Source organism: Tachypleus tridentatus, chromosome 3 (assembly GCF_004210375.1).
Source record: "Tachypleus tridentatus isolate NWPU-2018 chromosome 3, ASM421037v1, whole genome shotgun sequence".
Lineage (NCBI taxonomy): Eukaryota > Metazoa > Arthropoda > Merostomata > Xiphosura > Limulidae > Tachypleus > Tachypleus tridentatus.
This window is the reverse complement of record NC_134827.1, coordinates 99,599,573-99,721,468: the sequence shown is the minus strand read 5'-3', so window position 1 is coordinate 99,721,468 and position 121,896 is coordinate 99,599,573. Positions and strand designations below refer to the sequence as shown.

The window sequence follows — 121,896 nt, the reverse complement described above, 5'->3', positions numbered from 1 at the left end:
CATACGTGTAACGCACTTATTTTTCAAAGCAATATATCAAGAGAAACAAGTTTTGTTTGTTTGTTTTTTGAATTTCGCACAAAGCTACTCGAGAGCTATCTGTTCTAACCGTCCCTAATTTAGTAGTGTAAGGCTAAAGGGAAGGCAGCTAGTCATCACCACCCACAGCCAACTCTTGGGCTACTCTTTTACCAACGAATAGTGGGATTGAGCATCACATTATAACGCCCCCACGGATGATAGGTCGAGCATGTTTGGCGCAACGGGGATGCGAACCCGTGACCCTCAGATTACGAATCGCACGCTTGGCCATGCCGAGCCAGAGAAACACGTACTGATTCAACTGTGTTTCATTACATTTTTAGACAGACGATCTGGTTCGTTTTGAATTCGCGCAAAGCTACACGAGGGCTATCTGCGTTAGTCGTCCCTAATTTAGCAGTGTAAGGCTAAAGGAAAGGCAGCTAGTCATCACCACCCACCCCCAACTCTTGGGCTACTCTTTTTAAAGGAAGGGAAAAAATGCACGGGATGTCATCGTTATGCCAAGAAATCGGAATCATGTGTTTGTACATCAGTGATGTTGAATGGAAGATGGAGGATAATTCTATTGATGGAAACGAGGTCGCTAAGCCTTTTTTGTATATATTTTTTCATAAAAAAACACGGAACTAATAGTCGGTAGAAAAAAATATTCACTAATACAGTCTTAATACTGGTAACTGGAAATAATGAAAGGGGTTTAAACAGTTCACTCAATAATCAATACTTGAAATAAAAAAAAATATTCTCCCCTAATCACCTTGAAGACCGACTGAGATTTTGACTAAATGGCGTCACGCACGGTCTCGTGCTAAAGAACATTCACACGGGCTAGAAGGAGGCCAGGGATAGAGCAAAGCGTGCTAGCACGAGACAGCTCCACCAGTTTAAGGTTGTATTTCTCGGCGAATACATCTCGTGTACTGACTACGTTCTTGGACAGGTTAGCGATACTCGGGTCCGTTAGCCGTCAAAACTAGTGGATGCAGTATCACTGTTGAACGCGTAGCCAATTTTTAATGATTGAAAAATGAACAGCGCTGAATCGTCGTCCGTCTTTACTGACCTCCGACCTCTTTCCTTAGACGACAGAGAACAAGAATTGGAGTACGGACCTGGGATTGTCAGTAGATTGAAGTCTTGGTTTCTCAGCATTTCACTGCAAGAGAAGTCTAGCAGAAGTGGTGGACCTTTAAGACGTTATTCTAGCATGGAAAACCTTCATCATAAGGACAATAGTAGATTACAAGTTAATGGATCGTCCAGGTTGGATAAGCTATATGTAGCACGAAACAGAGTCTACTGTAGCGTACCAGTATATTTCAGTTGTATTAGAAAAGCCAAAAGCATGGAAACGCTTTTGTTTAAACCGGATCAAAACTGTTGGTCCAGCGACTCTACTTTTCGGGTTAATCCAAAATCACGAACTTCTAAACGTCCTGGATTCGGCTTTCCTCGCTCTACGCTGGTTAACAAAGACGTTGTGATGAACGAAAACGACAATGTCGCAAGTGTTCTCACACGTGAAAGTGTTGAGCAAGAAACGTCAGCACCAGGTGTCACTGAAGACGAATTACCGAAACCAGAAACTGTACGTAAGTACAAGCGTTTGTTTGAGTCGACAGATTCGAAACCAGCGTCTGGGACTAAAGTCACAAAAACACTGCCCGCTCTCCGACCCGTTGCGTCATCGACAGGTTACCATAGTGATAAAATTTGCCATTCACAGAAAACTGCAATTGTTCAACCTATTTTCAGACGGCAAGACGGCGACAAAAATGTTAAGGATAAAAATTTTGACACAGATGAAACGAAGGGTAAGAATTATACTTCCGGCGGAAATTACTTCCATGTTCGTCGTGATAATAATTTTAAAAGTAAAACAGTTTTTTCGGAACAAAGTGGCTGTCCTGGAAACACTACAATAGCCACTTTAAGCCAGAGTCCATCAGAATGTGTAAGCACGACCTCTGGTGGTCAAAAGAATGTGTATAAGAACTGTCCTTTAACAGGAAGTGCACGTGCAGCGAAAGCTGTTCCTATCGTTGTTTCTATGTCAGACGTTACTAAAAAGGTAATTCAACAAATCTCTGATGAAAAGCCAGTGGCTAACATTAAACCTACTCTGAAGCCGTGTCGATCTCTCCGGATTCAGAGCTCCAAAGAAAACTCGCCAACCTCTTCCAACGTCCCTGGCAAAACCGACACTGCAAAAACGGTGCCTGAGGAGTTGGTGGAAAGTGAGCAGGTGGGTAAATCGCTTTGTAAAAGTGGCGAATCAGTTCGCTCTAGCGATAACATTTCGTCTTCCTTAAATCACAAATCTTTTCCCTCTGAATCGGACGCAGGTAGAACTCTGAAACCAAGAACTTCGTTAGGCAACGGAAAATCTGCGTGGAAAACATCACCAACGTCAACATCCGTTGTGTTTGACTTCCGAGCAACAAGCGTCAAATCTAGCGTTGCACTGACGTCAGAGACTTCTGAACGCGAACCCATGAGCGTTGCTGAAAAAGGGATAAAACATGAAAGTAGCACAAATGAACCTGATGAAAGTGAGGTTGAAATTGATGATTTGGGAGCAGATGGTGATTTGGTCCATCCGCCTGTGGTACATTTTGAAGGAGAAAACGTCGTGGTCGGACGAGGATCCTTTTTAACCAACAGAAATAAAAAGGCAAGTTTGTCTTTGTATTGACTGAAGTCTTCGCGTGGAAAATAGGTAATTTCTTAAGTGTTCTTTGAGGAAAGCAATAACAGTATTAATTTTCAGGGTAAATTTCGTTTAAAGTTTCATCTGCAAATATACAAGTTACATGCACGATGAAATATCTAATTACAGATAGTATGTGTGTGTTTGGTATTGTCTGCTGTCTGATTCTTATGTAAAGCTATCCGCATTCATTGTTTCTAGTTTTTAAATTGATAAATGATAGCGAAGATAAATATAGGTAACAGAACCTAAACTTGAGCTAAGCTTGTCTCACAAACTGATCTTCATCCAGGCCCAGCATAGCCAGGCCGCTCGACTCGCATTCTACGGATTGCAAGCTCGAATCACACTATCCCATCAAACATGCTCGCTCTCTCAGCCGTGGGGCGTTATAATGTTTTGGTCAGTCTCACGATTCCTTTGTAAAAGAGTAGTACATGAGGTGGCGATGACTAGCTGCCTTCCCTCCAGTCTTTCACTGCTAAATTAGGGACGCGCAGCTTTGCGAGAACTTCTAAAGAAACCAAACCAATTTGTCTCTCGTCTCCTTACGACAGATCCATGGCCTCAAAAGCGACACTCGGTCATTGTGTGACGTATAAAGAGAAACCATTTACTTTTGAAACCTAATAACCGTATAACATTTTTATAAGCCAAGCTACTTTGCACATAAAACTTAATATATCGTGTCTACGTGTTTTATTTGTTGTTTTACTGCCTTATGTAAGAGCAACTCTCAAAACAACAGAAGCATAAAAATACACTTTTGTTTGACCCACATCTGAAAATGAGCTCACATGCACGACTTAACGTGATACATATCAATCATTAGAATAATTAATTAATACAAAAATAAGCAACAGAAGACGTTCTAAGAGCTTTGTGTACACACGTACCAGCGTATTTTAAAAACGGATGTACTTTCATGTGTTTGTATTCATTCAGATGTGAATAGAGGTTGCAAACTTAACCAGCTTTTTTTTAACGAAAATAAACGCGAATACATCATTATATAGGCCTCGTTACAGTTTTGAACTATAAATAAAGTCTGTTTTAGAGAAATAGGTTATTTTGGCGATAAGGAATGAAATAACACATCTACTTTGATAGCCATTTCTGAGAGTAAACTGGACGATAGGACAACGCCAAACTCACGGTCGTATTCCGTATCCTACTTTTACGAAACCATTGTTGAAGCGGTCCAACCACACGCAATCTTAAAATGAATCGTGAACTTAGTCAGTCGCACCTATAGCAGCAACTTGATTAAGGTTCAGAGCTGTACGTTTTTGATAAAGGAAATTCCGACTCCAAAAATTGAGTAAGAAATACTGTACATACGTTTTGTTTTGAATTTCGCGCAAAGCTGCACGAGGGCTATCTGTACTCGCTGTCCCTAATTTAACAGTGTAAGACTTGAGAGAAGGCAGCTAGTCATCACCACCCACCGCCAACTCTTGGGCTAATCTTTTACCAACGAATAGTGGGATTGATCGTAACATTATAACACTCCACGCCCCGTCCGTAATTTAGAAGTGTAAGACTAGAGGGAAGGCAACTAGTCATCATCACCCACCGCCAACTCTTGGGCTACTCTTTTACCAACGAACAGTGGGATTGATCGTCACATTATAAGTCTCCACGGCTGTATGGGCGAGCATATTTGGTGTGACGAGGTTTCGAACCCGCCACCCTCGGATTACGAGTCGAGTGCCTTAACCATCTGACCATTCCGGGCCTCTGTACATAACTAAACTGTTATATTGCAACTTGCGAAAGTGGTTCCACAAAAAATGTTAAATTTGATTCTGATAAAAAATGTTTTTAAAGAGGCCAAAAGCTGTTTCGGTTTATTAACTTTCTGTCTTATATTTGTGGGAGGACAGAGTACGTTATATTCGCAATAGTTCTGCAGCATAGTTTACATTGCAAAATGCTTCACCGTAAGACTGACATGTCCAAAGCACACAATTTTTCTCTGTTGCTTTCCATATTCCATCAAGTGTAAAATAACATGTGTTTGCCAGCGCCCACTTCAAGAGTGAGACTGCACATAAATATATTAGAGGCACACTACGATTGAATGGAAGATGTGATTGGAAGCTTTATTTTGATGAAACTATATCCTTTTTGTTCTAGTTTACAGATTGAAAACATTTTATGCTATGCTTTAAAGTGTTGCTTGGAATATAGTGACGTTTTTACCATTGAACTTTGTGTATTCTCCCTTGTTACAAAACATCACACGTTGGCTTTTAATGTTAGGGTACGACCTTTTACCATTATTATTTTACCATCTGAATTATTCTGTTGCCTCAATTGATCGATATTATGTTGTTGTTTTCCAATAACATTAGGAACAAAATGTATACCTGTCTTGGGTATTCTAAACTACCAATATGAAGATATTTCATTATTTGAGTGTATTAATATTTTGCTGTGAAAAGAGCTGTTAGATGTCCTTCCCAAAAACGATTAACATACGGTGTCATTTTGCTACTTAAGGAAAAACAAACAAACCAAACATTGTCAAAATGTAGTTCTTATACACACATTACACTTCGCTTTTATAGCAGGTGTGGTTGCTATGCGATTTATCGATTTGCATATTGAAATTCGTTTTCATATAACGTATTCAACTAATATAATATTTAATATAAATTTATACAACTAATATAATACTTAGTATAACGTATTCAACAAATTCTGTAAAGTGGTTTTGTTTATTTTACTTCATTGTAGAAGGCCTGGCATGGCCGAGCGCGTAAGGCGTGCGACTCGTAATCCGAGGGTCGCGGGTTCGCGCCCGCGTCGCGCTAAACATGCTCGCCCTCCCAGCCGTGGGGGCGTTATAATGTGACGGTCAATCCCACTATTCGTTGGTAAAAGAGTAGCCCAAGAGTTGGCGGTGGATGGTGATGACTAGCTGCCTTCCCTCTAGTCTTACACTGCTAAATTAGGGACGGCTAGCACAGATAGCCCTCGAGTAGCTTTGTGCGAAATTAAAAACAAACAAACAAACCTGGTCATCATCAGATTCACAAAGAAAGAAAGAGGTAACTGACCGGAAGCTGACCAGTTAATACCAAATTTATTCAAAACCAGGCACAAAACTGAGGTCTATACTACGTACAAACTACACTGACAAACACCACACCAACGTTATTTATAAAATACAATGTGATAACTTCCATGACTTCTATATTGGAGAAACAAGTAGAAAAATGGAGACCAGATTCAAAGAACATAAAAAAGTCACCTTCACACGTTTTCGAACACTGCAAGTCAAATAAACACAACATAACCATAGAAAACACTAAATAAGGAAACAAACATAAACGCAAAATTAAAGAAGCCTTACTTATACAACAACTTAAACCCAAAATAAACCAATACAAAGGAACATCTTTATACCTATATTAAAAATAATATAATAAATACTAATAATAAAATAAATAATATAAAATTATATATTCAAACATCTAAGCACGCCCTCTACATTCCGACACTTAGTTACACAACCCCCTTTCAAACATGTGGTCAAGCTTCCACTCAGTTATTTATATGCAAAAACGGCTCGTTTGGGTTGAGAAAATATTTTACATAGAAGAGCGAACAACGTTTCGACCTTCTTCGGTCATCGTCAGGTTCCGGTCAGTTACCTCTTTCTTTCTTTGTGAACCTGACGATGACCGAAAAAGGTCGAAACGTTGTTCGCTCCTCTACGTAAAATATTTTCTCAACTCAAACGAGACGTTTTTATATATATATTTGTCAAGTTTTGTTGTCTCCAGATCTAACAGTGTTATTAACAATTAATTACCACATGCCTCTAGGATAATCCTTAAAAAAAATTGTCACAGTTATGTACGAGTCATTCCGTTTCATGCACTATCTGCAGATGCGATTTACGAGACCAAAATCCATGATTCGATTCCCTGCGGTGATCATAGCTCATTTAGCCCACTGTGTAGCTTGCGCTACAATCACAGCACACAACTTTTTGACACAATACTTAATAACCTGGAAATTACAAGTTCAAAATTAATTGTTGCTTTATTTACTTTATCAGTGTCATTAAATTACACGTACAAGAACCCACAAGTTACAGCTCTGGTGAATGTTTTTGTTGCAGCATGTGTACACCATACAACTCGTCCATAGACACACTAACTAATTAATAACATATAAAAAGTGATAGTTTTACAAGTCCACATAGTTTCCTATTTACTTCAACACACAAGTCAAATTTGGAACAGAAGTAGCCGACCTTGAAAAGTTAATTTGACAAAAGTGGACCAAAGATGAATGTGAATTTGTCGTAAAACAACAAACAAACACAACAGAATCTTGTTCGATTTAAAAAATTTAAGAAATGAATCCCGTTTGTCGGTTTTTTTTATTTCGCGGAAAGCTACACGAGGGGTATCTGCGCTAACCATCCCTAATTTAGTAGTGTAAGACTAGAGGGAAGGCAGCTAGTCATCACCACCCACCGCCAACTTTTGGGCTACTCTTTTACCAACGAATAGTGGGATTGACCGTGCCATTATAATGCCCCCCGTCTAAAAGGGTGAGCATATTTGGTACTACCGGGATTCAAACCCGCGTCCTTCAGATTTCGAGTCGAACGCCTTAACCTATCTACCCATGCCGCGTATGAACTCTGTAAAAGTAATATATATGATATATTCATCATAGGTTAGCATTTTCGACTGACATCAAATTCCGATTAAAAAGTCAAAATTAATCAGTTTTAAAACAATAACAATACCAGATTATTTAAAATGAACAATTAATTCAATTTTCAGACTTGTTAAAAAGTACGTACGGGTGATTAGGGTTTTTGCACAAAACACTACATTAAAATAACTTCAAGTCGAAATTAGAGTTATATCTTAACCCATTCTTAAGGCCAAGAGGTTGAAAAATAGTTAAAAATAACCTTGGCAGCTGCATGGTGACCTGTACTTGTAGCCTCCCACATTCAGGAGCTTAGAAAGAAAGGCGAAAATAGGTCATTGTGAATATGAGCAGTCTAGACGTTAAAAATGGTCTCTGTTACACTTGCTGACTACCTAAGGTATTGCCAGACACTGGTTTGAGTTACTAATGGGTCTAATATACGTATGATGGACAAATTCTGCCTGAGAGAGCCATGAAACCATCTGGTTGAGCAGTCACTATTTCACTACGATAAATACGGTCATCGTCAGTTTCGATCGAAGAAGGCCGAAACGTTATTCACTCCTCTTCTCAACCCAAACGAACCGTTTTTACATATATTTTTCTCTACAAGTGTCTTTTCTCGACATCACTGATTCCTTGGATACTTGGAGCATTGGAACTTTCCAGATCAGCAAGACACAGAAGTAGCGCCTTGAGACCATGTGAAATTTAAGAATATTTTTGTGTGTGACGATGTTCTGCTCCTGATGTTGTCGCATTCATTAAGATGTGCAAGTCTCCAATGGACAAGTCTTTCCCTCAGTCACCCAGAATAGGAATTTTGGTAGCAGATCCTATCTACACCACTGTCTCACAATGTGAAGAAGGTCGAAAGAGAGTTTGGAATCTTTCAAACCTGTAAGAGATAATGTTGCTTGACATGTTTGAACTTTGTGACTGACTGTAAAAAATCTGACACGTCTGAACTTTGTGACTGACTGTACAAAATCTGACACGTCTGAACTTTGTGACCGACTGTACAAAATCTGACACGTCTGAACTTTGTGACCGACTGTACAAAATCTGACATGTCTGAACTTTGTGACCGACTGTACAAAATCTGACACGTCTGAACTTTGTGACCGGCTGTACAAAATCTGACACGTCTGAACTTTGTGACCGGCTGTACAAAATCTGACACGTCTGAACTTTGTGACTGGCTGTACAAAATCTGACATGTCTGAACTTTGTGACCGGCTGTACAAAATCTGGCATGTCTGAACTTTGTGACCGGCTGTACAAAATCTGATGTTGAGACGAGATGGTCTAACACTCGACGTTCGAGAGCATTTCGTGTGGAGCAACTCAATGGTTGTCACTATGTTACACCACGGATTAAGTCTTATGTAGAATTAAACAATCCACAGAAACGAGTTCAAAGCTTGGAGGCGAAAACCAATGGAAAACGTAACACCTTTTATGTATGTTCAGATGAACTTGTGTAGGTAGTCTTACTAACACTGACAAATTCATCACTGTGCTTCCAAGATGACTAATGTAACACCACGTAGGTCTTATAGAATCTCATCTCTAAATGGAAGCAATTTCTGTGACAATATTGCTCAAAGTGATCATGTCAAGCAGTACATCTGGGCAGAAGGAAAACTTAACAGCAATAGAAATCGTAACTTGGTATTCTGTTCTGAATTTCCATGAATGTCAGGAAATTAGCCATAACTTCAGCTGTTGTTTATTTGTTCATTAGCTATGGTAATGACCATAAACTGTTGAACGAAAAGATTACTGGAAGAAAAGACTGTCCACACCAACACCACAACGCATGAAGGAGGGTGAACAATGAGATTTGGCCAGGTTAATCTATTGGAGTCTGAAGTGGTTTCTGACCACCAGTTTTGGTAACAGTCTGCTTCTACCTGATGATGGCTAGTTTAAACCAACTTAGCATTCCATAGAATGCGCTGTGGAGATACATAAACACAATGCTAAATTGTTAACGGTTTCTGTTAGGAGTGAGAACCTTGCTGTGTTTTCCACGTACCAGGCACTTAGAAGGATGTCTAGTTATTAACTGCTGTAATCCAACTGAACTAGTATCCACGACGCTGTAAGCCTCTGTACTCTTGTACGCTCTCAAGTCTTCTGATATACCAAATATATCACGAAGTCTGCGATACATATATGTGGTATTAATATAATATCATGACTCCATTTGGTTTTGTGTATAATACAGACTGGCATGCTAGACCGACAGTTGTAGAATGGTTTAAACCTCTGACTTGTTCAGTGAGTGGCCTACACATCATTACCACTAACAGTTGTAAGATGGTTTAAACCTCTGACTAGGTCAGTGAGTGGCCTACACAACATTACCACCAACAGTTGTAAGATGGTTTAAACCTCTGACTAGATCAGTGAGTGACCTACACATCATTACCACCAACAGTTGTAGAATGGTTTAAACCTCTGACTAGGTCAGTGAGTGGCCTACACATCATTACCACTAACAGTTGTAAGATGGTTTAAACCTCTGACTTGGTCAGTGAGTGACCTACACATCATTACCACCAACAGTTGTAGGATGGTTTAAACCTTTGACTTGGTCAGTGAGTGACCTACATATCATGACCACCAACAGTTGTGAAATGGTTTAAACCTCTGACTAGGTCAGTGAGTGGCCTACACATCATTACCGCCAACAGTTGTAGAATGGTTTAAACCTCTGACTAGATCAGTGAGTGACCTACACATCATTACCACCAACAGTTGTAGAATGGTTTAAACCTCTGACTAGATCAGTGAGTGACCTACACATCATTACCACCAACAGTTGTAGAATGGTTTAAACCTCTGACTAGGTCAGTGAGTGGCCTACACATCATTACCACCAACAGTTGTAGAATGGTTTAAACCTTTGACTATGTCAATGAGTGACCTACACATCATTATCACCAACAGTTGTAGAATGGTTTAAACCTCTGACTAGATCAGTGAGTGACCTACACATCATTACCACCAACAGTTGTAGAATGGTTTAAACCTCTGACTAGGTCAGTGAGTGGCCTACACATCATTACCACCAACAGTTGTAGAATGGTTTAAACCTTTGACTATGTCAATGAGTGACCTACACATCATTATCACCAACAGTTGTAGAATGGTTTAAACCTCTGACTAGATCAGTGAGTGACCTACACATCATTACCACCAACAGTTGTAGAATGGTTTAAACCTCTGACTAGGTCAGTGAGTGGCCTACACATCATTACCACCAACAGTTGTAGAATGGTTTAAACCTTTTACTTGGTCAGTGAGTGGCCTACACATCATTACCACCAACAGTTGTAGAATGGTTTAAACCTTTGACTTGGTCAGTGAGTGGCCTACACATCATTACCACCAACAGTTGTAGAATGGTTTAAACCTCTGACTAGATCAGTGAGTGACCTACACATCATTACCACCAACAGTTGTAGAATGGTTTAAACCTCTGACTAGGTCAGTGAGTGACCTACACATCATTACCACCAACAGTTGTAGGATGGTTTAAACCTCTGACTAGATCAGTGAGTGGCCTACACATCATTACCACCAACAGTTGTAGAATGGTTTAATCCTCTGACTTGGTTAGTGAGTGACCAACATATCATTACCACCAACAGTTGTAGGATGGTTTAAACCTCTGGCTTGGTTAGTGAGTGACCAACATATCATTACCACCAACAGTTGTAGAATGGTTTAAACCTCTGACTTGGTCATTGAGTGACCTACAAATCATTACCATTTGGTAGTCATCTCATTCCTATTACTGTTGAATTAAAAACACACACACACACTCGTGAACTTTCTGGCTCGCCCACTTAACACTTTCTGTAGTCCAACTAAGCCGTAAAGGTTTGTGTGTTTGAAATTTAGCGCAAAGGTACACAATGGTCTATCTGTGCTCTGCTCAACACGGGTATCGAAACCCGGGTTCTAGTGTTGTGAGTCCTTAGACATACCGCTGTGCCACTGGAGGGAGGAAAACCGTAAAAGAGCAGTTTCAAAAAACTCAATGCCGCTTGTTTCATGATTGTTTGGAAAGTCACCATGCTTGTTTCGGGTTTGTTTGGAAAGTCACCATGCTTGTTTCGAAAGGCACTGAAACTGACACTTACTTGACAGCACTAAAGTCTCAAGTGTTTGTACTTGGTAATTTTATTTATGTCTCTAGTCTTAAGGACGCGTACGATTTTTTTATTATTATGTTTCTTGGGCATAACGTCGGTGCATGTTATTTATCTGGCTTTTTCTTTTCGGGATTCGTCCATAAATACTGATTTCGTAACATATCTATGAAACACGTATATTTAATGTATGTATGAAACACGTAACACGTATTTTTTAAAATAAATATTTATCTACAATTTTGGTCAACTGTAGCGTTAAAGATGCTTTAGTCGTAAAATAATTCAGGGCGTGAACTTAAGTTCGCATTAAAATCGCAACGAACTTATTCTTCTTAGGACATTCTGTGAAAACGAGTGATATTTATAACAGTCATCGTACACAACATTGTTGTCTTTTATGATTTAATCTTCTAAAACGTGTAAGCTAATACTACATTATGCAACTATAGAAACGGATTAGCACGCTATAAATTCTAGAAGAGAAAGCACGTTTCTTACGCCACTGTATTATACATACAAGGACTTCCTGGTTGGTTGATTTTAAACTACTCACAAATGGAAAGAGGTAGCTGATTTTGTAAGCACACATATGCACACGATTAGTCTATATATATAGCTATGCATGTACGTCAAATTCCTAAAATCTGTTCTCTTTCTTCTTCGCTGCCCAAGAAAGGGTAAAGTAAATGAAGGGTAAATATATATATATTTTTTTTTCTCCCTTGTCTATATAAACCAGCTTAAGATCCAGTTTGATGACAGCGCCCTCTCCACGTTTGAGTATCCTTCCGAACCGTGTGTAGCCTCTCCCACTTTAAGTGATTCCAGCAGTCCAACAAGTTTACCTATCAATGATTCTCAAGGGCAGGAAGCCAACGCACTCAGCTTCAAGTCAGGCCTTCTTTCAACGGGTAAGCTCTATTCTTTATCTTCTGGTGAAAACAGGAATAAAAACTGAAGTGTGTAATTAACTAGTTGTTCTTGTTTTAACCTGTTGATTGCCAAGTATTTCAGCTGTTACAATACAACTCTAATGCTTCTTCATTTTGTAACTTTTTTCGTGACGCCATTTTGGATCGAAAGTAAAATAATTTGTAAGTAGGTCAAATGTGAGTATGGTGCTGACGTCTAGCGTTGAAGTTAGGTATTATTGAGAACGAAATAACTCGTCCGTGGCACTGTGTTACCGATCGACTTGGACGAATTATTATAGTATGTTAACTCACCGCTAGATGCACCCCTAAAGTTGACACCTCTTGTTATTTAGTTAAAGCTGTTTGATTGTTTCGGAATTTCGCTCAAAGCTACACGAGGGCTATCTGCGCTAGCCGTCCCTAATTTAGCAGTGTAAGACTAGAGGGAAGGCAGTTAGTCATCACCATCCACCGCCAACTCTTAGGCTACTCTTTTACCAACGAATAGTGGGATTGACCGTCACACTAGAACGCACCCACGGCTGAAAGGACGAGCATGTTTGGTGTGATGGGGATTTAAACCCGCGACCCTCAGATTACGATTCCAACGCTTTAACCCACCCGGCCATAAAGCTGTAACAACAATTGTTTTGTATATACTCGTAACGTGGTGTCAAAATGATGAATTAAAAATATTTTGATTTTTTCACTATAAAATACTGTTAGCAAGTTATTGAACTCTTTGCACGGTCCCTCTGTGGACGGTACGTTTACGGAATTACAGCACGAAAATCCAGGGTTTAATCTCACACATAGCAGATAGCTTAATGTGGCTGAAAGAAACAACAATCCATGCAGGAATTCTTGTCGGAATATGTGTGTGTGATTGTTATAATTATATAAGAGAGTCGAGAACTCTAGAAACAATTGCATATTTCCACTTGAAAATGGTGCATATTTATAATATATAAAGTTGTTTTTTAATTATGTGTTTTACATACGTGGTGGTGGTGATGGTATGTGTGTGTGTGGGATTTCTATGAACATGGATAAAGTTCCAAATACGACTTTTGTCAAAAGTGCCCCCTCTGTGGCATAGCGGTATATCTACGCATCCACACCCCTAGAAAACCGTGTTTCGATACCCGTAGTGGGCAGAACACAGATAACCCGTTGTGTAGCTTTGGGCTTAATTCCAGACAATCAAGCAATTAAAAAAAAATGAAAACGTAAACTAGGATCTCAAAATTTACAGGCGTGTCTTGTCATATGAGAAAGTGAGAACTGGTTTATATGCTGTTTTAAAAATTAGTACATTTTTGGAAATGGGTAGAGGTGTAACTGGGTCAAGGTCACATATGGTAATGTTTCTTTTTTAAAGCAGACATGTACATTTTCGATTAATCAACACAGTTTTACTAATAATATTACCGATGTGCGTGTGAACCCATCATGTGTTAAACTTGAAAAACCGCACCGATGTTTTACGTTCCAAGTATGAATAAGTTTGTTTGTTGTCATTTCACATTTAAGCGTCAGGTTTGGATATCACCTATACTCCAGATCCGGTGTTCTCGGAGGTTTACACACCAAGTTCTGTTTTCAGCAGTTTGTTTTCCTTGTATTGCTTACTTAAACTCTGATTTATCAATTTTATAGGACTAATAAAATTCACAATGTTTAAACAAATAATGCTTCAAAAATCAAAACCTGTTGGAACACCACATTCAGCAATCGATAAACCAGTCATGATACTGAAGTTGGTTAAAGCATGACAAGTGTAGGGGCGAGGGTTCAAATCCAGTAATTACAGTGGATGAAATTTTTGCAATTTATCTTCCAAACTCTGTAATAACACAATTCCAGAACTTGCCCTTAGGCCTGGCATGGCCAGGTGGTTAAGGCGTTCGACTCGAAATCTGAGGGTCGCGGGTTCGAATCCCGGTCGCACCAAACATGCTCGCCCTTTCAGCCGTGGGGGCGTTATATATGTGAAGGTCAATCCCACTATTCGTTAGTAAAAGAGTAGCCCAAGAGTTGGCTGTGGGTGGTGATGACTAGCAACCTTCCCTCTAGTCTTAAACTGCTAAATGAGAGACGGCTAGCGCAGATAGCCCTCGTGTAGCTTTGCGCGAAATTGAAAAAAAAAACCGAACAAAAACAAGAATGATAAACAGATAAGTGATCAGCTTTAATCACACTACAGTCGTGTGATCACCAAACTTGGTATTACTCTTAGCACCAAGTGAAAAATAAATAATTAGTACAAAACAATATCGTTTGTGGCCAAAATAAATAGATAATTCGTAGTGACACAAATTACGGTCCATATAAATACGCGTTATATAACCATGAGTCATATTGGTGCTTTATACTCAAATATACAAGCTGATCATCGGTATATCATAGAACAAAAACACAGATCTTCCTAGAAACTATAAAAATAAAGAAATTGGCAACTGATGTTGAAAACGAAGGATATACATTATCATTTAACGTAAGTGATTACAATGTAAATTGGACTATAGACTAATGTTAACGATGTTATACAAAGTCTTCTAGACAAGGCTTAGGGTTTGCATCATAAAAGCTATTCCTGTATTCTTTTTTTTTACCACTAAATATTTTTTGAAGTCGTTTAAGTGTGTGTTAGCTTGCAATTAAAACGTGTGTTGCCTTCTGGGTAGCCCGGCATAGCCAAGCGTGTTAAGGCGTGCGACTCGTAATCTGAGGGTCGCGGTTTCGCATCCCCCTTGCACCAAACATGTTCGCCCTTTCAGTTATAATGGTACGATCAATCCCACTATTCGTTGGTAAAAAGAGCAGTCCAACAGTTGGCGGTGGGTGGTGATGACTAGCTGCCTTCCCTCTAGTCTTACATTGTTAAATTAGGAACGGCTAGCACAGATAGCCCTCGAGTAGCTTTGTGCGAAATTCAAAAACAAAACAAACAAACAAGCTCCTCGATGAAAATAAAACAACACTTCCATCCTGGACAGTGTTTTTAAACACATTCCATCATGCACGTTGTTTATCCCATGGACCTTATGTAGGAGCATCTTCTAACTAAGCATAATGGTACACTAAACAGCACATTGTTTGATAAATGTACTCTACACCATAAGATGTAAGAGCTTCCTGCTTATTAACATGAAATCCCTACAAGTATTTTAAGGCATCAAATTTCACCTACGAAACCATGTCTTTCTGTTGTCACATTTCAACGTCTTGAACTATATATATTTAAATAGAAACTATACGAATAGTGGAGTTGTTAATAATGGAAACTAAGATCATTCTACATGTATAACGCCCAAAGCTACTGAGGGCTATCTGCGCTAGCCGTCCTGAATTTAGGTGTAAGACGAGCATGTTTGGTGTGACTCTTTTACCAACGACCATAACATTATAACGCCCCCACGGCTCAAACGTCCCTAACTTACAACTACTAACCAGAGGTGAAGCATTCAGTTAGTAACTCCCTACCGCATGAAGGAATTAACTGTTACTCGTATAATATCCCCAAATCGAGAAGTGTTAGAAATTAGTTATAGTATTACACGTGTCACGTCCGAAATCCAGGGCCAGTCTACACCTTCACTTAAAGTCGATTTATTTTAACATTTGAGAAAATTTAGTAACCCACATTGTACTGCATGTGGAAAAACACTGTTATATATTAAACGAATTAACTTGTAATTTTCATACATGGAAGTAGAGGTGGGGAGGTAAGTGCCGCCCAGTGATTAGCAATACGGACTACGAATCTCAGAGATCCGTTGTTCTCAACTCATTACTGCCAAAACGACACCGCCCTCCGGAACCTTGGATAATGGATAATATATGCTTTTCACACAAGAAATGTCCTACTTTTCTATTTGACATCCATGATTACTCACATTCAACAACGAAATGAGATCATCTGGGTCGGTAATACGCTTGTATTCACGTGCCTGACAAATGTGTTAATTATTTTCGGAGCGCTTCTCGTAATTTCAGTTTTTAAGAGCGCGCATTCTAAGAAGCTGTGATCAGTTATTTGGCGAAAGGCGACGAATTTTTTTTGGGAGCTTATTAGTAGTCTTGGTTTTTAAGAAACCAAAACGAAAAAAAAAAATAGAGAGAAAATTTTGTAACATTTTGAATGAGACACAAAATGTATTGTTTGTTACCAGCACTGTATACATTAACAAGTATACACGAAGATACTGTTGATTGGTTGTGTTTGAAAACTTTCGTAATAGCGTTCTTAAATTTGTATTGATGCAACAGAAAGAAGGCAAGTAATCAGTAGTGCAAACCGCTAACTATTAAACAACTTTAATCGAATATTGAGATTTGCTGTCACTCTTATAACGCACCCACAGCCGGAAAGTGTGGAGTTCGAACTACGGACACACAAATTGACAGTCTGGCACGTGTGGTCTATACGTATGTGTGTGCGTGTCTACCTTTCATATTCGAGTGGCATAAGAACTTTGAATAAATATTTTAATGTTTATACTGTTTAATTGGTGACTTACTTTAAGTGTTACATTATTTGATGACAACGTGAAAACCTTTTTCTACAAAGCTGTTTAAAACCATGTCTGCTGCTTCTACCAAAGGGATCGACTCGAAAATTTTAGTATTATAAGCACTCAAGCTTACCGCTAGGAGACGAAGACGATTGAAAGAATCTATATTAATATTAACGTAATTGTAAAAATAATAAAATTGCAAATTAATGCCAATATTCTAATATTTTAAAACCTTAAGCATGACCGAGATATTTATTTGTTATCAAAACCCAAAGCAACACAATGGACTATGTGTACTCTCTCCAACGCAGGTATCGAAGCCAGAATTTTAGCGCTCTAAGGTCTTAAACCTAACACTAGGCCAACGAGGGGCAGCCCAGTTCTTGTAGTTACCTTAGAACTTAGAACCTGGATCCAGTAAAAAAAAATCAAATAATTATAAATCTAAGTAAAACTACGAACTCAAGCGCTCATTGAGGTAAGACCCGGCATGACCTAGTGGCAAGGGCGCTCGTTTTGTAATCTGAGAATCGCGGGCTCGAATCACTATCTCACCAAACATAACCGTCCGTTCAGCCTTGAGGGCGTTTTAATATTTACAGTCAATCCCACTATGCGTTGGTAAAAAACTGTCCCATGATGTGGGGGTGGGAATAACTAGTTGTCTTCCCACTAGTCTTACATTGCTAAATTAGGGGCGGCTAGTGTTGATAACCATCCTGTAGCTTTGCGCGAAGTTAAAACAACAACAAACAAACATTGAGGTAAAAACAATCCTTTTCAATTGTACATATGTGTGTGTAGGTATATCTACGGTCCATAAATTACAATTTCTTTTTACTGCTTAAGAATGTAAGCACACGTAACTTCTATATACGTATCTTGGTTGATTGCACTGAACGCAATATACAGGACTCAGACCCGCCCCCTATCTTTCTTTAAATCAACCAAACAACAAAACATATATGGGCCAAATCTAAATTTAGATTAATAGACGGAATAAGCTTGAGAGAGTAATGTAGACCCTTACCTTCGTTAGCACTAGTCCTAGTTAAATACCTGACGATTGATTGGGTTACATTTTCACTTTGGTGAAATGTAAATCAAAGTATGTGATGTATGTTACGAAGGGTAATATTGCTTTTGTAAATGATACATATTGTTGCACAGCAGCTGAATACTGTTCAATGATTACTAATAATTAGTGTTAGCGTATTTCTAGCCATCTAACGGTTTAAATTACAATAACCCAATTATTACACTGGATAAATAATTTGTTATATATTAAATTGTGTTTCAAGACCACGTATAAACATTTTTTAAAATCTTATTCAGTTAAAAAAAGTGACAAGTGCGTCTAAATTTTCTTTTCTGCGCTTGCGCATATTTTCAAATCTCAATTTCTGCGGCTGCTCAATGACAAGTTAGGTTTATAGAACTCAGCAGCAAAAGTAAAGGGAACAATGTATCGTCTGATCAATCTTTGTAGGATGATTCTACAGGTAATATTTGAAAAATCTATGTAAATTGAAAGAAAAAAAACGTAAATATTTTACCTCACTTTTAAGGACAAAAAAGCTGAAACAATTCAATACATTTGATATTTCTGACGGGACAGAAAAGAAAGGTGAAAAATTAAAGGATCGCAAGTTTACTGGGACGTCTTGTAGCTTTACTAATAAGAATTCCTTAATGAATGATTATGGCTCCTTTAAACTAATCTTAACAAAACACTTTCAATGTCTTTTAAAGAACGAATACTGTCGTTAAACTTTACATCTGGACACATAGATACAAATGATAGTTTGTATAGATATTGTACGTAGTACCTAAACAATGAGTTTATTATAGTATGTCTAATAAGGGATGCTAGAACTAATTACGTAACCTTGTTTCTAAAAGGTAGTACTGATACATAATGACTGTATTTTGGGATTTGTTAATTTTGACAATCATATAATGACTGTATCTCAACTTTATTTAACTGTTAGTGATATAATGACTTTGTAGTTTGTTTGTTTGTTTTTGTAAACGTTTACAGAGAAATGATGAGATTCTGCCTCTTTGTTCTTTTATCCTCGTAATCCATAGGCATAGCCGGAAAAAAAGTATTTCATTTTTACTATTTGGTTAATGAAAGTTTAACTGGTATTTTATGAGATAAAAATAATTCGACGGTAGGACAAACACAACAAAGATTGAAATAAAGGTTTTAAGCAATTACTTAAACGTATAATAATGTTCCTTGTAAAAGTTACAGCTTTTTACTCGAAATCAAATATCAAAAACACGTATCTGTTAATTTTGACTCTGTGCGAGGCAGAAATTATATTTAACTATTCTGTATTCAGCGCAATGGTTTCGAGATCTGAACGGTAGGATGCTCAATTTGTTTGCTTTTTGTATTTGTATTTTCTAGAAATCGACTGAAAAGTAGGCCTACGGTTTGTATTATACAGGGTAGCCCGTAAGTTCCTACCTATCTATATGTTATTATGTTATATTCAATTACGCATATATTATAAATTTGTTTCTTTTTTTAAGAGAAATATGGCCGATGTAAGCCCATTTACACTTGAAGAGCGTATTGTGCATAATATTATGCTGCGAGAACAAGAGACAGCACACAGATACACTGGATACATAAGATATATGGATGGGTAGGGACTTACGAGCCACCCTGTAGTTTACTTACTTCTGTAACGTTTCCACAAACTTAAGCACTTGCTGTACATTGACTTGCACAAAGGAACCGCAATGAGTTACACAGTGACTACTTTCTTTCTTGAAAAAAATTCTACACTTCTGAACTATCTTGTATTTACAATCCAGCTTCGAATGTGTTAGAACACTTTGTCTCACACTTAGTTTTATGAAATATTTAGGCCTATCTCATTAACCAAACCTTTTAATATTAAGACACACAGCAGCGCTCTCTTGCTAACAGTCAAATTACGACATCAAACCATAGTTTACAACAGTTTTAATTAGATAATAGTATAAGTTGAAAATGAACAAAAAGTTAAAATTTATTGCGTTTAAAATTTTAAAAAAATACGCTGTTTCATTTCTATTTTTAGGACAGTTGTTTTTATTATAATACCTATTTACTGTAATTGAAAACAGCGCTATTTATTAACATACAATCACAAGATAACTCTGCATTGGATGTGATAAGTTATTATAAACTTGCTATACGAATAATTTGTTTTTCTGTAGTAGAACTGGTCATAAATGTAGATATTTAGGTACTCCAGGTAGGTTTACTTCAGAAGCTTTTAAAAAAACAATTCCTTTTTTTTATTGCAAAGAGTATTAACTACTTATTCTGAAATTGATTCAAGATTCTTACATAACCTACAGTTTTTTAGGGTTGTTTTTTTTGGCTCCTTTAGGTAATTTTAGCAGCTACACCCCTAGTGTTCTGAGTAGCAATGATAACTTGTTTGAGCTAGGAGTGTCCCACCCCATTTACCGAGAAAAACTGTCTTCTTCTACAACTGAAGAGGAAATAAAAAGCCTTGAAAATGAATACGAAAGTCTAAAACCCGCTGAATCAGAAGATATAACATTATGGTCATCGTCCACAACATCTGATCTTCTATTCTGAAAGGGTGAGTCTTGTCAAAGAGAAAAATCTGTTATACTTTGTTTCTTTTTAAGAGTATGAGAAACATTTCAAATAAATCAGGTGAGATTTGAGTAAGATTGTAAGTTATCTAAAGAAATTTATTCATTTGAAGTTAACGAAATAGATGACAATCGTGTTTCACCGTGTTTGCAAAGAAATTTATTCATTTGAAGTTAACTAAGTAGATGATAATTGTGTTTCTCCGTGTTTGTTTTTCTAAAATTTAATAAATGTTTTTAATATATGAAACACAGCTAAAGAATAATATTAAGATTTAATAAGATGCTTAAATACACTTTCCTAACAGTTTTGTTGTGAAGTTTTAATTTCACAGAACAAATGGAGATATATGATTCAATTATTTTAAAAAATCGAAAAACAACTTGACTATTTCCTATGAAATAGATATCCTTCTAATGCTGCATATCAATAAAAACTGGAAATGAAATATTCTTTTATTAAATAATAAATCTAAAATTGCTGCGTTATTATTTCGTTAATCACAAAAAACTTATACTAACCTCCCAGGGAAATGCCAATCAAAAGTAAAACTTTTTCTTTTCATTGGAGCGTCACAAAGACACGTTCCATCCTATTCCAACATACTGTAGAAATAATTATATTTTACTTATAAATGAAATGGCTTATAATAATATATAAAGAAATATTTTCATTTTTGATGGTATTTTACACCTATTATTTTACATTTATTAATGGTATATTTCTCTGTTAAAAACAGAATTCTATTTGCTTCATAAAGACATTAACTTTTATTTTTAAACCACGAACTTTAAACACTTCACTGTTAATTCATGGTGATTCAATAAATGTTTTAGAAGTATTATATTTTTATGATGATTATAATTTCATCTTTGATGTAGGTGAGTTAAACTATTCGATAAGAAAATCATGCACATTAATAAACATTTATTTTTTTTACACAGCCACTTCTTCGATGTGTTAAATATAAATGTATTCAAATGTTGTATCCAAAAGCTCAATCATGTGTAAACATAGGCATAGCAATAAGGCGTCATAGCCTTTAATTCATGTGAAGAAAATCACATTTGTTGGAAATGAATACTAAATACCGTGTTTGCACCAATTTCGGAGTATTAATTTATTGAAATTGTAATTATACTAACATACTATTTTAACAGTCATTGCAAACGGAAGTGGCCATTTATAATAATATTGTCGAATTTGTAGTTGATTTGATCGTTGTATTTCGTTTGTTTATTTATTCATAAGTACATCTGTCAGAAAACAACAACAAACAAGGCTCGGCATGACCAGGTGGTTAAGACACTCGACTCGTAATCGCGGATTCGAATTCCCGTCACACAAAACGTGCTCACCCTATCAGCCGCGGAGGCCGTTATAATGTGACGATCAATCCCACTATTTGTTGGTAAAAGAGTAGCCCAAGAGGTGGTGATGACTAGCTGCCTTCCCTCTAGTCTTACACTGCTAAATTAGGGACGGCTAGCACGGATAGCCCTCGAATAGCGTTGCGCGAAATTCAAAACAAACCAAACCATAAAATACGACAAATTTCTCGTACATAAGTAAAATTACCACTCTTTTCCTGACTTTATTGTCATTATACAGAGGCCCCTGCATGGCCAGGTGGTTAAGGCACTCGACTCGTAATCTGAGGGTCGCGGGTTCAAATCCCCGTCACACCAAACGTGCTTACCCTTTTAGCCGTGGAGGCGTTATAATGTGAAGATCAATCCAACTATTCGTTGATAAAAGAGTAGCCAAAACGTTGGCGGTGGGTAGTGATCACTAGCTAACGTCCCTCTTATCTTACACTACTAAATTAGGGACGGCCAGCGCAGATAGCTCTCGTGTAGTTTTGCGCGAATTTCAAAACAAACCAAAACCATGATGCAGCATTAAACAAGAAGCAGCGAATGAAATATTCGTTAACCATATGGATTACTCAATCGATCAGTTTACAATAGGTGTCCCTAATTGTTATTCTCATTTACGATAACTAAAAAATGCAACTCGCTTTTGCAAGTTGTATTAAAGTCTCGTGAGGGAATATTGTTCCTCTCAGAAAATTACAGTTAAGCAGCCCCTCTCTTCACAGAACTTTGACTTTCCACCCCCATACTAGTAATTAAACGATCCAAACTAATCTAGCTGATTATTTTTTAATATATTAATTATTTAAGAAATTATTAACACCAGTGTTCCTTTAGAATCCGGTATTCTAAACGCTGAGGTTTATTGTTGTAAGGTTGAATTTTTCAGGTCTGATGTAACTGTTAAGAAGATATTGAGATGACTTGGAGACATAAAAATTGTTTTTAATTATCGAGGCATGTTTCCATGCACGATGCTTCTGTCGGTTTCAACACATTTATATAAATAATTACTAATGTACTTTTACGTTTCAAGTAGAACCTCGAAATGTTGGTTAGTAGAGTTTTAGCCTAAAATATAAATGTATTTAAGGATGTTTGTATATTGTGAAATGATAAATGTACATGGCCACTATGCTTATCTATAGATGCATATCGTATATGTACACGCAACTGTTTCCCTTAAATGTTTCATTGACTAATACAAATATAGGCTGAAACTTTTGCTGTAATGTGATATTTCTTTTTTCTGTGTATCACTACTGGTAATATAACTAACTAGTCTAAAGCCAATGTAAACTAATGCCAGTAAAATATTTCATTGACTGTACGCGTAATTAAAATGGTATAATTAGTATTCCTAGATTTTTTTGTCGGTTTATGAATTGGTAATATTTCGATTATGTTTTGTGTATATGTCTTCATACAGAAAGTTGAGCATGTTTATAGTGAAACTGTTTTAGAGCATCACTTAGTCGTTACAGCCCGTGTGGTCACGTTTTATCATTCTTTACCTTATGATCGTGCATATTGATACCTCTTACCGTGGGTTTCATTGCCAAATGCTCAGTTATGAGGTTGTCGTGTCCAAAGCACGCCACACCTTTCTGCAAGCTTCCCTTAATTAATCTAATTTACGAAGATGATGGTTTCCCATAACCAGTTTCAGTAGTCCGATTGTGCATATATTCATAGGCAATGCATCCAACGATTTGACCAGCATGTTCTCGCATGGAATAGTATTGATATTGATACAAATTTCCTTCTCCAGTGGTTCGAAGTATGCAATGGTTGAACTGAAGGTATGGCAGGAATCCTTATCTTGGTGAAACCTTACTTTCTCGGCTTCATTTCCAGACGGAAACCATTCTGGATTACACTATGTACTGTCGCTTGTCAGCCTTTGCCACTGACCTTTAAGTTTATGGATTCTCACCTATTGCAACGCACAGTACTTTGCCCACTATAGCTGTGGTAAGACTTTTTGTAAATATCCTTTTTGGATGGTCGTGCTGTCCCAAATTGATCCATATTCATTTGTTTTCCAATGCCATAAGTAGAATGCCCATTTAACTTCTAAATCCTCGATCTGAACAAATGTTAACAATCTGAGTGTTCGAATATTTCGCGGCCAGTTCCAATACGTCTTTTTATCGATTGTCACCTTATTTGCTGACTTGCCTATACAACATCGTTTTAATATAACGTACTTAAATCTGTACACAAAATATTCTATTTTTTCTCTTTTTTTCTTTAAGTCTCTTAAATATGAGACGCTTGAAAATATATGTGATGACATCAGAACCAAATAAAAGAAAATGGTAGGTTTGTTTTGAAAATACTAATGCATATTTTATGTCTAATTGCTCAGTGTTTTTTTTTTCTTTTGCAAAACAAGGATCCCACGTAAGATGGATTTAAAGTAAAATTTTAGTTTAATAGCTAGATACAATTGTGAAATCATCTCTAATTAAAGCTGTTGTTCACTTATTTTTTTTTGCAAGGCAGACTTGCTTACAAATTAATTTGTCACACCTATCATATCAGCAGCTCTTTTTGGAATTAGTCTCTGAGCAACTGTAATATGGTTCTATCCTGGTTGGTATACGTATGAAATTACAACCTCTAAACTACTGTAATATGGTTTTATCCTGGTTGTTATATGTATGAAATTACAACCTCTAAACTACTGTAATATGATTAAACCTGGTTGTTATATGTATGAAATTACAACCTCTAAACTACTGTAATATGGTTTTATCCTGGTTGGTATACGTATGAAATTACAACCTCTAAACTACTGTAATATGGTTTTATCCTGGTTGTTATATGTATGAAATTACAACCTCTAAACTACTGTAATATGGTTTTATCCTGGTTGTTATATGTATGAAATTACAATCTCTAAACTACTGTAATATGGTTTTATCCTGGTTGTTATATGTATGAAAGTACAACCTCTAATCTACTGTAATGTGGTTCTATCCTGGTTGTTATATGTATGAAATTACAGCCTCTAAACTACTGTAATATGATTAAACCTGGTTGTTATATGTATGAAATTACAGGCTCTAAACTACTGTAATGTGGTTCTGTCCTGGTTGATGCATTTGATATACTAACAATTGTATAAATGTTTCTTATTTGAGAAAAAAATAATAAAACAATGAATTAATTAATGATGCCTTTGCCAAGACTTTAAACGTATTATGAAATTACAATTTTTGTAATCTATCAACTAATTAGAAAGCTATGCTACAATATATACAAACATTTAAACATACAAGTGTTTTAAATCATTCAAAACATTAATTAGTAAAATAACAACATGTCTTTGAAATATTAGCTTTTATATTATAAATAGGCTGAAATCATGTTACTTTAAATTTGGCAAGGTTTGCCATTCCAGTTGAAACCATAATGTAAAGCATCCAAAAACATTTGAGTGTAAAAAAAAGATGAAGGCAGAGAAAGTGCTTCAAGATGACCACAAGACCAACACGAGAAGTGTAACATTAATAGCAACTCCTAGAAGGGTGTTGCCCAAGAAAAAGAGTCTGCTGTAAGGATCTCAGCATTGTGAATCCATACAGCGACAACAGGAGACTAAAAAGTGGAACAGTATGTCTTGGATCAGATCCATAAACCAGGACCATTCATTCCACTCAGAAACATACCCAAGCTACAACAGAACCAATCAATCCCAGATTGGTCTTATTGGTCATCATTGGATACACAGATAAAATCATTATGGAAGACTGTCCTCCTTGACTGTTAGGGATTTTCAAGAGGTAAATATATTCACTCATTACGAGAGTCACTTGCCACATAACTGAGAGTTTGTTTTGGAACCTTGCACAAAGATACTAGCTTTGCACTTACCAACAGACAAATGAAAAACTCTGTTTGCAATAAGTATTAACCCTTTGAATTAAAAACCTATTAGACCCCAGTTTTATCTTTGTTCTATTAGGCAGATTACTGTTATCTTGTTTTGAAGCCATTCTGTTGTTTGTTTTTGCAATGAAATTCTCTTCTATTGATATATCTACTTATACTTTGAATGGTAAGATCACACGACTTTATCTCACATCTTGATGCTTCAGTTTTCCTCGCAAGTTTTAATTTTACACATTTTAGTTTTTATTTCTCTTTTAAACTGAACCCAGGACTGGAAAGGCCAACTTCAGGTGACTGACTGCAAGGGTGTACGTCTTGCTTCAGTCTTCCTGGTAGTTCCTAATTTTACATATTTTACTTTTTACCTTAATTGTCCTGTACCACATCTTGTTTGGCACAGATAGCCTTGTAGCTTTGTGCCAATAAACATTGAATACATACCTACCTACCTACTTTATCTCACTTATATTTTCCAATATAGTAGATGATTTCCATTATTATTAATGTCATCTCCAGTAAACTGTGTTCTTCTCACAGTTTCTCTTCTGGCTGTTGTCTTATCATGGATGTGAGATTCTAAGTGGATAACCTCAGACACCTTTGTGTTACCTTCTTAACACCACATTGTAATATTTTCCACCTCCACACTTCGTCTTCTCCCAGTTATTATTCTCAAATATTCCCAGAGGTTCTAAAGAGGTGAGTTGTTGATTATTTCTTTTTTCTTAAAGATTCCACAAACAAAAAAATAAATACGAACTCAAGACAATGGAACCTATGATGTTGTCAGTGTTGTCTCAAAGGGAGCACTTCTCTACCCTCAAAATCAAGCAAGGAATAACAATTGGTGTTAAGCCCTCTTGCCCCTTTCTTCAATGCCCACCGTTAAGAAGGGCCATTTGCAAGACTGTCTTGGATAGGTTTATATTTTACTTTCCAAACTACACTGTTTATTAAAAAAAAAACGACCACGAGTAGTATTTTGCCCTCGTACATAACTTAACACGTGCTGTCCCAATGTGTAGTGACAAAGATCATGGTCTATCATTTTGGAAACCCGTGGAAGTGAAATGATTCCTATTCATCTCCACCCATCTCTTTTACATATTTTCCCTTGATGACTTCCTCCCTCCATGCTTATCTAGTCCCAAGACACTAGGGATCTCCCCTTCAGGTTACTGTAACCCCACTGGTAGAGACCAAATGAATGCAGTCTTCAATCAGACATAGGGCTGATTCACTTACTTGTAAATGTAGTACAGGTCAGCCCTTACACTGAAAACCAGACCATTCAATCCCTGTGGTTATGTTTGCTGGATGGGTCTTATGTTCTCTTTAGTATGCAGGTCTGGGATGATTGTCTTCCTTCCAGTTCCTTATGATAAGTATTTGTCAAGTACTTTACATCTCAAAACAGTATTATACATGCTCTGTTGATTCTCTGAAATACTCATGTTGGTTCAGTAGTCATCACATAACATCCATCTATGTTTCTTTTGACAAAACCTTTCAGTATCACAAAGGATGGTTCTTTTGACAAAACCTTTAGCAGGTAGAGCAGCTGTTACATGAAACCCATCTATGTTTACACTTAAGCATCACAAAGGATGGCTCTTTTGACAAAACCTTTAGCAGGTAGAGCAGCTGTTACATGAAACCTATCTATGTTTACACTTAAGCATCACAAAGGATGGTTCTTTTGACAAAACCTTTATCAGGTAGAGCAGCTGTTACGTGAAACCTATCTATGTTTACACTTAAGCATCACAAAGGATGGTTCTTTTGACAAAACCTTTAGCAGGTAGAGCAGCTGTTACATGAAACCCATCTATGTTTACACTTAAGCATCACAAAGGATGGTTCTTTTGACAAAACCTTTAGCAGGTAGAGCAGCTGTTACATGAAACCCATCTATGTTTACACTTAAGCATCACAAAGGATGGTTCTTTTGACAAAACCTTTAGCAGGTAGAGCAGCTGTTACATGAAACCTATCTATGTTTACACTTAAGCATCACAAAGGATGGTTCTTTTGACAAAACCTTTAGCAGGTAGAGCAGCTGTTACATGAAACCTATCTATGTTTACACTTAAGCATCACAAAGGATGGTTCTTTTGACAAAACCTTTAGCAGGTAGAGCAGCTGTTACATGAAACCCATCTATGTTTACACTTAAGCATCACAAAGGATGGTTCTTTTGACAAAACCTTTAGCAGGTAGAGCAGCTGTTACATGAAACCTATCTATGTTTACACTTAAGCATCACAAAGGATGGTTCTTTTGACAAAACCTTTAGCAGGTAGAGCAGCTGTTACATGAAACCTATCTATGTTTACACTTAAGCATCACAAAGGATGGTTCTTTTGACAAAACCTTTATCAGGTAGAGCAGCTGTTACATGTAACCCATCTATGTTTACACTTAAGCATCACAAAGGATGGTTCTTTTGACAAAACCTTTAGCAGGTAGAGCAGCTGTTACATGAAACCTATCTATGTTTACACTTAAGCATCACAAAGGATGGTTCTTTTGACAAAACCTTTAGCAGGTAGAGCAGCTGTTACATGAAACCCATCTATGTTTACACTTAAGCATCACAAAGGATGGTTCTTTTGACAAAACCTTTAGCAGGTAGAGCAGCTGTTACATGAAACCCATCTATGTTTACACAAAGGTTGGTTTTCTCAGAGATCCTTATTCTTCATTTCTTCTATTTGACAAAGTCTATTCCTTGCATAAGATGGATGTAACTTTCACCAAGTGTATCCCCATTAGGTCGTCTCATCCATAGGGTCTTCTGTTACTACATTCAGGAAGGAGCCCATGTCTTTAATTTCTTAATCTACGCAGGTTATTCCTTTATTTCATTTTACCATTTTATCAATGTGGTATTCTAGTTATCTGTTCCGTGGAGAGGGGAGTGGCATATCTGAAGTTATTTATTTTATCTGAACATGCATTTCAGATAAATTATCATCTTTCAACAAAACCGCCAAACGTTTCTTCCCACTTTCGGTGTGTCTTTTTCATCTCATCGCAAATGAGCCTTTGATACTGTTTAGGGTGTCCCCTCCAACTGATGGAGTGATATAGTCTAATTCTGAATGTATCATAGACAGGCAAGGCTACATTTTGTTACTAGTAGGGGTGGAAGCTTCATTCGAATACTTCATTTTACAGTGGCGTGAGGTAATATCTATTTGTTGTGTATAGAGGTGTGTATGTAATACATTTAACTTTTATAACACGAATAAATATGCCTGCCTATCTATATATAACGTGACTGACTAGATTGATATTTAACTATAGTTTGAGGTGAAGATTGTATAACCTTAACAAAAGGAATCTTGACCTTAACTGTCAAAAGAAATAGTAAATGTTCACTGGTTTGTTCACGACCAAACTTGAGACAGCTACTAACATAGTTTGTTCACGACCAAACTTGAGACAGCTACTGACATCGTTTGTTCACGACCAAACTTGGGACAGCTACTGAGCATAGTTTGTTCACGACCAAACTTGAGACAGCTACTAGCATAGTTTGTTCACGACCAAACTTGAGACAGCTACTGGCATAGTTTGTTCACGACCAAACTTGAGACAGCTACTGGCATCGTTTGTTCACGACCAAACTTGAGACAGCTACTAGCATAGTTTGTTCACGACCAAACTTGAGACAGCTACTAGCATAGTTTGTTCACGACCAACTTGAGACAGCTACTAGCATAGTTTGTTCACGACCAAACTTGAGACAGCTACTAGCATAGTTTGTTCACGACCAAACTTGAGACAGCTACTGGCATCGTTTGTTCACGACCAAACTTGAGACAGCTACTGGCATAGTTTGTTCACGACCAAACTTGAGACAGCTACTGGCATAGTTTGTTCACGACCAAACTTGTGACAGCTACTAGCATCGTTTGTTCACGACCAACTTGGGACAGCTACTAGCATAGTTTGTTCACGACCAAACTTGATACAGCTACTAGCATAGTTTGTTCACGACCAAACTTGATACAGCTACTAGCATAGTTTGTTCACGACCAAACTTGATACAGCTACTAGCATAATTTGTTCACGACCAAACTTGATACAGCTACTAGCATAGTTTGTTCACGACCAAACTTGATACAGCTACTAGCATAGTTTGTTCACGACCAAACTTGATACAGCTACTAGCATAGTTTGTTCACGACCAAACTTGATACAGCTACTAGCATAGTTTGTTCACGACCAAACTTGATACAGCTACTAGCAACAAGATTACTTTTGATCCCTAGCAGCACAGTAGTATGTCTTGAGACTTGTAACGCTAGAAAACCGAGTTTCGATACCCATGGTGGGCATAGCAAAGATAGCCCATTGTGTAGCTTTGCGCTCAACTACAAACAAACAGTGTTAGTTTTTTTTAACATGTTTCTAACATCAAATACATGAAGTGATTAATTGTGAATTGGAAATAATATTCATTTTTGGGACCATGAAAAACCTTTCAAGCAAAATTATAAAACACGTGTTCCAATGGTCGGAGTATCACCTGATCTATACAGTTAGGAGCAAACTATATTTGTCATTTATTAAATTATTAAACTTGCTATGGATGTTGCAAAATGTATACTTTCTTGTCGTGTAGTAATAAACGTATACGTTTCAATTAATTTTTAATATTCAAACAGTTATCTCTAACGCATGCTTTAAAGTTCTGTTTCGCTCTATCCAGCTGAGCAATTATTATTAAACTACGTCTAAGACTATAACACTAAGTCATAGCCTGTGAGTCTGGCGGCACTCGAATTTTTTGTGGCCTTCTTGTTAATAATACATTTAACAAAAAATTGTTCTGATGCAGACTTATTATCAACGGCTGATCCCAAGACCGTGATTAGAGACACCTGGCTGGTTTATAGATATTTACCAAATTTAATACGTAATAAAAACTTTGTTTTTCTATGGAATTTTTAAGTTATCTTTTAAACAGTTTTTTTTCTTTCAGTAACTGTGTCTTCATCTCGAATACATACGTGAACGCCCCCTAGTGGCACAGCGACATGTCTGCGGACTTAAACGCTAAAAACCAGGTTTTAATATTTCTGGTGAGCAGAACACAGATAGGCCTTTGTGTAACTTTGTGATTAATTGCGTACAATAACAACAACATATGTAAATATTTCACTGAGAAACTTGTTGGATAGCATAATTAACTTCTCAGAGTAGGTGTTCGAAGAGCTGATTCTGTATTTTGATGCTGTGTAAAACAAGAGTTGGAATTAACAATAAATAAGACCTTTCATCCCCTTACTTCATTTTGCAATGTGTATGATTGAAATCATATATTTAAAACAATGAATGTACTGTGAATGAATATATAAAAACTGGTTTATCACATTACTTTCGAAATGAAATACATTGTGATACCACACACAATTCCCTCTGTTTAGTCGCTCGTGCTGTCCTTCACTCACACACACACACACACACACACACACAGTTAGCTCGACATATTTATTTTTTGTCCTTCTTGGGTGGCTCGGCATGGCCAGGTGGGTTAAGGCGTTCGACTTGTAATCTGAGGGCCGCGGGTTCGAATCCCCGTCGCACCAAACATGCCCGCCCTTTCAGCCGTGGGAGCGTTATAACGTTACGGTCAATCCCACTATTCGTTGGTAAAAGAGTAGCCCAAGAGTTAACGGTGGGTGGTGATGACTAACTGCCTTCCCTCTAGTCTTATACTGCTAAATTAGGGACGGCTAGCGCAGATAGCCCTCGTGTAGGTTTGCGCGAAATTCAAAACAAACAAAACCTTCCTCTGTACCACAAGACGCCGTGACGTTGTCGCATTAATTTACGATACCGCCTCTTCGAAACAACTACGATTCTGTATGCGGAATTGTACATTATAGGGCAAGGTCTGATATCTTCACTTTTGTATTTATAATGTGTTTTTAGGTCCCCAAATTACATGAATATTTGGCCATGTATGAAATTATTATTTGTATATATATATATATATGGATTGAGAACATTCATATTACCCCATTACTAACCAGTAACTATAAGACCAGGGTAATTCTTCCCCAGTAGTACAACGACATGTCTGCGGACTCACATCGCTAAAAACCGGGTTTCGATACTTGTGGTGGGCAGAGCACAGATAGTCCCTTTGTGCAGCTTTGTGCTTAATCCCAAACATAAAAAATCACAAGTTTTTAGGAAGCCCGACAGACGCGAGAAGCCAACAGATCTAAAATTTGTCTTAATAATGAACACATTTAGAGGAACGTGTAAAACAACAACAACCAGTTTTAATTTACGTGATTTTCTATTTTATTATAAATCCAAATAAACAACTACTTGAACAGTATTTTTAACTGTGTTGCCAACAGAGCTGTAGCGAAGACGCTGAGTGGTGCGAAGCTGATCAGCTGACTCGAGTTCTAATGGCTTGGGCAACTAATCGAAGAGCTCAAACTGTAGTCTCAGTGTTCCATCGTCTGATACTTATCTCGGCTGTGCCTTGCATCACATTCAGGATTTTACAGTATAAATAATTGAAAGGCATTTTTCACGGGTGTTTTCATACCTAAAAAGTAAACATCCTTGAATCATTCTTCTGAAATGTGTACTAGCAAGTTTTTTGGTGCCTTCTAAATTCTAGAAACTAGCAAAACTGCAACATTAACCAGGTGGCGTTAATTATGAACTCTGAGTGTAACGTGTTTATTAGGTTTCAACTGTTTAATTTTTTTTAAACTAAATGCTAAATATTTAAAATTAGTTTTATTAATTTGTTGTTGTGTTTTAATTGAGGACCAAGTTTCAGTAAATATACCCTTGATTTCTATGGTCTATATTCATTAAAATCATCTTCTGCAGATGTCAGTCCCAGAAGTTAAACTGCGAATAACAGAAATAAGGGTTACGGAAATTTTCCGATTTTTAAGGCATTCAACACTTCCAACCTCAAAATCTTTGCGTATATGCATCACAGTAGCACGGTAGGGTGTCTGTGGACTTACAACGCTAGAGGCTGGTTTTTGATACCTGTGGTGGGTAGAACACAACCCATCGTGTAACTTTGTGATTAAAAGGAACAAGCAGTATATATATATATATTTAGTGTACGTAAATATTCAATTTTTTATTGTATCAATATTGAGTTCTTTTATTAAAAAAAAGAAAATCATTGTAATTGTTTAACATTTTTCAACTCGTGTCTCGCGAGCAGAATCTACAATTAAAACAATGTTTCAATAAGTCATATAATTACAATAAAGGCAAAAGAGAGAAAAAAAAAACCAATGTAAGAATTACTTATGAGGCCCGGCATGGCCGAGTGTGTTAAGGCGTTCGACTCGTAATCCGAGGGTCGTGCGTTTGAATTACCGTCACACCAAACATGCTCGCCCTTTCAGCCGTGGGGGCGTTATAATGTTACGGTGAATCCCACTATTCGTTGGTAAAAGAGTAGCCCAAGAGTTGGCGGTGGGAGTTGATGACTAACTGCCTTCCCTCTAGTCTTACACTGCTAAATTAGGGACGGCTAGCACAGATAGCCCTCGAGTAGCTTTGTGCGAAATTCAAAAACAAAACAAACAAACAAGCTTCTAGATGAAAATAAAACAACACTTCCACCCTGGACAGTGTTCACCCAGTCACACTCCGTCATGCACTCAGTTACTCCCATGGCCCATATGAGTAACTAAGCATCTTCTGATGAGCTGGCTTGGTATTCCACTCTACTGTTAATCAGTAGAATCTAGTTGTGTGCCTATGTATTTAGATAAATAAACGTCAATGTGCGTATGTGTGTGTGCCTGTTCCCTATACGTTTCCACATTTCTTGACCAATCAGCACAACTTGACACAGTGATACTGGATGATATGGGTGTATTTCCCATCTAATATCTTGCATAGTTTTGGAATAATTATTAATATTGGACATTCCTCAGCATTAGAATGAACTACGTAACCATCCCTGATAGAGAGTTCATTAAAACACTGTGTCTTCATTTTCAGTATTGGTTTCTTTATGAATTTCTGTTGCACTTTTCACGTTTATTGTGTTTAAGTTAAAAAAACGCAGATCACATAATTTCCTATCATTTATCACAAGCGGACAGGTAATCCAGCTAATAACATTATAATAAGTTTTTACTGCGTCTTATTCCGTGACCTATCGTTTTAGAATTACTGATCTATCACGTCCACTTAACATCTAGAAACATTCAAGAGTCAAGTTAACATTTCTGCATTTAAAAAAATAATAATCTACTGGGTTTGTTAATGCATAACTTTTGTTCGATTAAAAAAACTTAAACAGTTTTGCTTATTGTAGTTCTAGTGTAAAGGTGTTGATTACTTGGATTTTTTGTTAGCATCATTATCGATTGGTCATCAGTTTTTCATCCAGTTTCAATAGTGGAACGAATCATGATTGTTGCTTCCAGATGACCAAAGTTGATGCTTATTTTCGATCATTGAAGGTTTCAGCGATTCCGTTTTTTTTTTAATTAATTTTTTAGTTTTAATGCTGTCTTTATTCCCTTTTACGGTTTCTCATTACAGAGATGAATTTTTTAGTTCGTGTGTTAGGAGTTGTAAAATGTGCGACATATTCTACATCTACGTTTTGCCAGGTACAAAGGGTTGGAGATGGGGAACTTGGGAAATATGCAAATTCTATAATCTCGAATAAGTAAATAAGTTACTTATTTTTGAGTGGATAGATTCCATTGTTTCTCATAATTTTGTACTGACACTTACAGCCACAAATGTGTTCCTCGTCAGATGTATCAACTATTACTTCTGCATCAAATATGTCATCAAATATAGAACTTAGTTTGTTCTAACCGATTTTACAAAGTTTTTATGGATATGAAAAAATATTTCTTTTAGGATTTGTATGAAAATCCAATCGTTCTTTACTTCTTACAATGCTTCTAGGACTCCCATGGGTAAATAATAAACTTTAATAATTGTTTAAAGTAGGTGGTGCCATCCGGTAGGCAATATTGTTACTAAGTTACCTTTTAGTTACAATAACTGTGCATCATTTACTGCGCATATCACGAGATTTTAGTAGTTTAGATTTAAAATTTAATTATACCGCTTTCTGTTTATATCATACCAATTAGTATAGTATAAAATCGTAGCTAATAATGTATCTTTTACCAGTTTTATGTTATTAATTTTATAAGGCAATATTTAAAATAATCCTGAATTAGTTTCCCCTAGTGTGAGAAATGTGAAATATTTTCTTTAGGCATATTATCTTCTCTAATATTACGAGTAGGGTAATATCAATAATGGTACTTAACACTTCTGTCACTTTAGGCAGTGGCGGATTTAAGGTTGTGTGGGCCCAGGGGCTAATAAGTTTTGCGGGCCCTACATCTCATGTAATTTTTTATAGAATAAAATTATCAATGGGCCCAGGAGCTAATAAGTTTTGCGGGCCTTACATCCCATGTTATTTTTTATAGAATAAAATTATCAATGGGCCCTGGGGCTGAGCCCCTTCTAGCCCCTACCTAAATGACCTACGCCACTACTGTAGGAAGGCGACATTATTTTTAAAGAGTTCCAAACAAGAAGAACCATTGTTAGCCAAGTATATATTCAAAATTGTTATTAGTTTAATTATACAAAGATTGTTACTTAATTATATATTTCTGCGTTGCGAAATTAAGAAAACTTTTTCTCCTAATGCAATTGTAAGATGATAAACTAAATACAACAGTAACTGAGTTATTTTACAAATAACCACGTTTCTTATTGTCATTTTTAAAATATAGTATTACCCCAAATTAACTCCCTCGGGACGCTGAAAACTGGAAAAGAGAATGTAGGCGTTAATCATAATATGCGTGTAGTTCTGGATTTTGTTTTTTGTATGTGATTTGTTGATTTCGGTATCAATAACTGTGTGTGGGTGTGTTTTTCTTCTTTCTTTTTTCAAATCAAACTTATGGTACTAGAAGGATTATTATCGCTGTGACAAAAGTAAAATTTACAAAAAATATCTGGTAATTAATTCGATGCAATACGGTAAAGTATTGCAATACAAAACTAGTTGTATGTGATTTATACTTAAACTAAATACAAACTGATTAAAATTTGAGAACTGTTATAACTTTTCCTTGGTTCAAGGTATCTTTCTGTTCCATATCCTACTTGGTGTTTTCTCAATTTTCAGTTATGTCGTGGGGCTTAGTTCTATAAACTGGCATTTTCGTCAATAAAATAAATAGAATCATTGGTCTAATTTCTACTATAACACAATCACACACACGTATATTTTTTTATCAAACATAACTTAAGCCCTACACAAGTGAAAACTTAACTACATTTTTCGAAACAGTTGAAACGTTATCGGTTTTTGTTTTTCTATGCTCTAGTCATAACAATTACTGTTATCAATTGGCACTTTGTAGTTCATCTTTAAACTAAACAACTGTCAAGCTTCTAGTCATACAAACAATTTCAGTAGCATATTTTTCATTTATTTTTTCCTATGTAGCAAGTTGAACAGCAGATATTCACAATGACCTATTGCCAGTTGATCCACAATGACATATTGCCAGTTGATCCACAATGACATATTGCCAGTTAATCCACAATGACATATTGCCAGTTGATCCACAATGACATATTGCCAGTTGATCCACAATGACATATTGCCAGTTGATCCACAATGACCTACTGCCAGTTGATCCACAATGACCTACTGCCAGTTGATCCACAATGACATATTGCCAGTTGATCCACACTGAATTTGCCAGTTGATTCACACTGACATATTGCCAGTTGATTCACACTGACATACTGCCAGTTGATTCACACTGACCTATTGCCAGTTGATTCACACTGAATTATTGCCAGTTGATCCACACTGACGTATTGCCAGTTGATTCACACTGAATTATTGCCAGTTGATTCACACTGAATTATTGCCAGTTGATCCACACTGAATTATTGCCAGTTGATCCACACTGAATTATTGTTAGTTTTTCCGAGTAAAAATACAGAACATTGTTTCATTTCCATCCTGTATTTCACTATCAGCATAATCTCAACATAAAGCATCATATAAGCTGTATATGGAAGTTGACTTACAAACCCACATTTGCTGTTTGTTCGCATTTTGTTTAAAGTTCTTAATATTTAAAAATTTATAATATTTGTTTATTATATTTCTAAAAACTATCGCAGGGTGTGCTCAACTTTTTTCTTTCGTGATCATTTAGCTTTACAGGTAAGATATGCTTCTTGGGGTAAGCTTGAAGCACGGTTTGGAAGTTAGCCGTCCATCTTGACGTGTTTTGTTTTGTGGGCTATCTTTGCTCTGGCCACCACGGGTATCGAAACCCCGTTAGGGGCCTATCAGACGATCTTCTTCGACCCGCTCTCAGATTCGTTTAATTTTGGCTTGTCGCGCAAAGCTACACGAGGGCTATCTGCGTTAGCCATCCCTAAGTTAGCAATGTAAGACTAGAGGGAAGGCAGCTAGTCATCACCACCCACTCCCAACTCTTGAACTACTCTTTTACCAACCAGTAGTGGGATTGATCGTCACATTACAACGGCTCCACAGCTGAAAGGGCGAGCACGTTTAGTGCGTTGGGGACTCGAACCCCTCGACCCTCAGATTACGAGTCGAGTGGCCTAACCACCTGGCCATGCCGGGCCTTACCGCTATTTATCTGGGAGATAAGTTAGGAAAGCCTTTAACGTCAGCAAACCTACGTTTAGCATTTGAAACTTTACGTAACGCTAAATAAAAAAAAAAAAAACGTTATGTAGTCAATTTTTTTTTAAAAGTTGAAAATCGGTAGTTTAAAACAAATTTTCCAAGACGTATAATTAAACAGTATTATTTTCAATTATTTGGCCAAGAACATTTTGACCCAAAACCCAGTTGGTAGAAAAGTTTATTTATAATAGTAATTTGATAATATCGGGTAGCCAAGAAAATTGTCACAGACCACTTGATGAAACTAGGAATTGAAGTCTTAAAACTGTGCGTATAAACCAGAGTTATCATCTGTCCAAGTAACATCTGTGACACATCTTGTTGTTAAGATAGTCATGAAAATAATGGTGCTATAGGTTTGATATGCAAACATGTACTTAATGTTTGGATATTTTAAACTGAGATAGAGTGAAACTGAATACAGTTTTGAAGACTAAAGTTCCTTTGTTAACACATCATGTGTAGAATGAAGATCTGAATTCAGCAGGACAACTGTTGGACCAGGTTTCGTTGAGATTTATCGTGAATACGTTGGACAAAGTTAGTACCAGAGAGCTGTCCATAACTAAGCCATCGACTGTGTCCAGGATTTACTGTTAAACTAAAAATAAGTATGTCGTATAACTGAGAATTATAAACGCTACTCTGGCGAAAACATTAGGAGTTTCTGTACTTTGAAACACTAAACCAATAGCTAAGACATCTGTTTTAATAGCTAGTTATGTGTACAGGGAATACACATTCAAACTACTTACAGCATGACGAAACTTGAAAATTTTCACGACTGTTATTGAGCGGATGCTGTGATTTGTTTTAAATTTCGCGCAAAGGTACTCGAGGAATATCTGGCGGTGGGTGGTGATGACTAGATGCCTTCCCTCTTGTCTTACACTGTTAAATTAGGGACGGCATCTAATCATCACCACCCACCGCCAACTCCTGGGCTACTATAAAAAATGAAATTTAAAACGATGTTATTTGTCTTTAATATTTTATGTTATAAAAGTTGCTTTCTTCGTGTTTATGAACATTTATTTATAAAATAAACTTGAAAGTTATAAGAAATACCTTCTGAGAAAGATCGGTACACATAACGGAAACAACTGTTCATTTCAGTGTTTAAAAATAGTTAATATATTTAATATACAGATACAATTTGTTTCAGAAACTTTCAAACCTTAGTATATACACACACACAAAGACACCAGGGGAACTGAAACTTGTTTTTAACGCCTATCCGTTCAATCCATTAGGTCCTTCCTATAACACAAAAACAGAATTCGCTCAAACTTACATAGTAATTACAAAAATAATACATAAAATAAAACGTTATTTTTGCTCTTAGAAATTATTTCGGTGATTTATAACTTATACGTGTGCCTTTTAAATTATCAATATTTGTACTTGGTATTTTAATGCCAAAACAACAATGGCATTTTTAATCCAAGAGATGGCGCCACAATATATTATTATTATCGATTGTTTTTTGTTTTTGGATTCGCGCAAAGCTACACGAGTTATCTGCGCTAACCGTCTCTAATTTAGCGGTGTAAGACTAGAGGGAAGGCAGCTAGTCATCATCACCCATCACCAACTCTTGGGCTACTTTTTTACTAACGAATAGTGGGACTGACCGTCACATTATAACGCCCCCACAGCTGAAAAAGAGAGCACGTTTGGTGCAACGGTGATTCGAACCCGCGACCCTCAAATTAAGGATCGAACGCCTTGGCCTACCTGGCCTGTCCCATGCAAATAGACAACGCTATTTTGCACGGGCCTCAGAAGGTATTATATAGTGTGAAAATATACGGTAAACTCCATGTAGTATACTGTTAAATTAAACTGGTCTTAAAATAGCAACTTATACATTATATCTTACGTATGTACTACACAAATTTTGACGCGGTAGAATAAACAGATAGCCCCATATGGCTGTGCTCTCAAACAAACAAACCATAATGTATTTTTTTGACAAAAAGCAAAAAGTAAGATCTAATGTGCTCATGACAGAGTATTTATTGTGAATATATCGTTCGTTGTTAAATCACAAGTTATCAGCTCTAGATGACACATCCATGAGCACCCAGATGTCTCCTAATTTTCCTTATATCTTTACGGGTATTATTCGAAGCCACATTTTAGAGCAAGATAGCACAAAACCTACCCTTGGAAGCGCCATTAATTAAAACTTAAAGTGTTCTTTAAAAAAAACACGAAATATTTAAAAAAAGGTTAAAACTGAGCTATCAAAAGCACTTTAATTCTACTAATAAAATTATTTGCATTATTTTTATCGGACTATATGAAGAATTGAATTGTCAAAATATTGATCAAATTAAAAATGGACTGGAGATGTTTTAAAGCATGTTTCCAGAACAGACACTTTCCAAACATCTAGATCAGTGGAATAATTATCTTAAGTGTCGAAATTACTGTTAAAAATATATTTTTTTTAAAAGTAAATGAAGCCTATTGCATTGTCTCCGAATATTGATTACCTCTGTGGAATTATCCTTGATTTCTAAGACGGTGGCCTTAGACTTGTAACTTTAGTATATGAACTTTGAATCTGATAAAACATTATTTTTCTTATACATTTAATACAACATTAGAGGCACGTTTATACATTATTCTTAATATATCTCACGACCCAGCCTGGTTAGGGTGCTTGACTCGTAATCTGATGGTTGTGGGTTTAAATCCCTGTCTCACCAAACATGCTCGCCCTTTGAACCTTGAGGTTGTAATAATGTCACGATGAAATCTCCCTGTTTGTTGGTAAAAGAGTAGCCCAAGAGTTGGCGGTGGGTGATGATGACTACCTGCCTTCCCTCTTATCTTACAGTGCGAAATTAGGGACGGTTAGCTCAAATAGCCCTTATGTAGTTTGTGTGAATTTACAAAAACTAACATATAGTTTCATACATATGAAATGCTACACAATTAATAATCTTTGTTATTGCATTCTAGAGAAAAAATACGAAATCGCTCGTGCTGTACGATGTCGGACTAGAGAAATTTTGACTTAGGATTAACTTTTTGAATCCACGTGTTTTATTAACATCATGACATTACAATGTAATTAACTTTTCCTTTCTTTTATTTATTATTGAACACGTTCCTTATAAAACGATTTAATATAATTTTGTTACCCTACTCTGACACCAGCGTACATTACTAGTTGTAGTATTTTTCAGATTCGAATTTCCTCTCCCGCCATTTCTGTCTTAACGTACACCGGAAATCAATCTCACACTAGCAGGAAATTCATTGCATCTTTCCTATTCAAGGTCAACTCGAACACTTCCTAGTTCACAGGGTGGGCTATGTCAGGCATAATCATTGAAGACAATAGAAGTATATTCGCACGCGACGTTTCCTGATCTCTAACAATTCCAAAAGTTCTCGGGTTTTGTAACTAGTACATGTTTCAATTTGATTTAAAACTATTTTGTGACCTTTTGATTTCTCTATTTTTATGTAGCTTTGGTAGATGTTTGTCAAAAACACAAACATTAAGCTTAAGAACGTTCGTATTGTATGTCATTCTAGAAATTTCGCAGAATTTTAATTGTATGTAATCGAAAAAGTAAATACGAGCTAACATCGACCCGTCTGAAGAAATGGAAACAAAATATTTAGACGTAAAAGGATATATAATTAGATAGAAGTATAGCGAAATACAATTTTAAGGGTTATATAATTTAGCATTTCTTTACGCTTTTTGTTTTTAAATGAAAATTACTTATTCATTTTTTTTTTCTTGTGTAGTTCAAGTTTCGAACGAATTTGTTCATTGATAATAGTTTTATGAAAACGCTGTATATCGTATGATGGCCTTTTCAGGGCTGGGTCTCCGTCAGGTGTTGCTAAAAGTATGTTTCTGGTTCCAAAAATTAAGATAAACGCGCGGTGTTTATTTAAGTGTTAGTTAACACTACATAAGTCGTTAGAAGTTGATACTAAAGAAACCCACTTTGTGTATTAACGAAACTAAGAGTCATCTAGTTTATTGTTTTGACACTAAATTTAATTCCTTTATATATTCTTTATATAAATATATATATTTTTTCTCTTTGCCTGGCTCTACTGATATCTGGTTGCTGTAACTTAAAGCCCGCGAAAGGTAGTACTAGTCATACGTTGATTATTTCAAATTTGTAATTTCATTGACCTATATGGTTAATCAGTTAAACTGAAGGATTTGGTAGCTTTATGTCTAAGGCTAGTAAACTGAAAACATAATTTTCTCAGTAATGAGAGGAAATCCGTTGAAAGTAGAGAAACTTTAGACTTGGAAGAAGAAATACTGTCTTTGTTGTTGTTTTGCTATACGCTGTTGTTATTTTTACGTTAGAAATATTTGAGGATCCATCCATATTTTGTGTCCTCACTGGCTCAGTGTTAGACTTGTAGGCCTACGTTAAAAGTCAGATTTATATGGAACGTTGTTCTCTGCTTTATTAGTAAAAGTGTTAATACCCATACCAGCCGTTCTGAGATACATTTTTATTTCACGTGGGTTTCTCGTCATCAAGAAAAATTAGGTTTGGGTAACCGTGAAGGTCTGGAAACTGGTTTAATGTTGTCAGTAACAAGTTCAACAATCAAACTGAGCTACTCGTGAATGAACCGGAAGTAGTAAACAAACCTCTGTTCCTTACACTTCCTGTTCATTGTTTGTTTAAGAATATAGCCCAAAGCTATTCGATGGTTACACACGCTAGTCTTCAAGTGATAAACTAGAGAGTGGATACAGTTAGTTAACAACACCCACCGCCAACTCTTGGGTTACTGTTTAACGACGGATAATGAGATTGATTGTCAAACTATAACGTACCCATGGCTGAAAGGGCGAGCATGATCGGTGGTGACACTCGAACCAGCACATGTTTCATAAATGTACTCTACACCATAAGATGCAAAGCCTTCCTGCTTATTAACATGAAAAACATTATCCCTACAAAGCACGTATTTTAAGGCATTGTTTTAAATTTCAACCTACGAAACCTGATGTCTTTCTGTTGTCACATTTCAACGTCTTGTAACAAAGATATATATATAATTAAATAGAAACTATACATATTAAGTGTGCTAGTTGTTAATAATGGAAACTAAGATCATTCTACATGTGTATATATATTTTATTTTGTTTTTGAATTTCGCGCAAAGCTACTCGAGGGCTATCTGCGCTAGCCGTCCCTAATTTAGCAGTGTAAGACTAGAGGGAAGGTAGCTAATCATCACCACCCACCGCCAACTCTTACTCTTACCAACGAATAGTGGGATTGACCGTCACATTATAATGCCCCCACGGTTGAAAGGGCGAGCATGTTTGGTGCAACGGGCATTTGAACCCGCGGCCCTCGGATTACAAGTCGAACGCCTTAACCCACCTGGCCATGTCGGGCTGTATATATATATAATGCATAGCTGATGAAAGTACTTTCCTATGAGGTTAGTTCTGTAGTGACTTGGTTTGTTTTGAATTTCGCGCAAAGCTGTAGTGGCTTTACACTAAACATTAAAGTTTCTTTAAATCAGCACAAAACCACAAAATGGGCTATCTGCATTCTGCCCACGACGAAGAATCGATCTCCAGATTTGTGTGTGGTAAGTCCGTAAACTTACCGCTGATCTAATGGGCACAGCGGTTCGTCTGCGAACTCACAACGCTAGAAACCGAGTTTCGATACCAGTGGTGCACAGATAGCCCAAACGTACTGGAGAGGGAACGGAGACCAGTGTTTGTATTTAATGTTTTATTATGACAAAACACGAGTCAAACATGGATATAAATCATCATAGAAATATTTCATTTCATTAAAGAAGGGCGAACTGTACACACACTACAAACATTAAACAAATGTATAAAAACCTTTGCAAGCGGAACCGACCATCGATTTATATTTAAACATATATACATAGTCTGAGCTACAACAAAAATCTCGTGGTCAAGAAAATCTTTCTCCTGTTTGTACTGTACAACATTGCGAACATACAAATCAAACACTCATTTAAGAGATAAATACACGACTAAAAGAAACGCGACAAGAGAATACTCATCAACTAACTTGTTTTTACAACCTTATAAAACGGTTTAAATAAATAATTGAGGATTTATAATATATGGAGAATTAATTTGTATTCGTAATTTCAAACACAGCAACGCCAAACAAGCACACCAGTTTGCTAATCTAATATACTCCGAAAATACAGAGATTAGGATAAGGAATATTTACACTGGAACCACGGAATGCTGCCGTTAGCCACTTAAACTGGTGTTGTTAATGCAAAACTGTTTTGGGTGTGAAGACATACAAGTACTTATGGGCCAAACAGAAGGTACCGTTTGTTTGTTTATTTTTGAATTTCGCGCAAAGCTACACGAGGACTCTCTGCGCAAGCCGTCTCTAATTTAGCAGTATAAGACTAGAGGGAAGGTAGCTAATCATCACCACCCACCGCCAACTCTTGGGCTACTCTTAACAACGAATAGTGGGATTGACCGTCACATTATAATGCCCCCACGGTTGAAAGGGCGAGCATGTTTGGTGCAACGAGGATTCGAATCCGCGACCCTCAGATTAGGAGTCGAACGCCTTAACCTACCTGGCCATGCCGGGCCTGTCTCAAGCAAATAGACAATGCTACTTTGCACGAGCCTCAGACGGTATTATATGGCGTGAAAATATACGGTAAGCTCCATGTAGTATACTGTTAAATAAAACTGGTCTTAAAATAGCAACTTATACATTATATCTTACGTATGTACTACACACGTTTTGACGCGTCTAACATTACAAAGCTAAACCTAAAATCGTAATTTGAATATTTTAAGTTCATTGTTTTAAATATTTATATATACACACATAAAAGCTGTACCGTATTTCATGTTACAAACAGCGCTTGTTTACTACAAAGTACAACTTTATTATGAAAAATGAACGTATACAAAAGTATAAACATCGACCACGAACAGAATTTTGTTTTATACCAACACATCAAAATGCAATTATGGAACATTAGAAGCTTCAACAACGATTAACGTTAAATCAATAATCTCATGTTGTAATAGAAATTTATAACTGATGTTAATAGTTAGTTTCTGGTTTCCAGTGAGTTTCTGGTTAAGTGACTTTTGTGAGTACGTTTGTGTTTATTAGTAGGAGATTTTATATGTTTCTAAAACACTAAGAGCACAGAATGTTAGCTGATGTATTTTAACAATTAACAACAGTTAACACGGCTCCCGTTGTAGTTGCGGAAAAATATATACTAAATATGGGAATGTACGTATGTTAAAAAAAAAGGTTATAAAACTTTCTTAGGTCGGATTTCACTTTCGTGTGAATTTACAAAAGTTTTATTAAATAGATTTTCAAGTTTTGTCTGGATAAAGTTTACCCTGTCCTCGCTTCTCACGGCCGATTCTATTGCTAGGCAGGTTAGCAAGCATGATATGTCGACATTGGTTGTCCAGCAACACTTACCAATGGTAAGGACATTTAGGGCGCACGAGAAACAAAAACAACAGAAAATATTTACAACTTGATTGACATTAGTTTCTTCTTTCCAGGCGGTTACTTTTCCAGATAACAGACATCTTGAACCAGCAAGAGTTTGGGAATAACAGCCCGAAAGTCTGTCTCGAGACAACAACGCTTTCATATTGAGTCGGCATCCCTGAGTAACTCCAGATAGAGTTCTGACTGAAGGAAGCGCATGTAAGCGTCACGTTCCATAAGCCCTTGTATCCTTCCCTGTGCTTGATCAAACGAACGATGATCTGGTTTTGAGAGTTTATTCATTACAGTTGTTCGTGTGGTGGGATCGAGATTAACCTGAAATAATATTAAACCTTTCAGTTGGCGGGTTAGAAATCGTTTATAAAAAGAAATATAAACAATTAACTTAGAGTTAAAAAAACAACTTAAAATAGTTTGTAAGAAAACTACGATTTAAGGAACTTAAATAAAAATTAATTAGGACAAATAATTTCTGAACTTGTGAAGAACTATATATCATTACGTTTGATACAAACGAGTTTTCGTTGTGAAAATTATTATATAAAAATAAACAATAATATCCCACCTCCTTAGGTGCTTGTACTGCGATAAAGTCGTTGTAAATCTTTCGGGCCTTGGACTGCAGTTTGTTGGACTTTGTTTTTTTAAACTCTTCACAAGCCAACCAAAACTCAATATTTTCCTCGCAGAATTCTCTGGACAAAAACACTCTGAACAGCGAAGAGCCGTCTGAAAGAAATAAAAGAGCCCGTTCTGAAAAAACAAATTGTCTTAAATTATCAGAGTATGGTTTGGAATCAATTAAAAGTTTAATCAAATTTTCATAAGGGAATTTTAATGACACGCCCACACAAAGTGACACTAATTTAACGACACGCCCACATAAAGTGACCTTTTTTATAAGATATTAATATGAAGCATGTTTAATACGAGGGCTGTTCAAAAAATACGCGGACTGTTTGAATTGCGCGGCTCCAGTTGGTTTCAGGGGGATCCGCTTGGTGTCGCTAGGTTCGCACAGATCAGCTGATTATGACGCCATTTCCCGATTGCAGATATCTTCATTTGTGTATTAGCTACGCGGTTTTAAGTGAAGTGCGATTTTTTCGTTTGGCGGATTTCAGAATGAATGACCTGAAGGAGCAACGACATGCTGTGAAATTTTGTGTTAAAATTGGAAAATCTGCGACTGAAACTTTTGCTATGCTTAACACGGCTTACGGTGATGTTGCTATGAAGCGTACGGCATGTTTCAAGTGGCATGAACGTTTTAAGGATGGTCGACAGTCCATTGAAGATGATGAGCGTCCTGGACGTCCTTCCACGTCAACTGACGACCCACACGTCGACAAAATCAACACCCTGGTGCGGGCAAATCAACGTCTGACTGTTAGGGAGCTTGCTGAAGAGTTTGGGATATCAGTTGGATCTTGTTACGAGATTTTGACCGAAAAATTGAAGATGCACCGCGTTGCTGCAAAATTTGTGCCTCAGAACTCGTGCGTTTTTGGCCAAACACTCGATCACTGTTCTTCCCCACCCCCCTACTCACCTGACCTTGCTCCTTGCGATCTTTTCTTGTTCCCCAAACTCAAAAGACCCTTGAAAGGAAGAAGATTTGAGACGATTCCCGAGATTAAGGCAAATGCGACGAAGGAGCTGAAGGACATTACAAAAGAAGCGTACCAGGACTGTTTCAACAAGTGGAAACACCGTTGGGATACGTGTGTGTGTTGGGGAGGAGAGTACTTTGAAGGGGTCCCAGACCTGTAACTTCTAAATAAAGTACATTTTGTTTTATGACGTCAGTCCGCGTATTTTTTGAACAGACCTCGTACGTAAATCTTTACACGAAAACTAGTATGTAACAAAAATAAATCGTTCTTTCAATACAAAAGATACAATGGAATCGATTATACAAAGAAACTTTAAATTTTATGTTTTATAAAAACTTGTGATAATTTTTAAAAGTGATATAGTTTCATCACTACTAGTAGTGAATGTGTTTTATTATTTCTAAAATTGTTACTAAATATTGTTCACTATGGAGATTAATTTGCCTTAGTATATGAATTTAGCTTTAATCTAAATATTTTACGTTGTGAAATGTCCAGATTACGGTCGTTAACGGCGAGAAAACCTACTAGATGAATAGGTTTTTCAATAGTTTATAACCGAGGTTTAACCACTTGTTTCTCCTTTCTCTGCTAAACACAGGAGTGGAAATCGACTTTTCTTTATATGATGAACGTTGGTTAAAAACGATCTCGTGCAAAAAAAACAACAAAAACATAACCACGTATTTCAAATTTTAATAATTTTACGTATGAATATAGAACTGAGAACGAAAACGTTAAAATAACATAACACTGAACAACATACTTTAATATATAGATGTATTATTAATACTTACATTTGCTGGCCATGAGCTCTTGGAATGAGGTAGCCCATCTTCGAGCCTCATCAGGAGAAGGTCTTACACTGGGTTGGATGGAGCTGTCCGTATGTCTCCGGCGTAGGAATCGTAACCTCTGTTTCATATCTTGAGCCCTGCACAGAGACGGTGATCAGAAAAGAAAAATGGTTGTTTTATGGGACATTTCTAACGCGATCCACTTATTCTATTTGAATTATATTTCAAAGATTGTAGTTAAAATTAATCGATTTCTGTAAGAAGCGTGGCAAGGCTGAATCACTCGCGTAACTTTTAAAACAAGTCCCCTTTAATAGGTGGGCGAATGTAATTCGATAAGTGTACTACGATGTAACCGTCGAAGATGACAACATGATTGTTACGCCAAATAAACTTCGAAATTCGTCTGTGGCAGTAGATGCACAAGTCTAGTAATTATATAATTAATATATATATTAATTAGCTGAAGCTTCTATTTCCGTGTATACAGAGGAAATCGTTTTATATGTAGTAATAACTGAAGAAAGTGTAGTCGTTGAAGAGAACACGAAACTCGGCAAACACCCACGTTCTGTACGGTTTATGTTGTTGTTTCACGTTAGATTATCTGTAGTTCTGGATAAATTTGGCAACCAGTAATAGATGAATTAATTAAGCGCATTGAAAGTTTATGCCCTTAAGTTTATATTTAGAAAAAAATAAACTATTACCGGTAAAGCTATTTTAGTCTACAGTAAGTAATTGGACAGCTAAAACTTTAATCGAAATGCGTGGTTTGGGGGTAAACTTATTTTTTTTCGGGAAGTCTCGTCTTTAATTGCTCGCAGTAACAAATAACAATAGATAAAATGTGCTGTCTTTCAAAACAAACAAACACATACAACAAGAACAAAATTTAACAGATTTGTTAACTATCGAACAAAATTGAATTTTAAATTCAAAAGATGTAACTAATTTTCCACTATGAAATAGAAACATCCGACAAACACCGGACGTTAAGGGCGCTATACTTTACGGATATCGATCGTTACATGTCTGATTTATGACTTTCCGTCATATATAAACTAAAAGTATATTTTTGTCCAATCACCCGGAATTATATTGTAAGCGAAACGCTTATCAAAAATGTTACTAGACACTTTAACCTGTCCAGTGCCGTAGACGAGATAACTCGTTCAAGCCGATCGGTAACACGGTGCCACGGACGAGTTAATTCGTTCTAGATAATACCTAACTCCAACGCTAGATGTCAACACCATACATGCATTTGACCTACTTACAAATTGTTTCACTTTCGATCCAAAATCTGTTTCAAGATTACTTAATGCATATTAATTTGGATAAGCTAACAATATTGTTTATTTGAAAGACTTACAAAGACTTTCGATGACTTTTTTTTTCTCCCTCGACTTCCACTTTACAAGTCATTGTCGGTTTAGTAGACTTATTTTCAGTGAAGTGCTGAAAGAAAGATCAGAAGACTGAGGAAACACTTAGATAAACACATAAAACAAATGTTAACATAAACACATTTCTGTGTATAAAATAATCCAAGCAGCTTGGTCTCCGAATCACTCGTCGCAATTATAACAGATTTATTATTATTCACTCATACAGATGTGCTCAAGTGCTCGTTTCCCGAATATGATATTACGTATATGCAACATATACGTCCCAGCCGTTTTTCTTACGTTATGTACGTCGGATGTATTACATGTATATCTAAGAAGTTTAGCCTGCAGCTCATGTATTACCGATTAGGAACTACTAATCGTAAATTAAGTTACATCTTATCAAACCATCGCATGAAATCTTGCACGTGCATTGGTCCAACAACTAATAATAAGTGTTAACTTATCAACTGATAAACAAACAGCTAATAATTAGGGTTAATTTAATAATAAGTGATAAAAAAACAGCTAATAATCAGGTTATATATACTTAGAAGGCTTTACGGCACATGCGAAAGAAGTCGGAACTAGAACGCAATTATGACACCAATACGCTGATGTGTTTCCAGAAAATCATCAAACCTTCAACACCATGAACCACAAGCCTGTAGTACGTCCATCGCCATCGTACAGTAAGTGCTGTGCTAATTATGTAGACTGACTCAGTGTATACAGCTAATCTACAGGAGACCCAAAATACATCGGTATCAAAGTCTTACCGCTGGCTGTTAATCAAAGCTAAAACTTCATGTGTTAACACTCTTTGCTTTTTTCAAGTTTGTGCGTGTTTTTGTCTAACTCTTCGGTTTCAAGGTGTCTTTCTGATCGCTACACGTGTCACTATGTTCTGAGTCCATGGCCACAGTCATGAGGTCAAGGAGGTGTCATAACACGGTTAATATTTGAAACTAAATGTGACGTATAATTTAGTTTTATATTCACATAGAAAACGTATGTTATATGGAAGACTGACCAGACCCAATGTGTTTTTTGGTATTTCAATCTTCGGTACACTTCCCACTATTTACGGTCAGTCGGGTCACGTGTTTTGTTTGTTTGTTTTTGAATTTCGCACAAAGCTACACGTGGGCTATCTGCGCTAGCCGTCCGTAATTTAGCAGTGTAAGACTAGAGAGAAGGCAGCTAGTTACATCACCCACCGCCAACTCTTGGGCTACTCTTTGACCAACTAAGAGTGGGATTGATCGTCACATTATAACGTCCCCGCGGCTGAAAGGAGAGCTTGTTAGTGAGACGGGGATTCGAACCCGCGACCCTCAGATTACGTACGAGTCGAACGCCTTAACCCACCTGATCATGCCGAGCCTAAATGTTTTGTAAAGCTTATGATAAGGTCAACAAATAGTGCGTGCCTGAATATTCAACACAGCGCTATCGTACACCTTGGAGTTTTTCAGTTTGCGATAATATCCCATAATATTAAACTTTAAGCTAACTGAAAGTTAAACTTTACCTACATTTACTGTGGTGTAATTTACTTAGACAACACAAAAATGTGAATCATCACGCGAATTTGTTTCATCTAATTTTTCGAACTTTTTAAGGCCTATTCCACGTTTATCCCTTACTCGTGTTTTAAGCCTTATTTTCAACTAGTTTAAATAATCAAAATTTTGTAATAAGCAACTAAAAAAATCAAATACTTTTTAGAGAAGTTTATTTGCAGTTCCACAAACAATCCAGACTTACTACAATATCAGGAACGTTTGCTGAACATGAATATCTGTTATCTATCGGACTTATATAACAATAAATATCTTTAAATAGTTCTATAATAACCTCGTGTTATTAAGATAGCAGAACCCGACTCTAGATTAATGTAACAGTGATAAAGACGCCACTCTTAATAACTGCATATACTGAAATACGTATATAAAATATAATCTGTTTATTTAAGTGTCTCTTCCAATATACTTTTCTCACTCAGTAGAAACACGATTTCACCCTCGGTAAACGCCGCAACATATATTTATAACACAGCCTTACGACCAGCATCAGTTGAGTCATCGAGGGTGAAGCGCCAATAATGACAGATATATATATAAAGAGCTTAGGACTTTAGTTCTTCAAATAGGCAATAGGTGGAAATTAAAAACAGGAACGTTGGTTCTAAATGTGTGGACATTTCTGATAGATAAGTTTGTTTTTTTTAATTCATGCAAAGCAACACAAAGACTATTTGCGCTAGCTGTCCCTAATTTAGCATTTTAAAATTACTCACCGCAAACTCTTGGGCTACTCTTTTACCAATTCATAGGGGGATCGACCATCATATTATAACGCCCCCACGGCTGAAAGGACGAGCATGGTTGGTGTGACAGGGATTCGAACCCACGATCCTCAGATTATGAATCAAGCGCCTTAACCACCTAGCCTGGCCAGGCCTCAACTTGTTTATATAGCGTTAATATATTGCATTATATTGCCGGACACAAACAAATGAGTCTCATCAAGATGGTAAGGAAGAATTAAAAATATATTGTCCATCCACCATCCTCCCTGTTTACTGAACACAGAGTCTGTCTAAACTGTCACATCAATTTAGATATCAAAACAACTGTCTGGACCAAATACCACAACACTTTCGCTTTATCAAATTCTCATGGGTGATATTTCTTTTGGTCTCTGCAAACGTACAAGTCACACATAAGTATTGGAATTAATCCTGCTAAGTATTAGTGAAGTATTATACGTATTTGACATATGAAATAATTATATTTTAAAAACCGCATAGTCCTACAAAGGAGCAAACCTCACATGTGGAAAATTATAGCTTATAAAAGCAAACCCTTAAAGTTTGCAGGCTTACGAAAAAACAACCTATATTACTAAAAAAGTGTTATATTTATTAAGATGTCATGTTTTCTCTATATTGCTTATATTTTTCATCTTTGCACACTGCAACTTATTGTTCGATACAAACATATGCCCTCATGTTACAAACATATGCCCTCATGTTACAAACTTATACCCTTATGTTTCGAAAGTTATAACTTATAATTCTACACAAAGAAAATAATTTTTACTGGTTCTATCACACTCGCTTGTTGGCAAAGAGATAAAACAATTAATTATATTATTTTAAGGTTTTCTGCTTGTATAGAAATAATATTATTGGATTATAAAAATAATTATAATTTCCAAAAATCTGAACACGAATATTACGTCATAACATAAGTACCCATACAAACATAAACAGTACACGTACGTATTTGTTTGTTGTTTCCAGCAATTTGTTCAATTACTTTCTCAATCAGTTTGGTATTTAATCAAGTTTTTAGCGTGATTAGGTCACTTTTCTAGGAAATGGTTTCTTTTCAGAACATAATTATGTGTCGGCAGTTAAACGGACCGGTTCTCATGTACCACGGCAGTAAAACGTCGTGGTACCGTTTTTACCAAACTGTGTTATTTCCCTTAAATTTCCTTATTTTTCTCTATACTGCTTTTATTCTTCATTTTTACTGTTTATAAAATTAATCGATTTAAAGCGATGTGAAAGAAACAAAACGATAAGGTTACAAGAACTAATCCTATTTAACGATTCATTTCATTGAGGCGTTTTGTTTTCAATAACTTCCCTCAACATGCGTTTTCTGCATTTCTAAACTATACGAACAGAAATAAAACAATACTTACAACCACAAATTGAAGTTATATCGTACAGTGAAGGAATACGGTTCTTAAGCCTATAGTTACGACGACGACTCCTGCTTCCTGAAGTGTTGACTGAAACGCAAATATCGACACAACAAAAACGACTGGCTTCGTCTCCTAGTCGTATACTCAGATACGACAGTTATCGTACCAGCGTTTCTAGGTATATCTATTATCTTTCGAACAAATTCACCCTGTATATATAGTGCCTAAGTGACGTCATTCCAGGAATTGCACACTGATTGGCTGTCGCGAGGAACGTCATACTCTTTAATAACTTAAGAATGACGTCACACTAAAAGGTCGCCCAAAAAAGCTTAACTTATTCTAGAATCGCATAAACACTACATTATGCTTAAAATTAATAGTACAATAAACACAACACGCATAAAACGTAAAACAAGGCGATCACGTATTGATATAAATTACAAAAATAATCTTCAAAGTCACGTTATATTGTAGTCACAGCAATTCAAAAAGTGCAAACTTCGTAGCCAAGAAAGCTATATGTACGTAATCAAATTCTACACCAATGTTATTGTATTATTATGTAACATAACGACTCGCTCTGTATTTCTAGACTTATAAAGACGTCTTTCAGACACTTTCAGTTCCTTTCGAAATGTCGAAAAGTGACCATTAGCGCCCTTTCTTGTTCTGCGGTTTTATTAGAAAAAACTGTACTTGTGTTAACTGTTGTTCAACTTTGTTTTGTCCTGCGTCACTGAATTTCAATATCCCGTTTGCCTAAAACTTTTAATCATTACGTAACAAAAATCTGCACGAGCGTGACCGCCTCTAAATGGTGAACTGCCGGAACTAGCATGTAATTTTAGGACCCCCGAGAAGTGAAAGAAGTGGATCTGTTCCTCCCCCCCTTGTCCTCATGATATTTCCGGGAACGTGTATGTCTTCAGTGCGCCAGTGTATACAAGATAAATGTACGTCTCATCTATTTCTATCGATCTTTCAGGATATGAATCGTTCAATAACTCTCTGTGTAAACTTTTCAACTGTTTCTATATAAAGTTCATTTCCACAGACAGAAAAATAGTATAAAGTTCATTTTCACACAGAGCAAAATAGTATAAAGTTCATTTCCACAGACAGAAAAATAGTATAAAGTTCATTTTCACACAGAGCAAAATAGTATAAAGTTCGTTTTCACACAGTAAAATAATATAAAGTTCATTTTCACACAGAGCAAAATAGTATAAAGTCCATTTTCACACAGAGCAAAATAGTATAAAGTTCATTTTCACACAGTAAAATAGTATAAAGCTCATTTTCACACAGAGCAAAATAGTATAAAGTTCATTTTCACACAGAGCAAAATAGTATAAAGTTCGTTTTCACACAGTAAAATAGTATAAAGTTCGTTTTCACACAGAGCAAAATAGTATAAAGTTCGTTTTCACACAGTAAAATAGTATAAAGTTCGTTTTCACACAGAGCAAAATAGTATAACGTTCATTTTCACACAGAGCAAAATAGTATAAAGTTCGTTTTCACACAGTAAAATAGTATAAAGTTCATTTTCACACAGAGCAAAATAGTATAAAGTTCGTTTTCACACAGTAAAATAGTATAAAGTTCGTTTTCACACAGAGCAAAATAGTATAAAGTCCATTTTCACACAGAGCAAAATAGTATAAAGTCCATTTTCACACACAGTAAAATAGTATAAAATTCATTTTCACACACAGTAAAATAGTATAAAGTTCGTTTTCACACACAGTAAAATAGTATAAAGTTCATTTTCACACGTAGAGAAACAGAAACGGTAGCAATAAAAGAGAGTTTGAGTTCGTATTAATACAGTAAGAAACAACAAACTAGTCTCTTCAACAACAACAACAATCATTTGTAAAGAAGAAAGGCTGATAAAATATTTAATAAAACAACGGTATGAACCTCATGTTAGCTCTTAGGTATTCTAATTTTCAGTATCAGAACCAGAAACATGATGTGATTGCTTTTTTAAATCGGCCAATAAATTGATAGTTTAGAGAACAAATAAAGACTTCCTTTCCTAACATGTTGTCTTCAGTTTTCATTTTATACAAGGATGAAAACTTACACGTCTAATGTGTTATCTTTGATTTTCCTTTTATACAATGATGAAAACTTACACGTCTAATGTGTTATCTTCAGATTTCCTTTCACACAAGGGTGAAATCTTACACGTCTAATTGGTAAGTTATTCGTATCATTAATTTAAAAACAATATTAAAGTTCTTAAAACTATTTATATGAACTTTATCACGAAGAGTAGTAAATACAACTACAGTGTATAATCCCAGCATCTATCTCTCGTATGGCTTTATAATATTTTAAAAACGTTCCGAAACAAATTTAATAGTTTAAGTTTTGTTTCATTGTGATACGCATGAAAAGTCGGCTGGGCTTTCTGTTTTGTTTTGTAAAGCGCAAAGTTACACAATATGCTATCTACGCTGTGTCCATCACGGATATTGAAAACCGGAAGTGGATGTCATAAGCTTTCAGTCTTTTGTCAATGAGCCACAGGTACCAGGGGAGGGGGTAGTCAGTTGTGAAATGATCGTCACTTTAAGTTGCCATAAATTACTATACTTTGATATTCAATATCACTTTATACGTATTGACACAAGTGTATTTTACATTTAATTAAGTGTATTATTGTGAAATAAACTTTAGACCAATCATATAATAAATTCATGATTTATATACAAATCTTATACTATCTATATAGTTCTTCGTGCCTTACTTGTTTTGTGTGTGTGTGTGTATTTTCCTTATAGCAAAGCCACATCAGGCTATCTGCTGAGTCTACCGAGGGGAATCGAACCCCTGATATTAGCGTTGTAAATCCCTAGACCTACCCCTGTACCAGCGGGGGACTACTTGTTTTGAGAAGTTACACAGATTGGTAACATTGTATGTGTAACTTAGTTATTTGTTTAATAAAAAAAATCTCTCGTCAAGGTTTATTAAAATAGGTGTCAGTAAAATATTGGTTTTTTTTTTTTGTTTTTGAATTTCGCGCAAAGCTACACGAGGGCTATCTGCGCTAGCAGTCGACTAATTTTACAGTGTAAGACTAGAGGGAAGGCAGCTAGTCATCACCACCCACCGCCAACTCTTGGGCTACTCTTTTACCAACGAATAGTGGGATTGACCGTCACATTATAACGCCTCCACGGCTGAAAGAGCGAGCATGTTTGGTGCAACGGGGATTCGAACCCGCGACCCTCGGATTACGAGTCACACGCCTTAACCCACCTGGCCATGCCGGGCCGCCAGTAAAATATTTCAGTTGTCTTGGAAATTTCAAAGAAAACATCATGTGCACTTAGTGCAATTATCAATATAATCAGAGCAAAAAAAAAGTTTACCTTTTGTTTCTTCAACATTACTGTGAAATAACACAATGTAACACAAACTTTGTTTCTGGATAATATGTGTTATTTGTTAATTACTTATGTTGTAAAAGTACAGAAAATGGCCATTATTATTCCCTTCAAACTTTGCGTTTGTGACCTGGATAATGAAATTTAGAAATTAACCCATTTTCTATGTAAAAACGGGCAAATTTGCACGTTTTCATTTACATAAGATCTGAATAAAACAACATATGAATTAAGATTTACATGTATTTATACTAAAGTTATACAAAAATGTTTAGAACTGAGTAGTTTTTCGAGATTTGCGACTGTAATGTAAATCACTTTCACGTATCAGCTCCCAAATATAGTCTCTCATCATGTCTTTATTATACGCTCTTTGGTTGCGACGTTCAAAGTCCAGTATATCTTGGTGGAAGCGCTCGCGTTGCTCCTCTGAGTATGCTCCCATGTTATGGACTTTCAGGGACATCCTGTAGCCCATTTTGTCGTAGTTCTTCACTAGAGTTTCAACCAGTTCCACATAATTTTCGGCCTTGTGATTGCCCAAGAAGCCCCGAACCACTGCGACAAAGCTGCCCCAAGCTTTTCTTTTTTTCCTTCCTACTGAGCTTCTTGGGGAATTATGTGCACTCCAGGATCTTCTTTATTTGTGGTCCAACGAAGACACCAACTTTGACCTTTGCCTCAAACAGCTTAGGAAAAAAGTCTCGAAGGTTCTTGAAGGCTGCAGACTCCTTATCAAGAGCTGTGACAAATTGTTTCATAAGACCCAATTTTATGTGCAATGGTGGAAACAACACCTTCTGGAGGGACACTCGTAGCTCACACTTGACATTGTGCCTTCCCACAGAAAACTCTATCCGTTGTGGCCAGTGCTTCCTGTTGTAGTGCGCTGCGGTGTCCCTGCTGTCCCAAAGGCAAAGATAACAGGGAAACTTGGTAAAGCCTACTTGGAGACCCATCAAAAATGTTACCATTTTGAAGTCTCTGATAACCTCCCAGCCATACTCATCATATTTCAAGGCTTCTAGCAAGGTCTTGACGCTGTTGTATTCCTCTCTGAGGTGCACCGAAAGATATTTAAATTTTAAAAGGTCTAAAATTTGTATAATATAAAATCTTACAATTCAAGTAAGCAAATATTGTCCGTTTAATCTGCTAGAGTTTTGTTGTTTTTTTTTTGCAGTGTTCACAGGTAAAATGAAGCACCCAGGGTTTGTCTTGATCCGAGACATGCATGCCGAAATATGTTTTGTAGGCTTCACATATTGTGGCACATGCTATCACAGAGTACTTTTTCGTTATTGTCTTGATACATTGGCCACATACATAATAGAATGCGTCTGGAGAATGCTTGCAGCTTCTTGATGCCATCTCTGATAAAATCAGATAGGTCTATGTGTTCACTCAGGCAGCTAGAACTAAACTGAAGTGGTGAGCCTCTGTATATATATTACTATTGAAAGTTCTAGAAAATTCTAAAAGGTTCTCGAAAATTCTCGTAAGTTCTACAACATTCTAGAGAGTTCTTGAAAATTCTCTGTCAGTTACTCAGCACTGAATCTACCTGGAATGTTCGGGAAAATGGGTAAATTTGAAAATTTCATTACCCAGGTCACAAAAACAAAGTTTGAAGAGAAAAGTACGTCTTTTTCGATTTACTTTAGGCATAAGCAATTGAGAAATAACACTTTCTGCCCAGGAACAATAAAAAGTAAAAATTTTGTTACATCGTGTAATCACCCTTGTAATCGATAAATAATCATTATAATATCAGAAAGTATTTTATAAGTAGAATGTATATCATACGGAGTAGATTAAAATGTTCATAAGACAAGGAAGAATATTCTAGAAGAGTTCCTTTCTCTCTGATGGTTCGTTGTTTTGTCTTTGCCCTAAATATTCTGTACTTTATATTCACGTGCGCGCTCGTATGCACACGTACGTGTATACAGATAATTTCGTTTGAATTTCGCAAAAAACTACACGAAGGATATTTACACTAAGCTAGCGTTCCTCAATTAGAAGTGATAAACTAGACGTGTTTTCTTATAGCAAAGCCACGCGGGCTATTTGCTGAGTCCACCGAGGGGAATCGATCCCCTGATTTTATCGTCATAAATTCGTATACTTACCGTTCAACTAGCGGGGGACAATGCAATTAGTCAATACCTCCCTAAAATCAACCTTTGGGCTACTCTTTGACCAACAAATGCTGGGATTAACCGTTACATTGAAATGCCCCAACGGCTCGAAGGGTAAGTTCGGTGACGGGGCTTCGAACCCGTGACCCACAAATTACATATATATATATACATTTATAGTACTAAATTGTTCACTCCTTTCATTCAGTGATATTCAACAATTGGGTGCATATGTTTTATCTTAGATATGACAATAAAATTTGTCAAATAACGAGAGCGAATAAGAACCTGTCTTTATATAACTGTATATTAACATAATTAATTATTTCTAAATGTTTCAAATAGTAGACAATAAAGTAGATGCGTAAAGTCAGTGAAGTGAACCAGGTTTATACAGAGGAATACTTCAGATCACTAAATTAGCAATCTCCATATTTCTGACTGTTCCTTTTATACCCCGATAACATCCATCAAGTAGAAGTAACAAGCTAGTGTGAAACGGAACCCTTGATTACAACTTGAACATGTAGTAATCTATTGGTATTAGATTATAATACCAAAAACGAAGTTCTTGTACAATCTACTACATTAGTAGATGTAGTAATCTATTGGTAGATCTGAAGTAGAAGTAACAAGCTAGTGTGAAACGGAACCCTTGATTACAACTTGAACATGTAGTAATCTATCGGTATTAAGTAGAAGTAACAAGTTAGTGTGAAACTGAACCCTTGATTACAACTTGTAGTAATCTATTGGTATCAAGTATAAGTAACAAGTTAGTGTGAAACTGAACCATTTATTACAACTTGAACATGTAGTAATCTATTGGTATTAAGTAGAAGTAACAAGTTAGTGTGAAACTGAACCCTTGATTACAACTTGTAGTAATCTATTGGTATCAAGTATAAGTAACAAGCTAGTGTGAAACTGAACCCTTGATTACAACTTGTAGTAATCTATTGGTATCAAGTATAAGTAACAAGCTAGTGTGAAACTGAACCCTTGATTACAACTTGTAGTAATCTATTGGTATCAAGTAGAAGTAACAAGTTAGTGTGAAACTGAACTATTGATTACAACTTGAACATGTAGTAATCTATTGGTATCAAGTAGAAGTAACAAGTTAGTGTGAAACTGAACTATTGATTACAACTTGAACATGTAGTAATCTATTGGTATCAAGTAGAAGTAACAAGTTAGTGTGAAACTGAACCATTTATTACAACTTGAACTTGTAGTAATCTATTGGTATCAAGTAGAAGTAACAAGTTAGTGTGAAACTGAACCCTTGATTACAACTTGAACTTGTAGTAATCTATTGGTATCAAGTAGAAGTAACAAGCTAGTGTGAAACTGAACCATTTATTACAACTTGAACTTGTAGTAATCTATTGGTATCAAGTAGAAGTAACAAGTTAGTGTGAAACTGAACCATTTATTACAACTTGAACTTGTAGTAATCTATTGGTATCAAGTAGAAGTAACAAATTAGTGTGAAACTGAACCATTTATTACAACTTGAACTTGTAGTAATCTATTGGTATCAAGTAGAAGTAACAAGCTAGTGTGAAACTGAACCATTTATTACAACTTGAACTTGTAGTAATCTATTGGTATCAAGTAGAAGTAACAAGTTAGTGTGAAACTGAACCATTTATTACAACTTGAACTTGTAGTAATCTATTGGTATCAAGTAGAAGTAACAAATTAGTGTGAAACTGAACCATTTATTACAACTTGAACTTGTAGTAATCTATTGGTATCAAGTAGAAGTAACAAGTTAGTGTGAAACTGAACCATTTATTACAACTTGAACTTGTAGTAATCTATTGGTATCAAGTAGAAGTAATAAATTAGTGTGAAACTGAACCATTTATTACAACTTGAACTTGTAGTAATCTATTGGTATCAAGTAGAAGTAACAAGTTAGTGTGAAACTGAACCATTTATTACAACTTGAACTTGTAGTAATCAATTGGTATCAAGTAGAAGTAACAAGTTAGTGTGAAACTGAACCATTTATTACAACTTGAACATGTAGTAATCTATTGGTATCAAGTAGAAGTAACAAGCTAGTGTGAAACTGAACCCTTGATTACAACTTGAACTTGTAGTAATCTATTGGTATCAAGTAAGAGTAACAAGCTAGTGTGAAACTGAACCCTTGATTACAACTTGAACTTGTAGTAATCTATTGGTATCAAGTAGAAGTAACAAGCTAGTGTGAAACTGAACCCTTGATTACAACTTGAACTTGTAGTAATCTATTGGTATCAAGTAGAAGTAACAAGTTAGTGTGAAACTGAACCCTTGATTACAACTTGTAGTAATCTATTGGTATCAAGTATAAGTAACAAGCTAGTGTGAAACTGAACCCTTGATTACAACTTGAACTTGTAGTAATCTATTGGTATCAAGTAGAAGTAACAAGTTAGTGTGAAACTGAACCCTTGATTACAACTTGTAGTAATCTATTGGTATCAAGTAGAAGTGAACAATGATCAATGAACCTTTTAACGATAGTAACGTATATTATCGCATCCAAGCTAAAACTAGACCGTAAACGGAGTTTATTGGTTTTAGAATATTAAGCCTCATTGAAATTACAGAGAGGTCATTTTACGTAGTACAATAGTTAGCCAATTCCTTAGTGGCGTAATTAACTACAATTAACTTGTTCTGAAGTGTACCTAAAGGCCATCTTCAATAAAAGCAGTTTTTAAACCAAAACGGTTGGAACTATAAACTCATAACGTTAAGTGTGTGTGTGTGAACATTCCATTATCTTTGTTTTGCTGTCTTATGAGTACAATGTTCTTTATTGACGTCACCATCTTGTTTACAACGTGCTTTATCACATTAGCTCATTTTAGATTTTTAAAGGTTCAAACAACCTTTAATGACATTTACTGCAAGTATTCAAACACTAACTAAGCGTATAATTCAGACTCTTATATTATTCCCCACGGATTTGCTTATGAGACTCGGGAAGGGGGCGCTGTTATGCTATATTTTTGGAATCTATTGAGAACTAAAATACAGTCGATATTTTTGTTCAGTTTAACTAAAAACTAATGTTACTGTTGCCAGTTAATATAAAGGAAGTGGAAGAACTAAAACCAATGATTGTATAGAATACCATATAAGACTTCGTGCTAAAAACTGCAAAACTTTTGATTTGTTATTTACCCATTTCTTCATGAATAAACTGAGTGTAAAATGTCACGACGAAGTTTGGTTAAATACACTTTAAGGAAAAGGTTAACTATTTTTTTCACTAGTGGTTAAGATGTTCAAAATAATATTCATAAAAGTGATCAAGAAACCTTATAAAGGACACGTCTAGTCACAAGATTCAAACTGTACCGTCACTCGAACATCAGATCCTCACGTCGATTAATTCATTATTGATTGAACTGTAACAAAAATTATAGAAGTTTCGTCCAGGTTCGAAACGAATGACACACACAGACAAGGGGTGTAGATGGCCCAGTTGCTTTGCGCCATAAAACACCAAACCCACCCAACCACCCACAAAGGAAATATGAAGCATTTTTTTCTCTTTGTATTTTTTATTTAACATTTCTACTATGGAATAGTGATGTAATACTAATGTAATACTGATGTAATACTAATGTAATTTGTTTGTTTGTTTGTTTGTTTGTTTTGGAATTTCGCAGATTACGAAGCGCACGCCTTAACGCGCTAGGCCATGCCAGGCCTTACTGAAGTAATACTAATGTAATACTGATTTAATACTAATGGAATACTGAGTAATACTAATGGAATACTGATGTAATACTAATATAATACTGAAGTAATACTGAGTAATACTAATGGAATACTGATGTAATACTAATATAATACTGAAGTAATACTAATGTAATACTGATGTAATACTAATATAATACTGAAGTAATACTAATGTAATACTGAGTAATACTAATGGAATACTGAGTAATACTAATGGAATACTGATGTAATGCTTGTGTAATACTGAGTAATACTAATGGAATACTGATGTAATGCTTGTGTAATACTGATGTAATACTAATGGAATACTGATGTAATGCTTGTGTAATACTGATATAATTTTGATGTAATACTAATGCAATACCGAACCAACTATTATTCTTCGTTTAACATGCAGGATTTTCATATATTTTGTTTGAACCATACCCTATGAGATATAAACTGGCCTTTGACGTTTATATATAGATTTGTCCTGTAATAAATCACAATTTTTTTATACCAGCATTTCAAATGGTTTTTCCACTCCTTGCTGTTTCCTAATACCTTGTTCACAGAGTAAATGTAGTACAATGAATAAGATACATTTACTTGAAAATATACCAATAGATAAATAAATCCTTAGAAACAAGCATTGATAGAGTAGGTATAGACTAGGTATAGATACAGCGAGAAATGACAGACAGAAAATCGTTAACAAAATAATTACAGATAGATAGGTAGACAAATCATTGACGAGTTAGTTACTTAGGTAGGTTTAATAAAATTATGTTTGTAATTATTTAGGTAGGTGTAATAAAATCAATATCATATTTACAATCCAAAACTTCATACTGAACTACATGCGCTCCGTTCACAGGGAACATCCCTCGGATTCCAGCATCTATGTCCCAAAACTTAACTCTGCCCCCCCCCCGGCAGAGGGAGGCAGCTGATGAAAACATAGCTTTCTAAAAAGGTTGATCAACAAACACGGTTTGTATGTTTGTTTTTGAATTTCGCGCAAAGCTACTCGAGGGCTATCTGCGCCAGCCGTCCCTAATTTAGCAGTGTAAGGCTAGGGAAAAGGCAGCCAACTCTTGGGCTACTCTTCTATCGACGAACAATGGGATTGAACGTCACATTATAATGCCCCCACGGTTGAAAGGGCGGGCATGTTTGGCGTGAGGGGAATTCGAACCCGGAACCCTCAGATTACGAGTCGAGGGCCCTAACCACCTGGCATCACCAACATGGAACTTGTTGTGTAGGTTAAGTATGATATATTCAAGCATGTAACTCCTACTACACAAGGAAATGGTTTGAATACTTTATTATTCATGTACGAATGTTACAGAGGTTGTAAAATGAAATATTTTCGAATGATTTATAATTACATACTTGTACGTAATGAAGTAGCCACGTGGGTTTATTGTTTGTTTGTTTTTGAATTTCGCGCAAAGCTACACGAGGGCTATCTGCGCTAGCCTTCCTCATTTAGCAGCGTAAGATTAGAGGGAAGGCAGCTAGTCATCACCACCCACCGCCAACTCTTGGGCTACTTTTTTTTACCAACAAATAGTGGGATTGACCGTCACATTATAACGCCCCCACGGCTGAAAGGGCGAGATGTTTGGGGTGACGGGGATTCAAACACGCAACCCTCGGATTACGAATCGAGTGCCTTAACTACATGACCATGCCGGGCCAGGTATGGGTATTAACATTTTTACTAATAAAGCAGAGAACAACGTTTCGACCTTCCTAAGTCATCTTCAGGTTAATAAAGAGAGAGTTTGTAACTGACCTTTGCCAGGCTCATGTCTTAGGGACGAGAGTATAAACGGGTACGGGATTGTAGAGGGCATTGTAATTGGATGTTAGGCTATTAATTATTATAGGTATAAAGGTGTTCCTTTTATATATTGGTTAAGTGTGGCCTTATACCAGAGCTGCGAATGTTTCATGGTTGTTGTTCCATTGTTAAAAAACTGTTTATGTGGCTAAAAAAGAACACTAATAGTTGAATGTGACTGCAGTTGGCTAGCTGTCTTTACTTGAATTAAGCCATCAGTTCGAAAACAAAGATGACTGGTTATTCGCAGACAGCCGTTGTGTAGTTTAGCTTTCACGGTTTACACTTTGTAAAGATATGATAATGCTATAATAGTGAAATGTTTGATTTATTATAAATTAAATATAAGAGTACAATAAACTAAAAAGAAATTAGGCGAATATAAACTTTGAAACCAACAACTCGCGTGTAACAAATATGCTTCGTAAAAGTGAGTTACTATTTACATTTGTTTGATAACATTATGCAACAAAATTTTTACTTTATCTTGTTCCTGGACAGAAAGTGTTATTTCCCAATTGCTTATGCCTAAAATAAATGGAAAAGACATATTTTTCTCTTCAAACTTTGCTTTTGTGACCTGGGAGCGTATAACGAAAACATGATGATAGACTATATTCGGAGGCTGATACGTTAAAGTGATTTACATTACAGTTGCAAATCTCGAAAAACTACTGACTTCTAAACGTTTGTGTATAACTTTAGTATAAATACACGTAAATCTTGATTCATATGTTGTTTTATTCAGACCTTATGTAAATGAAAATGTGCAAATTTGTCTGTTTTTACATATAAAATAGGTTAATTCCTAAATTTCATTATCCAGGTCACAAAAGCAAAGTTTGAAGGGAATAATGGCCATTTTCTGTACTTTTACAACATAAGCAATTAATAAATAAAACATACTATCCAGGAACACAACTTGTGCTACATAGTGTAATCTACATAAATTAAGTTTGTTTATTTTTACTGAAGGCTGATATTTATATATACATTTAGTTACAAACATTAATAATTAGAATGAAATGATCCAAAATTTCTCTTATCGTCTATATTTCAACATTGATTAGACTAATTTCTCAACTACTGGTCGTATTGTGAACTTATATGTAAAAATATTAGATATTAAATGTAGGTACAGAACATTTATTTATTGAACACGTCATAAAATTTGATAAAAAAATTATTGTCCTTATAAGATACGTGAGAAATTATATTTTATTTTTCATTACTACAATACTACATTCTTATAAGACATAATCTTACACTTGGTAAATGGTACCCCATTATAATGCACACGTAAAAATCACGTGGCAAATTACCATATCACTAAACTCGAGAGGTAAATTGTAGAACATTAAAATCGAGTAGTAAGTTATCAGACCACAATGTCACGAATTTCCACTAACTTGACATTCGAAGTGTAATTCTTAGTGACGAAACAAAATGGAACTTCAGAGGTTCGTTAGAAAAATAATAAATCTGTAAGTTATGTTCTTAAAGTTCAATTAGTCTGTGTTTGAACAATAAATAAAGTCTCTACACAGAATGGAGACAAAACCAGATCTGACGTAGAACTAACTTGGTGAGGGTTCTATTAAAATTAACTGGGACTCCTCAGAATACCACGTCATTAGATTCTATTAAGAAACGAAGGAAACCAGAGTTTCCGATATCTTTATCAGAACATATAACCAACAAGCCATCACTGAGTCCATCGCTACGATTTATACAACACGTCTTGGGGAAACCTAACGAATGTCTTTGGTTCTCCTCTATGCTAGAAAAACGATAGTTCAAGGTCAAGTGCATCTAAAACGTACAGCTAAGGGCAGACATATCCATAAGCTATGCTACAAGGGCTTAGTTTATGATATATATATATATATATATACCAAGATAATTTAAAGTGAAATACCTTTGTATTTCCAATATTTGATGCAATACATTTATAAACAAGCGCTCTTAACTCATTAAAACGCCCCCTACCGTGACTCAACGGTGTGTTTGCGGACTTAAAATGATAAAAACCGGGTTTCGATACCCGCGGTGGGTACAGCATAGACAGTATATTTGGTAGTTTTGTGCTTTAAAAAAAAATTAAACGAACTGATAAAAAGCAGACAAAACCACTTTCGAATAAACCCTGTTGGTTCGTTTCTTTGGACATTTGACATCAAATCTTTTTCACCTTTACAACTGGCACGTTTGCACCAAGACCACAATAGACAGGATTTCATTAACATTTACAAGTGTGCAGATTTATTTGAGATGTTTACATCTACTGTTAAACAACTGTTTATTTGAAACAGAGGTATTAAAAACAAAGTATGTATGTTACACTTACTGAGTGCAACACTCACTCGTATTACAAGTTATTCAGATGTTTCCAGCGCAAATTACACGATAGACTATCTGAGCACTGTCTACCATGGTTATTCAAATCCGGGATATTAGCGTTGCAAGTCCGTCAAGTTTATTGCTGAACCACTAGGGGACCATTGTGAAAATAACATTTCATACTGACGAATAAACTTAATTTTTGAGAACTGAATAAATCGACGAACTTTCTTGTTAGAAAAACAAACAAACAACAATTTAGTGTTTTTGTGAATATAAACTTTTCAATATAAAACTTATGTTTAAACTTTTTTATTTTACTTTCATATATTAATTATACATAATTCAGGTTTACATATCTTATGAAATCAGAATATTTGGTATATATTATTCACTTTATAAACTCAAAAAGATTAAGAAAAACAAAATACGAAATCTACAAAAGAGTCCACGATATGTCTTTACTTCTCCACATGTCTTTCCAATGTGACTTTGCTATAAAATAAAACGACTGCCTTCAATGTGGATAATATGAGCTGTTGCAAACATAGTGATAAGTTATAATACACACTAGAGCAACCTTCTTTAATAGACGGGGTGAGGCGATATAGGCTTAAGCGTAATGTTTGTCTGATTTTTGAGTTTCGCGCAAAACTACTCGAGGGCTATCTGCGTTAGCTGTCCCCAATGTAGCCGTGTGAGAGTAGAGGGAAGGCAACCACTCTTTTACCAATGAATAGTGGGACTGACTGTCACGTTATAACGCCTCTACGGCTGAAGGGGCGAGCATGTTTGGTGTGATGGGGATTCGAACTCATGACCCTTGGGTTACGAGTCGAGCGCCCTAACCACCTGGCCATAGCTGAGCGTTGCGGCTTGTCATCCCGATCAAATGTGCCACTCTGCTGTAGGCCATTGTATACCAGAGAGACCTTCATACAGTACCATAAATCAGTATACGAGAAATAGTGATATAATTTTTTGGTTAAATACACAAACAATAAATATATATAATCCATATGTAAAACTTAACAAATGTTTGTTATGTAAATAAATATGGATGTATTTAAAGTGCGTTTCGATATTAAACCTAAAACAGCAAAACATGAAAAGTCAAAGAAACGATGTCGCAACTTTACTTACTTCTCTTGCAGTTTAGTATTAAATACTAGTAAAATTTATTACTACATGGTTTTATATTTTGTAAATTAATTTGTAGAACTTGATGCCAATGTCCTCGTGGCTTTGGCTCTCCACTTGCAACCTGAAGGTTGATAATTAGCAGTCAGTTATTGTAAGTAGGCATAGCATAGTCAGGTGGTTAGGGGACGCTCGACTCGCAATCGGCAGTTCTCGGGTTCGAATTCCCGTCACACCAAACGTGCTGGTCCTTTCAGCCGTGGGAGCATTATAAAGTGACGATCAATCCCACTATTCGTTGGTAAAAGAGTAGCCCAAGAATTTGGGGTGGGAGTTGATGACTAGTTGTCTTCCCTATATTATACCACTGCTAAGTTAGGGACGGCTAACGCAGGTAGACTTCGTGTAGCTCTGCGCGAAACTTCAAAACAATACGAAAATCAAGAGATGTTGTCAGCAGACTATATAATTGGAATTCACTTCTACTATCTTTCTCATTTCGCATCGTTTTAACTGCAAATTGCAAACAGTTTGTGCCATAAGAAAATGGTCGTCTTCAAAATATCCAGCGGACCAGTTTACAAATTTCTCAGTAAAACTCTTTTACAGCTTTTTCGCGCAAAGAAAATAGAAAATATCATTGCAAAAGGCTTAACAGAAATAGCACTGACACCATGCTTAGGCCCGGCATGGCGAGGTGAGTTAAGGCGTGCGACTCGTAGTCCGAGGGTCATGACTTCGAATCCTCGTCACACCAAACGTGCTCGCCCTTTCAGCCGTAGGGGCGTTATAATGTATGGTCAATCCCACTATCCGTGTAGCCGAAGAGTTGGTAGTGGGTGGTGATGATAATTGCCTTCCCTTTAGTCTTACACTATTAAGTTAAGAACGTCTAGCGCAGATAGCCCTCGTGTAGCTTTGCTCGAGATTTAAAAAAAAAAACCAAGAAAGAAAGAAACAGGATAAATCGTTCTTTATAGTTTTCCCTCAAAATAGGGGTCCCTGTAGAAAAGCAGTAAATCTATGGGGTTTCAACACTAAAATTCGGGATTCAATCCCATGCGATGGACATAGCAGATTGTTCAATGAGGCTTTACTCTAAAACAAGTAGAAAAGCTAAAAATATTTCAGAATAAAACTACACACATAAATCAGTGTTAGTAGCTATTAATGTAACAAAATACTCAACTGGCTTTTTAATTGTATCATTTTGTTATGAATGTGATCCTTTCATCAGTTTTTCTTTTTTTGTAATTTCGAGAACTAACCATTCAAGTTCTGTTTTCCACTCGAAGGTAATTTGTTTACTTATGTTTTCATTGTTGTTTCTGGTTCAATGGTAATTTGATAGCTATGAAAAACTAGAAAATTGCGAAGTGAAAATTGTTACTACATTGACTATATATAGCTGTAAATGACATATGTGGTATTTTGAGAGATATTTTACGTTATTATTGTGTCCTATTTCTTTGTGCAACGATGGCAAAATATCTCATCGTGTTTACGAATACGAAATGTTATTTTTTCACTGATTTCTTCTTATAGAATTTAAATGAATTATAAATACAAGTTTATATGACTATCTACGGTAATATAATTGGCTCGGCATGGCCAAATGGTTTAAGGCGTCCGATTCTTAATCTGAGGAGCGAGGGTTCGAATCCTCATCGCACCCAACATACTCCACCCTTTTAGTCGTGACAGTCGATCTTACTATTCGTTGGTAAAAGAGTAGCCCGAGAGTTGGCGGTGGGTGGTGATGACTACCTGCCTTCCCTCTAGTCTTACATTGCAAAAGTAGGGATGGCTAGCGCAGGTAGCCCTCGAGTAGCTTTGCGCGAAATTCAAAACAAACAAACAATGTTACGTTCGTTACAGAAGTATTTAATAATTAAAAGCAAAGTTTAAAACTATTATTAACTTTAATGCATTAAATATACCGAATTAAGACAGTAGAAATCTTCACCATATCTCCACTGTCGAATGGGTTACTTTGAACGTAACTGCTTTGCCATTTATGCTAAATTTCTCCACTCAGCTGCCACACCTCATTACTTCTGATCTATTTCTCTTGTCTTTCAATATTTTTCTCGGAGAATGAAAACAACGTTAAATCCTCACAGAGACTTTGCTCATTCACGAGCAAAAAGGTTTGATTTGTTTTAAATTTCGCGCAAAGCTACACGAGGTCTATCTACGCTAGTCGTCCCTAATTTTACAGTGAAAGACTAGAGGGAAGGCAGCTAGTCATCATCACCCACCGCCAACTCTTGGGCTAGTCTTTTACCAACGTTTGATCGTTACATTATAACGCCCTCACGGCTAAAAGGGCGAACATGTTTGGTGGACTGGGATTCGAACCCGCGACCCTCGGATTACGAGTCGAGTGCCTTAACCACCTGGCCATGCCAGGGCCTTAGCAAAAAGGACGGAGTGAACGCAGTCTCCTTGAAATAACCTACAAAATTTGTAGGATAAGACACTTAAATTATATTGTAAGAGCTTAAAATGAAAGACAATTACTGACTGAAAGTAATTTTTATCGGTCCTGTCGGGTTTTCACCAAGAGAAGAGATGGGTATGTAATTCGTCACGGAAAAAAAAAATGATTTATATAATTTGTTGTTGTTGTTGGTTTGAAAAACTAGTTAAATATCCTTGTAACTTCCATTGGTATTTACTTTGTATAATATTAATTTCAAAATCTAATGTATATAAAACATTTAAATTGCTAAAATTTGGAAAAAAACAAACAAATTGTGAACATTATAACAATAAACACACGTTTTCGCTCTGTTATAACGAGTGGTCTTTTTACAATGTGACGTCACATTTTACGTAATTGCACCCTAACAAAAACACGGTTGTCACAGCAGGTAGGCCTACTGTATAACAAATTACTTGTTGCAAGCACGAGACTGCGGGTCCCCTGTTGAGAATGGACTCAGTTGGCAAGACGAAGAAGTGAAGTGAAAATAGGTCAGTGATTGTTTTCCAACAAATACACAGGTGCTATGTTATACTCTTACAACCAGGAAATCATGGTTGATTTCCGAAATCTAGGAGGAGGGGGCAGTCTTGTGAACGTGAAAAAACACGGGACTAAAATGGCAAAATTAATGTGAAATGTTGTAGTCGTGATTAACCTGTGAAGATTTGAACCTCTGGTACAATTATGAACCTTAAACAAAGGAAACTGTAACGAAACGAGCGTCAAAATGAATTACCTAATAATATGTAATGCCTCGAAACATAACTCACTGTATATTTGTAACATAAACACTTGATGAAAATTATGATAAAACAACAACTAGTGATTACTTAGTTTCCGAGTTATATTTTGTTGTTTTTTTTTTTTACTGCCTGAGAAACGATATCCTACTGGTATTGTTTCACCTGTAAATGTGCTTTGTGGCAAAAATTATAGACAGGGTAAATATGATTTTTCTCATGATTGATTAAATATAGGAAACCAGATTTCAAATCACTCGACATGTGAAACCTTACTGGAACGTATGACCTGTCAGATGACACGATCCACCACGCACAAGTTCTCTGCCAATTGGAAAACGTTCCTTTTTGTCTCGGGTTTGGCTAGTAATGTATTCAACTAATTTTTTATCCGACAACAATAGCAATTATAGTGAACAGAATACAATAGAAAAATGGCCATGGCCAAGCATGAAAAAATAAAATGTAAATAAAAATAATTCTTGGATTAATTTCCAACCTCTACAAGCACGAGGACCCTGGTACCTAATGGGACAGTCAAATTATAAACAAATTATTTCAGTGAAAAATGATTTTCGATTGATAAGAATAAAGTTAATTAATATTTATAAGGCCTGGTAGTTACGACGCTTAACTGGTAATCTGAGGACCAGTTTGTTTGTTTGTTTTCTTATAACAAAGCCACATGAGGCTATCTGCTGAGCCCACCGAGGGGAATCGAACCCCTGATTTTAAGGTTGTAAATCCGTACACTTACCACTGTACTAGCGGGGGGCAATCTGAGCACCAAGGGTTCGAATTTCCGTCACCGAACATGTTGCCCTTTCAGCAATGGGGGCGTTATAATGTCACTGTCGATCCCATATTCGTTGGTAAAAGAGTAGCTCAAAAATTGGCGGTGGGTGGTGTTGACTAGCTGCTTTCTCTCTAGTTTATCACTGTTAAATTAGGGACAGCTAGCCCATATAGCCCTCGTGTAGTTCTACGCGAAATTCAAATCAAATCGTAAGTAAACCCATTTTATCTATTTGTAAGTGTAATACATCAAACACCTTAAAAACGGATGAGACTAAAAAAATACTTCCATGTCTTTCACAAAGCTAACATTTGTTTCTTTGCCAACACAAACGAAATAAAACTGGATTTTCTTTATGTCGATCAATACTGAAGTATTGAAAAAAATCATAAATATTAAATAAGTTATAATGTATATATATATATTAATAGATAATTGTTCGTAGTTATTTATTATTAAGCACAAAGCTACACAAAGGGTTATTTGTGCTCTGCCCACCACGAGTATCGAAAATGTGAAACCCAATCTCCTTCCTTGTTTGTTTATTTGTTGTTAAGCGCTGAGCTACACAATGGACTATCTTCACCACAAGTTTCGAAAACAGGTTTTTAGCCTAGGAAGTCCACACACTAGCCCCTGCAGTACTGAAGGGTAACGTACAGTATACAGTTAGTGTGAAGGTTAAAGACCTTCAAGGAGGTCATGATAGTTCACCATGGCAACTAGAAAATAGTTGTAATGTTTTTGTGTTTCTTAACGAAACCTTGTTGAGGTATCTGATTTCCGGTGTCCAAAAAGGCACAAACAGAAAATGAAAGAACAAAATAAAGATCGCGATATATTATATAAAAAAGTTTGGACAAAGATGGCGGACAAATAATTTAAGACGATTTTTTAAAGAATAATATTAAAAACACATAAACAAAATTAACTGAATCGAGATAACCAAGCGAAAATACACAATCTATAAACCACTCTAGAATAAAATGAAAACATGCATCTTTAATGCGAAAATACGTTTGTTGGTTTCAGATTTGTTTTTGTTTGCGCAAGGCTACACAAGCTACTGTCTGCGCATAGCCGTTTCCTAAATTTTAAACTAACAGATTAGAAGGAAGACAATTCAGGTGAAGTCTTGTCGAGTCGTGAAGTATGAATTTTGGTAGCCACACTCTGAGCATGCTAGACCACCCCCGAATAGATACAAAATGAATAAAAATCAAAATCAACCATTTATTAATGGTTAATACAATGTTAAAGGAATTAATACTCAACTAGAAACGCCCCCCAGTGGTATGTCTGCGGACTTACACACTAAAAACCAGGTTTCGATACCCGTGGTGGGCAGAGCACAGATAGCCCATTGTGTAGCTTTGTGGTTAATTCTAAACAAACAAACAACGAGAAATTATTTTCCCAAATATGAACAACGTTCAAGTGATAGTCTGGTGGTTTTTTTTTACTGGTGGAAAGGTCAGCTATGATATAAACGATGTTCGAATCCCCATCGCACCAAACATGATTGCCCTTTCAGCAGTGGGGACGTTATAATGTACGGTCAATCCCACTATACGTTGGTAAAAGAGTATCCCAAGAGTTAGCGTTGGGTGATGATGACCAGCTGTCTTCCTTCTAGTGTTACACTGCTAAATTAGGGACAGATAGCACTCGTGTAGCTTTGCGTGATATTAAAAAAACAATAAACAACGTTAAAAGTGATGGTAATCCAACATGTTTCTTTCACTGGTGGAACAGTCAGCTATAACTTGTATTATTGTTAATATGATTTGCATATCATGAAAGTTAATAGTTCATTTTTAATGTTGTGGTAATTAAAATGTATTTCTAACCATGTTTCTATAATTTTTTTACACAATAGTAAATATATTAAAAAAAGTTTAGGATGTTATGTTAGATTTTAAACTGATTTCACTGATTTTGTATGATATTGAAAAATCCAAGCTCTCCAAAAATGTCTTTTTCCTCATCATTATTATGTTAAAAATATATAATACCACGATTAAAAGAATGTTTTACCAGCGTATTAATGACATGATTATAAACACAGCTATTATATTTCTCATTGTAAAATCGTAATGTTTGTATTCATATTGAAAAAAAACTATTTGAAGCAACAAAATATACCGAAAAAAATCTTAGTAAAAACTCTGTTTAATTTGTTTATATTTTGGAAACAAATAGTCATGTACATACGTATTAAATCTTTAAACAGTAATACAAGAATACTCCTTTTGAGAAATATACGTTACTCAGAGATGTATTTAAATTTTTGCAGCGCTAAGCCTCGCCTGGTTTCTCTGTGTGGAAACACGTCACAGCCGTTATCACTATTTGCAAAGCAAGCATTCTGAAAATCTATTGTTTATAAACTTTCAAATAGTTGAAAATATTCATGTTTCACCTGAGCCAATGAGTCTAAACTTACTTTAATCCAGTCCAATTTATAGATGTAGATTGATGTTTCTAAAATTATTATTTTTTGTGTAGAGTTACGAACAAGGGTTAACTTAAAAAAGTCCGAATTCTAGCGCATGCGTTTGACGTTTTTATAATTAGGCCTTTCGCTTGTTTAACACGAAATAACACAGTATGCGGCTCTAGATCTAAAAACTCACGTTTTGTATATGAATAATAATTTATATGCATATATACACGTGTATAGTTTATCATGCTCGATTATCTGTGTTACATGTCACTTTTTTAAAATTAAGTAAATGTAATAATCACTTCGCACTCGTCTTTACTTTTCAAATTTAATTTTCTTTCATAACCTGGCGGTAACAGGACGAAACTGTATTATTTAGCATTAACGATAAACTTTCCAAACAAACAAAAAAACACGAAAGAGCTTCATTTTAGAAAAACGCTTGACGTACATCTGATGACGTAAAAAAATTAATTTAAGCAGTTGGGTTTTGAAGCAAATTGAAAATAAAACCACCTGAGAGACGTCAAATATTTTAAAACCTGTAAGTTTTAAAGTAGCTGTTTAGGTGTACGTAATGATGTTTGCGTAAAGTAAACAAAACATGTTTGACGTGTGTACATAAATCTTACGAACATGTGACCCTCTAGGTAACACAAATGATATTCCAAGAAGAAGGAAAACAAACAAAAAACAGCTGTTTACGAATTTTGTGTTGACTTTGTTAATTACATGTGGATTTTTAAATTCTCAACAAGAAGAAATTCGCTTTAATTATGAAGAATTTATGCTAATGACGCACAAACACTTGGATAACAGATTTTGTTCTTAAAGATAATTCATGTTTCTCACTCATAACGCTCAAATATTAACATCTAAGGCATTTAGAAAACTGGACAACAGAAAAGTTGACTTTTATTCAATTTATTTCTTAATAATCAATGTGTTTAGCATAGAATCTCAATCAAAGGTTCTGTGACCTAAAGTGATGAAAGTTCTGTCATCAATGTGTATTTAGGAAAACGATACAGTCGTTAAATTCGAAACAACTGACTTTTGTCAGAAACTGTATTTATGTTTGTTTAGCATGATCACGGATGTTTTAGAAATATCATGTTTGTTTGACATGATCACGGATGTTTTAGAAACATTATGTTTGTTCAACGTGGTCACGGATGTTTTAGAAACGTTATGTTTATTTAACATGATCACGGATGTTTTAGAAACATTGTGTTTATTTAAGGTGATCACTGATGTTTTAGAAACATTGTTTTGTTCAACGTGATCACGGATGTTTTAGAAACATGTTTATTTAAGGTGATCACTGATGTTTTAGAAACATTATATTTATGTTTGTTTAACATTATCACGGATGTTTTAGAAACATTGTGTTTATTTAAGGTGATCACGGATGTTTTATAAACAGTCTATTTATCTTTGTTTAATGGGACGTATGCGTTTCATAACCAGTAGCCTTCCAGTGGCACAGCTATACGTTTACGAACTTACAGTGCTAGAAACCGGGTTTCAATATCCGTGGTTGGCAGAGCACAGGTAGCCCATTGTGTTTAACTTCAAACAACAACAACTAGTAAACCTTCGAACACTTAAAATATGTAGTTTGTACCAGCGAATCAAAAGTTTCTTTGGTTGTTTGTAATTAATCACAAAGCTATCCAATAGGCTATATTTGTTGTCCCCATCACGGATTTGGAAACCTGGTTTATAGCGCTATAAATCCACTGACATATCGCTGTGCCACTAAGAACCAATAAAAAAAAATACATGGAATAAAATTAAACAAAAAATAGAAAATGTTTTCCTTATTATTTTCACAATATATACTTTGGTTCACTTTTGTTCTAATTTTAAAGTACAAGGACACCGGGGAAGATAAAAGAAGACATTGAAAAATGAAAGAAGGAATTTTTCTCATCTCTGTTGCTACTAACAAGAAGTCGTTACTATTTTATATCCTCTTATAATCAAAAGATAGAGAATTATATCCTCTTAAATAGAAAGTTTGGACTTAAGCTTTACGAGAACGTGCTTGCTGTAGGTTAAGACGGATGACGTTGCTTCTATAAATGAGGTTGTTGGCGGATCGTGCTTGTTACAAGCAAAACGAAAGCTTTTAGTGGACTAAACTAATGGTATTGGGAACAGTAGTTTAGAAGACATGGATCTGTCGTTATGCATGCTATATATATAAATAGATGAGGTATATGGTTACCGAGAAAAGTGAAATGCACTCACTTATTAGAGTTAAGCTAAGTACCAAAATACTGTTATCGTCAGCGTCAGCGGAGGATGAAACTCCGTCATATCTCACGAGATTTTAACTCGTGAAAAATGAATGGCGTGAACGAGACAGAACTATTTAGCGGCCTAAAGCCAGCGTACCATTAAATTAAAGGATATTTTTTTAGGTTAAATAATGATGAACGAATGTTAATAAGCGCCATTTCTGGACCTCTTTTAGGCCTGAAAAAATTCGCACCAACCGTCTGATTTGTTTTTTTTTGTTTTTTTTTCAAATTTCGCGCAAAGCTAGCCGTACTTAATTTAGCAGTGTAAGGATAGAGGGAAGGCAGCTAGTTATCACCGCCCACCGCCAACTCTTGGGCTACTCTTTTACCAACGAATAGTGGGATTCAGCATCACATTATAACGCCCCCACGGATGAAAAGGCGAGCATGTTTGGTGTGACGGGGATTCGGACCCGCGACCCTCAGATTACGAGTCGAACGCCTTAACCCACCTGGCTATGCCGGGCCCCGTCTGATTTGAGATTAAGTTTTAACTAAATATTTGTGTTTTTCTGGGCAAAAACTCCATTTGAATTTTGTAAGTTGTTATTATTTATTTATCAAAATTAAGAACAGTTACGTCTTTAACGATTTATAAAAATAGTGCTATAACAATGTTTGTAATTAATGTTGGTTGTTTGTTCATACGTGTGTGAAAGGTAGTATGTAAATGTTCCCTTCCAAATAATTAGTCCTTTTCTTGTTGCTGAGCTGCAATGTTAAAAATTAGATTTCCATACGCGTGTCGGGCACAGTACGTACAACCCATTGTGTAGTTTTGGTCATCGAAAACAAGCTAACTAACAAAATATGTTCTAAATTATGAAGTTGAGCGTAAAAAATTAATAACCTGCATAAATAGTCTATTTGATTGATAATTTGTTTTGAATTTCGCGCAAAGCTACACTAATTTAGCAATGTCAGACTAGAGGGAAGGCAGCTAGTCATCACCAGCGCTTGGTCTACTCTTTTACCAACGAATAGTGGGATTGACCGTGAAATTATAATGTCTCTACGGCTAAAAAGGTGAGCGTTTTTCATGTTAGCGGGATTCGAATCCGCGACCCTCAGATTACGAGTCGAGTGCCCTGACCATCTGATCATACCGGGCCATATCTGTTTGTTTGTTTTTGAATTTCGCACAAAGCTACTCGAGGGCTATCTGTGCTAGCCGTCCCTAATTTAGCAGTGTAATACTAGAGGGAAGGCAGCTAGTCATCACCACCCACCGCCAACTCTTGGGCTACTCTTTTACCAACGAATAGTGGGATTGACTGTAACATTATAACGCCCCCACGGCTGAAAGGGCGAGCATGTTTGGCGCGATGGGGATGCGAACCCGGGCCAGGCCATATCTGATCGCAACAAGAAATCAAAAAACAGTAGGAACCATTATAAATTAATTGTTATTTATTGTATTTGTAAAGTTATAAGTTGGTTACTTGAAACAAATGTATATTAGTGTTAAAACTGTTATTACAGACAGACATGTGATAGGGTTCCAATGTGTGTGTGTGTGTAGTGACAAGTTGCTTGGGGTATCGCGAGAGTTTTACCACACGAGTCATAACTTAAAAACGTAATAAAACTTCTAAAATATTGCACGTGGCAGCGGAGGTGCTGCACAAATCAGGGTAAGTGGGTTAAGTAAGGTGTTGTCAATGTGAAAGTTTGGAAACCACCGAGCTATAATATTTTCTAATACTGAAATGTTTTACGTTTCTAGTCTATGATTACTGATCAGCAGCTGTGGTAATTGATGTTCGCGTGGCTTCTACAGAAACATTTAGTATCTTCTCTAGAAATGTCATGATATTATTAATATATATATCATAATACATATATATATATAATACAATATACATTTATGTGTTGCTTCTCAGCCAGCCAACGGATATTAAAATGATGTCACATAAGGAATGCTTAACATTGCAATTTGTACTGTCCTAAAACTTTCTATAAAACGTGCGCATGCCATGAATCACGAGAAGATTTATGCACTCTATAGACTACAACACAATAAGGTAAACTATCTTCAAAGGTAAGAATTAAAAATATTTGTTACTCTTAACTCTGGTTTTATTTGTTCTTGAAATATAATACTTTTGAGGGCACTGTGTAAGCACGTCTCGCTGCTCACACTACACCTTTGGCGTTAAACAGAAGTAGTAAACATAGGATAAATCTTAGGGATCGAACAGGGCCGGCCCTAAGGGAGAGTGATGTCCGTCTTGGCACAGGTTACAATTTTGCCAAGGTCTGGCTCTGAAAACTAGCGATCTAGTATTTCGTCTTCAGACGATCGAGACCACTTTTACTAAACACTAGTGACCTCTGTTGTAAGTGAATGTTTAAAAACCTATAAAAACAATACGGATTAGTGTGTAAAGTGATGGGAGTTACTTACGAGACAAACATTTTAACTGAATATTTCTACACGAGCGCAGATGGCCCTCGTGTAGCTTTGCGCGAAATTCCAAAACAAACAAACAATTTCTACACGAAAAATTAAATGACGGACGAAAATTGCATGAAATTTAACCAGAATAACCAGATGAAAGTTATTTTTATACCTAAAATCACCGAAAAGGCAGAAATGAAACTTTAATTCATATTATTGTTTTTAAATAAATCGATTATTGGTTATCTTTTCACTATCAAAGTACCATATTTCCCTGCCTTACCAGCTAAGCAGTTAGTGATGGTATCACAGATTAATCACCTGTGAGAAATCTGTAATATAAACATATAAAAATAATAATGTTTTTGTTTTTTGGAGTATATTTAAAAATATAATTACAAAATAGTTTTAATTTGTTTATTTTATTTCATAACGAAATTGTATTATCTAACTATAGGTTATGATATCAAGTCCCCCCACTGGTACAGCGGTAAGTCTACGGATTTTCAAAGCTAAAATCAGGGGTTCGATTCCCCTCGGTGGACTCAACAGATAGCCCGATGTGGTTTTGCTTTCAGAATATTCACAACATCAAACGTGTAAAACCATGTGGTTGTTTTATTAGATGGTCCTGCCATCTAGTAGAGTATATTCAAACTTAATGCATGTGTGTGTGTGTGTGTGTGTGTGAGGGGTTATAATAATAATAATTCAACTGAAAATTGAAGACCTATAACATTAAAAACCGAGTTTCGATATCAGAAGTGGGTAACCTACAGATGGCCCATTGCTGAGCTTTGTAATTAACAATAAATAAATAAGGTGTTATTGTGATAATAACCATACAATATGTTTAATAAAATAATTTATGTGTTTGGTTGATTTCACAAATGAAAAAAGAAATCGAGATGAATCTTTGTTCTGTTTGAAGATACAGTTTGTTCCAGTATTGAATGTTTTTCAACAGGTCAGTTTTCCTTGAGGAATGATGGTGTAATAATAATTTTTTTTTTTGACGTGGATAAAATGATACGTGTATTTTAGTATCTAATTACTTTTATTAATTAAAAAAATGTATCGAAACACGTAATTTTATCGCTCTGCCCCACTCCCCAGAAGTTACTTGAAAAACCTAAGACTTTCTATCAAGTCTTATTGGAACATACGTGTCTTTCAAACATCATGAATTTACATGATGCACCACTAGGGTAAATTCTGCAAAAGAATAAAATAACAAATAAACAACTTTAAATGTCTGAATGTTTAACAGCAGGATACGAAGAAAAACGGTAAAAACAACAGAATAAAGGGCGAAGATTTACGTCATAGTGCTGATACTGAAAGTCTGGAAAAAGGCCTAATTATGACATTCATAAGTGTGTTTTGAGTTTTACTGTACCAGTACACTGAAACTAAAAACACTAAATACTTATTAAGGACTAGTAATTACGGCTAGAAATATCATTATCTAAATAAGGGCACAATGAATTCTTATCTTGATAAGTAAGAACATATTAAAACAAAAAGTAAAAGCCATTAGCATTACTGGGTTGATTTTCTTTATCTAAATACTCATGTGCAGAAGATAGTGAAAGATTAGGTGCTCATTAATAAAGTTTGGTTTGTTTGTTTTGGAATTTCGCACAAAGCTACTCGAGGGCTATCTGTGCTAGCCGTCCCTAATTTAGCAGTGTAAGACTAGAGGGAAGGTAGCTAGTCATCACCACCCACCGCCAACTCTTGGGCTACTCTTTTACCAACGAAAAGTGGGATTGACCGTCACATTTATAACGCCCCCACGGCTGGGAGGGCGAGCATGTTTGGCGCGACTCGGGCGCGAACCCGCGACCCTCAGATTACGAAGCGCACGCCTTAACGCGCTAGGCCATGCCAGGCCTCCATTAATAAAGAGGACGTTTTTTTTTTTTTGGTTTGGTTTGTTTTGAATTTTGCGCAAAGCTACACGAGGGCTATCTGCGCTAGTCGTCCCTAATTTTGCAGTGTAAGACCAGAGGGAAGGCAGCTAGTCATCACCAACTCTTGGGCTACTCTTTTACCAACGAATAGTAGGATTGATTGTCACATTATAACGCCCCTACGGCTGAAAGGGCGAGCATGTTTGATGTGAAGGGAGATTCGAACCCGCGACCCTCATATTACGAGTCGAGTGCCTTATCTACCTCTCCATGCCGAGCCCTTTTATTATGGGAGAAGGCAGGTATTATTGAAGACTATGTTGCTTCTAGTACAAATAGGGTAAGAACCATAGATACAAACCGATTCTCTTTTATCCCAATTCGAATGGTCTTACAAACACGTTCAACATCTGAAACTAAATAGTGAATGAACACTTAATACATGCTACAATAATTATTATTGTTCTAGCTATAAACTTTAAAAAGACTATAAAGCTATTAAAGACTTTTGAGACACAAGAACATGTCAGTGGATCCAACCAAGCTCGAAGTTTGCTCTGACTAGAAGTTAATGTGTATTTTTCACTTTTAGTAGCATTTTTCTATTTAAGACAATAGTAACAAGAAATGACCAAACTTAATAATCAAACCGATGTAGAAATGTTGCGAGATAATTATATATAATTATATTAGTAATGGTTATAAATGGAAATACACCTCCATGTTTAAGAGCTTAGTGTAAACGTACCGTTAAATATAATGGTAGGAGAGATGGTAAGATTTCAGTGGTAACGTGCACCCCGAAGTTTCGTAGAATAATTTTAGAAAATTTAATTCGTAAAACTAATTTTTTGGGGTTTTTTAGAGGCGTGGGTTCTCGATGCTCTGAGAATCCAACCCCGAATTTTAGCTTTGCACATCTGGAAACTTATTCAATTATTGTTTTTAGCATTCTCAGATAATCAAATGTCGAGTAGTAGGATATGTTATGTTCTCAGCTAACCCTAGCGTAACATGTTGTTTTGTTTGATTGTTTTATAACCTAAACACGTTCTCGTACATGTTATTATTACATTCGTCTTCTTTCACTTCGCAAAAAATCCATATCAGTGAGTAGGTTGATGACTTTATTTAGTATTATCAAAAGGAGTTTCCCAGAAATTCGCAAAAGTGAGTTATTAAGTTACTGAAGAAAAAAACTATACTTTTCTGACTGGGCTGCAGGGTTCGAAACGTGACGTCACTGAACACATTGGTACTTTCAGTTCTGTGCATGTTATAAAAGTAACAGTCAGTCCCTTCGTTCGGTTCAAGGAACCTGACAAAGTCCTCTTGGCGACAGGTACGCAATAGATTGGCTGCAATCCCTATGAGTAGGTTGTTTTGAATTAAGCACAAAGCTGCACAATGGGCTATCTGTGCTCTGCCCACCACGGGTATCGCAACCAGGATTTTAGCGTTGTAAGACCGCAGACATACCGTTGAGCCACTGGGGGGCCTCTGAGTAGGAGCTCAAAATTATGGATGGCTACACCAGAATCCCTCGTGAAGTAGGGTGTGGTTTCATTCCACGTGAGCGCTAAAGGTATTCATGAAGTTGATAAGTGGATTTCCAAGTTGATCAAGGTAACACGATCCAGAGCAAGAGGGCGACACGGGAAGAGATGGATCAGTGGTGTGACTAAGACTCCGTAAAACAAACAAAAACAGTCTTGAATGGACCCAGGTCTATCACTTTGCCACAGTCTTGAATGGACCCAGGTTTATCACTTTGCTACAGTGTTGAATGGACCCAGGTCTATCACTTTGCTACAGTCTTGAATGGACACAGATCTATCACCTTGGTACAGTCTTGAATGGACACATATCTATCACTTTGCTTCAGTCTTGAATGGACACAGATCTATCACCTTGGTACAGTCTTGAATGGACCTAGGTCTATCACCTTGCTACAGTCTTGAATGAACACAGGTCTATCACTTTGCTACAGTGTTGAATGGACCCAGGCCTATCACCTTGCCACAGTGTTGAATGGACCCAGGTCTATCACCTTGCTACAGTGTTGAATGGACCCAGGTCTATCACCTTGCTACAGTCTTGAATGGACCCAGGTCTATCACCTTGCTACAGTCTTGAATGGACCCAGATTTATCACTTTGCTACAGTCTTGAATGGACCCAGGTCTATCACCTTGCTACAGTCTTGAATGGACCCAGGTCTATCACTTTGCTACAGTCTTGAATGGACCCAGGTCTATCACCTTGCCACAGTCTTGAATGGACCCAGGTCTATCACTTTGCTACAGTCTTGAATGGCCCCAGGTCTATCACCTTGCTACAGTGTTGAATGGACACAGGTCTATCACTTTGCTACAGTCTTGAATGGACCCAGATTTATCACCTTGCTACAGTCTTGAATGGACCCAGGTCTATCACCTTGCTACAGTCTTGAATGGACCCAAGTCTATCACCTTGCTACAGTCTTGAATGGACCCAGGTCTATCACTTTGCTACAGTCTTGAATGGACCCAGGTCTATCACTTTGCTACAGTCTTGAATGGACACAGATCTATCACTTTGCTTCAGTCTTGAATGGACACAGATCTATCACCTTGCTGCAGTCTTGAATGGACCCAGGTCTATCACCTTGCTACAGTCTTGAATGGACCCAGGTCTATCACCTTGCTACAGTCTTGAATGGACCCAGGTCTATCACTTTGCTAAAGTCTTGAATGGACACAGATCTATCACCTTGCTACAGTCTTGAATGGACCCAGGTCTATCACTTTGCTACAGTCTTGAATGGACCCAGGTCTATCACCTTGCTACAGTCTTGAATGGATCCAGGTCTATCACCATGCTACAGTCTTGAATGGACCCAGGTCCATGACCCTACTACAGTCTTGAATGGACCCAGGTCTATCACTTTGCTACAGTCTTGAATGGACACAGATCTATCACCATGCTACAGTCTTGAATGGCCCCAGGTCTATCACTTTGCTACAGTCTTGAATGGACCCAGGTCTATCACTTTGCTACAGTCTTGAATGGACCGAGGTCTATCACCTTGCTACAGTCTTGAATGGACCCAGGTCCATGACCCTGCTACAATCTTGAATGGACCCAGGCCCATGACCCTGCTACAATCTTGGATGGACCCTTACTTTGGAATGGCTTCATCTCTTCGCAATATTAACGTCAAATATTTTAAAAAAAGAACAAAGTAAGCAAGTATATTAGAATCAGAATCTGGCATGGACAGGTGATTAGGGTGTTTGATTGAAAGTTGCGGGTTCAAATCTCCGTCATACTAAACGTGCTCGCCCTTTCAGCCATGGGAGCGTTATTTAGTGACGAGCAATCCTACTATTCTTTGATAAAAGAGTAGCCCAAGAGTTAAGGGTGAATGGTGATGACTAGTTGCCTTCCTTCTAGCCTCACAGTGCTAGATTAGGAACGGGTAGCGCAGATAATTCTCGTGCAGCTTTGGGCGAAATTCAAACCAGACTAAATCAATATTATAATCATAGAGGTCTCTAACTGGTCTTTAAAACACGTGCGCATGAGATGCTGTGAATTATTCTTTCTTGTCAGCGTCGTAAGTTTCCAGCAGTTTCCATTCTTAAATACTTAATAATGTGTTTTTGAAAAATTATACATCCTAATGACATAAACAAGTCTGAAAAGTTGCTCGGGAACCACCAGGCTAGGTGCTTAGACATTCGACTTAATTTTTGTCTTGGAAAGGTTACACCATTCAATCGCGTGGGCCTTTCTAAGGTTACCCGTGCAACACCAGTGCATACTGAATATTGCAGAGAGCATTTTGGTCCGTTCCTTTTGTATGTATGTGTGTACAGTGGTATAAGTGGAGAGTAACATGGGGCTACTTGTGTCCCCACTTCTTTAATTTGATCTGTTGTTCGGTAACGTGATATATTATCACACACCTCAAAGAGATGACCATGCACAAGAAATGGAGATACATACTGGGTATCTATAATGAGCATGCTAGTTTGTAAAAGATATTTTTTGGAATTACATTTTATGTAATGACAATAAAACAAAAGCATTATATTAACAATCAGTTATGATGATCATTCTGTGTGCACGGGTAGAATTTACATTTCAATTTTATAAGCTAATTAATCACAAGCTGCGATAGTGGTTCATAATAAGGATCGCAAAAAAAAATTGCACAAAACCTTAATAGAACGTTCGAGCAAAAATCACGTTAACAGTAAAGATTCAGTTTAAATAACACTTTAAAACCTTTAATATTGACTCCTAAGGTTGTACACATATACAAATACACATGAAAGCAAACATATTTGACTTGAAAGAAAAAAACAATTAGTCTTAACGGTCAGATTGTAATTCTGATTATTATTATAATCTTGCCAGCCTACAACAAAAACAGCTTGGTATATTGTACTTAAACCTTTTGTAGAATACTAAATAAGGTACTGTGAAGGTCACAGGGGTATTGAAAACTCAATTTGGTTCTTCCTTATTTTACATGAGCTAAAACAAATCATAATTCTAGTGTGAGAGATGTTATTATTACTCCCTGATGTTAGTTTTCTTACAAACATCTAATGTTCCTTGGAAAGCTTAAGTACAGAATAAAACGGGAATTATCAGCTAATAATAGATCGCTATAACATGTAAATACTCAATGCTTTGTACACTATACAATTGGTGTCTTTAGGGAGCCAGCCCTTATATTATGTATCGAGTGAAGGATTAAAAAAAATCGATACATTTAATGTTAAATTTATTAAACACATTGGTAGGATAAGGATTCCAAAAGACACGAAAATTTATTTAAAGTGATGTTTTAAACGTACATGTTTTATTTGAAAAAGCTGCTTTTATACTGGTAAAACTTTATACACATTAGTTGGGGTTGTGTCATCGTATAGGTATACATTTACTACTTGCTGTGCATTATATATATATATATATAATTTAGTCTCACAGAAACTATAAATGTTCACTATATTATAAAACAAATCTCCACGACACTCTCCAGTTGAATCTTAACATTTTACATCTCGAACTAATGCGATCAAGTAGTCAATAGCTACAGTAAATCATCATGAACCGTAAAATTTAGCTACCAGTTATGTTTATTATCATTACATTGTATAAAGTTAACTACCATATCAAGTAATCCTTTGCCAATAGTTGAGCATAAAAAAAAAGAAGCCAGCAAACAAAATAAATAAAAAATTGGGAATTTTAAAACCCATAAATAGGGGTCGTAAAGAAAGTAAGGAAACAAGGCTGTAAATATTGTAGACATTATTTATTCAAACTACAAATCCCTATTTTGACTCCATCAAATGTAATTCTAGTTTACAGCATGAAGTCGAAATAGGGATTTGTAGATTGAGTAAATAATGTTTACAGTATTTACAGCCTTGCTTTTTTATTTTTTTACGACCCCTATTTGTAGGTTTTTAAATTTTAAACATTTGTTCATCTTGTGTACTTAAAAGCGTACTAACGCTTGACTGCACCACTTCATTAATTATGTGTTTTCTCTCTTCTCACTTCGTACCATTCATATTTCAAGCTAGTTTTTTTTTTTTTTACGCTCCATTTCCTATACAAGTCGACAGATTATCGTCGCTTGTTCAGACATTGGCCGGTGATGTGCCCTTATTTTTTTGACTGCAACATTGAGTGTAAAACAAAATAATAACTGTAAATCATGCAGTAAAAATTAATAAGATAAAGCAATGAGAACAAAATAAGTTAATCTCAGGTTATTGTTACTGGATAACGAAATTGAATATTTCATTATTTTAAAACGATAAACACCAGTTGTTGAATTATTGGATTTATATTAGCGCCACAATTCTTTATCCGCTAAAGACTGAAATAATGCATTTCAAACTTTTGGCAACAGCTATCGATAATTCATAGACCATCACGCGGCTTTCAAGTTCTTATAAACAAATGCAACCACTTACCAGTTTCTCCCGAAGAAAGAGCGCATGCGCTGGAACGTCTTTAGAACAACCTGCACTGCGTGTTCGTCGCAACAATCGGGAAAATTTTTCAGTATTCCTTGATAGAGAAGTAGCCATCGTCACGCCTCCTGGAAGCTTAAAATTGTCTCCCGATCCTTTTCGAATCTTGGCTCCTACGCCATAAACCCAATCATTGGAAGTTTCAGATTCTGATTCCTGACTTTTAATGTCTACCAACTGATCAGAGCTCACACTACCACTAATTTTTGTCTTCTTTTGTCCTCTTGGTTGATCGTTGCTGGATAATCTTCTGGACCTCATAAAACTACATTCGCTGGCAGTCACAGAGTCTGCACTGACACTACATTTTTGTCCAAATTCAAAAGCCAATCGGATAGTCCCAGGAGAAGGGGTATTATCTGTACTGTTGGAGGCCCAAGAAGGACTACTTTCTTCTCCAGGACTCTCACTGCCTTCTTCCTTCACACAGCTACCTCCTACACGTTGTGCTAGTCTTTGGGATGTTTGTCGCGTGGGGCCGAAGTGTCCTCGTGAATCTTCGCTTAAGAGGGATTGCCGATCGCCAGGCTCTTCCTGATAGTGGTCCATTGTGTCATTGCTCCAAACACCAACAAACACTGTAGAATATTCTATGAAAAGCCACTGTAAAATATACATATTCAGTAAATTCCATGTCGTGGTAAAATTCCAAAAGTAACATAGACAAGAGTGAATGTTAAATGATGCGCAGCTTTGAGAAAAGAATTATCGAAAAAATGTAACAGGAGAACTTGTGACGTAACAACTTCATAATTTTATTATGTCTTTCATGGTAATAGAGAAAGCAATTAGCAAACTGGCTTCGTGTATCTCAGGACGACTGGTTTGGATATTAACACTTTTACTAATAAAGCAGAGAACAACGTTTGGACCTATAAGTTAACCCTACACTTACGTAGAGGCTCCATACAGTTTTAAAACACATTTTTCTAAACTGTTTATAAACAGCATTGTTTACGTGTTCATGGCTTTGTTTACTACAGGACCCATAATAACATGACCTCTTGAGGGTCAGCGGTAATATTGTGGACGTTCAACGTTAAAATATGTCGATTGACTTTTCTTGATAGGGGGAGCGCAGACAGTCCATTATGTCAAAAATATATGAAAAGCAAACCAACGCTAATAAAATTGATTAATTCCACTAATTACTTCCAGGTTTCTTTTTGTAGTTTGGATAACATAAGAGTGTCATTACACAATATATTTTACTTCTTCATACTGAGTGTTGTAAAATGTAAATGTATGAAAATGACACAATATGATCCAATGTTTCAGTTCTCACTCGTAGAAAACGATAGGAAAAGGAAGCCAATAATTTGAGGATCAAATCCTGAAATATTCCACCTCATATATTTAATGGCACTTGAGAAACACTACTTTGTTTGGTATGAACATGATTAAGTTATGTTTTTGATGTGAAAATGTACATTAATATTTTTATAATAGCAATATGCTCACAAATGTTTCCTGTACAAGGAGCAGCTTTATTTGATTTTGATTTGTTACGAAAACACGAGGTTTTTTTTTTCCTTCAACTGGTTTGCTTTTTAAATCAAATAAGAGATACTTAATCAAATAGAGATCTTGTCTTTGTAGTAGTAGTGGTGTTGAAAACCAGCAGATGGCAGCACATACATGGAGAAAAAAAATCAAACGTCTCTTTGTGCTAAGAGTTAATTTTGTTGTATTTAGTTAAGTATTCTAACTGACTTTCTAAAACTGCGAATTCGAAGCAATACTAGTAATATAAAATTAAACCTACTACTAAATGTCCAGTGGATTTATTTATGAATCAAATTTAAGATGTTTTTCATTTAATCATATATCGAGGAGACGTATGTGTTAAATAATGTCGACTTTGGTGCAAAGACACGTTGGGGCTATCTGCTGTATCCACTACATGGAGTCGAACCCCGAATTTTAGCGTTGTAAATGCGTAAACTTATTAGCAAGTTCTAAAGATAGAATCCAACATCATGTTGACGAGGATAACGAATAGGTGTATCGAGCTCACGTTGCACCCGTTAAAATTAACCAATCAAAACAACAAAACCCGAATAAAATTATGCGACTGACGAATAATAATTAATAACAAGTAAACAATTTCACAGGCTTCTGATTAAACACTGGATAATTTTTTCACACCAAATCAGGCTTCTTTCTCACCATTATGATGCAATCATCATAGTTGTTTAGGTCTAATTTCCCCACTCCATTTCCCGGTAGCTTAAAGTCAAGCCTGTAGACTAGCTGAAAGCAAGTATAGATAACCCAGTGGGTAACTTTGCGCTTACATAACAAACAAGTATTTCTACACCATTTCTATAGTGCATATAAATGTATAAAGACATTTTAATACTATAAATAAACGACCTTATAACACCAATATTTGGTTTTTTATTGAATTAAACACGCAACGTTTCGCTTCAAAGTTTTGTACTGTCAGTTTCGGTTTGTGTTTCAGTGGACGTTCATGAAGAAGCTGTAAAGCGAAACGCCGAGTGTTTAATTAAATAAAAACCAAATTTTGGTATTATATGTGTCGTTTATTTCTAGTATTAAACGCATTATTAACAAGTATATTACCCATAATGCTTCAAACGTTCAAGCATCTGAATCAAGTTGCTAATAAACACAATTATTCTATGTTCTAGAGAAAATAAGTTTGGACCTTTTTTTTACCGCGCCATGCTACAACCACATTTTAGAAACTGAAGGTGTAATTAGTTAGTGCTATTAATCAGCTGTAGTTGTGTATTTAAATACGTTCTACGAACAGGATGTATTCGACCTTGACCTGTGCTAATATTTTCAGGTTTTTTATGTACATCAAGAGATCAATAGAAGCACATATTGCATCGATTACGTTACAAAGGTGGTCTTAAATAACTTTTAATACTCTCTTACCAACGAATTTTGGGATTGGCTGCAACATAATAACGCCCCAACGATTGAAAGGGCGAGCATGTTTGGTGTGACAGGGAACACGCAACCCGCAGATTACGAGTCAAGTACCTTAACCACCTGGCCATGTCGGGCCAGGTTCTGATTGAAGGCCATGGAATGGCTGAGCTTTTGAACATTTTCGTATGTTCTTTTCTTGTTGCAAGGAAGTATATTAGCGATATATACTCTCGACACTGTGCATTATATTACAAAGTTTGAAGTTGTACAGAATTATTAATACTTCATTCACATGGTGGTAAAGGGTACAGAATGAGAAATTAAACTAGAGAAAAACGTAGAGGGCCAGCCCGATACGAAGTCCAGAACATTTAAGGAAGTTTAATAATAAAGACGAAGACGGTTGATACAACATGCATCATTTCATTTACAAGTTTGAACGTTTCGGTATAAGTTATTCTATCATAAACAGGGATTTATTTACTTGTTGCATCAGGTAATAATAATATTTAATATTCAAATAATCTACCACGTAAACAGGTAGGTATTTACTTGTTGCATTAGGTTATAATAATACTTAGTATTTAAATAATCCACCATGGATCGAGTTATTCCATTATACATCCTTGTAGTTTTACATATGATCACGAAGGTAAATAGGAATAAGAATAGTTGTGTGTTACGTGAATCACGAACATCTTTCAGTTTTAAGATCACGAAGGTAAATAGGAATAAGACCAGTTGTGTGTTACGTGAATCACGAACATCTTTCAGTTTTAAGATCACGAAGGTAAATAGGAATAAGACCAGTTGTGTGTTACGTGAATCACGAACATCTTTCAGTTTTAAGATCACGAAGGTAAATAGGAATAAGAACAGTTGTGTGTTACGTGAATCACGAACATCTTTCAGTTTTAAGATCATAAAGGTAAATAGGAATAAGAACAGTTGTGTGTTACGTGAATCACGAACATATTTCAGTTTTAAGATCACGAAGGTAAATAGGAATAAGACCAGTTGTGTGTTACGTGAATCACGAACATCTTTCAGTTTTAAGATCACGAAGATAAATAGGAATAAGAACAGTTGTGTGTTACGTGAATCACGAACATCTTTCAGTTTTAAGATCATGAAGGTAAATAGGAATAAGACCAGTTGTGTGTTACGTGAATCACGAACATCTTTCAGTTTTAAGATCACGAAGGTAAATAGGAATAAGAACAGTTGTGTGTTACGTGAATCACGAACATCTTTCAGTTTTAAGATCACGAAGGTAAATAGGAATAAGACCAGTTGTGTGTTACGTGAATCACGAACATCTTTCAGTTTTAAGATCACGAAGGTAAATAGGAATAAGAACAGTTGTGTGTTACGTGAATCACGAACATCTTTCAGTTTTAAGATCACGAAGGTAAATAGGAATAAGAACAGTTGTGTGTTATGTGAATCACGAACACCTTTAAGTTTTAAGATCACGAAGGTAAATAGGAATAAGACCAGTTGTGTGTTACGTGAATCACGAACATCTTTCAGTTTTAAGATCACGAAGGTAAATAGGAATAAGAACAGTTGTGTGTTACGTGAATCACGAACATCTTTCAGTTTTAAGATCACGAAGGTAAATAGGAATAAGACCAGTTGTGTGTTACGTGAATCACGAACATCTTTCAGTTTTAAGTACCCCTCGAGTTTCGTCTTTACACTTTCTGTAATTTAGGACCAAGGATACATTGAAATTATTTCCATTGCGACTTGTTATTTAAAAATCCTCATTGTAGTGAGTTACGTTACCAACCTTTACCAAAAGGTTTTATATGATTAGCATGCTTGGTTAACTTTATCTTTTGTATTTATTCAACTGAGCGTAGAATAATCTCTAAGTTGTTTTTTTGTAAGTATATCTAAACTCAATTTTTAGGTTATAGAGGTCAAAGGTCGGTTAAGACTACTGTTCTAGATCTTTAAACGATACTTATTATAGGTTAATTTTACGTCGTTTTGTAATTAGTCTAAACCCAACTACAAGGTCGTAGGGGCCAATGGTCATAAGTATTTTCTTATAAATACTATTGTCAATCATCATTGGTACTCATAACATCTATTAATTATTTTACTGTATTTCAGAACTTGTAGTGTATTCTGGAGTGTAGCGGAGGAAGGCTAAATCCATCCATTTTGTACTACGAATTTTGAAAAAAACAACAAAGTGCTTCCCTCAATGGACCAAGCACATAGTGCTATGGCAGCGTATAACGTAAAGCAAAAAAACAAAACAAAACTGAAACTGTTCAGGATAAAAAAAACACACACACACAAAACAAATAGTTTTCTACAACGATGCTGAAAAGCAACATTATACCTGTAGGAAACAAACATCTCATTCGACAAAACCCAACAGAACAGTAAATAACCAACACCGTATTCTTACGATTATTCCACGAAATTATAGTTATAATCTATAGACTAATTTCACGAGATACTCTTTGTTCTCCATGCCTTGAGACATTCAGATGGTAACTTCGTATTTGTCGATGATAAACTGAAATAAAAAAAACGCCCAATAAAGCACGGTAAAGTTGAGAAGTCGTACAAAAGAAAACTGTGTGCTGCACCTATCCAATCGATAATGTCTTCCGCAGTTTATACCTAAAAGGCTTTGAGATCGATAAACCCGTGACCTTAGCCGTCTGTAACGCACTTTAAGCCTTGTTTTCACTTTCATAGGCCGTGCAGTAAATGAAGGCTAGGTATTATTATTAGAATGACGTAGCAGCGTAGGTGAAAATGTGTTTTTTTCCTTAGCACTTATGTACGTCTATTTCGTGTGTTTAGCCTTCGCTTCTTGTCAATAATAGGAATTTCATTTCAACTCTGGAACACGATGAGACGACTTAATAATTTAAGTGCGTTTTAAATACATATATATGTGCACAAAAAAGCTCTTTGGATTAAGTCAATGATAATTTAGGTGTTGTGACCGATATTAGGAGCTGTGAACTATTTTTACTACCAAGTGCCAAAATGTTTTTCGTGGCGTTGTAATCTCTAATAAGGGTTACGAGCCGTTTTACTATTAAATGTTAAAATGGAGCTTGTATCTCGAGCGCCAGATATTTTTTATTTCGTCCGTATAAACGGTACATGCAAGCTTAGTAACATACGCTACCTCATATGTAACATACATCAACAACTATTCTGGGATCATAGCGACAATAGACAGTACTTCTTTTTTACGCGGAAGTGTCATTTCTGTGTGTTTGTCTCACATGTCTCTGTTGGAAAGTATGTCATAGGTTCGTAATCCCTGAGCAAAGAGTTGTTATTAATCGTGTTTTCCATTAAACAATTATGATTTGAAATAATACTTTTGGTCAATGTGATGTTTACTCACACATATTGTATTAGCGGTCTTGTTAATTAACGTTTCTATGTTTGTTTGTTTGTTTTGAATTTCGCACAAAGCTACTCGAGGGCTATCTGTGCTAGCCGTCCCTAATTTAGCAGTAAGACTAGAGGGAAGGCAGCTAGTCATCAGCACCCACCGCCAACTGTTGGACTACTCTTTTAACGCACGCCTTAACACGCTTGGCCATGCCGGGCCTAATTAACGTTTCCAAGCTGTTGGTGAAAATAATGACACTTCGAATACAGTTGGAAATTTCGAAAGGACTGGAACACGATGGCAGGAAAGAATTTAATAATAAGATACTTACTGTACAAGTCATTACGAATCACTGTTACTCTTATTGCATTAGGGTTAAAGTTAATTACATCCGGTTTCTTAGAATGTGAAAAGTCAGAGAAATATGGTTATTAAAACTGATTTTGACGTTTCATTTTGATACTAAGTATTCTTACGTGTACATTTAGTTACATTTTTCCTTAGAATGACAACATAGGCTTAACTACCTTTCTTAGTCGTGCTGTGATAGTAAAACCAAGCGAGTCGTAGATAAATGGGATCTTCATAAATAGGTGTTTATTTATTATGTAATAAAAAAACATAAAATAACAGAATAAAGCTGGAATTAGCACATGACTTGAAGGTTACAGTAGAATCAACTCAGATATTGACTGACTCTTAAGGTAAAATGGATATCCTTTTGTGGTAGGTACGTTAGCCTTGATCGTATATTAATCAGGGGCAAATCAGGGGTGAAGAAAGTTATATCCTTACCCTTCACAGTCATATCAACAGTTATTGCATCGATGTTTATATGTTATACATAACATTGTTACTCTAAGTAACTTTCAACAACGCATGTTTACACTGCTTAACTAAATAATGCATACCTTAAAATCCGTAAAAGCTCTTATTTAAAAATGTGAAAAACACATTAAGGGTTAGTAATACCAATCTTCTTTCGTCTCTTCGACATTATTATTATCGTCCATTATGACAGCTCTTACGGTGATAAGGGAATATTGTCGTTACAATACAGTCTGTGATAACTTCTCTTTAAAAATCGCCACTATACGTTCTTTGTGGCTAAAATCACAATCACGCAGTCCAGATCTGTCTGTATAACTAAATTTTCGATGCGTGTTTATGCCTCAACAAAAGTATAGAACGTTCCACGCACTGATATATATTATGATTAACTAATGCTGAATTGAAACAATAAGGAAAAACTCAGAAGGTTCGAGTGGCATGACATAATAATATAACAACTGCAAATTAACTATTGAACTACACAATGTATGATACGCAATTAATTATGTAAACTATCTGGCAATAAACTATCGTTTCTGAAAATAACTAAATTTAACACTTGAGCTATGCTTAAGATGAAACAGTCGTGAGTAGTTATCCCTACACTATCGCGCCCAAAGAATGCTGCCTTATGCTGATTGGCTGCCTCATAGGAGGGGGAAGAGAGAAGATAATGTCATAATAAGGACACTTAACACTAATTTATTAGTTAATTAATTCGTTTTAGAACTGACATTACCTATCCTTATCATTAACAAGGACAACACTATAATTAAAACTTACTAAATCAAGAGATTAAGGATTTTCAATACTAAATCATTACACTTCCTGTCTATCATACTACGTTTCAATATAGATCCTTCATATTGGTCGTTTAAACATAATACGTATAATTAGATAAATGGTCATAACTTCTTGAAGATATAATCATTTAAGACTGTTGACAAACATTGGTATCGTCGATTTTACAATTTTGACAATTTTTATTTGACAGCATAATATCATGAAATATGTATGAATTAAATTAGCTTACATATAAGTTGGTGTACAATCTTGGTTTTACTTCTCTTGTTACTTAGTAAAGTGACCCGTCTTGTCCAGGTGGTTAAGGCGCTCGACTCGTAAGTGGAGGGTCTCGGGTTCGAATCCCTGTCACACCAAACATGCTCGCCCTTTCAGCTGTAGGGGCGTTATAATATTACGGTCAATCCCACTATTCGTTGGTAAAAGAGTAGCCCAAGAGTTGGCGGTGGGTGGTGATGACTAGCTGCCTTCCCTCTAGTAGTACACTGCTAAATTAGGGTGCAGATAGCACTCGTGTAGCTTTGGGCGAAATTCAGAACAAACCAAATCAAAACTTAGTAAAGCCATTCTACTTAGAATAAAATGAAATTTCTGTTCAACTTAAACGTGTGACGCAATATATTTACAGAAAAAGTTCGTTGAAATGAAAGTTAAGTTAAAACACATTGTTGCTATCTGTGTATTCACAATGTACTTCAAATAGATGGTTTACTTCAGAAAACTAAATATGTAGTGACGCGTACCAGTTAACGACAATGTGTTTTGTATTTAATTAAACTGTACATTTCTAGAACATGGTAGTTACCAAAACATTAATTATAACATATCATGCTTGACGTATAGCAGATGATCAAACCGTACCAGTAAGCATAGAATAAAATGATTGTTTTTTGGTTGTTTATTTTAGAATTTCGCACAAAGCTACACGAGGGCTATCTGTGCTAGCCGTCCCTAATTTAGCAGTGTAAGACTAGAGGGAAGGCAGCTAGTCATCACCACCCACCGCCAACTCTTGGGCTACTCTTTGACCAACGAATAGTGGGACTCACCCTCACATTATAACGCCCCCACGGCTGAAAGGGCGAGCATGTTTGGCGCGACGGGGATGCGAACCCGCGACCCTCAGATTGCAAGTCGCACGCCTTAACACGCTTGGCTAAGAATAAAATGAAAGATAGAGTTAATAAAATGACAAACAAAAGATATAATCTGTTATTGTATATCGTAATCACCAACAATCTTCATAAAGTTGATCTCGCCAAAGACCATAAATAATTATTAAATAGTCAGATAATAGTTAATGGCGATGCTTATTGTAAATATAAAAAGTTAGAAACTTTCATCGGTAGAAGCACATTGTGCTGTAATAACTTTCTTGTGCTTATAATGAGATGGTCCTGAAAAGGACCATTTAATTTTCAAACATTTACACTTTTTTTTTTTTAAAGAATACGAACTGTCTACATCTTCTGTTCGAATTCTCACCTCAAATACAGTATGTCTATTTTGGATAACTGAGATATATTTTCCAGATATACATAAGTTGTAGAGTTTATCTTTGAAGATTAATAACTCACTGATTAATTGAAGCACCGATTACTTATTTTACACGTAATATCATCTACAGAATTACATTTACTGAGCACAAGACGAAGAGGTGAAAACTGTGATTAGATCTGATATTTTCATCATACATGTTTGTTGTCCTCAAAGAGCTCAGTGGTAAAGCTACGGATTCACATCGCTAAAAATTAGGTTTCGATACCCGTGTTGGGCACAACACAGACAACCTGTTGTGTTTCTTTGTACTTCACAACAAATAAAAACATTTTTTTTTGTTTAAGAAATACTTATCTTTCAAGCTAGTTCAACAGATAAGCTCAGTTTATCTTTGCTATAATTTCATTTGGATGACCCAGCAGAGGGTCTACAGATTTCTACTTTTATATAATTCATCACGATAATCAACAGCACTTTTCATGTTACAAAGTCCCCCGCTAGTACAGCGGTAAGTCTACGGATTTACAATGCTGACATTAGGGGTTCGATTCTCCTCGATGGACTCAGCGGATAGCCCGATGTGGATTTGCTATAATAAAACAATCACTCACTCACATATTATAAACCACACAAGTTAGCGTTACGAAAAAACAATAAACAGGCTCACTCGTGTCGAGTTAGTCAAAGTCACACGATGGATTATCTTTGGTACCCAACATGGGTATCAAAATTCGTTTAACATGATAAACCGTCAGACTTACAGCTGAGATGCCAGGGGTGAATAATACATGTCTTGAATATTCTGTAGAGTGCTAAATTTAAATTACAAGACCTGACTTTTAAAACAAGTTATTATTATAATAAAATTATTCTTAAACAGGGCCTAACTTCTAAAACAAGTCATTATTATCCAAATATTTTTTCGTAAACAAGACCTGGCTTCTAGAACAAGTCATTATTATCAAAATATTTTTTTCGTAAACAAGACCTGGCTTCTGAAACAAGTCATTATTATCAAAATATTTTTTTCGTAAACAAGACCTGGCTTCTGAAACAAGTCATTATTATCAAAATATTTTTTTCGTAAACAAGACCTGGCTTCAAGAACAAGTCATTATTATAAAAATATTTTTTTCGTAAACAAGACCTGGCTTCCAGAACAAGTCATTATTATCAAAATACTTTTTTCGTAAACAAGACCTGGCTTCTAGAACAAATCATTATTATAAAAATATTTTTTCGTAAACAAGACCTGGCTTCTAGAAATAGTCATTATTATAAAAATATTTTTTTCGTAAACAAGACCTGGCTTCTAAAACAAGTCATTATTTTCAAAATATTTTTTCGTAAACAAGACCTGGCTTCTAAAACAAGTCATTATTTTCAAGATATTTTTTCGTAAAGAAGACCTGGCTTCTGAAACAAGTCATTATTATCAAAATATTTTTTTCGTAAACAAGACCTGGCTTCCAGAACAAGTCATTATTATCAAAATACTTTTTTCGTAAACAAGACCTGGCTTCTAGAACAAATCATTATTATAAAAATATTTTTTCGTAAACAAGACCTGGCTTCTAGAAATAGTCATTATTATCAAAATATTTTTTTCGTAAACAAGACCTGGCTTCTAAAACAAGTCATTATTTTCAAGATATTTTTTCGTAAACAAGACCTAGCTTCAAGAACAAGTCATTATTATCAAAATATATTTTTCGTAAACAAGACCTGGCTTCTAGAACAAGTCATTATTATCAAAATATTTTTTTCGTAAACAAGACCTGCTTCTAGAAATAGTCATTATTTATAAAAATATTTTTTTCGTAAACAAGACCTGGCTTCTAAAACAAGTCATTATTTTCAAGATATTTTTTCGTAAACAAGACCTAGCTTCAAGAACAAGTCATTATTATAAAAATATTTTTTTCGTAAACAAGACCTGGCTTCCAGAACAAGTCATTATTATCAAAATATTTTTTTCGAAACAAGACCTAGCTTGTAGAACAAGTCATTATTATAAAAATATTTTTTTCGTAAACAAGACCTGGCTTCCAGAACAAGTCATTATTATCAAAATATTTTTTTCGTAAACAAGACCTGGCTTCCAGAACAAGTCATTATTATCAAAATATTTTTTTCGAAACAAGACCTAGCTTGTAGAACAAGTCATTATTATAAAAATATTTTTTTCGTAAACAAGACCTGGCTTCAAGAACAAGTCATTATTATCAAAATATTTTTTTCGTAAACAAGACCTGGCTTCCAGAACAAGTCATTATTATCAAAATATTTTTTTCGAAACAAGACCTAGCTTGTAGAACAAGTCATTATTATAAAAATATTTTTTTCGTAAACAAGACCTGGCTTCTAGAACAAGTCATTATTATAAAAATATTTTTTTCGTAAACAAGACCTGGCTTCAAGAACAAGTCATTATTATCAAAATATTTTTTTCGAAACAAGACCTGGCTTCAAGAACAAGTCATTATTATAAAAATATTTTTTCGTAAACAAGACCTGGCTTCTAAAACAAGTCATTATTATCAAAATATTTTTTTCGTAAACAAGACCTGGCTTCTAGAACAAGTCATTATTATCAAAATATTTTTTCGTAAACAAGACCTGGCTTCAAGAACAAGTCATTATTATAAAAATATTTTTTTCGTAAACAAGACCTGGCTTCCAGAACAAGTCATTATTATCAAAATATTTTTTTCGAAACAAGACCTAGCTTCAAGAACAAGTCATTATTATCAAAATATTTTTTTCGTAAACAAGACCTGGCTTCAAGAACAAGTCATTATTATCAAAATATTTTTTTCGTAAACAAGACCTGGCTTCTAAAACAAGTCATTATTATCAAGATATTTTTTCGTAAACAAGACCTAGCTTCAAAAACAAGTCATTATTATCAAAATATTTTTTTTCGTAAACAAGACCTGGCTTCTAAAACAAGTCATTATTATCAAGATATTTTTTCGTAAACAAGACCTGGCTTCAAGAACAAGTCATTATTATCAAAATATTTTTTTCGTAAACAAGACCTAGCTTCTAGAACAAGATATTATCAAACAAAATATTTTTTTTCGTAAAGAAGACCTGGCTTCAAGAACAAGTCATTATTATCAAAATATTTTTTTCGTAAACAAGACCTGGCTTCTAGAACAAGTCATTATTATCAAAATATTTTTTTCGTAAACAAGACCTGGCTCTGAAACAAGTCATTATTATCAAAATATCTTTTTCGTAAAGAAGACCTGGTTTCAAGAACAAGTCATTATTATCAAAATATTTTTTCGTAAACAAGACCTGGGTTCTAGAACAAGTCATTATTATCAAAATATTTTTTCGTAAACAAGACCTGGGTTCTAGAACAAGTCATTATTATCATAAAGTGATTCTTATCTAGATTTTCTCTCTGTTGTAAGGTTTGGATTCACCATTATACTTGAATACAGAACTTAGGGCAGGTTCAGAAAAATATCTTGCCTTAAATATTTGTTTATTTAGTATTACGATAAAATATCAATGGCTAAGCTAACATTTCTGGCAATGGTTAAGAAGTTCCAAATTAAATAGTTTTCAATGCATAACGATTTAAAATAAATCCCAGTTCTCAAGGCTACACATTTCGCTTTTATCGATTTAGTTAACCTCTTGGTTTGATAGGCTAATTAACCTGTTGACTGCCAAGTATTTCAGCTGCTACGGCAACTTCGAACCAAATTTAAATTAAAACTCTTATGCTTCTTCATTTTGTAACTTTTTTCGTGACGCCATTTTGGATCGAAAGTGAAACAATATGTAAGTAGATCAAATGCTTTTATGGTGCTGACATCTAGCGTTGAAGTTAGGTATTATTGAGAACGAATTAACTCGTCCGTGGCACTGTATTACCGATCGGCTTGGACTAGTTATCTCGTCTACGGCACTGAACAGGTTAAGCTGCGAATCACAAACAGCAGTAGCAGTAACACGTTTGTCCTGATCTTGTACGTCGCTTTGATTTAAGATATTGAAATCAAATCATATTTGGTTTTCCTATTATGACGTGATGCGAACTTTCAGTGGTATCCGGGCTGTTGTTACCAGTGGTTTGAAATACCGGCACATTTCATTAAAAAAAAAATATATATATATATATATAAACCACACTCCATTAATCCGGTTAATACAACTCTAGCTTTAAATTATCCGTGCTTTAAATATCACTACTGCTCAACTCTATTAAGTTCTATGTGAATTTCTTAGTAGCTTTTTTCTCAAGCTATTCTTATTTTTTATTTGCTATTTTAGTGCTCTAATAGGGTGTTTCGTTGTCTGAATTGTCTTTCTTTGTTGTCGCTGTTACTAAATATTTTAGCATTTCGGCCAGTAAACGCGAAGACTTATTTCACACGTGAAAGCTACCGTTTCGAATTCTATTCACGGTAAAATAACTGTATTTATAGAAAGGATGAAAAAAATCGCTGGACGCTTTAACTGGAGAGTCGAGCATATTTAACGTATTTTTAGATCCAAGTGGTTTAAAACACTTAAGAATTTAACTTTTATGTTTTGTTTAGGATGAATTATTGGGGTCTTTAACCTTCGTATCTCTAATAAAATTCAGAGTTCAGTGATTCCATAGTACTGTAGCACGTGCTGCACACTTCCGTTAGCCAGTGAAAAGTGCTTGAGTTTGAAGTAAAGCTGAAAGTAAACATCGAATGATAGACGTTATTTATTATGCACGTGTTAAATGGCAGCGCTGTAAAAAGCAGTGTTAACAATAACGTACTTTTAGAAGTTCAGAGCAACGGAAATCCACAGAGCTTTTGTTTGCTTGTTTCAAGTTTAGCACAAAGCTACACATTGGGCTATATGTGCTCTGAACCACCACAGGTAACAAAACCCCATTCCTAGTATCTTAAGCTTGTAGATGGCCCGGCAAGGCCAGGTGGGTAGGGCGCTCAAAAATTGAGGGTCATAGGTTCGAATCCCCATCACAATAAACATGCTTGCCCTTTCAGCCGTGAGATCGTTATAACGTGACGGTCAATCCCACTATTCGTTGGTTAAAAGAGCAGCACAAGAGTTGGCGGTGGGTGGTGATGATTAGCTGCCTTCCCTCTAGTCTTACACTGCTAAATTAGGAACGGCTAGCGCAGATAGCCCTCGTGTAGCTTTGCACGAAATTCGTAAGTTAAACATAGAGCTAGATTTTAGTGCAATCAACTAAGTCCCTTTCAGCTATCAGTGTAATTGAGTCTCAGAGACATTTCACTAATCATGTATGGGTAATCTTGATTTTTCATGTATCTGATTTTCCCACAGTCTGATGTAAGGGACTTGCATGTGTCCTCGGGTTAAGAGTGAATAATTGTAGCTACGAGTTTAAATCAATAACTAAGCGCTACAGGGAAAAATAACTAATTTCCATGGTGAATAATAGGGACCGTACTTTATTTACAAAGCAGCTTATATTTACGTCTTTTATTTTCCAAAATAATTTTAAAGCTGTATTCATGATGCAGCCAAGCAAGTTTCTACCATACAATTTTACTTGAATTTATATTCAACGAATTGATAGATCTCCCCTGGAACATTTAAACAGACTACGACGCAGTAAGTGTTCTGTATCCAACGAAACACACGTGTTCATCACTTTCCAGAGACATGACACTTAAGTTAGTAAATCTTGTAAAATTACAGGCCACAGGTGTTTGTTCATTATACAAGTGTTTCCTCCACAGTTTTGTAGGCTTACATAACAGTTTACAAAGAATACACAGAGAAACCACACATTAAAAGTTATGCATAGTAGCTGATTAATCGAGTTTTGACCCGTGGTATTTCGATTGCCTGGAAATTTATGGTTGAGACAGAAGTTCAAATAAAACATTTTGTTCTTACTGAAGTGGCGAATTAAAATAAATATATCTAAGAGAGAGAAAGAGCCCGGCATGGCTAAGTGGTTAAGACACTTCACTCGTAATCTGAAGGTTGTGGGTTCGAATCCCCGTCACACCAAACATGCTCGTCCTTTCATCCGTGGGGGCATTATAATGTTACAATCAATCTCACTTTCCGTTGGTAAAAGAGTAGCCCAAGAGTTGGCGGTAGGTGGTGATGACTAGCCGCCTTTTCCCTCTAGGCTTACACTGATAAATTAGGGACGGCTAGGGCAGATAGCCCTCGTGTAGCTTTGCGCAAATTTCAAAACAAATAAACAAAAGATAGGGAAGCTGATAGGATGACGAACGTTACGTCCTTAAAAGTAACGTGCTTTATAATTGGCCAATAATGTTTCACATGACTTATAGTTGAATGCCGGAATCAGGTGTTGTGTATATATGAAAGGCCTTGGAAATATAATTTGCCTCTTGATTCTATTTAAAAAAAAAAATCCTTTCCGTGTTTTAGCAAGGCACATAGGGTTGGTGGTTTCAAATCCATGATGGGAATGGGGACTCGTTCTCCCCTGCAGATGTCTCTTTATTGTAGTTAACCCCAACTATACAGCTTCGTCTTTACTCATAATACTTGGTATGCAAGTTACTTCTATCATTCTTCTTTTAATGTTTCGTTTACCCGATGTATACCTTTGACACACCTAAATGTAATAGGTGAAAATAACGTTCAGGGGCTTCCAAAGTAGAACAAGAGGGAATCCCCAACAGCCGCGACACTTGAAATTCTTTTAAGCAGAATTAGAGTAATTATATCAATCGAAAGAATCTGACATCCTGAGTCCAAAACTGTAAATAAATCTCAAATCGGTCAAAAAATGACGGAACTAGGAACAAAACATCTGTAGTTGAAAAACTCAGAGCCGTCTATGAGCCTCTATGCCGCGGCTGAATATTTGTGTATTCCTTTCTATATGTCTATAAAGTCCAGTAAAAACGAATTTTCTTCCTCTCCGTACTCTATACTTGAAAAAAAAACCGCACAGGAGAAACGCTGGTTAAAATTAAAGTTCTTTCATAAGTATCTGGAGTGTCCATTCGTTGTTTTTATCTCCTAACTATTGTCAAAATGTCTTCGTACGTGTATATACATATTTGCGCATGTGATGAGCAATTTAATATATTTTACTAGATTTGCGAGTACCCACGAAAAGAGTACCTGAAAACTGGTTCCTCGTTTTTGTTGTTTGTTGAAAAAACATTTTTTAAATTTATTTTTGCCAACTTTAAATTTTGATTACGTCATATCTGTTTAAAATAAACATCGTATTTGAACGTTTTATTTTTAGCATATTGAATTCGATATTCGATATTTTTTTTTGCATCCTTAAAGGGTTGTTGTGCAGTAAATAAATACTTATACCCAGATATTTTGTGCGGGTTTTACTGAAAATATCAAATTTCAAATGAAATTGCTAATGAAACGTTAGTTATCCAGGTTTAAATCTGACAAGATTGAACGAAGAAAAGTCTAACTAAACGTAATATAACAGTTTTAGTACAAGGAATCCAGATCGTGTATTAAGAATGGTTGGTGACTCCAAGCTGTACTGCTTATCGTGTGTTAAAACTAGTTTGTTTTCGCACAAGGTAATACTGGAATCCGGATCGTGTATTAAGAATGGTTGCTGACTCCAAGCTGTACTGCTTATCATGTGTTAAAACTAGTTTGTTTTCGCACAAGGTATTACTGGAATCCAGATCGTGTATTAAGAATGGTTGCTGACTCCAAGCTGTACTGCTTATCATGTGTTAAAACTAATTTGTTTTTAATATGATAAAACCTATAACTGTTTTTAAGATGAAGCCAATAAACACTCGCAACTCTATTAAAACCCAAGAAAAATTTGGACTCGTTTCAAGTTTTACAGACTGGAAGACAAATGTGCACTCGAAGTTTTATAATATTGTACGGATAAATGTTGACCTGACTTGCACGTGCACTTCGGTGTTTAGCAACTTGTTAAATTTTTATATCATAGAAATAGTTTAATGACAGATATAATACGAATTGCGTAAGAAATGGGTCAACAGTAAGAACCTTATATCACTTAAACAAAATATGTCTATTAATATTGGTTTCGAAACACTAAGTACTTTAAACAAAATATCTGTATTAACCTTGGTATCAAAACTCGTATATTAAAAGCACTAAAGTTGCATTAGGAAGAAATCCTTACGAACTGATTGGTTTTCCTCTCAGTAGCTTCACGTGCACACTACTATTTCAGGCTTTCATTACTGATCATTTTAGCCAGTTACGTTTTGAACCATTAAATATTTCACCTTTACACAACACTTAAAAGTAAAACATCCGGCTTGAACTAATTAACAATTTAGAAAACGCCACCTTTAATGTAAATCTCTGCCAAGTGTGTATCATGAGATAGTAAGAGTTATGGTGATAGATCTGAGACATTGTCAGAGAAGGAACATTTTGTTTTGACTTACGTCGACATTACTCAGGATTAAAGAGAACCTAAAGAACCCGTATGTCTACAGTCTCGTTCTTAACTATTTTACAACACGTAAAAGTTTACGTGTTGTAAAAAAAAACGCAGCCAGAAATATCCATATATCACATCAGAAAGTAAAGTGTTACGTCAAGATATTGATCGACGAGCATCTCGTTTATACAGAATATTAAAAATATTAAAATGTTAAAGAGTTTAGCCTTACTCCAACGTTTTGTTTCTTACCTTCTTATATTTTGAGAAACGGAGTCGTTTAGGCCATTTCATACAAAACTGTGAACCCAGAGTTACTGCTAGCCAAGCAGAGATCCACCGAACACGTAAGTCAGCTAGAAAGGCGTTAGATTCATGCTACTATCAGTGTTACAGGGCAAGAAAGGGGAGTGAAATGCGCGAACTTCGAAAAATGACAGATCGCGCACCGAAACTACTGTAGTACAAATAAGATGAAATGTTTCTGTTTCTTATTGGCAGACGGGTTTCATGTGAGTATAAATGATTCACGTTTCTGTTAAAGTGAAGGCTGTTTTGGTTTTTCAAAGTTTGCATTAGGTTTTGTGAATAGATAAATGTGATTTTATTCGTTTTCCTGAAGGCTGTGATATAAAAATAAATAAAAAAATACGCAGGTCAACAAACGTGTTTTAGGAAGGCTTTTTGGCATACTGTAAAAAAATACGTGTGTGTGTTTTATTGGAGCAAAGCCGCATTGTGATATCTGCAGAGTCCACCGAGGGGTAATAAAACATGATATTAAACTGTAAACAAAACAATTAATATTTCAAAATTTATTTTACAAATGTATGGAAGGTGCATTCAAGGAATATAGGCACAAGTCAGGGGCGTACCTAAAGTATTTGACACCTGGGGCGGATCTTTCCTTTGCCACCCTCCGTCGCACCAAACATGCTCGCCCTTTCAGCCGTGGGGGCGTTATAATGTTACGGTCAATCCCACTATTCGTTGGTAAAAGAGTAGCCCAAGATTTGGCGGTGGGTGGTGATGACTAGTTGCCTTCCCTCTAGTCTTGCACTGCTAAAGTAGGGACGGCTAGCGCAGATAGCCCTCGTGTAGCTTTGCGCGAAATTCAAAACAAACAGACCTTTGCCCCACCCCCCATAAATAATTTTAAATTTGAACACAGAAAAATGTATTATGTTTGCAAGTAGACTTTTAAACAGTACAATATTGTCACAAGGAAACTGGAAATAAGAAAAATGCAGGACATTAAAAATTGTATGAACAGATAATTGTGCATTTTATTTCATACAAAAAGACTGGAAATCCAGTCTCAACACTAAGCCTATTTTGCAAAGGCAAACAGAGAGAATTCAGCCTCTGCTTTCGCGTCTTGATTTCTATAAACTGATTATGATTTTTATCAAATTTCACTTTCTTTGCACATTCACGTTCAACTGAAAGTAAAACGAGATTTGTCAATCTTGTCTGACTCATGGTCGAGAGAAAGAAATTTTTATCAATTTCAATTTGAATAAACTTTCACAATAGACAAAAAGAATCTCAAACACAGTGAAACCTTGGCAGAGATTCACAAAAATCCCATTTCACAATCAACTCCAGAAATTTCAATGCTGTCCACTTCTTTGTCTCTTCAACGCTGATTTTAGTAGCTTCCAAATGTCTCCGTAATCGTCCAATTTCCACACTGATATTTGCATCAAAGAATTCACCAAACATCTGAGTCAAGTTTGGAATATACTTCCAGAGTTCTTCTTCTGTTGCAATAATCAAAGTGTTTGGTTGAATAACAGCGAATATTGGCGGCATTTAATCCATTGCCATAGAATGGTTCTCCAGTTCCTGATTTGAAAGCAATCAAGACATTCAAACATAGCCCTTTTTACTTCCTCTAGAAATATGAGACCAGCATTCTTTGCATCTCTCCTGGCATCCTTGTTTTGAGCTTCACTCCACAGAAATGTCAATTTCCTTACATTTTGTAATTGCATAATGAATGGCCCTTTCCACAATTTCTTTGTACTGACCTTTAAGAGATAGTTTTAGAGCCTGAAGTTTTACAATACACTTTTAAAGGCTGATTCCAAATGTTTGTAAACACTTTTGTGTGAGATTAATTTCTTCCAGGACTTCACGCCAAAAAGAAAGATAACTCATAAAAGATAAATCACATAGAGCAGCAGCAAGATCTGAGCTGATCCTCTTGTGTCCACATTTTCTTTGGGATCGCACAGTACTTCAAGAGTTGAGGTCAGCTTTTCAAAATTTGTCTTCACTTGGTCCATAGCGTCATAATGAGCATTCCATCTTGTATGGTAAAGTCTTTTGACTGTCATGCCTTCATTCACCATCACAATTTCTCATCAATGAGGTGAGAATGAAAAGAAGGAACAGTCTTTCTCCAAGGTTCCAAAAAGTCACACACGAATAAATGATTGTACTCAACAAAGGTTCAGAGAATAACTTGCACAAGGCAGAAGCAAAGCCTTGGGTTTAATCTCTCTGAACTTTGTCTGAACACCACCATGGATCCCAGCCATATTTGCAGCGTTATCATGTCCTTGACCACGATATAGTTTAATGTACAGTCCATCTTTCTCCAGATATCTCAGGATATCCTCTGTGAGCTCAGCTGCAGTCTATCCAGCAACAGGGAAGAAGCCCAAAAATGATTCTTTTACTTCAGTTTTATCACATTCAATATGGATGTATCCGATCTCTTCACATATCTGATTAGTGTGGGACGCGTCAGAAGTGGTGTAAAAACGAATTCCAAAATACTTTGCTTTTTTTTTTATATCAGCCACTATTTTCTTTTTGACGTACTTTCCCAAAAAAACAAATGAACTCATTCTGAACCTCTGGAAATAAATACGAAGCTATTCTCCTCCCAGATGAAATAGAACGTTGAATTCATACAAAATGTTTTTTGTTTTTTTTCAAAACTGGATCATAATTTGACAGCAACTCTACCAATTCCATGAAGTTTCCTTTGGTTGCTGATGACATGTCCTCTTTCTGACCAAGAAAAGAAAGATTCTGGTGAGCTAGAAACAAGGTTACGTCACACAGATGATGTAAAATGTTCCTCCATTTTTTTCACTCCTTGTCCACTGTTGCTTGATAGACTTGATCAATGGTGTTTTGGAAGCTTCAACCCTGCTCACCTTTTGATGTAATTTTTATCAAATATCTCACAGTTTACCATTAAACTGTTATAATAATTTGAACATTTTAAACTTTGTTATTTGGTTTGAAAAATTGTACTGGTATTTCAACTCTTCCGATGGCACCTCCCCCTCTACTGGCTGTCAACGGGAGCGGACCGCCCCCTTGCACCCCCCCTCAGGACGTCACTTGTGCAAATAACATATTAGTGCTGCATGCTGTTATACACGATGAATTGTGCGTCCAGAAACTGTAACAAGAGCTATAAGAAAAATAATTGCTAACTCTCAAGGTTTCTAGTTTCTTCAGTAACGGATAGGTGGTGGTTATTTAACTACAAACTCTTTCTTTTTTTGTAATTAAGATGCAAGTTGAAAAAGCTATTGTCTAAATTCATTTTATTAAGTTTAACTTTTATCTTATTTTAATATTTTAAATGTACATTCGCTGCCGTCAATTAATACAAATGTGTAGCTTTTCCATAACACACAATTGTTCCTCTTGCAACTGCTTTAAATATGTCTTGTTCATCTCACAGAATGGAATATTTACTATGCGAATGGGGTTATGATGCCAATCCGTTGCTGGATCAGTGTTTAAGGAACACGTCCTGTTGACAGACGAAACAAAGAAAATATAAAAATGAAAAAGTCCAATAGTTCAACACTACCACGTTAGGGCGCAGTGGTGCGCGAACACTCTGGAACCATCTAGACACTATTTGCCAACTGGGTGGACTTTTTTTTCTCTTTACATGATCCAGAATTCCTGTCAATAATCCTGACATTCTGTGGTTATTCCACGATATGTCTTTCAAACGTTTCGTTCTATTTACGTGAGAACATTCAGTTTGTGGAAGTATTTTTGTTTCATTGCGTTACATTCAACAACAAGGCGAATGGAATATGGATCTACAACCGTGTTGTGTATCTCAAATAGTGGCTCGTCCCCCTCTCCTTCCCTAAGAGGGTCGCGAGCTGTCTGCGTTGAGTCCACGTTGTATTTAAATAATTACGGCTATCGTGTTTGTTTTTTCATCCTTGTAATGGAGAGTTGCGACAATTCGAGGTCCGGAAAATCCAGCTGAGAAATACCAGTCTAAGAGCTGCTATTTAATGAAAGGAGCACATTGTAAGTGTGACGAAACGTTGTTCGCTCTTCTATGTAAAATATTTTCTCAACCCAAACGAGCCGTTTTTGCATATAAATTTCTCAACAAGTGGGTTTCTCGACATCACTGATTATCGTAAACTTTAACAGCAAATACGAATAAAATTAATGTCAGAAAAGGTGTGTGTATCAGATAAGAAGAGGGCTCGGCATGGCCAGGTGGGTTAAGGCGTTCGATTCGTAATCTGAGGGTCGCGGTTTCGAATCCCTGTCGCACCAGTCATACTCGCCCTTTCAGTCTTGAGGGCGTTATAATGTTACAATCAATCTCACTTTCCGATGGTAAAAAGAGTAGCCCAAGAGTTGGCGGTTGGTGGTGATGACTAGCTGCCTTCCCTCTAGTCTTACACTGCTAAATTAGGGACGGCTAGCGCAGATAGCCCTCGTTTAGCTTTGCGCGAAATTCATAAACCAAACCAAGATAAGTCGATTGTCCTATACTGCTGTGTGGAGTCGCATTTCTTCAGATACCGGTCATACAAGGACACACAGTCACCCTTTCCATGCTGTAGTGTGGGTTCAAGTTTTGATTATTTGTCTGTTTTAGGTATGAAGTCTTTTTTTTTCAATCAAACTCAAGACTTAGAGATCAAAGGTAGACGATTTCAAACAGATTTCAATCAAACTCGAGACTTAGAGATCAAAAGTGGACAATTTCAAAATGCATTTCAATCGAACTCGAGACTTAGAGATTAAAGGAAGACAATTTCAAAATAAATTTCAATCAAACTCAATACTTAGAGATCAAAGGTAGAAAATTTCAAAATAGCTTTCAACCAAACTAAATATTCGATTTTCAAAAACTTCGACTTTTCAATGGAATGAATGTTAAAACATTTAATGACAATTATGTCAATAAGGAGAACCATCCAACTACCAGTGGTTTAAAGCTCAGTGGTAAAAACTTTACATTTAGAATAAAATAAATTTTGAAAACAACAACAACATGGAAGAGCGAACTGTACAACGTACTTATGACACGATCATAAAACTTCAAGACTTTACGTAGAATACAAAAAATAACACATACTGTGAACACAACTTCTAGTTGTTGTTTTTTCCAAAAAGTAGACAAATTGAAGAACTAAAGACCCGTTGTAAGCATAATAAATTTTTGCCATTTTTTAAAAATAAGGATTTTGACGTAAATCGTTATGTTACTAAATAAAAGTTTTCACTATCGTTTGGAGAATTCTGTCTGCAAAACATCTGGTGAAAGTATGTTTTGTTTTGTTTTGAATTTCGCGCAAAGCTTCACGAGGGCTATCTGCGCCTGCCGTCCCTAATTTAGCAGTGTAAGATTAGAGAGAAGGCAGCTAGTCATCACCACCCACTGCCAACTCTTGGGCTACTCTTTTACCAACGAATAGTGAGATTGGACGCCACATTATGACGCCCTCACGTCTGAAAGGGCGAGCATGTTTGGTGTGACTGGGATTCGGATTCGAACCCGCGACCCTTGGATTACGAGTCGAGTGCCTTATCCACCTGGCCAAAAGTAAAAGTATTATTATAATAAGTTAAAGGCTAAAATGAATTTTAATAAGAGCCATTTCAATGACAATATTACTTATGAAAATATATTTATTATAAAAATTTTAAAAGCATCAGTTATTAAGATAGTTATTGTTAGGGTTAAAAGAGGTAAAGGTGTTTGTTTTTTAAAAGGAAGTTAAAATCTTATGATTAGACTCATAAAATGAGTTATTTTCGTAAATATTCAAAACCGTTCCGAAATAATAGGTGTTTTATTTAAAAGGAAAAAATAAAACCTAAATCTATTTTTACAGACGTTTTTAAGACAAAAATTTATTCAGTATATGCTTAAAGCTGAATTTAATTCTAAAGTGTATTTAAGTTAATTTTTAATTTTGTACACTTCATTTATATCAGGTCAGGACGTGTATAAAAATGTTCAGACAAATAAAAGAAACTAACCCAACTCCACTTTTTTAGATCATTAATCAAATAAACCCTTATGAAGATGGATGTATCTGAGGAACACATGAGGCATTTTATGCTTTATGAGTTTAATAAAGGCAGTAGTGCAGCAAAAACAACAAGAAACATTCAAGGTGTTTATGGTGCGGAGTCTCTCAATGAAAGAAAATGTTGAAGGTGGTTTCAGAAGTTCAGATCAGGTGACTACAGCTTAAGTGATGCGCCACGTTCAGGTCGTCCTGTTGAGTTTAATGATGACTTGCTGCTGACTGTACTTGATGAAGATTGTGCTGTAACAGTTGAAGAACTAGAAGTTTAATTCAACCCATTCAACAATTCACTGTTATCTGCAACAACTTGGAAAGGTGTCAAAACTTGGAGAATGGGTCCTCCATGATTTGATAGAAGCCAACCTCAGAACAAGAGTGAACAACTCGTGAATGCAACTCACCTTTTTTGGACAAGTTAGTGACTGGAGATAAAAAAAATTGATATTTTATAAAAATGTCAAGTGCCGCAGACAATGATTCAGTGGAGGTAAACTGGCTAAAGCACAGCTCAAAATGGACCTCCAACCAAGTTAAGTCTTGTTAAGCGTTTGGTGTGATACACTTTGTGTTGCTGCCACTCAATGTAACGATTATCAGACTTCTATTGTCAACAGTTGGAGCGCTTGAATGTTGCACTGAAAGAAAAGAGACCTGCTTTGGTCAGTCGTAAAGGTGTTGTGTAAGACCATGATAATGTACGGGTCCATACAGCAAGGATCACATCTTCAAAGATTGAAGATCTCCTCCTTATTCTCCAGACCTGCCCCATCTGATTATCATCTGTTCCGAAGTTTTCAGGACAATCTTGATGGAAAAGAACTTGGAACATATGAATATGTCGAAACTACCCTCTCTACATTCTTTACCTCCAAGCCCCAAGAATTTTATATGAGTGACATTCAGAAGATTGTGAATCGTTGGCAGGAAGTAATTAACAATAACAGAACATACATTATTGATTAAATAACATTAAAAGCATTATAAACCCTTTCTCTTTTTTCTGAACCTAAAATCGGACAGTACTTAAGGAATGACTTGATATTATGTTAGACCAGGCGTGTGTCAAAGGTTAGCGTTACTCGAACCTGAAACCCTAGAGTTGATACTTTAGTTTCAAATTGGCCTAGGATGGTCAGAAGCTTAAAGGACGCTCGACTCGCAGTCTGTGGGTTCGAAACCCTGTCCCACCAAACATGATCGTACTTTCAGCTGTGGTGGTGTTATAATGCACTGGACAATTCCACTAATATTTGGTAAGAGAGTAGCTCAAGAACTAGATATGGGTGACGATGACTACCTAAAGTTGAAAAGTCGCCATTTTCATTGCATAAAAACATTTCCATTGCAAATTTCATAATTATATTAAATCTAATAACCAGAGGGACACTCATGTCTTGATATCCGATAATTAAAACCTTATTAAATCTTTCAGCATTTTTTATACTACCTAATACCCCACGCACTGTTGAGATTATGTTCGGTATTTACGAGTCCATGCGCTCGTCTTTCTCTTTCGTTCGAAAGATTGAAATCGTGTGCGGAGGAATATATAACTATGCCTAAGAAAACGCACCCCTTTACTGTGGGATACATAATGATAAATAACCAATTTTCAAGGCAAAGTTCATACACTAAGTATTCAAGTACCTATTCCTCAATTATAAGCTGTGTATCAAAATGCTTACTTCTCAGTTATAAGCTAAGTGTTCAAGTGTTTAATTTAGGGTTAAACGTTAAATGTTTAAAATATTATTTTTACTTTCACTTACTTTGAGTGTATGTGTGTTTTTCTAGAGCAAAGCCACATCAGGCTATCTGCTGAGTCCACCAAGGGGAATCGAACCGCTGATTTTAGCGTTGTAAGTCCGTAGACTTACTGCTACACCAGAGGGGGGCCAACGTCCTGTGAAAGTAGAACCAACCACACAGTTGCATTAGCCGAAAAATAGGTTTCTCCTCCAACCAAACTTAATTTAATATACGTCTAACTTCCAGACACAGAGCGACTGGTTTTATAAGGGGAAGTTTTTTTCACGTCGATTCTTAGCTGTGATTCTTTGTGTATTTAAGAGTACAATCTCAGGTGAAGACCTTTCTAAACGGACTGCCTTTGTTGACCGTCGTTTTTACGATTGAAAGTCGCCTTTTTTAAAAAACTTCAGAAGATCAATACATTTACCAAATAATCAAAACCAAACAACTCTTTGGGGGATAATAATATTGATGTATGATTTTATAGTTAGGTCGAGATAATATTGATGTATGATTTTATAGCTAGGTCGAGATAATATTGATGTATGATTTTATAGCTAGGTCGAGATAATATTGATGTATGATTTTATAGCTAGGTCGAGATAATATTGATGTATGATTTTATAGCTAGGTCGAGATAATATTGATGCACGAATTTATAGCTAAGTCGAGATAATATTGATGTACGATTTTATAGTTAGGTCGAGATAATATTGATGTATGATTTTATAGCTAGGTCGAGATAATATTGATGTACGATTTTGTAGCTAAGTCGAGATAATATTGCTGTACGATTTTATAGCTAGGTCGAGATAATATTGATGTATGATTTTATAGCTAGGTCGAGATAATATTGATGTATGATTTTATAGCTAGGTCGAGATAATATTGATGTATGATTTTATCGCTAGATCGAGATAATATTGATGTATGATTTTATAGCTAGGTCGAGATAATATTGATGTATGATTTTATAGCTAGGTCGAGATAATATTGATGTATGATTTTATAGCTAGGTCGAGATAATATTGATGTATGATTTTATAGCTAGGTCGAGATAATATCGATGTATGATTTTATAGCTAATAAGTCAGGCCGTGAAGCTGAAGTTTTGGGTTTCCACCACTACGTGATGACAGGAATGATCTACGTGATGATTTCTATTGACTTTCTCAACCAGTTATTTCCTGAACTTATCTCCAACCTTTTTTTACTACGTGTTATCAATTAAGAAAACTCCTACACAGTTTGGAATTATTTGAAGGGTTCGATACTTCGTGGTTTTTTGCAGTTAAAGAAACTCTACAGTTTAGATTTTTTTTCCAGGACTAGACATTTCGTATTTAATGTCAGTTTTAATACAAAATAGTATTTCAGGCTTACATAAAGTAAATAAAAGAGCTTTACAGCTTCCTCCTACTCAGACGTGAGTGCGTGGGGGCTCATGCACGTGTTTGATATAATGCAAAATCGTATATATATTTAACTACAAAACGTAGTCAATAATAGGTAAGGAAACAATGATTTATAATCATAAGGAAAGAAGTTATTCATGTTGAAGAATGTTCCACCATTAATAAAATCTTTTCTCACTGTTATAAATTATTATTTGTTTACATGTTATTGTATTTGCTTAATGTACCCAAGTGAAGAGCGTACAACAGATAGATAGATGGTTTATAAATATCTACAGTATTCAGTTAGAATATTACAGTTGGATGAAACATTGTTATGATTATTAGTTGCATTAAAAAAATGTTAAACATTTTCTTTTGGCTTGTCTACAACAGAACAATTCTCTGGGGAGTTGAAAACATGGCGGTGTGTTGTTACACTGTTAAATTAGGGACGGCTAGCACAGATAGCCCTCGTGTAGCTTTGCGCGAAATTCGAAAACAAACAAACTTCCCTTGATATTCCTGAAGCTATGCAATCGGGTATATAAAGCAACTTGTCGCTACAGCCGCCCCCAGTGGCTCAGCGGTATGTCTGCGGACTTACAACGCTAAAATTCGAGTTTCGATACTCGTTTCGATACACAGATAGCTTGTGTAGCTTTGTGCTTAATTCAAAAATAAACGCTACAGCCAGGGTTGTTTGATTGTTTTTATGAATTTCGCGCAAAGCTACCTCTCTTGGGCTACCTTTTTACCAACGAATACTGGGATTGACCGTCACATTATAACGCCTCACTGCTGACAGGACAAGCATGTTTGGTGTGACGGCGTTTCGAACCTGCGACCTTCATATTACGAGTCGAGAGTTGACGGTGGGTAGTGATAAATAGTTCCTTCCCTCTCGTATAACACTGCTAAATTTTAGACGACTAACGCAGTAGCCCTCTTGTAGCTTTGCGCGAAATTAAAACAACAACAAATAAACAAATCCATTCACAATGTACCATTGTTGAAACGTGTATGAATAAATGCATCAGATGAACAAATTCCACGTCGTTCCAAAGCAACGAATATCGCAGAATTTCTTGATAAGAAAATGACGTCGTATCTCGTATTACTAACTGAATTCTTACAGCACATATTTTGTGTTTTATAGGCCTTGCGATATCGTAGGAATAAAGCTTTTCAGTTATACACAGAAACTAAACGATGAAATATTATGTATTTGAAGACATACCGTTAAAATGGCCAACAAAAAAAAAAAGTAAAAAATTCAATAAACACTGATAGCTATAAGTTTCGATGGGTGTCGCTGTTGCTGCATACGTTGCTTCCGTAAACCCACAATACTTCAATCATGGAAATCCCTTCATGGTCTGTGTGGCATCTTTCAGTATATTATGACCGTTACGATGTTTCTGTTGCCTTGGAGACGAGAGCGAGGAACTTCAACCTCTCAGGTTATGGCGTCTTCTGCTTTGTTGGTTTTAGGGCATAAGAAAGCAAAGTAAAAAGCTTCACAGACGTTTGAGATTAAATATTGTCCTAAAACTTCTATAAAGCGTTTAATAAATCCTTTTGGGAAAAGTTATACCTAAGAGAAAAGATGTACACGGGAAACTATAAAGAAAGTTTCGCAACGTTCTGAAACGTGTTTGAGTAAGAAGACAAATGAAAACTGAGTGTTTCATAATGCTATGTTTTCTCAGATAAATTTCTTGAAATGACTGTAGCCAACAACTAACATTTATCTAAAATTGAGTTCTAATTAAGATTTTAGGTAATTTTGGCAAAGAGTTAATTATATACACTAAAGGTTTGTTTGTTTTTTTGTTTTTTGAATTTCGCACAAAGCTACTCGATGGCTATCTGTGCTAGCCGTCCCTAATTTAACAATGTAAGACTAGAGGGACGGCAGCTAGTCGTCACTACCCACCGCCAACTCTTGGCCTACTCTTTTACCAACGAATAGTGGAATTGACCGCCACATTATATCGCCCCCATGGATAGATTAATATGCATTTAAACATATTTAATGCATTTTAATATATTTCTATCATAGCACATCTACCAACATACACAAAAAACAGAACTTAGTTAATTATTCATAATAAAAATTATTTGAGATACACGCAACGTGATCAAAACACTTGTTTTTAATTTTTAGTACGTCTTCCGATAGTCCAGTGGTAAACTTGTGGCCATTAAACACCATAGAAAAAACGGTTTTAAATAACGAAACATATCTATTATCATGTTCCCGTGAAAGTCTGATAGATTCTTGTTCATTGAATTACAAACACAGCTTGAAGTCACAAAAGTGTCAAAGGAAAATTATATTATTGTCTTTAGAAAACAACAAATTGATATATTTCTCTATAGTAACCGTTTTTAGTGGATTCGATGTACCGTTTGTTAAAAATTTGTGTTCGAACAAAATAAAATGCTGATGAAACATTTCACACCAAACATGACTTCATGTACGTACTACCGTATTACCGTACTACCGTATATTTTCCATCAATATCGACTTGTCTTCATTCTTTCCATAGCTTTTGAAAACATTAAAATCTGAAAGGAAAATCCAGTTTAGTTCTTCATGAGTTATTTTTGATTAAAACATGGATTTTTGTGTTATGTGTTATTTTGATACAAACATAACCAATATTTACGCCAGTTGTTAAGAAGCTACTCGATTTTTTTTTGTTGAATGATTTACTTATATCACAACATTGGGTTAATCGATTTGGCAAAGATTTTAATAATTAATATTAGACTGGACAGCTATGCGAACTGCATAAGGTGTTAGCTCTCAGTCAAAAATTATTAGTGTTATGAATATTATTATAATAACAAGTTCCAGGGTTGAACACATTAAAACAATTTCAATATATAAATCAGACAATGTGACAATATAAAGTCGTGGTGGAATGGAATGTATCCATCCTTCCTTTTGATGTTACATTGACAGTGTGATTCCAACGAAAACTGATTAGTTTTGGATAGGTTATTTATGTAACATCTTTCTTTGATACAAAATATTCATACACCAAGATCATAACGACGTGTTCATATCGGAAATTTAATTTTTTATGACTGGGATATTCATTGTATTTAATAGCATTGAAAAACAAAGGAAGATGGATCTATATGGGGTACCAGGACCGTCTATAAAGAAACCTGCTGCAAGTCGTACACCAGTTGTGATAAGGAAATTGTGGCATTTTGTAAAAAGTGAGAATCCATGAAAACAAAACCGTCCTTGTATTCCAGACAACAGTATACAAAACAATAAAAAGGATATCTATTTGGGAATAAGCCAAACAAAAAACCGGTTTACCGACATAAGATTCTAGTTATATCTTTCATTCAACCACAGTATACCTCAAACACATAGAGAATGATGTTCCATACAAAGACATAGAGTACAAGTCTTCTGGAGCAGCACCTATGGACTTCTTTTCAATCAGGCTACTAAAAAGGGTGGTTGGAAATCGTCCTACTCGTACACTATATGGGTCAGAGAAAGCTTGCAAGGAGGAGTGGCGTTTAGGAGATATGAAAGCCTTACGATAGAGTATTTTGCATTGGGAACTACGCTACAATGTTAGAGTCAATAGGCATAGTCTTCAGATAGGAGATAACCAAACATGATCATGTGAATTGTATCAATGTGGTGATGCTCCAAAATCGTTTAAATATAACAAACTAAACCCTCTTTTTAACAATAGGTGCTTACATATGACGTAGTAAACCCTCTGTTTAACAATAGGTGCTTACATATGACGTACTAAACCCTCTGTTTAACAATAGGTGTTTACATATAACGTACTAAACCCTCTGTTTAACAATAGGTGCTTACATATGACGTACTAAACCCTCTGTTTAACAATAGGTGCTTACATATAATGTACTAAACCCTCTGTTTAACAATAGGTGCTTACATATGACGTAGTAAACGCTCTGTTTAATAACAGGTGTTTACCTATAACGTACTGAACCCTCTGTTTAACAATAGGTGTTTACATATAATGTACTAAACCCTCTGTTTAACAATAGGTACTTACATATGACGTAGTAAACGCTCTGTTTAATAACAGGTGTTTACCTATAACGTACTAAACCCTCTGTTTAACAATAGGTGTTTACATATAACGTACTAAACTCTATGTTTAATAACAGGTGTTTACATATAAACGTACTAAACCCTCTGTTTAACAATAGGTGTTTATATATAACGTACTAAACTCTAGGTTTAATAACAGGTGTTTACCTATAACGTACTAAACCCTCTGTTTAACAATAGGTGTTTACATATAATGTACTAAACCCTCTGTTTAACAATAGCTACTTACATATGACGTAGTAAACCCTCTGTTTAATAACAGGTCTTTACCTATAACGTACTAAACCCTCTGTTTAACAATAGGTGTTTACATATAACGTACTAAACTCTATGTTTAATAACAGGTGTTTACATATAAACGTACTAAACCCTCTGTTTAATAACAGGTGTTTATATATAACGTACTAAGCCCTCTCTTTAACAATAGGTGCTTATATATGACGTACTAAACCCTATGTTTAATAACAGGTGTTTACATATAAACGTACTAAACCCTCTGTTTAACAATAAGTGTTTACATATAACGTACTAAACCCTCTGTTTAACAATAGGTGTTTACATATAACGTACTAAACCCTCGATTTAATAACAGAAAATTGTACCTTAACGAATCATGATATATTTAACATGTGTTGTTACAAAATGGGGCATCGTCAAGAATGTTGTACCTGAAAAATGCATTTTGTTCTCACCACACTTAGAATAATACTAATTACATGTTTTACCATTCTGAGAGACTAGTATTGTATGTTGAAGAGTTACGAAGAAAATCACTAGACGTCTCCCATTTGCAAGTTTGTTTTTATCTAAAATATTTCTTGAAAAATAAAGGAACGTGTTAACATAAAATCATTAGTTTTATTTGTGTTTTGAATTACTTGGCAAAGTTTCTAACAAACTTTTTCTCAAGCCAGGAACAAGTTTGTTGGTTTGTTTATGACAAACTGACAGGCTCGTTTCACCGAAACGTCGTTTAGAAAATCACAAAATATACTGAAGATTAAAAAAAAAAAAAAAAGACTTCAAAGATTATTTACCTCCAATAGTCAACTTTCTACTTTTTATATAATATGTTTTAACTTAACCAATTCATAAATTTGCGACATTAAGGTAATAGTAGATGTTAAGGTAATAGTAGATGTAATATTGCGAATCTTGCAAACCTTTACCTCAACGTCACAAGATGTAGTTTTTGGTGAATCTTGTAGAACCGCATATCTATGTACTTAAAATTCATATGGCTCGGAACTGGAGGGGTGGTTAAGGCACTCGGCTCGTAATCTGAGGGTCGAGGGTTCGAATCCCTGCCACACCAAACATGCTCGCTCTATCAGCAGTGGGGGCGTTATAATGAATGTGACGGTCAATCCCACTATTCGTTAGTAAAAGAGTAGCCCAAGAGTTAGCGGTAGGTGGTGATCATTAGCTACCTTCCCTCTAGTCTTACACTGCTAAATTAGGGACAGCTAGCGCAGATAACCCTTGTGTAACTTTGCACGAAATTCAAAGCAAACGAAACTAAAGCCTTTCACCGAACTGCCAGTCAACTCCTTACAAAGCTCAGGAAATCCTATTGTATAAAGCCTGGCATGACCAAGTGTGTTAAGGCGTTCGACTCGTAATCTGAGGGTCGCGGTTTCGAATCCCGGTCGCACCAGTCATACTCGCCCTTTCAGTCGTGAGGGCGTTATAATGTTACAATCAATCTCACTTTCCGATGGTAAAAAGAGTAGCCCAAGAGTTGGCGGTTGGTGGTGATGACTAGCTGCCTTCCCTCTAGTCTTACACTGCTAAATTAGGGACGGCTAGCGCAGATAGCCCTCGTTTAGCTTTGCGCGAAATTCATAAACCAAACCAAGATAAGTCGATTGTCCTACACTGCTGTGTGGAGTCGCATTTCTACAGATACCTGTCATACAAGGATACACAGTTACCTTTCCATGCTGTAGTGTGGGTTCAAGTTTTGATTATTTGTCTGTTTTAGGTATGAAGTCTTTTTTTTTTCAATCAAACTCAAGACTTAGAGATCAAAGGTAGACGATTTCAAAACAGATTTCAATCAAACTCGAGACTTAGAGATCAAAAGTGGACAATTTCAAAATGCATTTCAATCGAACTCGAGACTTAGTGATCAAAGGTAGATCTTTTTCAAAATAGATTTCAACCAAATCTAAGACATAAAAATCAAAGGTAGAAAATTTCAAAATAGCTTTCAACCAAACTAAATATTCGATTTGCAAAAACTTCGACTTTTCAACGGAATGAATGTTAAAACATTTAATGACAATTATGTCAATAAGGAGAACCATCCAACTACCAGTGGTTTAAAGCTCAGTGGTAAAAACTTTACATTTAGAATACAATAAATTTTGAAAACAACAACAACATGGAAGAGCGAACTGTACAACGTACTTATGACACGATCATAAAACTTCAAGACTTTACGTAGAATACAAAAAATAACACATACTGTGAACACAACTTCTAGTTGTTGTTTTTTCCAAAAAGTAGACAAATTGAAGAACTAAAGACCCATTGTAAGCATAATAAATTTTTGCCATTTTGTAAAAATAAGGATTTTAACGTAAATCGTTATGTTACTAAATAAAAGTTTTCACTATCGTTTGGAGAATTCTGTCTGCAAAACATCTGGTGAAAGTATGTTTTGTTTTGTTTTGTTTTGAATTTCGCGCAAAGCTTCACGAGGGCTATCTGCGCCTGCCGTCCCTAATTTAGCAGTTTAAGACTAGAGGGAAGGTAGCTAATCATCACCACCCACTGCCAACTGTTGTGCTACTCTTTTACCAACGAATAGTGAGATTGGACGCCACATTATGACGCCCTCACGTCTGAAAGGGCGAGCATGTTTGGTGTGACTGGGATTCGGATTCGAACCCGCGACCCTTGGATTACGAGTCGAGTGCCTTATCCACCTGGCCAAAAGTAAAAGTATTATTATAATAAGTTAAAGGCTAAAATGAATTTTAATAACAGCCATTTCAATGACAATATTACTTATGAAAATATATTTATTATAAAAATTTTAAAAGCATCAGTTATTAAGATAGTTATTGTTAGGGTTAAAAGACGTAAAGGTGTTTGTTTTTTAAAAGGAAGTTAAAATCTTATGATTAGACTCATAAAATGAGTTATTTTCGTAAATATTCAAAACCGTTCCGAAATAATAGGTGTTTTATTTAAAAGGAAAAAATAAAACCTAAATCTATTTTTACAGACGTTTTTAAAACAAAAATTTATTCAATATATGCTTAAAGCTGAATTTAATTCTAAAGTGTATTTAAATTAATTTTTAATTTTGTACACTTTCTTTATATCAGGTCAGGACGTGTATAAAAATGTTCAGACAAATAAAAGAAACTAACCCAACTCCACTTTTTTAGATCATTAATCAAATAAACCCTTATGAAGATGGATGTGTCTGAGGAACACATGAGGCATATAATGCTTTATGAGTTTAATAAAGGCAGTAGTGCAGCACAAACTACAAGAAACATTCAGGGTGTTTATGGTGCGGAGTCTCTCAATGAAATAAAATGTTGAAGGTGGTTTCAGAAGTTCAGATCAGGTGACTACAGCTTAAGTGATGCACCACGTTCAGGTCGTCCTGTTGAGTTTAATGATGACTTGCTGCTGACTGCACTTTATGAAGACTGTGCTGTAACAGTTGAAGAACTAACACAAAAGTTTAATTCAACCCATTCAACATTTCACTGTTATCTGCAACAACTTGGAAATGTGTCAAAACTTGGAGAATGGGTTCTCCATGATTTGATAAAAGCCAACCTCAGAGCAAAAGTGGACAACTCGTGAATGCAACTCACCTTTTTTGGACAGGTTAGTGACTGGAGATAAAAAAATGGATATTTTATAAAAATGTTAAGTGCCGCAGACAATGGCTCAGTGCAGGTAAACTGGCTAAAGCACAGCCCGAAA

At 35.8% G+C, this 121,896-nt stretch overlaps 2 protein-coding genes across 3 annotated transcripts; one reads left to right on the top strand and one right to left on the bottom strand.

The window, feature by feature from the left end:
• The first annotated feature begins 890 nt into the window (after window positions 1-890).
• Window positions 891-45,420, top strand: LOC143247587 (uncharacterized). Of its 2 annotated transcripts, XM_076495897.1 has the most exons (4): window positions 898-2,719; window positions 12,350-12,521; window positions 20,440-20,658; window positions 45,286-45,420. In XM_076495897.1, the coding sequence occupies exons 1-3, from the start codon at window positions 1,073-1,075 to the stop codon at window positions 20,652-20,654; spliced, it is 2,034 nt and encodes a 677-aa protein (XP_076352012.1). In that variant the 5' UTR covers window positions 898-1,072; the 3' UTR covers window positions 20,655-20,658; window positions 45,286-45,420. The 2 variants fall into 2 exon arrangements, with proteins under 2 accessions (XP_076352013.1, XP_076352012.1); XM_076495898.1 differs by lacking the exons at window positions 20,440-20,658; window positions 45,286-45,420 and having other exon boundaries at window positions 891-2,764; window positions 12,350-12,456.
• Window positions 43,513-104,693, bottom strand: LOC143247588 (uncharacterized). Its single transcript, XM_076495899.1, has 6 exons — window positions 104,585-104,693; window positions 86,454-87,116; window positions 49,024-49,109; window positions 47,649-47,785; window positions 45,801-45,964; window positions 43,513-45,550 (listed from the first exon to the last, which is right to left on the bottom strand). The coding sequence occupies exons 1-6, from the start codon at window positions 104,624-104,626 to the stop codon at window positions 45,374-45,376; spliced, it is 1,269 nt and encodes a 422-aa protein (XP_076352014.1). The 5' UTR covers window positions 104,627-104,693; the 3' UTR covers window positions 43,513-45,373.
• Between the last annotated feature and the right edge of the window lie 17,203 nt (window positions 104,694-121,896).

Bases quoted from the DNA above. Each gene is read 5' to 3' on its own strand.
- LOC143247587 (XM_076495897.1), top strand. From the start codon at position 1,073: ATGAACAGCGCTGAATCGTCGTCCGTCTTTACTGACCTCCGACCTCTT. The intron at 2,720-12,349 runs GCAAGTTTGTCT...TATATAAACCAG, and splicing joins TAACCAACAGAAATAAAAAG to CTTAAGATCCAGTTTGATGA. The intron at 12,522-20,439 runs GTAAGCTCTATT...TGGCTCCTTTAG, and splicing joins GTCAGGCCTTCTTTCAACGG to GTAATTTTAGCAGCTACACC.
- LOC143247588 (XM_076495899.1), bottom strand. From the start codon at position 104,626: ATGAAATGGCCTAAACGACTCCGTTTCTCAAAATATAAGAAG. The intron at 49,110-86,453 runs GTAAGTGGTTGC...TCTTTCTTTCAG, and splicing joins TCTTTCTTCGGGAGAAACTG to CACTTCACTGAAAATAAGTC. The intron at 47,786-49,023 runs GTAAGTCTTTCA...GTCTCTGTGCAG, and splicing joins AAAAGTCATCGAAAGTCTTT to GGCTCAAGATATGAAACAGA.